Below are 144,179 nucleotides of genomic sequence, written 5' to 3' on the forward strand. Positions count from 1 at the left end.
TATTTCTGCTGTACAGCAAAGTGACCCAGTCATACACATGTCAACATTCCTTTTCTCATATTATCTTCCATCATGGTCTATCCCAAGAGATTGGATATGGTTCCCTGTGCTCTACAGTAGGACATCATTGCCTATGACACACGCATTTTCTGTTTCTTGTAATTTTATTTATAAAGTAATATACAAAAAGTAGAAATTAATATAGGGTGTACAAGTTTTTGGCAAAAAAGTTGAGTAGGCGATGTTGCCTAAAAGTTGAGAAACTTGACCTGGATGTTAAGGACTTCAGTGATACAGATTGATTTTGGATCGAAAGATCAGTTAAGATGAAATAGCATGACTGAATGCATTTTTTTTTATTTTTATGGAAAAGAGACAAATGGAAGGCAAAGAAGATGATCTTCCTGTGAATTGTGAAGTGATAAGGGGATTTGAGAGAGAGTAGGAAGATGTGTAGGGGGAAGCATGTTAGACTGGAAATGCTGTTTAAATTGATACCTGTTCATAGGGAGTTCCCATGGTGGCTCAGGGGAATTGAATCTGACTACTATCCATGAGGATGCATGTTGGATCCTTGGCCTTGCTCAGTGGATTAAGGATCCAATATTACCATGAGCTGTGGTGTAGGTCGCAGAGGCGGCTCGGATCCCGTGTTGCTGTGGCTGTGGTGTAGGCCAGCCGCTATAGTTCCAACTCGACCTCTAGCCTGGGAACTTCCATATGCTGCAGGTGTGGCCCTAAAAAGACCAAAAAAAAAAAAAAAAAGATATCTGTTCACCATGCCTAATGCAATATTTGACTTTTAGGTGCACTTTGACTTTTATTCCAGTATAATTTTAGCATAATTCTACTCTTTGTCTGTTCAGCCAGGAAATTCCTTTTTCTCCTTTGAACGGGTAAATATGCTCTAGTTCAATTTCTTTCTTTGAAAGCAGACCCAGGTAAATGATAGCTTGGCTTTGTGGGCCCTGCTCTGAGTTCCCGTTCTCATCCGCCAAGATGAGAAGGAGATATCACAACTTCTTGTATTTCCCATCCCCCATGTTTCCATGTTGTCATTTTCTTTGTTCTTTATTTACCTTCAGTCTGTCTTTCTCGGTTTCTTTCATAACTTCCCTTTTCTGTACTCACTCTTTAAATATTGCTGTTTTTTTTAATCTTTCCCCCCCCCCTTTTACCGTATCCTGCTCAGATCCACTCACCTTGCCCTCTGATTTATCTACCAGATGATTACTCTAAATTGATATTTCCATGTTTTATACATTTTAATTGGGGCAGACTTGTATTTTAGAGCACCATGAATTCATCTCCATTGAATGCGTCACACTTCTCAGCATCAACAAAGCAAAGAAGCAATCCCCCTCTGCCTGTGGTCAGTCTTCTGAGTGGTGGCAGCACTGTCCTCAGACACACCGAGAGGAATGCGGGATTCATTTCGCTCCGCACTTCTTACTGGTCCCCATGTTTGGTGGCTGCAACTCTCGAAAAGCTCAGATACCTATCCCTTCCTCTCCTCACCTTTCTTTCTGCATTAACTCCGGCTCTTTATATTTTCTTTTCTTTTCCTTTTTTTTTTGTCTTTTCTAGGGCCGCCCCTGTGGCATATGGAGATTCCCAGGCTAGGGGGGGTCCAATAGCTGCCGGCCTACACCAGAGCCACAGCAACACAGGATCCTAGCCTCGTCTGTGACCTACACGACAGCTCACAGCAACGCCCGATCCTTAACCCAATGAGCAAGGCCAGGGATCAAACCTGCAACCTCATGGTTCCTAGTTGGATTTGTTAACCACTGAACCACGACGGGAACTCCAATATTTTCAAGTTCAGTAATGGAACTTCATACCCCTTCCTTAAAACTGATGCTCATCTGAATCTTTTGCACATTCTTTTAAAAATTCTATTCTTTCTTTGTCACCAAAGGCATCTGTATAAGGCTAACAGAATCATTTCATTATCCTTCTTAAAACTCTTCCCAAACTCATCACTATTTTTGAGGTAGAGTCTGGAGTCCTTCGCATAGCATATAAGGCCGTTTGTCATCTGTGCCCTGCCCACACAGCCACCACATCTCTTGCCAGAGAACACAAAAGCTACTTGGAGTTTCCCGAACAGCATATGTGTGTTCTTTTATGCCAGACTCTTCTCTGAGGCCATCACTCCCCTCCGATCTTGTTTCACTGGCAAAGAACTGCAGGAGTCTCTCTTTATCCATGGAGGATGTGTTCCAGGATCCTCAGTGGATGCCTGACACTTCAGATAGTACCAAACCCTATATAAACTATGTTTTTTTTTTTTTTTACCTATACCTACCTATGATAAAGTTTAATTCATAAATTAGGCACAGTAAGAGATTAACAACAATACTTACAATAAAATTGAATAATTATAACAAAATACCCTAATAAAAATTATGGGAAAATGATCTTGTTTTCTCTCTGAATGTCTTAGTGTACAAATTTAACATCTTTTAAAATCTTAACTAAGCACTTGTTACTCACCGTGCCTGTTAACTTCTACAGTTTAAGGTGCGACAGCAAAACTAGCATGGATTTTTTTCTTCCTTCTTCACAGTATCAAGGTTAGAAGACTTGTTCTTACCCTAGAATTTAGCAACCTCAGCATATAATTTTTTTTCTTTCCTCATTAAGAACTTTCACCTTTTCGCTTAGAGAAAGCACTTTACAGCTTCCTTTGGCATGGCTGAATTGTCAGCATCACTCCTCTTGTGCTGTGGGCTGTTAAGTAAAATTAGGGTGACCTGAACACAAGCATTATGACATCATGTCAACCAAGAGGACTGCTAAGTGACTAATGGGCAGAATGCACTGGGCAAAGGGATGATTCATGCCCGGGGCTGGATAGAGCAGGATAGCAGGAGATCTCACCATGCCACTCAGATGGTGTGATGGTGTGCAATTCAAAACTTAGGAATTGTTTATTTCTGGAATTTCCAATTTAATATTTTTGGACCACAGTTGTTGGGGGTAACTGAAACTGCAGAAAGCAAATCAGTGGATGGGGGGGGGGGGAGGCAGTGCTGTTTTACCCATATTGAGGAATTGGCTCAGATTACAGGCCACTTACCCTCTCCCGACCCTGCTCCCAAAACTGCGTTAGGGGCTCATTCCTCTTATTCCCCCTCCACCAGGCACATACTTAGGTAAAACACACTGATGGCATTTCTTTTTCTTTTGTGTTTCTTCCATAGGCGATTCAAAGACAGGGATTTTGTCTTTTGTGTTTGAATCAGCAGTATCAAGCACATTGCCTGGCAAAGAATAAATACTCATTGATTAAATTGAATATTATAGGAAGTTCAATTATAGAGGAAAGCATATGTTTCATATATGTGTGGGTATATATATACTTCTGTGTGTGTGTGTACACATAAATATATTATGTACATAGAGGAATATCTTGGAGATATTATGGATTCAGTTTCAGACCACCACGATAAAGTGAATATCATGATAAAATAAGTCACATGAAGTTTTTGGTTTCCTAGTACATATAAAGGTTATGTTTAAGTGTACAAGATATTAAGTGTACAAGAGCATCATGTCTAAAAAAGGTGCATACCTTTATTAAAAATACCTTGTTACTGAAAAATGTTAACCATCACCTGATAGAGTACGGTTGTCACAAAATTTCAACTTGTTGAAAATGCAGTATCTGCAAAATTTGGTGAAGCAAAGCACAGTAAAACATACCTCTATCCATGTGAACTTTTGTTTCAGAGTGATTTGGACATACGAAGTATTTTGAGCAAAGAACCTATAAGATCTTAGGATGACAGCAACAATTTGCTGAGTACCCACCATGTGCCTGACAAATCCTATACTTAAAAAAATTGATTTTAATTAATTAATTTTGCAAACCATATGCTTTGTTTCCTTCAATCATCACAACAACTCTGTATAGTCTCAAATAATATATTCATTTTATATCAGAGGATATTGAGGATCAAAGAATTGAATTATTTTTCCAAGATTGCACAGTTAGTCTGCAGTAGAGGGATTTAACTGCAAGTCTTCCAGTCTCCAAAGACTGTGCCCTTTCCACTAACTTTCACTCAATAATGCAACCCTAGACTTTTTCCCCAGTGTTCTCCATTGATTTCATCTGACTGTCTTGTGTTTTTCTTCTGAAGTGTTTCGTGATGCTGCTAAATGGGGTTCTACTGATTGGGAGAGAAATAGGAGCCCCGAGTCACTGAAGAGAGCAGTCGGGTGGGCTGGAGGAAGAGAGATGTTTAAACCTCCAGCGCTGTGCCCACCATGTTTGTATTTTCTCTTCCTTTCTGTTCAGCTATGGGATGTTTGTTTTTGCTTAAGTATATTTTCCTTTGTGACATTTAGAAGCTTGTAGAATGAAAAGCAAATGTTCTTTTTGCAACTTGCAATATGAATGCATTTTTTTGTTTGCTGAATTTTTGTTCGTTGAAAGAGTGGAAATGGTTAATCATCAAAGCTGAGGAAGAATCTTTTAAATGTATTATATTTTGTAGCATGGGTAAATTTGATTTACTGCTAACATTTATAATATCTGATAGAAGAGACTGGAATTTAAAATATCCTTTACACAGCTTGGCTAAAACTGGCATTTTGGTTAATCAGAAAAAGAAAAGAAAGGAATGAAATGTCTGATGAATGTTTCCCAATGTTCTACAGCAATTCCATCTGAGTTTTCATGTTGGCTATTTCTTCCAATCTGCATTTGGATTGTTTTGTGATGCAGTCATATGCTTTTGTTTGTTTGTTTGTTTCTAATAGGAAAACTGAGTTCCCCATTTTGCTGGTATAGTTTAGGCCACATGTGAAAAATAGAGTAAGTATGTGTCATCAGGAGCAGACTGTTAGCAGATGAGATGTTATCTCAGACTGTATCTCAGCAATATCCTCTGCCAGACTTTATGGAGAGAGAAACAAGTACACTTTCAAAAAACACTTACTTAACACTAAACATCCTTACATATTTATTTGACTAATGAGAAATATTTATTATCTCACTAGTACTTAACAGGGTTGTTTTTTTTTTTTTTAAAAAATCCAAATATATGAACTAGGAAGAAGAAATACTGAGGGTATATAAGTTCGGAATAACTGAGCTCATTATTATTTACTATAAATTAGGCATAAAGATTTTTCAGGAGAAATTACAATTTACCTACAAATTACATGAATTTCACTTTCTCTTTTTGGCCATGCAGTGTGTAGAAGTTCCTGGGCCATATATCGAACCCTAGCCACAGCAGTGACAATTCGGAATCCTTAACCGCTAGGCCACCAGAGAACTCCACAAATTACATATGTTTCTAATGCTTTTCTTTGCCATTGGATATTCAATGCTTGCTGTGTCACCTACAAAAATTTAGTGACAGCATTGTACAAAATAAGCAAAGCGAAAGGCAAATATCTACACAACAATCCCTAAATTCTCTGGGAGAGGCTCAAGCATTCCTAGTAATTATTTTGCCGAGGAAGAGCCTCTGACCAGTTGCTGTAGGATCTCTGTAAATAATAACCAAATGGGATCATTACCTACAAGTTGGATGCCTGTGAGAGGCAGATGGAACATGGTCTTTCTGCTTGTCATTGCAAGGAGAAATAATTTAATGTACTAATAACTATTATATTCTCTGTTGATGGAAATGTTGCATTTTCCTAGTACACTGAATTGGAGATTTTAGTTTTTTAAGGCAGAAAGGGATAATTTTCTTGTCTACCAGTATCAATAATAATTAGAGCTAAATACAAACCAGTTTCATATCTAAATGAACTGGCTTAGTAATTTAACACTTATTATTCTTGTTTCAAACAGCAGAAAACAAGACAGTTAAAATATGGCTAAGATTAGCTCAAAGATGTAATATACAGACAGAATTACATTATTTGGGATTATAGAGAAAAATCTTTGGTTCGTGTTGGTTACTAATGGAAAATATGTTTTTAAATTTAAAAAAATGTAGTTCGTTTCTTAGTAATAGAACAAGAAAATTTAGCACTCTCTCTTACCACATCCCCTCCAAACTTTGCCTCCAGATGTTATTTTGTATTTATTTTGCAATGTTTATTATAACAGTCCTAGCCATTTATATTTTAAAGATACACCAGTCATTTTATTTATAGAGCAACAGCTTCTTGAAGCCAAGACAATTGACAGGGCAGCGGGGTAAAACTACCCAGGGCTAAGAGAAATGGGGGTGGCTGCTTTCCTCCAGTGTGCTCTTTGCCATTATTTTCATTTTCTTTCATTATGGGGACTATGTTTTTTTCTTTCTTTTCTTCGATTCCCCCCTGCCCCAGTTCTTAAGGTTTTAGGTGATTAACCCTGTGAGGAAAAGCTGAGCTCCTGAAGCTATTTCCCAACATGGGGAAATGAAAGAAGCACAGGGAGGAGGGGTGACTGGGCCTTGGCACATTTGTTTACGAATCTGGCTCCTGTCCAGGGTGGAAATAGCTGGAGATTTTCCCAAGGCACCCAGGATGGGAGTAGTTCACTGTGTTTGGATAGCATCACTGGTGCATCTCAAACCAGGCTTAGGACCAGCTGGCTGCTGTAGATGGCTCTGATTGTGCACTAGGGCAGGATCAAGGTTACCGAGCTCCACCTGCTGAACGATGCGATGCTGTTATCCCTTTCCTTTATTTGTGGCAAGGTAAAGCAATATTAAACTGTAAAATCTGCCTGAGAGAGCTCAACAAAATTCTCATTTTTCTCCTTGTGACAGCTTCAATGCCACTTTGATAATATCGAATAGCATTTTTTTTTTCAAAAATTGTTTTGTAGTATAAAACAGCAATTCCCCTCCCTCCCCCTTTGCTTTTCCTTAGCTCTGCTTTGCTGAGTCCCTTAGACTTTCTATTGGGCAATCCAGCAGGGAGTATGTGGGATGCAGGCTGGGGGCAGTGCAAAATAGAAGATGTCTACTTTTAATTATTTTCCCCAATTTTAGTGTTAATTTTTTCCCCAAGCTTTAAGAAGTGATTTGGGAATGAGTTTGTCTTCTCAATTCACTTTTTTTGCAGGGTCGAGCAGCCTGCGGCATGCAGAAGTTCCTGAACCTGGGATCAAACCCATGACAGAAAAGTGACACTGGATCTTTAAGCTGCTGCGCCACCAGGAAACGCCCTCTCAATTCACTTATAACTTGAGTTTTATATAGAGTTTCAAGTGACTAGGAAAAGCAGGACAATAAGCTACTTTTCTGTGAAGGTGTAAATAATCTTACACCCAGGAACTTCTCCGATTTAAAAGATACTCAAAGCTATATTTTATTTTTTTCAACCCTTTGAAGCACTTCTTAGGTCATGCTTAGTTTTGCTAGCTAGTTCAGTAGTTCAATTATGATTGTTTTCATAGAGAAAGACTTTTCCTTCATACTGATAATTAACTCACTATAACTCTGCAAAGTTAGACTTCTGTATTTCTTGTTGTTGTTGTTTTTTGTATCAAAGCTTATAAAGTTACATAACTATAAAAGCAATAACATGTTTTCTAATCATGTCTCACTGTAGTGCCTCTTTCCCCACCTTGACCAGCCTGGGCTTCTCACTCCCTACTAGGGAAGGAATGTCACCCATTCCTCAACCCACTCTCTATAACCTAAAAGTGAGGTAGGTTCTTTTCACCCGTGCACGCATGTGCCTGCATTCTATCTCTATCTCTCTGAAAATGTACTTTAGCTTTAATAAATTTATTAAACACCCACTGTTTCAATTTTTTTTTATGGAGGGCAGGGACCAGGGAAACTGCAATTTTATCATTCTGGAACAAACTCTATCAGTATTAGGAGATAGGGCCATTAGGTCGCATGGGTGGAGCCTTCATTATAAGAATTTGTGCCTTTGTGAAAAAGGTCCAGAGAGATTCCCTAGCCTGTTCCACCATGTGAGGACCCAACCAGAGGGTGCCATCTATTAACTAGAAGGTGGGCCTTCACTAGAGACACCAAATCTGCCAGTGCTTTTATCTTGAATTTCTAGCCTCCAGAACTGTTATCTATAAGCCACCCACCCAGACTCTGCTCTTTTGTTAAAACAATCCAAATGGACTAAGACAGATAGGAAATACAACTACTGTCTAGTCTTATATTACTGTCCCATAGTGACTATATTAAACCTGAAACAAATGGTGCTTTTCTATAGTCATTTCTCTTTAAATTTATTAATTTTTAATTATTCCTTTTTTAGTCTTTATTATCTAATTGACTGATTGTTTTGGGGGATGGAAAGGGTAGATGCAAGGAAATTGATACTGGCTCTGAATTTCAAATTGCTTCATCCTGCAGGAATGCCTATGACCAAACAATCTGTTTTGATGATTGTGGAAAGGATAATTTTCACAATAAATCTGAAAAATCTGGAGACCTGGAACAGCACATTCTAGTGATCGTGTCCTTTCTATAAATAGTAGCATTTTGGATTTGATTGTATCATATGGATACCAATTAAGTTCTATTCTCTTGACCGTTTCTTCCACATCTTGCATATTAAGCTATGCTTTAAATATTCCACAGTCAACAAGCAGAAATAGTGGTTTACCACAATAATTCATTTCCCCACTCCCCAAAAAACTTCAGCATTTAAGAGGAGACTAAGACAGCAATCAAGAAAGCTAGAATTCATTTGCATGAAAATGACTCACTTTCTTAAACTAACTCTGCTTGTCTCTGTCTTTTTGGAAGTATAAATTATTCTCACCACTGGTTTGGATAAAATGGTAATCTGTTTTCCTGTAGCATTTAGTGTGTTCCTAAGATGAATCATAACCATTTATTGCAATGGGGAAAAGATCAGTAGGGGCAAACTTGGTGATAAATAGGATCTGCTTCTAAATGGTTACCACATGAGGAAAATCCCTTAGATGTTAAATACCAAGTATTTTCATTTTTATTTTGCTGATTTCCTTTTGTTTTGATTTATCAAACTAAAAAAAAAAAAATACAACCTGAACACTGAGAGTTAAGTTTTATTTGGGATGAAATTAGGACTTAGCCCAAGAGAGAGCATCTCAGATAGCCCTGAGAAACTACTCTGAGGATGTGAGGGGAGAAGCTAGGATATAGGAGTTTTTGCAACAAAGGAAGGTAGTAGGAACAAAAGATTTACAGATAATAAGATTTGCAGAAGAAGATTAAGAGAAAACCAGTTTCTATGGGAAGACGTAAAGGTCTGGGCTTACAGGAATCACTCCTTTGATATGTAAATTCCTCTACTCAATGTAAAACTAAGGAAAGATGCTTTACACTTCTTAAAACAGTCATTTAATAAAATCTGTGAACTGAAGTTTGGCACTTGCCATCAGAAGACTTTATGAGCCCAATTCTTGCATCTCCTCATAGCATAGCAGGTTCAGCTGTGGGCCAGTCTTTGTTTCTTTCCTGAGTTCCTGCAGGGCTCCCTGGCCACACCTGGGAGTGGCTAGTCTGACAGAGGACCGGGATATCTTTTGTTTTATTCACTAACTAACTAAAAACTTTTGTTTCGTTCACTAATCTTTTGTTTTATTCACTATTGGGCAATCTGAAATATTGCCCAAAGAGGAAAGGGGAAATATCAAGATATAGGTCCATAAAGGTGAAGGGTGAGGTGCATGCAGCCACGCACCACTTTTACAGAAGTTTGCTGCTGGTCTTGTGAAGGTTACTATTAGTCACAGACAGCAGTCATCACTGACAGTTTTCAGTGTTTTTCCTGCTATGCTATGAGGAGCTTACTAAATTACACCTTACTCATACCTAGTTTTATATTGAGTAGAAGTACTTACTAAATTACAACTTACTCATACCTAGATTAATTTTTAAATCATTAAGTCACTTTTTTCCTTCTCAAAGAGCCAAACAATAAAACAAAACCAAACAAAATATAGGACCAAAGCAAGGAAAGGGGCTAGGGGCCAGGTTGATTGACATTGCTATCCTGGAGAATCCAGTGCCCTGCCCTTTGCCTCAGGGCTAGGAATGTGGCTTCTTCTTCTTTTTTTTTGCATAACATTCTGAGAGGCAGTAAAACAGTGATTGCTGAGTAGCTAAGGGCCCCTGTTCTTTTGGGATCATACGTTTTCTTTTCTTGGGAAGTTGGAACCTATCAAGAGTGCACATGGTCTGGGAACAGAGAACATGTATGGCGGCATCAGCTGACTCAAAGCTGTCTCTGGTGTAAAATCAAGATTTAGTGGCAGCTTATGTTATTTTGTTTGGGCACCACAAAACTTAAAGTGTCTCCTGTCCCACCTTTGACAAAGCTCAAATGATGGCAGCCACAGAAAAACAAGCTACAAGGAAAAGCTGTATGCTGCATCTGGACATATGAGGTCAACTCAGAAGTTAGTGCTTTTATTAATCCCCTCTGGGGGATGGGGGGGAGTATGGATTATTTCCTCTAAGAATAAAGTCTTTGATGAGGTCAACAGTGTGAAGAACTGAGAAAGAAAAGGCAGGAGTTCCCATCGTGGCTCAGTGGTTAACGAATCTAACTAGGAACCATGAGGTTGTGGGTTCCAGCCCTGGCCTTTCTCAGTGGGTTAAAGATACGGCATTGCTGTGAGCTGTGGTTTAGTTTGCAGATGTGGCTCGGATCCTGCGTTGCTGTGGCTCTGTCGTAGGCCAGGGGCTATGACTCCAGTTGGACCCCTAGCCTGGGAACCTCCATATGTTGAGGGAGCGGCCCAAGAAATGGCAAAAAGACAAAAAAAAAAAAAAAAAAGAAAAGGCAGTAGTTAGTGACTAACTAGCAACAATAGTATGTTTATTGTGCTTTATAATTTCAAAGTGCTTATAAATGTTCTGTATTATTTCAGATTTTATTATAAAGGTAGATGCCTCTGTAAAAATTTTAGTGAGTTAAGTTGATTGGAAAAAATTTATCTCTTGCTTAAAATCTATTCGTGATGGAAATTCAATAGGGATAACTAAAATTGTAACTGATTTTTTTTCTTTTTTAAAAAATTATTGAAGTATAGTTGATTTACAGTTTTGTGTAACAACTTATATTAACCAAAACTAACACATCACTTAAATGTCGATTAGCCAGAAACTGTAATTAAAATTATCATTCACCCTTGTTTAAAAACGTTTCCAGGAGTTCCTGTCGTGGCTCAGTGGTTAACAAATCTGACTAGGAACCATGAGGTTGCGGGTTCAGTTCCTGGCCTTGCTCAGTGGGTTAAGGATCTGGCGTTACCATGAACTGTGGTGTAGGTTGCAGACGCAGCTCGGATGCCGTGTTGCTGTGACTCTGGCACAGGCCGGTGGCTACAGCTCCGATTCAACCCCTAACCTGGGAACTCCATATGCTGTGGGAGCGGGCCAAGAAATAGCAAAAAGACAAATAAATAAATAAATAAAAAACTTTTCCAGAAAAATAAAAATCATTAAAAAAAATAAAGTAAAAAAAAACTTTTCCGATATGTTTTTGCTAATTTCCCACTTGTATTTATTTTTTATTTTGTTATATTATTATTATTATTTTTTGTCTTTTTGCCTTTTCTAGGGCCGCTCCCATGTCATATGGAGGTTCCCAGGCTAGGGGTCCAATCAGAGTTGTAGCCACTGGCCTGCACCAGAGCCACAGCAACTTGAGATCTGAGCCACATCTGTGACCTACACCACAGCTCATGGCAACACCAGATCCTTAACCCACTGAGCAAGGCCAGGGATCAAACCCGCAACCTCATGGTTCCTTGTCGGATTTGTTAACCACTGCACCACTACGGGAACTCCCAATTTCCCATTTTTAAAAGTAAAACTTAATCTTTAACAGATGATTCAACATCTTGGATGGTCTCAACATCATTCTGAACAATATTTTTCATTGCACAAACTGTAGATACAGAAGTGTAAGATATATTTAAAACTGTTTATATATCAGATTATTTTATGTTCATGTAATTCTGATTCTGAAATTGTCATGTTGCCAATTTTCCAGCTATTGGAATCTTCTTGCTAGAGAGGTTCTCTTAAAACTGTATTTTAGGGAGTTCCCATCGTGGCGCAGTGGTTAACGAATCCGACTAGGAACCATGAGGTTGCGGGTTCGGTCCCTGCCCTTGCTCAGTGGGTTAACGATCTGGTGTGGCCGTGAGCTGTGGTGTAGGTTGCAGGCGCGGCTCGGATCCCGCGTTGCTGTGGCTCTGGCGTAGGCCGGCGGCTACAGCTCCGATTAGACCCCTAGCCTGGGAACCTCCATATGCCGCGGGAGCGGCCCAAGAAAAAGCAACAACAACAAAAAGACAAAAGACAAAAAAAACAACAACAACAAAAAAAACAAAACAGTATTTTAATGACTATGACTAAAAGTGGTTACTGTTTTTTTCTCCCTCTTTCCTTCTTTTTGTTCATTTCTTCCTCCCCCCCCTTTTTTTTTTGGCCACATCTGTGGCATGGGGACATTCCCAAGCCACAGCAGCAACCAGAGCAACAGCAGTGACAATGCTGACTTCTTAACCAACTGAGCCACCAGGGAACTTCTCTTTCTTTCATTTCTAAAATCGTGTTTATATGATGGCCATGCTATTCTCTGAATTACTTGAGAGATAGGATAGACAAGAAAGGGTGTACGACAATTAAAATGTTGATATTGAATGTCTGATGTAGCTGGGATAAAGTGAGACATTGTCGGAAAGAAGTTGTTTTGGCAGTTCCAACAGTGAAAAAGATCTGTCGATGTTTCTTCCTCTATCATTTTAGCTCTGAACAAGGACTCAGAGAAAAGATGATAGAGTTGGCCAATATCCTGCTGACCCTCAAAGAGAACTGAATTGAAAGTCATTCCACAGTCCTGAGGGGCTACAGCAATTCAGGACTTTCCCAAGAAGCTACACTTGCTATTCCCTTTTGTCTGAACATTGGTCTTTTTTTGATGGCATGTAATTCTCATTTCTCCTTTTCCCTCCAAAGACACATGACTCCTCTTTTCAACTCTCCCACCAGCCAACCCACAGGCTCTCTGAAGCTCCCCCCCACCACGTACACTCACATTCACACACACAGTCACATTTGAATTCAGATGCAGAGTTGAGTCTTACCCTGAGTTAAGGCTTCTGTGATTTGACTTCTCGGCTTCTTTATGAGGTACTAGTTCAGATCACAAGAAAACCCTTCCATAATGTGTTCATGGGCATTCTAGGAACTACTAATAAACAGGATTTTAAGAGATAGGAGGTAGAGGAGCGAGCAAGGGCAGAGCTGGAGTGACTTCCAGGCTTATTGGCTGCTGACTGTGTGACTTTGGGGGCTCCTCTGTGTCTCAGCTTCCTCTTTTTAAAAACAACGATATCAGTAACATACTTGGCGCTTTTGGGATAATTATGTAATGTAACTTAGCCAAAGCGCAAGTGACTAGCACAAAGGTGGTATAGACATTTTTTTTGTTTCTTTTTTTCTAATAAATCTAGAAGTAGAAATGTAATAAAAAACAGTAACACATCTACTGAGTTAGTGAGATGAAATACTATTTGCAACAGGAAAATCTCAGTTGATCCAACCACTAGCATTACATAATCTTATTCTTTTGGTGGAGGATGATTCTATATTGGCTTCCAGATGAACTCTGTGTTATAAGAAGTACCAAATCAGCCTGAGTAAGAGGTCTTGTCCCTCTCTAATTTGACCAGAAATAGTTGCAGTCCAACTGAGAAAGAGTCTAGTCAGTTTCTCTGCTATTAAAATATATCCATGGGAAGGATAGCATGTCTTTATGCCCATTTATAAAAAATGCATACTTCTTTAAGATCTAAGACAAAACTGGTATTTTATATTTTGGTTACTATTATTCATTTCTTTTCCATGATTCTCACATATATATTTATTCCCTGAAATTATTACATGTGTGCACTTATGCAGATAATATCACATCTTAATCAAGACATAAAATTGATTTCTTTTTGTCTTTTTTTTAGAGCTGTACCTGTGGCATATGGAAGTTCCCATGCTAGGGGGGCAAATCAGAACTGCACCTGCCGGCTCACACCACAGACACAGCAACACCAGATCCAAGCAGCATCTGCGACCTACACCACAGCTCACCGCAATGCCATATCCTTTTATTCACTGTGCAAGACCAGGGATCGAACCCACATCCTCATGGATTCTAGTCAGGTTTGTTACCACTGAGCCACAATGGGAACTCCTAAAATTGATTTATTGATTTATATGCATGACTTGTGGAATTAGTTTTAACTTTTATTGATATTTATTTACAATTATTAGAACAATTATTGTATTGAGTGGTAAACCTTTTACTTCTCCTCTAAGAGTCTATATATTTCCCCTTTTTGGAAAAGCAGGGGTTGGGGAACCCAAAGGACACTGTCACTAAAGAGGAGTCATTAGGACTTCACCATGAACTAACAGAAGGGTCACATGTTTACCTGCCAGTGATTATTTCTAGCTCACCTCTTTCATGTTGCACATAAGAAAAGGGGCCCCGAGCAGGTAAGCGATGGGCCAGTGGCTAATACCTAGGACTAAATAGAAGAGATTGCCTCTCCGTTATAAAGCAGAATTTGGAGACGAGAAGAGGAGTGTGGATCAGACATTGACAGATTTACCCTGCTGCACTCTGTTTTCTTTGTATCAAGAATTTACCAGCCATCTGTTACCATCAACAGGTTACCAGATCTTAGAGACAGATCAGAGTGGAAAAGTAATACCTTCTGTGACTAGCACAGGAACTTGATTAGAAGTTAAACATGAGATTTTGCTCTAAGTAGGCTGCTAGTATGAAGATAATGATTCCATGCACTTAAAGATCTATTACTTGTGAATTAAGGATTGATGTTATCTTTGTCTTCATTTATATTTCACACAGTGTGTGAATATTAATGCTGGTTTCATTTTCCTTTGTAATAATCCTACTTGCATCTACATGCTGCATCAAGGTTTTAGATTATCTGCCATTGTCTGGAGGATTACGTGGTAAAAGTCTGGAGCCAAAACCCATGGAAGACATGATGGTCCTTTGCCACACTGGTGTGTCCTGGTTTATTTAACCTTTTCTCCAGGGCTGCATATGTAGGCATAGATCTTCCCAGTAATTGCTTGTTGAAAGAATGAAGACAATGATAAAATAACATTGAGGACAGATGGTGACTGAACCCACCCAAAAGTTCTAGGAGATGGGAACATACTCCCACCTAATAAAGCTCTGTAGGAAAAGGTTTGTTTCTCCTCGGTGACATAAACTATAGTTGAAGATAGGAATTATTTGTGTACTTTGGGAATAGATCCAGTTAGTTGAAACATATATCATGTGGACAAGGAAAGAAAACATCAGAATAAGAAACAGGAACACATCATTCAAAAATTTTATATCTTGGAAGAGGAAAAGAGAATTAAGCCAAATAGTCCACATGAACAGTTCAGTTGGTGAGAAACAGTGACCGGAAATAAGCAGCCAGCAGCCAGATTCCTTGCCATTTCTTCAGAAATCAGTGGTCTTTAGTGGGCTAGGATGCATGGTGGACAGAGTAACTGTGTATCCTTCTATTACAACAGGAAGGCTATGGTGGGCCATATGCCTCCTTTTGCTCTGGGATGGCTGCATCCTCTCTGAAACACTGGTGAATCCTCCAACTAGGGTGACTTAAATCCCCCAAAGATATCCACAGACTGAGAAAATATGGAGAAGAAAAGGCCAAGTGTTCAAGATGCAGGAGGAACCAATAAACAAGAAACAATGTCAATTTCTGAACAAGGAAGGGATAGTTGTGGAATCATTTAGGGAGAACCCTATATCTATAACTAGAATTTTGTTGATCAAAATTAAAAAAAAATAATGACTAAATACCTCCTCATACCTTATAAGTAAATCTCAGAGGAAGGTGGACTCCAAAAGCAAACACTGAGAAATGTAATAGGTTCTGAATTACATGGGACACAAAATCCTCCTTCCTAATTTGGGAGTCTCTAAGAGTAGCAATTCTCCAATAAAACAAGCAATAAAACAAAATGAACAAATCTTTAAAAACTATCAACAAATATATTTATTGTGGTGGCTTTTCCCCCTATTAGATACACTTTGTTAGAAAGTAGTATCCCTTTCAGTTCCAGGTGGACCATGAAGCAGGTAATAAGATTGTTCTTCTCTCATTGAGAAAGAAAACACATGACTTTGCAAACATGTTATATTTTCCTTGTTCTAGTTTTTTGTTTTCTATGAAATCAGAATTTTCTTCTAATAGGTATGATTTTGTTTTTGGAAGTAAGTTACAGGTACATGTTTACAGACTTATATAACCCAAAGAAAGGGTAGCAGAGGCTGAACCACGCAGTGCTGACACAGATCGGAGACCTGTTTCAGGTAATCACAACCCTTCCCAGTTTTGTGAAGCACAACAGTCATCTCCAACCCTATGGTTTCTTCCACATTTCCTTTTCCAATCCCACACAGTATATTTAATTCTGTAAATATGTGCACTCTCATGCTTCTTGCAGAAAGACAAATGAGGGCAACGGAACCAAGCTTAAAACAGTTGTTCCTGTGATGATAAATTCCTATGATTCCAAATGCCAGGCCCTAGGAACTGAGCACTCTCTAGATTTCCCGGACAAAACAACACTGTCCTTTGAAAGACGTTTCTCTCCTCTGATCTCTTATTTCTTTTGAAGGGATACCGTATCTTTGAATGTGCAGAGCTATTTGCTTCTGAAAACAACAGCTTGAGAACAATATTTTTATAGGGAAAAGATGTTGTTTCTCCAGATGTCATTGCTATGTTGTTACATCTTATAGCCTATTGATTATGTACAGAATTTCTTGTCTCTTAAAAATGCACAGGAGCATGTATGACAACCATTCAAAAGCATCCCTTCTTTGAACTTGTAGCTCGTTGTTGTGAACTATGCTTGTATGAAGAGTATAGCAACTATCTGGAATGTTGTTTAGACTGAGCAATAACAGACACGTGGTCCATTTGTGGTCCTAATGGCTAGAGCACCTGTCCTGGGCTTCTGGTGGAGATAGCAGCATCACGAGTTTATGACAATCTCATGGGACCCTCTAGTGTACAGTGCTGACTGATACCGATTTCTGTTGTTTCTCTTGGACCTTTCGCTTCTTCTGCTGCTGTTTGTCTTTGTTTTCTCGTTGTTCTGGAGTTTCTCTGCTGGGCTCCAGACCTTTGCTATCAGGTATTGCATCCTTATTTTCTTCTTTGTTAAGTTTTTTTCTTTTCTTCTCCCTTCCTTTTTTTCCTGAAATGAAAGGATATACCTTTAAAAAAAATTCAATCATGTTCTATTTGGTTATTCTAAGTTTTTAAAAACTAGTTGAACTTCTCTTAGGTTGCATATCTTGCCCATAGATACCAAATACCTACTATTTAAATCATTCATTCAACTATTCTTTATTAAGGCTATGTTATTTTGAGGAATGTAAACATGAAACATGTACAGAATATAATGAACCAATTAATATATGACAGTTCTGAATTCTAGAGGGTTCTATTGCTAAAAGTTTGTTGTTATTTTACATGATAGCTATTTATAATATTTAATAGAAATTTTTGACTAGATTTCTTGCCATTTAAGAAACTTATTAATGTGCATATGTTATATGGCTCCTACATAAGGCATTAATTATATTCAAAATTTTCTAAGTAGCAGTTATATATTTGCAGTCTGATATATCTGCATGCTATGTACTAGAAGAGAATTGATCTGCATAACAAATATGGAAATAAAGGTTCATGAAGAATAGCAGGATAACTATGTTTCATTACAAATATTTATATGTTGAAATAAATTTCCATCACAAATTCTCTCCACGCAGGATAGTGGCGACTATAACTTATCAATAACCCCATGGAATAAGCTACAAAGGTGGGGACTTTGTGTCTCTATCAATCAAATGAGTGGATATTTACTGAAATATACTGGATGCCATGGAGGATCTTGACTTTGAATGGGGTATGAAGCATAAATTTATACAGATTCACACTATGAGGCATTTTAACAAAGTAGGCTTGATATGACTTTAAGTTTTGATACAGGAAAGCAAGAAGGACTGGAGCCAGGGTGAAGAAATGAATTTCATTCTATTTATTTTGGGGAACCATCAACAGTTTTAGAAGAAAAGAGTAATTTGATCAAAGAGTCTGGCACCAAATTAGATGAATTGTTTTTTAAATTTCAAATTAGCACATTAACAAGGTATTTTATTATCATGTTAACATTTTCCATATACAATCTACAGTATAAAATAATTACAGAGAGCAAGGTTTTAGTAACATCTATGAATACACATATCCCAGTGAGAAATTATAGATTTAAATAAATACCACAGTTTTGAAAACTAGGAACCAACTATTCCCTGATGTAGAGCAAATTCTGATTGGGCATATCGCTATATACTGAGCCATGTAAAATCTGAATTTAGTTTCTGTCTACAAAAAGTCACTTTGGACAAAAGTATTTTTTGGAGAAATTTGCATGAGAGAACCAAAATATTTTCACATCCTGAAATAGGCTGCAAATATTGAATTCAGTGGTTTGGCTTTCCTTTTCTTGAGCTCTCGTTGTGGAATTCTAGGAACCAATATTATTAATACTGCATATGTATATTCGGCCAACACAGTCTCCTTGGATTTTAGGCCACAACTAGCTTTGTCTGAGTCTATATTTACAACACTTGCCAGTTACTTTATGAAAACTTGCCTTGTTGGGTTCAACACTAACACACTCTAAATTTTTGACTCTGAAAGGACAGTTAACAAAAATGAGAATTCAGACCCATAAAGCAAATATCTATCAAATTGTTCTGTAGGTAGAGATGAACAAAAAATATTAGAGTTGACTATTATAGTCTAGGGCTGACTAGTTGTATACTGATTCACCAACTCCATTACTCTTTTCACTTAAAAGAATATAGCTGGATTGATAAGATCTCTACAGAAGAAATTCAGGGTGGTTTTGTTTTGTTTTGTTTTGTTTTGAAGTGCTAATGTGAACTTAGTAACTAAATAGAGAAAACTCAAGAGTTAATTTACTTTCTTGAGTATGTTCCATAATTTAATTTTTATAAATCTATACAAACTGAAAGAGATAAATGCTAGCTTTTGTGATATGTGCCTGATTTTCTGAAGGACATGGCTGCGAACATTAGATTACATAATATTTCCATTTTGCAGAGACTTTTGGAGGTGTTCAAGTTCAACTCTAAAAATATTGTCAGTGAAATCATTCCAAAGTACCATAAAAACTAGTGACCCCAAACAAAATGTTATTTTAATGGAAATCATCCAAAAGTTCAGTGTTTGACATTGTTCTCTTGATGACGGTCCAACATCTTACAGCTGTGATCCCAGCCATAATGTGTTGGACACATAAAAAGTATATTGTTTCTTTCTTAGTCATAGATTAATTTATATGTTTTCTAGCTGCATGTGACAACACATTCAACTTACAGTGTGTTTCTGCTTAACAAATTGATATGATTCTTTAATAGAGGCAGAAACATTTTTGGAAGTAGCTTGAAACCTAGTATTACAGTTTTATTATCCAAGGAATAACTGTTTAGTCTGGGCAGTGAGTGAAAGGGGAGGCTCTACTAAAGTAACAGGAAACTAGCACGTTGTACATTGTTGTTGCCCAATAGGGGGCTGTTGCACAAAAGAAAAGTGGGATTATTATTTTTTACAGGCCATGCGTTAGTGGTTGGAAATGTTAACTACCCTTTTTGCATAAATAATATATTTTCCTCTTGTCCAAGAAATAGCAATGCAGAAGAGTGGCTATAGTCCATTAGCAAAATCATGTGAAATTTGGGAAATTTTGTACAGCTTTCATTAAAGGGGATTTCTTTTTCTGTTCTGGTAACTTTCCATTGATGTGGTCAATAGTTATTTTTATACTTTTTTGGTAATTTTGAAAACTAAGCATCCTAGTTGTCATGACATTACATATATGTTTGTGTTTTGTCATTTACTGATTATGTGTGTGTGCACACACACACATGCACCATAATTGGGTTGTAGAGTGTTCCGATGATTAAAAAAAATTCATCTTTTTTTGCTATTCCAGTTAAGAGTGTGCTGTTTGGACAGAAACCATCAAAAAGAAATTGCTATTAGCAATCAAGTACAATCCAAGCCCTTTCATGTAAATGTAATGTTTAAGAACACTATCGTTCGAGTCAGAAAAACACGGGGTTCAAATTCTAGGTCTGCTGCTAGTTGTGTGACATTTGGCAAGTTGTTGATATCTCTTGGGATTAATTGTCTGATATTTAAAATGTGGATAAGCGTTACTGCTTTCTAAACTTTTTAAGGATTGTGCAAGATGCTTGTAAAGCACTTAGCATAGTGCATGGCACACAGTGATCATGGGAGAAATGAAAGCTCATGTTATTAACTCATTGTACAAACATGAATTAAGCCTCTCTCCCATGCCAGAGAGTGTGCTAAAACCTGGGGGTAAAAGTGAGATATGGAGATAGACACAATAAATATAGTCACACTCTAATACAAAAATAGAAGCATGCACAAGATCTGTTGGTGGCAGAGCAAGGAAAGCACTGAACTCTGCCAATGGAGATTGAAAAGACTTCCCAGATGGGGTGATGTTTGAGCTGAGCTTTAAAGAATGAGTGAGAGGTTGCCAAGCTGATGAGGGAAAAGGGGCAAGGCAGGCCGTGAACAATATGTCAATGGCATGAAGGCATGCAAGGACATGGTGAATCTGGGGAACTGAAGTAGACTTCCTTGGTTTGATCAGAGTCTATATATAGTATGTTACCCAGAGAAGCTGGAACGATTGACAGGACTTGATTGCTATTTCGGGAGTCTGTCCTGAGGACCAGTGGTCCTAAAGCCTGAAGAAAGGCAACTATCAGAATCTGAGAGCAAGGCAGAGATTGGATGTTTCTGTGACTAGTTTAGAAAAGGCCAATCAATATATTGGATATTTTAACATGTGGCCTTATTTTCTACTTCAGAGACACTTGTGTCAGTAATAAGAATCCATAAAGTGAGTATAGATGGTGACTGGTATTTATTTTTCAGACTTAACTTTCCAAAGAGTAGCTAAAATCTCTGTGCAGACCATAAAACCCCATATTATTTAAGGTTTGTTGCAAATCAATATCACATAATTGAGTAGGTGACTAGCATTTTGAGATTATGAAGTTATTTTCTTTTAATACAATAGCATATAGTCATTTACCTAAGTGCCTCGTAGGGCCTTCTGCAGACCAGGTTACCAAACGTAGATGACTTTCAAAAATATAGATTCCTAGGCATCACACCTGGAAATTATGATTTAGTAATTCTTATGATAGGCCCAGGAACCTGCAGTTAATAAGTTCACCCCAGTGTATTATTATGTGCAGTTTCATTTAAGAACTATTCGGTGAAGATCAATAGAAGATACACATACTCCTAAAATTTTTATTTCATGTCACATGGTTTATCATTGAATTTCTTATATTTTTTCTAATGAAGAGCAAATATGTTTTTTTGACTTACTGTAGCTACTAATTTTTCAGGCAAGTTTTCTGATTAGGTACCTTTGGAATAGAAAACTTAGATGCAAAAAAAAATTAGTTGCAGATTGTTTTTAAAATATGTTAAAATACAAATATGAACTGCAAAGAATAAATATATTAAAAAGAACAAAGAGAGAAGGAAATCATTCTGAATTATGTTCCCTAAATTATGTATTACATACTTAAGTTCCAAAAAAAAAACTACCAAAAATGCTCAATAACCCTTTTAAATGTAACGAATATTTATGAATAAAAGAGTTGTTATTCTTAGAATCACAAATTGAATTTATTCACTGAGAATTATTCAAATTATGACTATTAGTTCACAGCTTTCTAGGTATTTAGAAGTATCTGTGTATAGGTCTTTGTAAAAGCTGCTTCTTGGTGAATTTCTTGCAAGATACCGCTAAGAGGAGCTATTGAGCTTTAAGTAGCTCCACTTCCAAGACCAAGTTTTCTCAAAAAGCTAAAAATATATCCCACACACTAAACTGAGGACTATCAGTGAAAGTACAATTCAAACCAATTAAATAAATATTCCATTAAAAGTGAAAAATTTATTGCTAGGTTTTTTTTCTCTTTATTGGGCATGGAAGGAAATTCAGTTGGAAAGTCAAAGTTTTATACCTTCAAAAAAGCATAAATGATTTGCAAATGGGATAATCTGATGATTTTCGGATCTAGCATTGGACCTGATTTTTATGTACAGAGGATGAAAATTCTAACTTTTCCCTTTTTGTTAAGATATGATTGAGGAAATTTTGCAAAGGAGGGGAAGTTGCTACAGCATAACTACTTCAGCAAATATAATTTGTTGTGCAAATACATATTTAAAGGTTTTTGATTTGTGGGCTATGTAAACCCAGTACAGTCTGACCCAGTGATGAAGAACACAGTTGAAAGGCAAGGCCAAATTCCTTAGCTATACTATTACCAAGTAGAATTGACTTGAGAAATACATTCAAATCGTTAATTGTTTGTTTTTGTTTTAATAAAAGAGAAATACATATTTCCTTGCTATTATTTTTAAGCTAGAATTTATTTCAAATACAGTGAAAATTGGCAGATACTTAATTTTTCTAAGTGGAAATAAAGCTATCTGATTTATCTACTCTCCATAGTTGACCCTTGAACAACATAGGTTTAAACTATGCAGATCCACTTATACACAGATATTTTTCAACAGTAAATACTGAACTACTACACAGTTTCTGGTTCAAATGTAGAGGAACCACGGGCATAGAGGGCGACTATAAATTATACTCAGATTAATGCTCCGAAGTTGTTCAAGGGTCAGCTGTAGTTTAACACATGAATTAGCACAATTATGTTTCTATTTAACTTCCAAGATGCTTCTGAGTAATTATTCACAGAAAAATAATTTGACGTATCATTACATCCTCTCTAAATGCTGTAATTTGGGAAATTACCTCGAGCCCATTTTTGCCAAGATATTAAGATCGAAATAACACGTGGCCACCAATCAAGAAGAGCTAATATAAGAGATGTTAATCTATTAGTGTCACATTCTTTTGGGGATTCTGAAACAAGAATGTCCCGTCTGTGAGACATCGAGTGTGAATTTTAAGAAGGTGAAAGCAGATAAACCCAAGCTTCTTCCCATGGCACCCAGGGGCCTCATCCTCTGAGACCTGGCCCCTGCTCACATAGTCATCCACTTTGAAGAACTCACACTCTTCTTTCTAGTCAACCCTGCACCTCACTCACCACGACCCACTGTGTTTACAGATCCCATATTTTTGATGCAATTCCTAGTACCTCTTGCTCTAACTCTGACATAAAGTGTTTGCTCACTTGTCATCCCTTCAGGGCAACACTCCTCCTCTTCTAGCCTTTTTCTAGGCTCCATTATTTAAGCTTCTCCTTTCTTACACTCCCAACCTTTTGCAGTAATCAAGGTGAAAATGACTTGGGCTGTCTGTTTTTAAAAACAGTAAGAGCAATGATAGATAACTCAAATTTAAGGAACACTTCTATGTGCCAGGCATACTTCTAAGAGCCAGCACTGTGTCTATAAGCTTTATGATAACCTCCACAGAACCACTGAGGAAAATAAGGGCTCTTCTGCCTCCACATTATATCTTTTTTTTTTTTTTTTTGTCTGTTTAGGGCCACACCCACAGCATATGGTGGTTCCCAGGCTAGGGTCAAATCGATGCTATAGCCACTGGCCTCGCCAGAGCCACAGCAACTCAGGATCTGAGCCGCATCTGCAACCTACACCATAGCTCACTGCAATGCCAGATCCTTAATCCGCTTAGCGAGGCCAGGGATCAAACCTGTGTCCTTATGGATGCTTGTCCAGTTTGTTAAGTGCTGAGCCAAAAGGGAACGCCTTCACATTTTATCTTGATAGAGCACAATGTGACATGGCATCCCAGTATCCTTGTTTTATTTCACACTTTAACTACGAGTACAAAAAACAAAAACAGAAAAGGAAAGACAGTGTCCAGGTGTGGACTAACATATGAAAACATAGAGGTTTTGTAAAAAATTAGGGTTTATAATATACTTACTTGACCTTGAATTTTCAATTTCCTGAGCAGCAAGTTACTCATGAGACCCTAACAGCACTTTGGAGATGTTTTGTGTCAGCACCATCAAGTTACCTCATGCTCTGTGATCTTCTATTTTATTGCTACAAGTCTAGTTACTTTTCATTAGTTCCACTCCTCTCCCAATCATGTAGAGGTAGGATATAGTACACATGTCATGTACTTATATATTTAATCATTTATATCTAAGACACTTTATTCGAACTTTAAAACTGTAATTATTACATTTTTCAAATTCTAATAAAATTATCAGAGTTTTCTATTTTGTTACATTGAATTTCAAAAAAGAGAAAGACTGAATTTAAATTTCAAAATCTCACTGATGTTTGAATGCAGTCCCCTTATAATTTCATCTCAAGGCAGAGATCAGAAATACCAGTAATCACAACTTTTTAGCATCTCTATTTCCATGACATGCTTTAGCATAATGAACTTTCTTTTGCCAAATCAAATACTTTCCTTATGAATAGACTGTTGTCAATAGGGCTTTACAGATTTTTCCCTTTGTTGTTTAAATATTATATTATTCACTGAAGACTCAGGATCTGAAATTCTGAATTTTGGCTCCATGTCCTAACAGAACTTTCCACGGGTCTTTCACTCACGGTAACACCACTGCATCTCAGTGCTTTTGCTGCCCAGAACCCTACCCTGGACTTCCTACTCAAAAGGGACATTAGCTAGAGACCAGCTGTTAAAGATGTTGGATATTGCATAGTATTATGTCTTCCTGTTGTAAGTAATCAGCATTAAAAGAATGGTTAAAAGTTCAAGGAGAAAAAAGTACTCAAAAAGGTTTTACTATTCACAATATTTACAATTATAAAAGTAAAGGGTATTTTATAACATTTTAAAAAATATAGCAGGACATTACAATATATATTACATGACTACATTTAGTATTGTTTTATGTGGGCTTATTTCTTTTGAATCAACTATCTTGTTTGAAAGTTCATTTCAAATTAGTAATTTCAGTGTTGTTTTTCATTCAGTGCAAAATTTCTTAACTTGACTTCGAAATTTTAACTAGCATTCTATCCAATATCAGGTTAGAAAACAAAATTCTTGGAAACGGAATCACATCCAATTTATGTGTCGAAAAAAATTTTTTTTTCTTTTTACGGCCACACTTGTGGCATATGGAAGTTCCTGGGCTGGTGGTGGAATTGGAGCTGCAGCTGCTGGCCTATACCACAGCCACAGCAACTATGGATCTGAGCCCTCATCAGCACAGACATTATGTTGAGTTCTTAACCCATTAAGACACGAAGGGAACTCTGAAAATTTCTTCATCTAAGCACGTTTGCATAGTGTGTTGTGAACTAGATTTTGGGTCTTATACAATTTTATCTATTGGACAAGTGTGTAAACTTATTCTAATTTTCACCTGCTGTCAAAGAGTGTGTTGGTAAATTTCACTTTTTAAATCAGTTTTTTTTATTACTTTTGCCATGAAATTCATGAATAGTTTGTGAAATGACTATTACTACGCTCTCAAGAAAAAAAATGACTCTACATATAGTATTTTGATTGTTTTGTATACTGTTTATGAATTTACAAAGATATGTGTCTGTTACTTAACTTCAGAAATTTAGACAGTGATGAGGGTGGCTCCCCTATTTCAAAAACAGTTGAAGCCTGTCTGGTAGTCTGGTTAAAATGTCTTCTCTGAAATTTTCAGATGAGACTAGTCTTCTCAAAGTATTACTATCTCATAAAGGAATTGATTTGATGTGTGGGAGTTCCCTGGTGGCTTAGCGACTTAGTGGTTAAGAATTGGGTGTTCCCTGCTGGTGCTCAGGTCACTACTGTGGTGTGGGTTTGATCCCTGGCCCAGGAATTTCCACATGCCACAGGTAGCCAAAAAAAAACAAAAAACAAAAAACAAAACCAAGACGACGTGTTTTTCTTTGTTGTAACACTCATTCCGTACCTTGTCTCCCTCTTCACTGTCTGTCCCCAGCTCATGCTCACGACTATCTTATATGCCAAGGTAGAGAATATGTATAAGTCTATGGAATGTTTATGGTGAATATTTTCTTCACATCATCTTTTAAAAATTCTATTGCAGCAATTTAAATATTGAAAAAAAAAAAAACACACAGTGAAATAGTCTCTTTGAAAATTCTTATCATACTCATACTGCCAGACTTAAGGTATACAAAACAGTAGTACAAATAGGGTTTCCTACTACATTGTTTTAACGCAGACTAAATACATAACTGCCATGTGACCATCTATCTAGTAATCATCTTTTCCTTTAAGAAGTATGGAAAATTATTTCTTTAACATTTCATTGTAATTAATTTAAAAAGCATTTCACATTCTCTGTGATGTTTGCCTAATTTTGTATCAATTAAAATTTTAAATGTTACAACTTTACTATATCATCCATCAACAATAAGTTGACAGTACTGCCTAAAGTGTAGATTGCTTTGAATATCTGAGTCTTAAAAATGTTCTTTTCCTATGAATTTTCATTTTCTTGTTCTAAATCTTTCTAAGTTGACAGTCATGCTATCCCAGTCTCAACAACACATATAAGCAACATAATAAAGAACATTTAAATTTGTTGACTTGGAGTTCCCGTTGTGGAGCAGTGGAAACGAATCCAACTAGGAGCCATGAGGTTGTGGGTTTGATCTCTGTCCTCGCTCAGTGGGTTAAGGATCTGGTGTTGCCGTGAGCTGTGGTGTAGGTCGCAGACTCGGCTTGGATCCTGCATTTCTGTGGCTGTGGCTGTGGCCAGAAGCTGTAGCTCCGATTGGATCCCTAGCCTGGGAACTTCCATATGCCATGGGTGCAGCCCTGAAAAGCAATAAATAAATAAATAAATAAATAAATGAATAATCGTTGACAATTCATTTGCCCTGGAAAACCAGAACCCTCAATTATGTCAACATTTGATTCTGAAAATAAATAATTAATATTTTAAAACTTTTTCATCCTATGCCTCTTATGAGGGAAGAGTGACAGTGAATTTTCATGTAAAGCATAAGAGAATAACATTTGAATTTTCTCCTTTTTTTTCAGTTAGGTGTGTAGGCTCACAGTTCAGTCTTTCACACTTGAAACACAAGTTCTGGAATCTGTGTATGGTAAATATCCACCAAGTGCTTTTTTTTTTCCCTTAAAGAGAATCACTAAGCCAAGAGAACTGTCTTTATCTTTGATGAAATATAGCTTTCCAATTAACAGGAAAGTCCTTCATTTCAAAATGCTTGAGCAGAATGCTACTTGAAAATTCATTCCAGCTGGTTAAATTGAAGAACTGAAAGAATTCCAAAGAAAGAATATTCTCTTGGCATTTATCATTTGATTTTCATTTGGATAAATTTCCATTTGCTCCAAGAACTTGTCTCAGAATTTTGTTCTGAGGCAAAAAAAGAAGTGTTGATAGGCATGTTTGCCTGTGCTGTACTTCCTCCCTTACCCAAATTGTCTACTTGGTTGTATTGACAGGAAGAGATGGCCTCATACTTGCTGACACATTTGCAGTGATTGATTATACAAGAAATGTTGGTATTATTCTAGCCTCTTTCATCATTTTATGCACTAGTTGACTCTGCTGTCTAATTCTCATTCTACCACATCCTACTCTTTCTTTCCTTTGAAGCTTTTTACTATTCTATGGGGGAAAAAATGTAACTCTAATCTAGAATTACATCACAGGGCAAAAAACAACTACCAAGTCTCTAGCATCTGCTACTCCATATTTTTAGTTAATATGTCACACTCTTTTATTGCTATCATTTAATATTTTCAACTACTTATTGATTACTTATGTAAAGCTGATTTTTTAATGCACCTTGGTACCTTCTCAAATGTTTTCACTTAGCTTCAGTATTTTCTTTCTTCTCTTTTTGGTTACAGACTATCTCAAACTATTGATTTCTTAACTAGTTTGGAAAACATAGAAAACCCCACTTAGCCTCTTCTATATTAAAACTTGTAATATATTTTGTTCATTTATGTAAATAAGATAATAAGGGGGCATATTTCATCTATAGCAGATAATATATACAGCTTTAAGTACTTTTTCTCTCTCTTGTACGAGTATCTGTTCTTAATTAGATATACTTCTCACATGCATTTCCATAACCAACAAGATAGCTCCTTGTAATTATTTCAACAGTGGGTACATATACTTGAATGGAATACAAATGATTTAATTTCTTTAAAAGTTTTTGGCAGGTGAGTGTTCATTAATCTAGAAATATAGAGCTATAATTAAGCAAGATTAGTAATATTTTATCATATCTCACTTCACAGTTTTTCATTGGGTTTCCTTTTTCATTTTATTGATGCATTTTAGTGTCAGGGAGGAGAATTGGGAGGGTAGACACATGTGCAACAAATGTGTATGTTTGTATGTATATAAATTTATATGCACATATTTATAGGTCTTTTCCTACCACAGATGGTAAAGTTCTATTTTTCTAGTGGATTTAAAAATATCAATTCAAAGGCAGAAAGCCTGCTTTCCAATTTAATTTTCAATAAATCTGAAAGGAGACTTAGATTATTATAAAGAGTCCTTCAGAAACATAAACCTTTAAAACTAAGAGATTCTGTTAGATTTTATGACTTCGAACTTTTTCTTATCAAACATATTTTCCATATGTTAAATTAAATTTAACTTTTATTAAATTAACATGCACCCTTTCTTTTTTTTCTTTGCAAACTTTCCTAATGTTGTGGGGAAAACAGAGCATGGTGCTCTAATAAGCATTTGATTAAAGCAGAAGAATTTGAAGAATTGCATACATTCTTTGGATACTCAACTTTCTATATGTGGACTTTCCCTCCTAACATGGACATTATCACTAGAAGCCCAATTTCCCTCTTCTTTCTTTGCTACTAATTAGTTCATTTCCTTCCACAGTTTTGAGTCCCTAAATGTATATTATATATACGATCTACTGAATTTTGATCTACATTTTTAGGCCCTTTTATAATATGTCATAATAATACAGATTATGTTTCTATTTTTTGTAAAAATAGGAAGAACACGTAGTGCTAACTGCAAATATAATGAACTTATTTTTGTAGAAACTCAACCTTAATTTTGATTACCTATAAAAATATTAAAAAAGAGAATAAAGACCACAAGACGGTTTGTGTCAGGTGGGGTGGATGATGCTAGGGTTTCCAGCAGTGGGTTCCTGATTCATTTGCATAATTTTATGCTCAGAGCACTGGAGGCGTTTGGGGCCTCCATACCTGGTATACAGGTTAAGCATTGCTACCGTTACTCCAAAAAATGTATTAGCTTTGCCTTTCTCTTTGGCATGAGCCTGTACACAATAGTGACTCATTCAATATTTGTTGAAAAAGTTAAATGAAAAGATGAATAATGCTTTTTTTTCTTGATTTAATGCTTGCCATTCTATTTGGGGGAGAGTTGGCGAAGGATAGGCATAAAGCAAGATGCTTTTGGTGTTATTCTCACATATGCAAGCATGCTGTGATTATCCAGTATTTTGAACAACTTGTCTTAATGAATGCTGTTTATTATTATGGACTCCTCTGCCAGATAACTACTTCTAATATTGGTTTTAAGTGACTACAATCCACTCCAGAGAGCAACATCATGGTCACGGGGAAATAATTTTGACTTATGCTCTAGAAGATCATCTTTGGGACCAAACCCATGATGAATCACTAGAGAATTGCTAAGGCTGCTTCAAGAATTTGCAGCAGCATGGATGGAATAGAAATTCTCATACTAAGTGAAGTTAAGTCAGAAAGAGAAAGACAAATACCATATGATATCACTTATATCTTGAATCTAATCTATGGCACAAATGAACCTATCTACAGAAAAGAAACAAACTCATGGACATGGAGAACAGACCTGTGGTTGCCGAGGGGGAGGGAGAATGAGTGGGATGGACTGGGAGTTTGGGGTTAGTAGATGCAAACTATTGCATTTGGAGTGGATAAGCAATAAGATCCTGCTGTACAGCCCAGGGAACTATATCTAGTCACTTGTGATGGATCATGATGGAGGATAATGTGAGAAAAAGAATGTGTGTGTGTGTGTGTATGTGTGTATGTATGTGTGTGTGTATATATATATATATATATATATATATATATATATATATATATGCATAACTGGGTCATTTTGCTGTACAGAAGAGATGGACAGAACATTGTAAATTTTTTTTTAAAAAATTCATACATGAATTTTTAATACATTAAAAAAAAAGGAAGAGAACTTGGAAGCCCAGGTTGCAGCAGAGAGGTTACAGAGGCTCCTACTCTCTTCTATTATGAAGAGGAACTTAAATTTTAGAAGAGTTTTAGGGATTTGAAGGCTCTAAAGTTTCACTGAGCCTGGGAATGTGGACCACCTCTCAGCCCCAAACTGGGCAGCAGTAGTCTAACGACATTTTTCCGAGACCAGGGAATAAGAGGTGGTTAGGATGGGGACAGACAGGGGAGGCAGAGGAGGCAAGAAAGGGACTTGGATGATTGTGAAAAGTTGAAAGATGGCAAAATAACTTTTTCTTCCTTAAATCGTCTTCTATAGCAGGCTTAAATGATGCTTTATTTGGTGGAATCAGGAATGTAGTCTTCTTTTGAAATAATGAAATATGACCCCGGCTCATCTTGGCCCAATCTTGGGGCTTTTGAAGTGGTAGTACACAGTCTCAGAAGCTTGATTTCCCCTTGAGTTTTGAATGACTGTGGCTTTTGTTGTAATCCATTGAATCTTGTGTTCAGTGGAATTCCACCAAAATGAAGGGCCATTGGGTAACATCATGGAACTTTCAATTTAAGAGGCTGTAGCAAGGGTGGCAAGTGGCACGTGTAATTCAATTAAGGAGAGAAAGTCCTAGGAAAGACTTGAACAAATGAGCTGAAAATGAAATTGTGACAGTTTCTGAAAGAATGAACCCTGCCTTACTTAATCTTCACAAAAATGAATATTTATTGTTTAATTGAATATTTAAGAATCAAATAAGATGGTATTAAAAATAAAAAGGCCTGGGGTTCCTGTTGTGGCGCAGCAGAAACAAATACAACTAGGAACCATGAGGTTTCGGGTTTGATCTCTGGCCTCGCTCAGTGGGTTAGGGATCTGGCCTTGCCTTGAGCTGTGCCATGAGGTAGGTCACAGATGAGGCTTGGATCCTGCGTTGCTGTGGCTGTGGCATAGGCCAGCGGCTGCAGCTCTGATTAGACCCCTAGCCCAGAAACCTCCATATGCCGCGAGTGCGGCTCTAAAGAGACAAAAAAAAAAAAAAAAAAAAAGAAAAAAGGCCCAACTGAATAGAAAACATATTTTAAGAGAATGAATAGTTTTTAATATCCCATGTTTTGGGTTTTTATTTTCTGAGCAAAGTGTACAATCTTCCTGTGTGCCTGAAGACCATATGAAGGTAGAAAGGGGAATATGTGACCAATGACTGTATATAAACCCTTTCCTTGTTTCCAGGGAGTTTTTAGGAAAAGAGGTAGTGGTCAAGAAATGATTAAAAAATACTGGGGTGTAAAAATATATATATATATATATATATATATTTTTTTTTCCTTTTACAGCTACACTTGTGGCATATGGAAGTTCCCAGGCTAGGGGTCGAATTGGAGCTGTAGCTGTCAGCCTATGCCACAGTCATGTCACAGTCACAGCAATACCGGATCTGAGCTGCATCTGCAACCTATGCTGCAGCTTATGGCAATCCTGGATCCTTGACCCAACTGAGCAAGGCCAGAGTTCGAACCCACATCCTCATCGACAATGTACAGGGTCCTTAACCCACTGAACCTCAATAGGATGTCTGGGAGTAAATAGGATATTTAAGGAAGGCAGAAGTAAGATTGGCAGATTTGTTCCTCTGCTGTGCTGGGGGTGGAGGGGATGGGCAGAAGAATCCTTTCTTCTTCACTACACCTTGCCCACCCTTAATCAAGTACATTTTTGGGTCTTGCAAACTCCGTTGGTACTTTTTAGCTGCAGAGGCCTTGAGGAGTGAAGCACAAAAGGCTGTCTCCTGGGTACCCTTCTCTGAGTATGAATAGGTCTGGGTGTGGGTATGTGAACTGTTCCAACAGTCCCAGTGATTTCTAAAAATTAGCAAATATTTCAGATGTCTTTGAATGTTTTAATAGATGATTTTCACTATTGCTTACAACAAATACTAAGCAGTTGTATTCTTTATGTATGTTGACACACTTAACATTTTTGATTCTTATATGTATTAATATATTAACATATTTTGCTGTGCTGGTTGTTAAATGTTTTGAAAATCACTCCTTGCTAGGTACATCCTTCAAGATACATTTCAAAGGCTGCTTTCTCCATGAAGTCTTCCCCAGTTATTCTCTAGCAGGTGAACAGGGATGCAGTTAAGTATAGCTTCTATGACCTTTGACTTTGAAGTTAGAAAGATCTGAATCTGATTCTTTGCCAAATCATTTAGTCACTGTCTATCTTTGGGGAATGTTACTTAAACTTTCAAGACCTCATTTAAAAAAATATGTGCTTAAAATACATGTGGCATTAAAATAAATTTCAAGCATCTGAAATGGGTATCAGAAAATGTGCATTTTAGACCTGGCTATACTACTTAGCAGCAATGTGACTTTAAGTGAAGTGATTTCTGGGCTTCAGTCGCCTCATTTATAAACAAGAACAGATAATTTCTATTCTTCTCACTATTTGGATAGGTATGAGGAATAAAAGATATATAATTACTTAGAAAATTGAAAAATTATGAAATTATAACCCCTAAAATAATGATCATGATGGTCTCTATGAAAATATAAGAGTTGAATAAATCATTTTTGAAATAGAACAGCCTTAATCTGACTAAAGTTAAACCTCAGGGGCAATTAATTTTGTAAAGACTTTTGGTGGAGGTCCTTAACCCACTCAGGTTCCTCTGCTTTATCAAAAATTTAAAAATCTTAGGAGTTCCCATTGAGGCTCAGCGGTTAGCGAACCTGACTGGCATCCATGAAGACGAAGGTTTGATCCCTGGCCTCGCTCAGTGGGTTAAGGATCTGGCGATGCTGTGAGCTGTGGTGTAGCTCACAGACATGGCTCGGATCCCACGTTGCTGTGGCCCTGGTGTAGGTTGGCGGCTGCAGCTCTGATTGGACCCCTAGCCTGGGAACCTCCAAATGCTGCGGGTGTGGCCCTAAAGAAAAAAGAGAGAAAGACAAAAAACAAAACAAAAAAATCTTACCTTTTCTCTCTCTCTCTTTTTATTTTATTTTATTTTTTGTCTTTTTAGGGCTGCACACATGGCATATGGAGGTTTCCAGGTTAGGGGTCAAGTTGGAGCTGTAGCTGCTGACCAACACCACAGCCACAGCAACTCAGGATCCGAGTCGCATCTGAGACCTGCACTGTGGCTCACGGCAACGCCGGACCCTTAACCCACTGACCGTGGCCAAAGATCGAACCTGCATCCTCATGGATACTAGTCGGATTCATTTCCACTGAGTTACGACTGGAAATTCCTCTTAGCTATCTCTTAAACATGTCATTGTCTCTTCATTCCCATTTAGTTTGTCTCTTACCATCTCTAGAATGAATTTTTTGCCAAACGAGGGACATTGCATTTTTTTACTTCCAAGTGTCAGGTTACCTTCCTATAGCTCAGAAGGCTGGTCCACTGTTCCTGTTGATCTCTCTCTCTCTTTTTTTTTTTTAATCACCCCAGTGCCTGTACTCCCAAAGTTGGGAGTCCATGGCTTAGATGGCCCTTCAGAATCTAACTCCAATTTATTTTATAGAGTGTTATTTCTCTCCCTAATTTGCCTCTGCTTCAGTTACACCACATGTCTCATGATTACCCATTCACATCATGCTCTTTCTTGCTTTTGTGCCTCAGATGCTGCTCCTTAACAGAACACTTCTTTAGCTGGAAAATTCTACTTGTTCTTCAGGAGCCACTATCACAGAACTTCCTGTTTCCAGGACAACATACCCATCTGTCTATTTTGCCATTATTTGTTTACAACCAACTCTCCCATGAAATTATGAACTCTCAAGAGACTCATACAAAGTGTGTGTCTTCCTTCTCATTTTCGTTTCTTGCATCCAGCATGGTTCCTGGCATACAGTAGTTATTCAATATATATAATCAAATGAAAGGCTGAAGAGACAGTGTTCAACACCCACTCATGCAAAGCAAGACAATGGGTGACAGCATGAGGCTTAAACAACAAAAGAGTTTCACAACAATTCTATTCATAAAAACAAATTTCCTAGTAGGACATCAAGTTATTATAGACTTACTTTGCCTCTGCCACAATTATACTGTTTTGTCAGTTTCTTTATGTTCTTCTTAGTAAACGAATCTTTGCTTTTGGTGATGGTGTGATCCAGTAAATAAAACTGTTCTATATGAGGCACAGCATCATTACATCACCCCAGCTGGGAGCAGTGAGGATACAAGGCTTACTCATGGTACCATCACATCCAGCTTCCAATTTCTAGGCTTCAGTTTGTCCTCTGATTAATATGCACAACATACATATGATGAATTAGGGGTGCTGGATTTAGTTATATTTTCTACAGTTTATTTATGAGAAGGATTAACTCTCCTTTTTAAGTCAGTGAAAGATAGTCAGAGGGGACACATAGAGTAATGAAAGAACTGGGCAGACTTCTGTGAATCTGTCAACAATTTCTTATGGAGGAAATCATCACTGAGAGTGTTCATTTCATAAAAGGAAGCAATGCCAGTTGGTGTTTGGTCCTTGGCTTGGTAACCATTTACCCAGAGTTCATTAAAGAGAGTATTATGTAAATTGGGAGTCCTTCAGATGTCTAAGATGCATGACCTGTTTTGTTGGAACAGCCCTTTTGGAGGCAGAGTAATAATCTTGCAAAGATGTCCATGTCCTAATGCTGGAACCCACAAATACATTACTTTACATGGCAAACAGGAATTAAGGTTGCAGATGGAGTTAAGGTTGCTATTCAGCTGACTTTGGGATGGATAGACTAGCTAGGGATTATCTAGGTGGGTCCTAGAGAATCCAAATATGATTTGTTTTATTATTAAGACAAATATAAGACAAATTATTCCTTTTAAGTTCTTGTTAGTACTAATATAATGTCATGAGTTCTTAAGAGAACTTAAAAGGAAGGAGCGGCAGAAGAGAAGGTTATAGAGATGCTATGTGAAAAGGACTCAACCTGCCGTTTGTGGCTTTGAAGATGGAGGAAGAGGCCATGAACAAAGAAATGTGGGCAGACTCTACAAGCTGGGACAGGCAAGGGAGTAAATTCTCCCCTACAGCTTCCAGAAAGAAACGCAGCCCTCTGGGCACTCTGATTTTCACCTGATTAGGCCAGTGTTGGTCTTCTGACAATAGAACCGTAAGAAGATAACTTTGTATTGTTTAAGACAATATATTTTTAGTAATTTATGGCAGCAGTAGAAAACTAATATGAGCCCAAACTTTGGAATGGTTTTCAGAGACACCACTGATCCCATTGAGCCACAGTGGGAACTCCTTGTAATGGTTTTCTTATATTTTGGTTCGCAAATATACACCTAAAACAGTTTTGAAGATCACCATCCAACTATTCAAATGCTCTAGGTAACCTGAATGGATCATTGTGGTTCTGAACAGCATCTAACTTGTCTATAACAGGGTGTTGGGTCATAAACTTCTTTTCTGGCAACTTTATTCCTGGAATTTGGAGAAAACGAATTTACTGATGACCCAGTGCAAAATAGCAGATCAAAAGCAGCCGGGTTAGACATACTAACTTTTGAAAAAGTTCATACCTCTAATATTTATGCAACTCCTACGAGAATCAAAGATTTGCCTTTCCTAAAAATGATCTGATTGATTATAAGACAAATTGTGAAACAAGATGGGTCCATCCTATCTAATTTTTAAATATATGGTGAATGTATTTTCAGTGTCAATTTATAAACAATGATTCCTATTAAGCAGAAATTCATCTGGAGTATGTCATCTGCAAGATCAGCTTTAAGAAAAATGAAAGAATATGAAAACATGGAGATTCTTTAAGAATGAAACTATGCCTTCCTGTATGCTCCCACACCAATGTGGTTACAGAACTTTGGGGAATTTATTCCAGTGTTTTCTGTGCTCAATGGTGTTCATTGCTTCAGTTCTCCCTATCAGAACCTCCTGAGGTCAGAAAGTTTTGCCCTTTTCAGTGACTTTTTTCAGCCAGTGAAGGCTTCTGAGCTAACCAGAAATCAAAATGGGATGCTGCATTTTGTCAGAATTGCATGTTTAGTCTGCTCTCCTAGAAATAATCAAGAAAAGTTATATGTGAAAAGACACAGATGTTCCTTCCTCAGCAATATTTTCATACTTTTGAAGTGTAATATGAAAAAATCTAGTTGAAATCTAGAACAATATGTATTTTGTATATTCACATATTTGATTTATAAAAGTTCACAAAACATAAATATCTTTTGGAAATTCCAAGATTATATATAAATATAATAATATTATTATATATATATAATATGTAATACAAGGTAGTAAATGTATCATGTTGATTTTGACCGTAGCCCAGCATGTCTTTGAAAATTCATAGGAAACAGATATTCTATTATTTATTCTGACTTATAATTGAGTATATATTTATAGCATGGAGGATTTTAAAAAACTTTTTAGACTTCCAATAATTTTAGCAAAATCTTTGAAAGGGAATCTAAAAACTAAGTTGCCCTAAATTTAATGATATTACTTACCTTTCATTACTATGATTATGTGAAAAAAAAAATAGGGCTCAAATTAAAGCAGCCTTCAGACATATATTCTGAGTTTAGTAACTAAGAAGCATGTTTGTTTATCTTAGAGAATCTCAAGGAGTTGTTTGTAACATTTAAAGTTGTTGTCCAGCCCCAATTCTACAAAATGTCTCTACTTGTCAGCTATAATATATAATCCACTGTTTAAAAATCTATAAGGTGAAACAATTAGTTAACATTTTAGCATTTGAATTCAGGATAACTACAGACTCTCTCATAAGATGTACAGCCCTAGAAGAGCAGCTCAGTAAATAGCTATTTGCATTTTATGAATACCAGGTTCATTTCACACTTCATCTCTATTTCAGAAATGAGTCAAAGGACTGCATCCCACCACAGATTATGAGACTAATACTAGTGAAATAAAATTTATTATTCTAGTCTATCATTGAAAAACCCCAATAAGAAAAACAATACTTTAAGACCATGATTCTGGCTCTCTCCAACTCCTTTCCCTGGACAGCCATTAAATAATTGACTTTTGAGGAAAAACAAAAACATTTGTAAAATATTTGGCTCCTTGTGAGTCATTTCTCCCTCTGTCTTTCAACTCCCTTACTTCAGTTATAAAAAAAAAAGAGAAAGTAGATGCAAATCTTTTCAATTTACATTTTTAAAGCTTCTTTTCAGTTCCTTATTCACCATTTTAGTTTCTCACCCAGCTCTGATTATTCATGTTTAATGTTTGTGACATACTATGTTCACAACTTATCAAAAATTCTAATAGAATATAGAGTTAAGTTCTTGTGAATGGACCTTAGTACTGGCATGGGATATTTGGTACCAACCTCAAACTGATTCCAGATTACATTTGTATCCACATCTTCTTTTTGATAAGGTAGCACCTTTTGAGGTCTCTGGACAAAGACAAAGCTCCTGCCTGCTGAAAGTCCAGCTGGGTTTAAGAAGGAGGTGGAAGCTCAAGGTTGGCAGTAACCAGATGAGTGTGCCTCTTCTATACAGCTGAGGTAGGGCACTGTCATTGGTGAGAGTTTGGTACAATTTGGTAGCTTGAAAGGCTGGGAATTCACAGTTGTGACATTTAAGCAGATTTTAGTCTCATTGGCTTACTCCCAAGAATTGGGTAACATGTTATAGTTTTTGATGATTTGTTGGTTATTTGTTATTCTTCTGAATTCCCAAAGAATGAGCAAAATATCCAATGGGAACACTGACGTGAGCAACAGACTTAGCAGTCACTTTCATGAGCCATCAGCCATGGCACATCATATTAAAAACCCCAAAGGTGGGCCAATCTTGGGTCAGAATTCTCCCCAGTTAGAGGAAGGCTCTACCATGTTAAAGGCTCTACCATTAAGGAAAGAGGAAGTTCAAAAGGAGTCTTGGCTTAAAATGTAAGGTTTGAGGAGTTCCCTTGTGTCACAGCTGGTTAAGGATCTGGTGTTATTACTGCAGCTGCTCAGGTTGTTGCTATGGCATGGGTTCGATTCCTGGTCCTGGAACTTTCACATGCCAAGGACATTGCCCAAACAAACAAAAAATGTAAAGTTTGAGAATCTTAGTAGAGAGGAGGGAAACAGGTAGTGTTGTTTGGAAATAAAAAACAATCGCTGCCACAGAGAATCATAGAAATTATCAAAAGTATAGTAATTCAGCTACAAAGAATTCATAGCTTATAAAAAAGTCACCTGAGTTAAAAGATGAACTTTGACTTTTATTTGAAGTTAAAATAAATATATAAACCCTAGAGTAGAATATTTCTTCTTTAAAGTGTGTCTTGAGGTTTTTCATTGTCCAAACCCTGATTATCATAAATTGATCCTAAATTACTTTCTGGTGACTCCTAAAGTAAAGTACCTCCCCCCCCCCTTTCTAGACATTAATACACATTGTACTTGTTTAAAGGCTTATTCCTTCCATCTGTTTGACCTTATCAAGAATAGTCATGAAAAAGAGCTGACCTAAAACAAGTGAGATTTTAGGACTTAAAGAAGCTGATAGTAAGGAGTGAGCATTTAGATCTATTCACCAAAAAAAAAAAAAAAAAAAAAAAAAGGAAATAACAGGTTCCCAACATTGGCACTCCAATTCCTTTCGTTACAGGCTTGTACTTCAGCTTCTTTTTCTGCTTACTCATTGCTTTAACTCCCACTCTGAGATTAATTGCATGACTCTTGGAGATGAATGATCTTCCACTTAATCTTAGCCAATGCAATCTGGACAACCTCAGGGTTGGTGAGGCTCCTCTTGGGTGGTTTTCATTTGTTTTAAGAACATTAAAGTATCTCATAAATCTATATTTATTATATTGGTGAGTAATCTACTATAATTAAATATGAAATGCTGAAGACAATGTTAAGGTAACACAGGGGTCACAAACCTCTTTTTAGGGTGGTTTCATGGCTGCAAAAATATCTTGGAATTTGCTTTTGTCTTTATGTCTGCATCTGTTTAACATTACAAAGCATCCAACAGCATATCACTTTCAAATGGGCACTTTATAAGTGTTTTAAAATAATAGAGATTTTTTTGATGATAAATATGTACTGCTTATAATAAAAAAATTAAGATGAATCTTGAGAGAATGTCCTCATTCAATATGAAGTGTCCTTATACCAGTATTAGAAACTGGTGAGCCAGTCTTAAAGAATACAGTATTTAAGAATAGTCACTCATGATACTAGATCTATATTTACTAGTTTTCAGAGTGAGACCAATACGGGATACAGGAATCAGGCTAAGTATTAAGAAAAATCAGCTCGAGTCTATGAATTTGAAATCTATGATTTAAAATGGACTATGACAAATGTGCTAAAATTGACCTTTGCAATATCAACAGGGAGAAAAAAGATTTGTTAAGCAAATTATGTTGGAACTAACAATTGTTTTTAGAGGTATTTAAATTATTAAAAACTATAAAGTGTTCCAGCCCTTTATATCTTTTATGAAAACACCTAGTGTTACCAGAAAGTATTATTTGTTACATGAAAAAGCAGTCACCCAACCGATTTCCACTTGACAGCAATAGATTTACCATATGCAATTGAAGGAAGTATCACAATTGCAAACATATTCTGTAATTCACACCAGTAAAGTTTTTCTGAGTTTTCAGTAGTCAGCAAGATGCACCCCCAACCACAACAAAAACTAAACATTGGGCTTTGGGACATTGTCTTCAATAAAAGAACTCAATTTTTTAAGACAGATGAACAAAACAAAACAAATGGGCATACCCAAGATAAGAGATACTAAGAGTCAATTGTGGGGATAAAACTACAAATAAATAAATAACTCATAGGGGAAAATGTATGTGTTAGAGAACAGATGCATTTTATTTATTTATTTATTTTGTCTTTTTTAAGGCTGCACCCAAGGAATATGGAGGTTTCCAGGTTAGGGGTCGAATTGGAGTTGTGTGCTGCCACAGCCACAGCAACGCCAGATCCGAGTCACATCTGTGACCTGCACTACAGCTCATGGCATCACCAGATCCTTAACCCACTGAGCAAGGCCAGGGGTCAAACCTGCGTCCTAAAGGATACTAGTCAGATTCATTTCCGTTGAGCCACGACAGGAACTCTGAGGACAGATGAACTTTAGAACATAAAACAAGTGAGGTGAGCATTGAGGGTTTTCAGTAAACTAGGAAAATCACTACTTTTTGTATTGAAATGTGCTACAAAGTTTATTCACTAAAGAGTTTTAAAGTTGAATGAATTTTCCTGCATTTGTGTCTAAAGTCATGGATATAAATGAAAGAGCTCCTCAACTCATATGATTCCATGGCTAGTTTAAAGAGTTAAGATAAAGCTGTCTGAGGGTAGAAAGCTTCTCCATAAATTTAAATAATATTTCTCTCAGACATCCGTGCAAACTGTTCTAGGAAAACTTTACAGAGTACTTCAAATGGAAATCTATTGTATGGGTGAGAATAAATACAAATAGATGCTAAAATAGGCTTTGTTAAAGAAGAATGTGTTGGTGACTATGTTTCTGGTTCTCTCTGACTCCATACATATTATTTTAAATCACTGTGTAGCACAAACATAGTTAAACTTTGAGGAAAATGAAATAAGACTAGTTACATTCTAATGCCTCCGGAAAATATGGTGACAGTGAGGTCTACTTGTAAAGCTGTGATTCTCATCTTCCCATGGGATGGCAACAACAAAATAAAGTCCAGCATAGGAGTTCCTGTCATGGCTCAGTGGTTAATGAATCTGATTAGCATTCACGAGGACGCAGGTTCAATCCCTGGCCTTGTTCAGTGGGTTAAGGATCTGGCATTGCTATGAGCTGTGGTGTAGGTTGCAGACGCAGCTTGGATCCTGTGTTGCAGTGGCTGTGGCGTAGGCTGGTAGCTACAGCTCCCATTTGACTCCTAGCCTGGGAACTTTCATGTACCTCGAATGAGGTCCTTAAAAAAAAATTCCACCATAGAAGCAGTTTCATAATGTATCTATTACCCTGATTTCTTAACAGCTCATGTTTCTTTTGCTCTCTTCACACCTCTTGGTCTTTTCCTGATGGAAGCATGCAAAAACGAGGCTAAATGAAGTGTCTGTAAAAACACATAGGCAATGCCAAAATAGCAACCACCAATTTGTTCCTATTTCCATTAGGCCATCCTTGAATTTGAAAATCTCTAATTATGTTTCAAGTGCTTTAGAAGGCTTAATAAATCACTAGTAGGTTTTACCACATCTTAATTCTGAAAAATCTGTATATAATTTAGAGGAAACCTATCCATGTGTTTCTGACTAACTTGCCATTAAGCTTATTTTGTGAGCTCAATTTCATGTCTAAAAAATATTTAAAAGCCTCTTTAAATTGTTAAGCTATTGCCAAGAGCAAGGTATCCCAAGCATGCACACCATTAGAATTGGGCTGGTCTTTGACAGCCCAAACTAAAGTCTGTAAATAGATACCTAATAACACTATTAGAGGAGATACATGTTCCCATCTTTTTACAAACATGAATAGCTTCCTATACTCTCTTTGCCTCCTTGGGTGAGCATGCTATACGGTTATGATGCTATGATGAAAATCTTCTTCTTTCAAAGTTAAGCTACTACAGTCTAGGGGGAATTCTGCACTATCGCCCCAGCCTCAATCTCACGTGCCTTCAGCAGATGTCTCCGGCAATTGAGAGCAGCATGTGATTTTTCCATATAGTCGTGAGTTCCCAAAGAACAAACCAAAAGTCATGCTGCATCTGCTTTATTCGTACATGCACATTGTGTTCTCTCTTGGAATTCTATCCTCTTACAGCTTGCTTCAGGCTTGGAAGCCTCCTGGGCTGGGAACTTTGCTCCACGTCTGGCATATCCACTGATTCACATGACACTTAGGGGACCCTATATACTTTGCAAACTGAGTTAAAAATCTGAACTTTTGAAATACATTTTTTAAGTGAATTTCCTTTTATGTCTTTGTCGCAATTTCATAGTAGTTGGGTGGGGTATTAATTTTCATAACCTTTTAAAAAGTCGAACGAGGATCTTTATTAGGTTCCTTATTTAAACACAACCCTGTGAAAATTGCATAAGGCACTTAGAGCCTAAAGGTCGCTGACTCTATCCACTGACAGTGTCATTGTTTAGACAGTTTGATGCTGCTAACATAACCATTTACTCCGTTTGAATATGATGTTAGCAATTTGTGAAAACCATTTGGCTTTAAAGCAGCAGTGTGATTTGAGGCAAAAGGCCAATTTGCTCATTAAGTTCAAGTCTGTTCTTTGAACAACAGAGTGATTGTAAAACAGAAAGAAAGATTTAGCATGTTTTGCGGTAGAATAGAAGGTTCTCAATTTTATCAGCAAGAAAATGACAATAATAAGAAACAATGGCTAATGCCAACCATATGTGTGGTGTGTATAATTAGAAAAGGTCAGAAAAATAGAAAAATGGTTATCTTGAACATGTGGCAAAAGTGTTGAAAGAAGCAGCATAGGAAGAAGGTTGGAAGACCAGATGAAAGATCCAAGTTCTAGTCCAGATTCACCTGTTTACTAGCTAATGCTCTTATGGTTGATATAAACTATTTCAGCCTCAGTTACTTGAAATCTCACTGGACTTGGACTGAGGTCTGGATTGAGTTCCGTGTTTGCTGTTTGCTACATGTTACCGTACTACTCACACTGAAAGCTTAAATTTCCTCATTTTTAACATCGAGTTGATAACAACAATGCATAAATGCTCAACATATTTAAATAACGACACGTGATAAGGATGCAAAATGCTAAGATTTAGATAAATTATGTTACTAAGTCACAGCCCAATCAATAGGTATGGTTATTAGATTTGGGTAAGGGTATACAACCCAGGCAAATTATTTTCTTCTTATCTTTTTGCTTTTTATAAGGTGATTTGGAGCCCACTGTAATTCCCCTGGAAAACTATTTTTACTTCTTTAATAACTAAAAGTCTCATCTCCCTTTTAATCACCTTATCAGGTCCCCAGAGTAATATAACTAGGTGACCGAACTAATCTATCCTAACTCTTTAGAGTCCAGTGGGGAGTAAATACCCCTCCAATCACTGTACTATTGAGTGGGGGCTCCATGGGACATCAGATTTATAACAACTCAGAAAACTAAGAATTTTGATTTAAAAACAATGTTTTAAATTATAAAAGCTGTACATGTTAAACAATTTGGTTTTAGACTGTAAGATCAATAGTTAAGGGCATGTTAGTGATTCACAAGCCTCCTTTCCAGAGAAATGTATGCTTATGAAACAAGCCTTTTAGTTTAAAGGCATAGAGTTTTATGGCAATCCAATGTTTAATATGATGAATTAAAAATAGTTTTATGTTTCCTATGGAACTTTGGGTTTTTGTACTTAGAAGATTCTGGATCACATGTTGGTATTTTTTTTTTCACTATTCCAAATACATATATTCAAGTCCTTTGGGTCATAAACTAACTTATTTTTTAAAAAATAGTATTACACACACATTTTTCATTTAGCAATAAACATCTGTCATCTTCCATTTATTAATATTAATTATAAATTGTCAGTGGCTCGTGGGATCCAACTACAGCAGCTGAGACTTTTCTAAATCTGACCTCCTTAGAGTTTATATAAAAAGTGTTCAGAGTAGTTCTCCTAAGCTCCTAGCCAATTTAGGGCTGGTTTGCAGCCTAGTGTTTTAGATTATGCATCTAGCCATCAATAAAGGAGAGAGAAATGATAGAAATTCTGAAAGAAGCTTTGTGCCAAGGGATTAGGTGGGACAAATAGCAAGAAAAGATGTTCAAAATGATAAGGTGCCATTTATCAAATATTACTGCAAGTTAAAGGTTATGTGTACAGTGTATGTGTTAGGAATGTTAGAAATTTCAGATGTCTTGTTCATAGTTTTGTTGCTTCAGATGACAAGTGTGGAAGTGACACTTCCATAAATTAGTATAAGAGAATACAAATTTGAGGAGAAAGCCAAGAAATAAATAAATACAAAGCCCAGCATATTAGTATCTCCCAAGAGAGCCCATGTTCACAGCTACTTAGTTCTTGTCACCCTAAACATCCTACAGCTATGGCATAATATACACGAAGACATCTGACATGACCTCTGCACGTCTTGGGGGGCAGCACACTGGCATATTTTTCCTTTCTGAGATTCAAGCAATTTTCCAAAGAAAGAAAACATTGTGCTTCACCATAGAAAAAGGTTCATAGAAATGTCAAGTTCAGGTTTTACCTGAACCTAATTACAAAACATAAAAGATTTTATAAACCATCTTGTTTAGTGGTTTCAAATAAAGTACTCTAGAACAGGGCTATTGGTTGGTTAGCTCTTACTTCAATACAAGCACATCTATTTTTTTTAATTATCTTAAATTGTGGTAAAATGCACATAACATAAATCTTATCATCTTAACCATGTTTTAGGGCACGGATCAGTGGCATTACGTACATTCACATTTTTGTGCAATCATCACCACCATTAGTCTCCAGAAATCTTTTCCTTTTGCAAAACTGAAACTCTGTATTCAGTAAACAATAACTCCCATTCTGTACCCCCCCTCAGTCCCCTACTCCCTGCAGCCTCTGGCAACTACTGTTCTACTTTCTATCTCTATGAATTTGACTATTCTGATTACCTCTTATGAGCGAATTACACAGTATTTGTCTTTTTTTTTTTATTTTGTCTTTTTGTGACAGGCTTAGCGTTGTATTCTTAAGTTATGTTGTAGCATGTGACAGAATTTCAGAATTTCACTCCTTTTTAAGGCTGAATAATATTCCACTGTATGTATATATATATATACCACATTTTGTTATCCATTCATCTATTAATGGCATTTGGGGTGCTTCCACCTTTTGGTTATTCTATATAATGCTGCTATGAATGTAGGTATACAATAATCTCTTTCAGACACTGTTTTCAATTATGTTGGGTCTATACCTGGATGTGGAATTGGTGGATCATATAGTAATTCTATTTTTAATTTTTTTGTGGAACCACCATGCTGCTTTCTATTGCAGTTCTACCACGTTACATGATGAGCTTCATTAGTAGTCAGAAAAATGCCCATAAGAAAAATAAGAGAATACCACTGTTAATACAAACATTCAAAGGGCTGATAACATCCAGTTTTAGCAAAAAATACAAGGAAATAGTCATTTCTGATACACTGCAAATGAAAACTGTCCAAAAAAATTTTTTTAAGATAATCTGGTAGAATAGAGATTACAGACCGTTTTTCCATCCACTGTTTGGGACTCCATTTTATATTAGATCCCACAATTACTGAGCATTACCAGATGCCAGACATGAGTCTTAAGAGTTTTATACACATATTAACTCCTTGATACATCACTCCTTCACTACAGTTCTGTAGGGTAGTTACTGTTATCATCCCCACTTTACAGATAAGGAAAATGGGATTTCAAAGGCTAAGCGATGTGCTTAAAGTCACAGATCTAGTTAAAAAGGACTATTTTAAAATTTGAAAACAGGCACTCTGGTTCCAGAGCCTGCGTTCTAAATACTAGGATGTATCAGCTCTTTAATCTCTAATAAAAGTGAGTGCATCAGTTCATTAATACTTTAGAGATGTTTATTGTAGTACTAAGAGCAAAAAAAGAGGAAAATTTTGCTATCCACATATACCACTATAGTATATTATGGGTAGTATGCCACTATGGTCTCCATGCATACCATATCACATATGCCACCACTGATATTAAAAATAAATCTTTTATGAAAATTAAACAAAGAAAAAAATACACAGCAAATCCAGATTTGAACTGAGATGATTCTGGTCTTCAAATTAGTTCAGTACTCTTTTACTTAACTAGGCTGATGCTGTAAGTATTAAACTATTTTGAAGACTGTGGATGCAAGAAGAAACAATGGTTCCTTGAACAGACAATCCTCAGAAAATGGAGGGAACCTTCAGGAATGGAAGGAAAGGGTGATAGAATAGCACACAAAGCAGGAGAAGGAGCACCAAGGGCCCAAAACACGGAAGGAAGCCAAAATACTGAGGGAGAGATATTATGTAGAAAAACTCCCTTCTCCTACACATTTCAAAGCAGAATTAGAAAAACTAGACAACTGTGAATCCACAACAGGTTTGCTCAGGAAATACTTCAGTAAACTGCATTTTAGCATTTTTTGTTTGTTTCTTTGTTTTTGCTTTTCAGGGCCGCACACTCGGCATATGGAAGCCCCCAGGCTAGGGGTCAACTCAGAGCTGTAGCTGGCAGCCTACACCACAGCCACAGCAACGTGGGATCTGAGTTGTGTCTGTGACCTAAACCACAGCTCAGGGCAATGCCAGATCCTTAACCCACTGAGCAAGGGCCAGGGATCGAACCCATGTCCTCATGGATACTAGTTGGGTTACCACAGAGCCACGACGGGAACTCTGCATTTCAGCTATTGATACAAAAAAAAATTCCTTATGATTTTGGTGTTGGGTGGAAATCAGAGAAGCATGGTATCAGATGTTTACAGTTTGTACTTACTATTCTGAGGAATATTTCACTATTTCATGTGTTCATAGTTCATAAAAATAATTAACTATCTAATTAGTGTTCTACTAATTACAACATGAAAAACAAGGTTACTATTCCATTGATTAGGATAATAATTTTTGTTTATAGGTTGTAATTAATTAGATACCAACTGCTGATCCTGAGTATGCATACATTTCTAGGACTCTTATTTCTGGAATTAGCAATTAGTTATATTTCCCAAGTGGGAGTTCAGTATATTGATATATCCTTGCCTAAAATGTGATATTATTAAAAAAAAAACAGTGAAAAGTAGTGGCATTGTGCTTCTAGACATTAGATTTCACATAATGCACAAGGAAAAGGGATATCACATTAAAAATGTACAAGTTTTGCATTGAGATATAAAATGTAACTGGACTATGTTCATAAACTATTTTCTAAATCTGATCTTTTGCAAAAATAAGAAAAGCAGGCTTTTCCAGTAGAAACAACAAATAAACAAAACAAGCCCTTACAAGACATATTTTTCAATTATGGCAGCTTAGGCTCACAGAGGCTAGAGTTATGACCGGGTGGTGTATACACAATATAAACACAAGAGTTCAGTAATTAGGCTTGAGTTAATTTTAAAGTTCCAGTGGCCTGGTGCATAATCAAGCAAAAGGTCATTACCCACACTGGTACATTTCACACAGAACACTCAGCAGCTAGAAATGGAAATGGACATGTCTTTAGTTAAGCTTGCAAATCAATCCCAGAAACTATTCATATGAGTAGTAGAGTTTTTTCCTATTTGTTTCAGAGCCAGTTTACTCACATAAAAATATTTCTAGCAAACCAGAGAAATAAAAAAATTAGTTAAATTAAAATATTATTAGCATTATGCTGGACATGTCTCTCTAGCTTAAAAAGGATGGAGTAAAACTTTGGTGACACTTTCTCATTTCAAATGTTTTTTTTTTTTTCCCATAAATAATATTGGACAGGGATTACCCTATAGAAGAGTACAAGCTTCTAAATTTTGAGCTTTTTTTTTTCTTTTTTTTTGAAGAGGATCATTCGCATCTGTTGTTTTGTCAGCCTAGCAACCTAAATTTGGTGTAGGACTGCCACTCAAAATGGCCCTCATGCCCTTTGGCTTCAGCAGTGGGCATGTGACTTAGGCAGACCAATCACAGAACTCCATTTCCTCTGCCATAGTGATTGGCTTAAGGGTAGACATGTGAGCCAACCAGAGTCAACTGAGTCTTTCATGAGATTGGATGAATGGACACTGAAAGACAGACAGCACTGTCCTTTTGGATTGAGAGCAATGTGGATGTTAGACATAGGGCTTCCCAGAGCTAGCTTTCCCTGTTAGTGAAGACAGACTATCTGCAGCAGGGGAGAAGAAGGCCAAGAAGCAAAAAGAAACAGGGAGGAGGAGTTGAAATAGAAAAGAGAAAGGAGAGAAGAAGATGGATCTAATGATACTGCTTGAGCACCTGGAGCAAGTTGGGCTTTCGGACAATTGTTTTCCTCTTGCTTAAGGTACTTTGAAATCTGTCATTTTTAAAGGTCCTGACAGATACACAGAGGATAACAGTGAGCCCCCCCCCCCCCATATTTTTAGGGCTACATATAGAAGTTTCCAGGCTAGGGGTGAAACTGGAGCTGTAGCTGCCTGCCTGCACCACAGCCACAGCAACACAGGATCCAAGCTGTGTCTGTGACCTACACCACAGCTCATGGCAATGCCATAACCTTAACCCACTGAGAAGCACCAAGGATCAAACCTAGGTTTTCATGGATACTAGTTGGGTTTATTATTGCTGAACCACAGCAGAACTCAGATAACAGTGAGCTTGGTGAAAGAGTACTATCCATAAAGGATAAATATTGAGATACCATTTTTCTTTTAAAAAAATCAATAATTACATATATTTGCAAACAGTTTTTTAGAGAAACTGAAAAACAGTGAGAAAAAATATAGAAAAGTATTTCCAATTTAGGACACATGAAATGGGGTGCTTTAAAAAAAGATAAAAGGAACTTAATTGAAAATTAAATGGAAAGGGAAATACATGCGGAAGATAGTAGAAACTCAGTGGAATAAGAAATTTTGAAGAATGTCCCGTTTATATCCATTCTGTGCATGTTAATAGCGATAGCCCACTGGTGCCAGCCACTGTTCTAGAAGCTTTATGCTTGGATTTGTCCATTAGTACAAAAGTACATCACACTATATTTGGGGTCTGCATGTGTAAGAAGTAAACCATTAGAGTGGTCTTTCCCTTTCATGATGCTAAAAATGATACAGTTTTATTCAGAACAAGTTTGAGAATGTTTCCATTTCAATGAGGTCAGGGAATGCAACTGTAACCTGGTTGTGTCTGTTTAGTCACACCTCTTGGGAGGCCTATGGATGAGGTACCCAGTCCTTTCTGTCAGGTTTCAACAATCTACAAAGTTAGTCTGTAATGCTTCTATGAAGAAGTTATTGGAATAGATAAAAAGAGAACAAGATAATGATCTATGGAAAGAATAATTCTTTTGTGCCTTCAAATGTGGGGTGTCTTCTCTGCCAAAGAGGTTTCAGCAACACCAGCAGTTTCAAGGAGTGATTGTATTAGGGAGGTGGGAAGGAGGACAGGAGCATGAAAGGAGAAAGTGTCTTTTTGCTGGAGAAATGTTTACTTTGTAATTAGCAAAGGACAAGAAGGCCCCTTTGGAAACTATACTTGGGGGTCCAGAATTTAAATTTATGCTGATGCTCTCTGAGGCTCTCTCTAGGGACCCCTCCTAATTGGCAGGGATCTCAGTTGGCTAGAACAGGCTGCACATGAAGCCAAGGTCTCAGGGTCATTTCTCCAAAGGGCCCGTTAACTCAGCTCTGTTCCATAGCCACAAGCTGTACCTTTAACCCTATTTAGCCATCTCACAAATACACATCAGCACATCAACATGGTGGTCACAGAAAAATATATTTGCCTTGAAACCAAAACAAAGAGTAGGCAGAGATATTTTGTTTTTGCCACCACAAACAAATGTCTCTGTGAATGTGTTAGTAAATTCTAATGAAACTGCAGCTGCTGATGGAACAAGTTGCAAAGATGAAAACTGTCCACACAAGTATGTGCTACAAGTGAGCAGATCATCTACAGTCTTTACTCTGTGAACCAATATAAACCATGATGCCAACACCTAGCATAAGAGATTCACAGTGCCAGGGGCTTCTGTCTCTTCAATGCTATATCCCCAGCATGTAAAGGGTCAACACATAGCTGGTGCTAACATAAATATGTGTTGAGTGTATGAAAGTGGCTTGTCCTGACATTTTATTTATTCTTCCTATTCTGCCCTTTACAAATTAGAAAGTATAATAGAAATAATCTCTTATATACCATCTCCTGTATCAACAATTGAAGTGTGTTTTTACAAAGGAGGAGACACTACCTTAGGAAGAGAACATTGAATCACACTCATCTAAACACAGACAAAAGAAAGACCCCCGTGGTGGACTGAAAAAAATGGCTGCAGTTCTCCACTCATTCCTGTATATGCCTGCCAAGCTGCAAAGTAACTTTGTGGCTTTCCCCCACAAAGAGTCAAAATCTATTTCCTTAACTCTTGAATCAGGACTGAACTTGGAACTTGCATAGACTAACGGAACATGGTGGAAGTACAGCTGTGCCAGATCTGAGCCTAGCCTGAAGAAGAACTGCTTCTTCTCTTCCTCTTAGAACCCTGTAGAACCCCTTGTCACCTTGAAGATGATAGAAACAGCACAGTTTCCTTAGTCCTTGCCCAGTCAACCACATTAGGGAGCCAGCCAGAAATGTACAGTGGATCCCAGCCCATATTGTGCACCCACACTTATTGTTAAGCCTATATGTTTTGGGCTTATTTCTTAGGCAGTAAGAGCTAACTGAAACAACTTCACTCTGATTGCACAGGATACAAACAATGGAAAGATCATTGTTTGGCTAGGGGCTGAAGAATGCTTCATCTAGTACAGGTACTACTCTGTAATTCAATATCCTGCCAATGTGTGTTATGTTCTATATGCCAATGGGTTCAAAAGCATTAGATATTTACAAAAATCACCAAAGAGAAATCTCAGAAAACACAGGCATTTGCGAGGATAATTCATTATAAAGATTGTTTTAGAATAGGGATGCTGCAGTATACATGCCAACATAGCAGAGAAGCCTAAAAATGATTCTCCTACCACCATAGCAATGAAGGGACTACACAAATAATAGTAACACTTAAGTATTTCCCACTGTAAATAATGTCCACCATGAAATCTTGATCACTATGAGTGTCACAAAAGTCTCAGAGAACCTACAAAAATGGCATTGTATGAACTTGGTATCAATTATAAATAGATAATAAATGCTGGTTGAATTATAAAAAATGCTGCAGTACCTGGGATTGCAAAACATGAACTAAAAGCCTTATTTTCTGCAGAATTTTTTCATTAACACTGAGAAGGTTAAGAACATACCATGGAAATGTAAAATGTGTCAGAGGCAAGAAACATAACAACTGTCATTTTACTCTTTAAAAGCTATCTGGGTCCTGGATGTGATCCTTCAGCTCCATTGTTTCAGAGAGGAGTAAACTGTACACATATAAAGGATCTAAGTGTGGTCTTCAACCCACAAACCTGGGCAACAGACAGTGTTAGCAAATATCTTGCCGTCATGTCAATGTCAGAATTATCAATGAGAGAATCTGGGGTGTGTTACAGAAATGATAATACACTTTTAATTATATGGATAATGAATTCAGACATAAGCTTTGCAATTTACAAGCTGACTTGATAGTTCAAGGATTACACTGGAATTGGTGGGAAAGAAACAAAAGAGGAGTAAGAGTTGAGTAATATAGCAAAGGAGAAAACACATAATCAAATAAATAAATCAGTGCATAGGCCATGAGTGAACATGACTAAAAAGGACCCAAAGATGAACAATGTTTTTATGAGGGTCTTTAGAGATTAGTAGTATCTATATCCTTCAAAAACAGTAGCATTAAGCCTAATATTTAAATTAGGTTGTGGGATATACAAATTGTAATGTTTTGATCAGTAACAATGGTACTCTGGGTCTAGTTCTAATATTTACAAAATTTAGAGAGGTAAAATTTTGAAGTATTAGGTTGAACCCCATGAAACTGTTAATATTTGACCATTTATAATCAACAAAAATGGCAGTTCAACCTAGTAGATAGGAGATTATTAAAAAACAAGAGATGGCTGTAGCCACATAATTAGTCCTGGTAAAGAGAAAGCTAAATAGCGATTCAACAAATGGCAGGCCTCTCCACTGGGGGTATGAATTGAAAAACTGGGCTTAGCTTTTAAGAGAAAGTCCATGCATTTATATTAAGGAACATCTTTCAGTGTGAAAGGCTTATTTATTTCTTGGAGGTTTTAAACATAGCTAAATATTTCTGTGTGGTACTAGAATATTTTAAATTAAAAGAATATTACTTTTTCATAAAATTGATTATTACCTTTGTAATGATTGGGGGGCAAAAATTTCCCCTCTCTTCCACCAAATTGTTCTTGTTACCAAAGGTTTGCACCATGTGCAGGGTTCCATTGGTGGCAATGAATGGTTTTCATTGGTCCTTCCAAGAATCTAAACAAAAAACCCATTTGGGTCAAAACTGACTGAACCCCAAAGAGGGATAATAGAGAGATGACTGAGTTTATTCCAAGGTTTCTCATCCTAAGCACTACTGGCAGATAATTTTTGTTGTGTGGGGCTCTGCTGTGCATTGTAAGACATTTAGCAGCATCTACCCACTAGATGCCTGTAGAATTCCCCTCGTCCAAGTGCAATGATCAGAACTGTGCCCTAGGGGAGCTAAATCATGCCTGGTTGAAAACCACAGTCTTTAGTGCCATTCTTACCTCAGCCCTGTACTTTGTTGAATTGTCTCTGACCTATGTCAAAGGGTTAGGGTACTGACTGGGTATAGGAAAGAGCAGAGAGCTCCCATCCTCCAGTGCTTAAACAGGATGAGTGTCTGTAGGCCAGCTGGTCTTCCTCCATGAGGTGAAGGTGGTGAGAGGACATCATCGAAATTCTCTAAGCCAGTTGGCATCCTACAATTTTGAGCTAATGAATCCTTCTATTTGGATTTTGAGAACAGTTCTGAAAATCTTGGCTAAATGTCTTGTTTTGAATTTGAATGAATATTTAATATGAATCCTTCCTGTAGAAAACTCAACTATTCATCACTGGAACAGTTGTTATAGAGATTTTAAGAAGTAAACTAAAAGACAGAGGAGCAAACTTGGGAACAAAGCAGACTCACTTTTTATTTGCTTCCTTTTTTAAAAACTGATTTTATAGTAACTCTAAATATAGTACTCATTATAAATATAATACATATTTGTAGTACTGGTATTTGAAGGCATGATTAATAGCAACTTGTAAGTTAACATGTAACTCTTTTCTTCTATGTAAAACCTAGTAGAATTTTACGACTTTAGTTTTAATTTTGGGAAGACACATAAGGTGACCCACAGTATGTTCAAATACTGCAGTAATTCCCACACTTGTTTCTCCCTTGAAAATTTCTTTGGACATTTTATTTATTTATATTTTAATGGATACTTTTTCTCTTTCTCTGCAAGGAAGGGCGCTATTTCTTCTTTACACCAAGAAAGTAGACCTTGCCCCATTTCTTCCATGACTCTGTTTTTTTCCCTCTCCTTTCTATCCCAAGATCATGAACTACATGTAATTAATTAGGATCTTACTCATGTAATTTACCAAGAACAAAATTTCTTTCATTTTTTTGTGAATTTCCTCAAAACGCAGTATGTATAGGAAATTCTCTTTAGTTAATTAAAGGAATGTACCAATGGATGAGAAACATGTTTGGTGATCTCTCTTCCTCTCTTCCCACTATCCTCCATCCTGGCCCCACACAAACAAACAAAAAAATCATTCTTTTGCATCAAATGCAGACACATACATACTTCCCTGTCCTGTTTCACTTCCACTTATGTAAGATGGTTACACCCAATATATCAACAGAGTTAATAAATATAAGTTGGTGACCACTGAAAGTGTCTTTTCTCCTCATCTACTTCTATTTCAATGTATTATTTTAATGCGTATGTGTCAAAAGTCACGTTTGCCTGTATAATCTCCTTAAATTCATGATATGTATCTTTTACATTTCAGATAAATAATTCAATTGATATAGGCTTAAGCTAGAAACTATTGCAATGGTAATAATTTCTTAACTAAAGCTAGTAACTGACGAAGTTTAGACTGATTACAAGGCAGCATGTCAGGTAAAAGGAAATAATCTTAAATGTGTAAACAAGTAGTACCTCAGATAAAAGTTTAGATTTGGGGCTACAGAAACTATATTTATCTCCTTGGATTAACCTACTATAACTATTCTAAGCATGAGAAGAATATTAGTAAAGAAAAATATGTGTATGTCTAGGATTTTGCAACCACTTCTTCAAATATATTTTTGAAGAATTCACATATAGAAATAAGCATCTCCCAACTAGAATAATCCATTCTGTTACTAAAAACTAGTTCCTCCTATTCAGCCTCTTCTTTGTGTACATTTTGGAAAGTCATTTCTGGATCTTATCATTCTTCCCTGGAGACCCTGCCTTTGGCAATTACACCACAGTAGAAAAAATCCTGAACACATGCTCCATACCTTTTCCAAATATGAGTTATCTACCTCTGTCTATTATTAACCTCTTAGGCGTGGATGATAGATGTAAGTTTAAATTCAAGATTTTCAGGCTAAATTTTGTTTTTAAAAACCTCATCTTTTAGCTTACTTATCTGAAAATGTTCAATTCATAAACCTAAAAGCTGTTATTTTGTGAATCTATAAGCATTTAGGTGAAACTTAAGGAATAGCTGTTCCAGTGGTAGAAGAACTCATGTCTTTATCGCTTTATTGTATGGCTCTGAGATATACAATATAAGCTAGAAGGCTGTGGGTAGAGTTATTATTTCAATGTTGTATTTGATAGAATAGCATGTTCAGAGGTCATAATTACTTTTCTATTTGCAGTTAAGAAAATACAATAGGTTAAACAATTAAGGAATGTAGGGAGAAATGGTTTCCTTCTTATCCTAAATTTCTAGGTTACTTGAGAAAATATTTTTGACAGACATACAGAAAGATGAAGATTAAACATGGCACTAGATCTTGAATTTGATTGTAAATGTAATCTACTCATTTCCCATTTGGTAGTCCATGGATTATCAAATTTGAAAAAGAATAAAGCAACTAAAATTTTCTAGTTGTATAAAGCTGTCTTTTAAAGTAAAATTTCATTGTATCTTACTCAGAGGGGAGGAAAGAAGACCAGAAAGAAACTTTTAGGTCAAGCTTATGCTACTGGTTACCACTTTAAACTTTTTGTGGCATTATTTATCTTATTTGTTTATAGTTTTAAAAACTGACATTTTCAATGTTAATGTTTAAGCCAGTGGTAGTGAAATATGTTAGAAGGCCACATTCTCAAGTAAAAGAAATAAAATGTAATTAGTATCATAATTTAGTTTTTCTATTGAATGAGAGTTTCTTCATTTAGATTTTAAAAACAAAGTACATTACTGATTAGTAATGTAGAATTTTTGTGGAAAGAATAATATGAGCAAAGACCACCTGTAAGTCATTAAATTTCAAGAAAATTTAGTAAACATAAGTAAATGTACGGCTATGGGAGCTTACCAACAAGTAGAGTGATGAAATATTTGATTTCCAAATCCAACTTTTAAAATCTAAGATGTTTTAAATTAATTGGTAACAAATGCCAGAAAGACCTTTTCACTAGCCAACTTTCATTCCTTAAGCCTAATTTTAATCAAAACCTCTTACAAATTTATAAAAGCTTGAAGTCCCCTTTAAAACAATTTATGTCTTCAAGAAATTGATCACATTAACTACTTGATAACTAATGGCAATGACAGGCTATACCCATCCTGATGATGGTCAGTTCTTTTGCTACAGTGAAAGACACTTTGCAAAGTATAGGCGACCCAAGTTCGTTCTTGTCTGAACAAAGTTCAAGCTTGCACAGCAGCCTCCTCTTTATTTCCACTGAGCTTTTTCACACAACCATAATCTCCCTTACTATATCCAACTGTGATAGTGATATCTGCTTAAACATCTCAATCTTTCACTGGACTTTGAGTGTAACTTCAGGATAGAGATAGTACCCTATTCAGTTGTGAATCCTCAGGGCTTGGCACTATGTGTGCCCATCAAGTAATAATTCAATAAAATGATGTTAATGAATGACTGAATGAAATAAGCAAAGAAGTACAGCTAGAGTCAGCCAAAAGCCAAACTCCTTTCAAGCTGCAGTTAATTGATAGGATCATTTATAGGCTCAACAGATAACTACCAATAGCTACAGAAAGCTGCATAACATCTTCATAGGCAGTGGTGCTGAGGACATTAGTGAGAAGGATGGAAAAATTATATTTAAAAGTCTTCTAAACGGAAGTTTAACTGCCTTAAAACATCATATTAAATTATATATTTTTCCTCGATATTCATAAGATTTCAGAACAAGCCCTGACACAGAGTTAATGTTGATCTAGTAGGTTCTGTAATCTGATATATAAAGTCAGTGTAATATCAAAAAATTGTTGGAATAAAATGTAATTAATTATTGTATTTTGTTTATAAAATTTGTAACCTTTAAAATATGTTTAGCTATAGAAGTTTAGCACCTAATTGCACTGCTTTGGTTTGTAGGCAATGAAGAAAGGATGGCTGGTATTGACCATGGTCATGCACCAAATGGTAATAGACCTCAGGTTTATGAGGTTTCTTCTCAGTTTTTTTGGTGCTAGGAAGGTGAGTGATAAGAAAGATAATGGCCCAAAAGGAAGATATGGGCATAAATGCCTATAATGCATCTCCCTTTTCCAGGATTCAATTAGTGCATTTCTGCGTAAAGTTCTGATATCAAGCTCCATCTTGAAAAATTACCACAGCAATATTCTGTAATTTACAGCCAATATACTCTTTGTTTGGTACCCATTATAGGGTTTTTAGACATGAGTGATTATACAAAATGTTTACTAAGAAGTGAAATTTGCATCAAATCACAAAGATTCAAACAAGCACATGCTGTTGTTACGACTGTACCTCGTTCTCCCTTCTGACACTTCTTTCTTTGCACTGTACACTTTCTTGTCTCATTGGTGGGAGGACACAGGCTACCCTTTGCTGATGGATGCTGTATTATTTCTCGGACCCGTGTTTCAGTCCCTCTTTTGAAGCCACATGTTTTTCCTTTCTTTGTACATGGACTCCAGGGGCTCCATTCGCTGGCCTCACAGTGCACTGAAACAGAACACCAGAAACAGCCTCAGTTTGCTCACACATAGTTTCACAATTGTCAAATAAACAAAAAGGTTTGCTTCTATCAATACTTGCCCAAATTCTGAGCAGAAATCCTGCAGAACAAAGTTGGGCAAGCTGATTTAAAGACAAAACAAAGAGAAAGGGGAAGGCGGGAAGAGAATGTTTTCTACTTTTTAGCACTCATATTATTAGGTAAATTCTCACCTGCATTGGGTTTAGTTTTTCCTGTAGACTTTATTAACCCAGGCACTAATATAATTACTCAAAACTGACTACTGCTTTATAATTTCTAGGGCACTGCTACAATTAGTGATTGTTCCTGACCACAACTTATCAAGATTAGTCTTTATTACATATTAGAGAATTGATTCTCAAAGTTTAGCATGCAACAGATTCACATGCAAGGAGAGCTTGTTAAACAAAGAATGCTGGATCTCTCCCCACCCAGAGTTTCTGATTCAGTTGTGGGGTGAAGACTTGGAATCTGCATTTTGAATGATACATATGATGCTGATTTGCAGATACTGAGAACACACTTTGAGAACTTTTATGCTAATGAATAATTAAGCAAAAAATGAATCCAGGTCCTTGGCCTACGATTCACTGCCTTTTCTACTTCATTTACTCTTGCAAACTTAAATACTGTCATTTATTAATGGGTGTGGATCAGCCATAACAGCATCTGGTTTAAGTGAATTCTGGGTCAATTTCAACTGATAAGCGGCTTCTAGAGTTCCCTTGACCAACTGATTTCTGGGATAACTGATATATTTTTTCTAAAGCTTCCTTTTTAGATTTTTCCCCTTTTTTGGTATGTATTAATATTTTTAATCATGGATTTTCAAGGTCTTATAACAGATTTTTGTGCTTTTAATAAAAATAAATATCTGCAAGGTGATATTCTTATATTTATGTTCATAAAACTTCCTAACTTACAACTGAAACAGCTTGCAACAGTAACTCTTTCAGATGATATGACTCTTTTTCCACAAAAATAAATTCTAAGTTACTTTTCTTGTTGCCTTCTGATTTAAAGGATCCTTATTTTAGAGCAGGATACTATTTTTTCATACAACCTCAAGAAATAAAAGCTAAATGTTTTAGAAATTTAAAACCATTCACCATACATTTTTTTTCACCACATGCTTTTTCAGTCACTTTCAGGTATCTGAATGCAAAAGAGTTAAATGGAAATGATTAGATAAGTGAATTTAGGTTTCTATGAACTTAAATGAACTTTATTGAACCACTTTCAAAAGAGTCTTCATGCTCAGTTGTACCTTTATAATTTTCATCAAGGAATAGAGCAACTAAATCACTTAATGATATCATAATGTCTAGCCAATTAAGGTCATATCTCTGATCCTGATACTAGTCATTAAAAAGCAGGTTTATTTATTTTTTTTTAGCACATACAAATAAAAACACCTCCAAGAAAGCAAATGGAAAGATAAAAATCCAAGTTTGTGAGGTGTAACTTTGTCCAGTATTCAATAAATACCAAACTACAAGGACTAGATTAGAAAAAAGTTACATGTTGTGGAAATGACCTACTTTGGTTGGTGCTTTTTCATAAAAGCAAAAGTGGTCTAGGCAAATGTATACCTAGATTTCAGAAAAAAGGATTTTAAAAATTACAGCATACATAGCTAGGAGTCTTTAGTCAAAGATGAATTGTTCTAACAATGAAATTTTAGTGACAATCTTAGATTAGAAGAAGAGGAGGAGCAATATGCAGGACTGATGAGTTCCAGTAATAAGGAGCTCTAAAAGATGGGATAGTTAAAAAGCCTGGAGAGGAGGAGAATTTTTCTTAGTGAAATACTGCAGAATGGACCTTTAATGTTAGTATCCAAAAAATATTTCTGGAAAAATGAAAACTTTGTTGAACATGTGAGAACAACAAAAGAAGTGACATATTATATCCAGGTCATGAAATGAACAATGTAGAGTTGGGGCACTATTTGGTTAAGAGGTGATTAAGAACAAAACAGAACAACTTCTATCTTCTGTATTAAGAACATTCTTAATATTGGAAACATTTAGCTCTTCACTTATGAAGCAAGTGTCTCAAAAAATATAATTGGCTCCTGTCCCTGGAAGTTGAGAGGCTGTGGTTGATCATCAGCCTGGAATGCTGTAAAAGAGAGTCTTAAATGGGGAGAAAAGTTGAATTGGATGTTTCACCAGTAATGGTCTTGCAACAACGCTATTCATTTGTTCTCATTCTTGTTGATTGACTGCACAGTTCCAGAGAGATCATCGCAAGGCTGTGTACTTTGCTGCTCGCTTTTTGGAGCTTCCCTCTGTGCCTACTTGAACAAGGCCATCTGTCCAGGAAGAGCAATGAGGATGACAGAATGACAGCGCAGAAAGGAAGTAAATACCTGGAGCACAAAGTGGAAGAAATATATTCTAAAAAATTGGGATCTGGGAGTTCCCGTCGTGGCGCAGTGGTTAACGAATCCGACTAGGAACCATGAGGTTGCGGGTTCGGTCCCTGCCCTTGCTCAGTAGGTTAATGATCCGGCGTTGCCATGAGCTGTGGTGTAGGTTGCAGACATGGCTCAGAACCAGCGTTGCTGTGGCTCTGGCATAGGCCGGTGGCTGCAGCTCCAATTCGACCCCTAGCCTGGGAACCTCCATATGCCTCGGGAGCGGCCCAAGAAATAGCAAAAAAAAGACAAAAAAAAATTGGGTTCGGTTGACATTTTTGTTCCATTTGACCTGCAAACTGAGGACAGGGGGGCAGTATGGGGCAGTGTTTTCTCTGTCTATGACATGTTCTTTGAATTTAAAATCTGGGTAAGAAACAGGTCATGCAGTATAGATTTTAGCAAAGGGAGAGACACTTTCCTCAACCTCTGCCTGAGAGCTAGAGTCAAGGTACTAATTATAGCACTGACAATAACTCACATTGTGTCCTTGGGTCACAGCGTGTCCTTGGGAGTTCAACTCTCTGGGTCCTTGTTTTCATATTTGTTAAAGGAATAGCCTTTAATGTTGTGGTGTGATAATCAAGCAGGTCATCATTTTTCATGAAATTCTCAGGCAAGCCCATGGGCAAGGCCCACACAGGGCTTGTAGACCAGACTCCATGTGATGGGAGGCATCCCATGAGATAGAGGAAGCAACAAGAGCCAGCCCAGAGCTAAAGTTGCTGATCTACCCATTCCTATGTACGAGGTCATTTATACCTATCTGTTCAATGAGCCAGGTTCCCTAAATGGATTTTATACTGCTAACCCTCATTCTGAAATACATAAATTTCTTTAAGTTTAATTGTGTTACAAAACAGTCTTTGTCTAAATAGTAGTATAAGTTACCAGCAAGCTTTAACAGCTAATCCAACAGTGCCAGGTGTTAAATGGTCTCTCTGGTCCCGGAAGCATGAACATATTTAAGATAAATGGCCTTTAAAGGACTGCATGCTATAACTTTAACAACTAAGAAAATCTAAACGTTTGCCCCTTTCCTGGGTAGAGCAATACCACAAACTTTTTGCAACTCATCCTGAATTTCTGCCCTTCAATGTCCCACAGAACTGTTTCCTATTTTCTCCACAGTTTGGAACTTATTACCTCTAATCATCAGCCCTCAGGACCTACAGAGAGATGAAATTAAAGTGCTTTCTCATGTACCTTTTACCTTATTTCTAAGTTATTTTTCTGTGTTTTTATTGACTAGAGGGGGGCGGGGTGGGAAAACTGAACCAAATTGAGCCATGAACTGTTTCAGGAAAGTTGTTTTCCAGATGCTTCTGAAATTATCTTTAAAGTGTCATCTATTTATTTCATTCTCACAAAAACCTTGTTTAGAAATAAATGTTTCAATGTGGACCCGAAATGGTTAAACCACCACTTTAGCGTTATTACTCCAGTACTTTAGATCCTAATGGATCTGTCTGTGGGGACCCCAGGGGTGTCCTGGAGACTATCTTGTACTGAATCAGGGGGACATTTGTGTGCATATGCCAACATCACTGCAGCATCAAAGGTTCTTGTAGCTCTAGCCCAGGGGATTTTGAGATTTAGTATGTTGTTTCCCCATTTGGTTTAGCATCTGCTCCCCAACTGTTCATCAAACTCGTAGCTGTAGTAGCTGCACACCATTTAAAAGAGGGAAAATATAGCCTGACAGTGATCCATTATTTAGACAAACAACTTGTCTGAGGAACCTCCCCTCAAGGAAACACAGCCTGCAATTAATCAGACCCTGGGACTGTGTCCGTCTGTCAGTTTGAGTAAGTCCAAAATCCTCTCCTGGTCTCTGAATACCTGTGCAAGCAGGACATTACAACAAAGCAATGTGAAAGAAAAAAGTGAGTTTTTTTTTAAAACCATATCAGATTTGGTTCTCTAAGTCTTTGATCCATCTCCTGAGTATTAATGGGCTGTTTCCAGAGAATGTGTTTCCTCCTTTCGGAAAATAACTTTGGTCACTGGTTGACATTAGATCTTGGTGGAAACTCTTAACCTAAGGTGGAAATTTAGTTCAAGATTAAATATATATACATATATATATGAACACATACATATATATAATTACTATAAATAAAACTTCACTAAATAATGAAACAAAATAAATCTGTAATGATCAGAATAATTGAAACAGCTATTGACGGTCCCTAACAAATAAAGGTGCACCCACAGGGTGTTAAATTCACTGTGACACACACTGAGTAAGGCTCATTAAGATGATATCTTTGTAAAGAAAGAGGGAGGGCCTCTTAGAGGCAGACTCCTAGGCTCTTGTGAGATGGGACTTGGAGCAGCACTTTGAGACTGACATCATCTTAGGAGTCCCTCATCCCATCTAAGTCTGAGAGCTCCTCCTCACCAATACTGACGCACTCCATGGTATGGTTATTGGCTTCCAACCCTTCTGGGCAATTATCAAGGCACTTTCCAAGGTGTAAGTAAAATCCACTTTTACACTTTGTGCAGAAATTTTTGTTGAAACAGGTATCACAGTCAGCTTTGCATTCTGGAAATGAAAAAAGAAAAAAGAAATATACTTTCATTATTGTCACATAACTACTGTTGGTCCAGTTCTCTATGCTTAGAACTCAGGCACATGCAACTTCCGTGTCAAACAAACAGTCAGGGCTCAAAATTATTTTGCCAAACTGAATTAAAGATTCCTCCATAGTTATTTAGTTGATGTACATCAGTTATTGATTTCAAAATTATTGTACTTATTGACAGGAAAAGCTTATTGACAAGAATGTTTATAAGATCAAGTGTCTATTTATATTAAATGATAGTGAAAATGTTTCATTAGAACTTTAGTGAAATGTATCAGGGTATTGCCTTTGTGCTGCTCTTGAGATCTATTTGTTCATTCAACAAATATTTGATTGTCCTATGTGTGTCTAGCACTATTCTAGGTATAGCTTGACAGCAGTGCAGAAAAGAGCACTAAGGTCCATACTTCCAAAGTTTACATTCTAGGAAGGGAGATATAATAAACAATAATAATAGTTGGCCCTATATGGTGATTACTATAAGTCAGACACTGCTACAGGTATTTTCCAATATTAAATCATTTAAACTTTACAATAACCCAGTGAGGTTGCCTGTATTATAATTTCCATAAAAGAACTGAGGTTCTGAAAGATTATGTAATTAGCTCAGGACCACAGAAAAGAGTGATTTTTGAAGCCAGGCAGTCTGGTTCCAGGGTACTTTGGAAAAAATAACGACAAAAACAAAAGGTAGGAAAAAGATATGAAAAATGGCTGATAAGGGGAAGAGGTGGATTGTTTTGTATAAGATCATCATGGAATGCCTCACTAAGAAGGTGATGTATGAGCAGAACCTTGAATGAGGGAAGAGAGCCCTCTAAGCAAAGGTGTGGGCAAAGGGCTTTCTAAATCATCAGGACAGTGAGTGTAGAACAGTAACTGCAAAAGCCTTGAGGTGGGAAGATCTTGCAAGAAGGCCAGCAAAGTTAGTGGCAAATGGGTTCTGGGGCAGTCAAAGGAGATACGTTTGGCAAGGAAGGCAGAGCCACATGTGGTGTATGACAGTGGAGTGATCTTCCTTAATTTACATTTTGAAAGGTTACTGGCGGATGGAAATGTTCTAAAATTAGGTTGTGATGATGGCTGGGCAGATATAAGTATAATAAAATTCATTGAATTAAAAAAACAAGTGAAAAACAAAAAGAAAGGTTGCTGGGTCTACAGTGTGGTGAGCAGCCTCATCAGGGTCCAGATGAGAAGTGATATGAGAGTGTTTCCAACGTTTACTTTCAACTGATAAACATTTTAGTTGCTGTACTGGAACCCTTTGTTGAGGTGAAAATAGTTGCATTACTTTCTTGGGTCGCTCATCACTTGGATTTTGTGATGGTGGGAACTCAGATGGCATCGGGGCTTGCAGTATTTTCTATAGGTCCCATGAATAATAACCATGTTCTCAGTTTTTGCTTTTACCACGAAAAACAAAAACAAAACAAAACAGAACACGCCTCAGAACTGGAGTGTTTTTTATAGCAGTGAAAAATTTCCTGCCCAGAGGGCTCAGTTCAAGTATGGTTTATCCTAATTATCAGGTAAATGTGATTATTTACTCAACACTAAATATTACAAACAGATTAGAGGCCATTTCAAATCTGGAAAGTCCCCAAGGATGAGATAAAAACACAATTTTGGGTAGGCACTTACTTGTACACTTATTTATATCTGGATATCGAGTTCCATAATATCCACTTGGACATGAAGAGAGACACACTCCAATCTGCTTCATGCCAATTCTTTCCAGAACAAAAAATAGTTTGGGCTTACATGACAAACATCCATTGTAATCTGAACATGTTGCACAGCCTCCTTGGCAGCCTTGACTGACGTTAGGATGCACTGGGGGACAAATGTAGAAAGACAAAAATAAAAGTTAAATCATAAGTATAGAAGTTCAATGACATTCTCTGGGCAGGATACACATTTTCTTTCGTTAGCTTTCAATTTGGTGGTAATGGGAGAATGAATTGGCAAAGTTTCCCCCTTTTCCTGGTATTTCCCTTTAACAGGTACATAAATTGTTTTTAATTTCAAAGTTCTTAAAATGTGCGCATTTGAAAAATAAGAATGTATTGTCTCAAAATAATTAGAGGTAATATATATTTAGTGGAAATATCCTCACAGAACCAGCACCCTGGCAGATTAGACACTGGGTATTGAATGCTTATATACTGAAATCAACACACAGTTGTTTTTTTTGTTTTTTTTTCATTTATGTGGTGGATGATAAGCAGATGTCTCTAATTTCTTCAAATAAGGATAACATAGCCTGGGGCTTAATTTGAGTAAGAATACTGCTTTCTAAGATATCTTTTTTCAACTCTAGTCTATCAGAGAATATAATTTTACTCTTCAAGGTAAATGGACTCCGCAACTATGTAGCTATTCAGACCCTGCTTTCAGACAATGCTTTCCTAAAATATTTCTTCTCACATGGGTTTAATATTTATCAGCTCAAATGGATATAATGGTGAAAGGGTGATGTTTATCTTAACAGTAGTTCCACGTGGGTCATATGTGAGGATTTATAATAATATTTATAAGTTATGGTCAATATTTATCTTTTGAGAGAGAAGTCATAGTTTTTGTACCCTCATCTTTCATTTACTTAATGAAATACATATTTCATAAGGACATGATCAGTCCATATTAAGGGCTGTTACTACAGATATTCCTGAGAATTCCAAGGTTTCTAAGAGCCACCAATGTGTGTGTTGAGACTATTTGTTGGCAAGTCTGAACAAACATAAACAAACATTTGGAAGATTCATGTTTACTTGAGATCTTGACAACTTTAAATGTTTTTTATGCCTGCTAACTAGTCATGGACACTTATGTGTGAGTTAACGGAAGGCTGCTGACTGAGGTGAATTTCTCATGTAGCTTGTGTTTGGGATGGTATCCTCACCTAATATATTCTCTGTTCAAATCCAATATTAATAGCTTTCTTTTCCCTTTAGGAATCCAGAAGGGAAAAATCCTGACCCTTATGAGAAGCAAGGTTGATGCGCAAGAGTGCAAAGTGATCCTCTTGTTATTTCTGATTTCTGTTGGTGGTGGGAGGGACCTTACTATTATTAAGTCTGTCTTCACAGTGATGTTTGATTATCGCTAAGTTCTTTGCTGCAAAAACAAATCTCACCCGGCTTAGTTAGAACGGGTACCCATAAACTCGATCAGCATTACCACAGGGGTGCATGGGTTAGCTGCAAAGAGGTCATTCAGTTGACCAGCATCCTCTGCCTAGAGGAAACCATCCCTGAATCAGCCACAGGAACCACAAGCAGCTCATTCTCATTCCAAGACGTTTTGTAAATAAACTGAGGAAATGTGTGGGGGAAGGGAAGTCTGCTTTTCCTGTACATGCTCCTCTGTGGGGTGGGGTGGACATATAAAGTGGCACAGGAGGTTTAGACATTATAGGACCTGGGGGACTTGTAAGTGAATACCGCCTTCCAAGTAACAAGGTCATTTTTCATGCCAGTAACTCCAGCATTGGGGACTTACAGAAAATGTGCACATATTTTAAAGTGGGGAAAGACCCTTTAAAAAAAGGGAGTGAAGAGAGCTCCGTGTGTTCAGAATCTAACTGACCCATTTAAAAAGTGAGGGGTGTAGGTAAAAATCTGTAAAACCTTTTCATAAGGATTGTTGATGGAAAAGTGGACCTCAGTTTGAAGGAAAATCACTCCAAGCTCAGGGTAGTAAGTGACTCTGAATTTAAATGAAGATAGATTGAATCGGTCCATGTCAACCTATCTCTATCTCTGAAAGGCAGTTGCTCTAAGGAAACACAATTGTAATTGACTTTTGTCAATTACAACTTTAGATAGATCTTATGTAAATAAACATGATTTACATGTTCCCATCCCCCCAAACTAATATACCTTAAAGCAAATTTTATTTAAAAATTTGGGTTTTGAATGTCTGTAGATTTCTCCAAGAGAGTTGGGAACAATTTCTTCCCCAATTATGAGATGTGCCAGAGTACCCTGCTCAGTTCCCTCCTTAAAACTTTTACTGGAGTTCCCGTCGTGGCGCAGTGGTTAACGAATACGACTAGGAACCATGAGGTTTGGGTTTGATCCCTGCCCTTGCTCAGTGCGTTAATGATCCGGCGTTGCCGTGAGCTGTGGTGTAGGTTGCAGACGTGGCTCGGATCCCGCGTTGCTGTGGCTCTGGCATAGGCCAGTGGCTGTAGCTCCGATTTGACCCCTAGCCTGGGAACACCATATGCCGTGGGAACGGCCCAAGAAATGGCAAAAAGATTAAAAAAAAAAAACTTTTACTGACAAAATCTAGCACAATCAACTCACATATTGTACTACAGCTGTTCTTTCTGCTTGCTCCTCACCCTGCCCCCCATATTTTGCCTTTTTATTTTTTTATTTTTTTTGGTCTTTTTGACATTTCTTGGGCTGCTCCCGCAGCATATGGAGGTTCCCAGGCTAGGGCTCCAATCAGAGCTGTAGCCACCGGCCTATGCCAGAGCCACAGCAAATTGGGATCCGAACCACGTCTTCAACCTCCACCACAGCTCATGGCAATGCTGGATCCTTAACCCACTGAGCGAGGCCAGGGATTGAACCTGCAACCTCATGGTTCCTAGTCGGATTCATTTCCACTGTGCCACAACAGGAACTCCTAGACAAAAGTTTTTAACAAAATAGTTTTGAATAAATAAAGAGGACGTCATTGCCCTAACTGGAAAAGAAAATTCCTGTTGGTTTTTAATCAGGTAATTTTGAATATGGGTGGGTAAAAATAATGGCAAACTTTATTTCTTCACAAAGGGTTAAGTATTACATTGTGGAAAGTGGGGAAAAAAATCAAGACTGTGAAGCTCAGGTTATATGATTCTAGATTTTTTTTTTTTTTTACAGTTGAGTAAAGTGGCATTTCACTTTCTTGAATGCTGTATAAGGATCATAGAAATTATGCAGTTGGTATTACACAACTAGATACAAATTTCCCGAACCTCATCTTAAGGCAAGAGTTTTTACTTTTTATATGAAAACCACAGACAACTTTGGTCTGGATTGACTCTAACAGCCCTTTCAGCCTTAAAATCTTATAATTCTAAGAGAAAGAATAGAATTCTGTTTTTTCATGCTGCTTCTTTTTTCCCACGCTAATAATTATTTTCTATTTCTGAATTTTTTTTTCAAACAATGTTTTTGTACTATTATTTTACATGAGCATTGGAGGTGTTGGTGATGGGGAGTCTTCCTAGAATATCTAACTTTTGAACTTAATCTTAGAAAATGTGTCAAAGTTATCAGTATGTAAGTGGTCAGAGTGGGGCTGGAGGTGGGAACACTATAATTGCTCCCATCAAGGAGAGTGGCCTGCGTTCCCTGCGAGTGATGTTTAAGTACTGCTGAATGGAGGTATGAGGCATATCAATAAAATTGGAAGCACAGGATAGACCTAGATTATGAAACCCTCTGTGGGCTTTGCCAAGGAAATTATTCTGTAGATTTGGGGGACTTCAATCTGGAGAGTGACATAATCACATTTGTATTAGAAAAGCAATTTCCCTGGCAGCGTGGCAGGCATGGGAACTAGAAGACTAATGCAGTAATCAAGGAAAAAAGACTGATGAGAGCTTGAAATATAGCAGAGGCAGTGTAATGGGGTGAGGGAAGGATGGATATTCCAAGGATATTTAGGGGGCGCAATCAATCAAATAGCTGGCCAACAGAATACGGACTGAATAAATAAGAGGATTTGAGGTGTGTTGTGCATTCTAGCTAGTGAATAGAAAGGAAATAAGAGAATAGAAAGGCTGAATTAAAGCCTGCAGTTGGAAGGCTGGCCCAAGGTACACAGAATAAGTTGGTCTACAAATATAAACATGACTTGCGGTCACTGATTCTGAAAATTTTATGAAATATCCAAAAAGTGATGCTTAGTAGATGGAGCTTAATGTTGTGAGGCTTGCTAGAGATATATGAGAGAATCTCTTAATTAGAGATCTATTTTGAAAGGGGGACGTGCTGAACAATGCCAGGCAAAAGAACTTTAATCGGAAAAAGAGGAAAAGATACATTATTAGCTAATTTTAGTAATACGTTGTATTTCTATACCATTTTGCTTTCAAAGCATGCCTCTTACGGAAAGTTAAACTAACTGTGGTGACTGCTGTTAGTAAGGGTACAAGCTATCTCAATTATTTATAGAATCCCAAACTAGGACTCAAAGAAATGCTGTAAACTACTGGACAAAGGTGAGTTTAGATCAAAGGTTAGAAACTAGATCTTGGGTACCTAGCAGGAATCTCTTTAGATGCAAGCTTTAGATGTGTAACGTGGGTAAACATGAGTGGGAAAATGGCAGAATTCATGGGAACTTTAAATTGAGATCTTTTGATTACAAATGTATCAAATACATGATATAATTTGTGTCTTTTCCTAAAATTGGGAAAGAGGAAAGTATCTTACCTTGTATATGAAAATTAAGTACGAAGAGTATATCAATGCATAACTTAAACCAATTTTCAGTGTCTGAACTGTCGCCACTCCTTGTGTGACATCAATTTCTCTAGCCGTTAAACAAGTTTTCCTACCATTTTTCTGTTTGATAATCTCAATTATGATGCATAATTGATGCTGCTGTTCCTAAAGGCTATTGTTCTGAGAGTTCATTTAATCTCTTAAATACATATCCAGGACTTAGAGTTTTAAATGGTCCTAGAATATTTGGTAAATATACATATTTATTATTTCAGTGTTTATGATATACCAAACCAACTGCAGCATTGAGATTTAAGTTCTGTTTCTGTCACAATTTAAGTATATGCTTCAAGAATTTGCTTAACTTTTATCCCCTGCTAAAACCCAACTGCGAATCCTAACATCTATTGTAAATTGCTATGCAGAAGAAATCCATTACTGCATGCTGCCAATTACTTTTTTTTTTTTTTGTCTTTTTAGGGCCGCACCCAAGGCATATGGAGGTTCCCTGGCTAGGGGCTGAATAGGAGCTGCAGCTGCTGGCCTACACCCAGCCACAGCCACAGCCACACCAGATCTGAGCCGCATCTGCAACCTACACCACAGCTCACGGCAACGCCAGATCCTCAACCCACTGAGCAAGGCCAGGGACCAAACCCACAACCTCATGGTTCCTAGTTGGATTTGTTTCCACTGTACCACGATGGGAACTCCCCCAATTACTTTCAATGCTCATTTATTTCTGGCTAGAGGATTTCCAGAAATTTAACTGACTTGAGGTTTATAAAAGACATTTGACTACGTTCAAAGGAAGTGCTAAACATGGGAAGGCAACACTTTTATAATTCAGATAATCAAAAGTTAATAAATTAACACATTTTGATAAAATTTATTTTTATCAAAATAAAAATTTATTTTTAACAAATGAAACATGCAGATTTTCCGTAAAGCAAACATTCACGGTCTGCTCTTCTCTGTGTAGTGTCTTTAGGAGACAGGGTAAGGGAAAGAGACCAGTGAAATTCTATAACCCAAGTTATTTTTATATCTGTCCTTTCTTCCATGTCCTATCCTTTCACAAGTCCATCCACATTGACTGGAAGCTTCTTGAAGGCAGAAGTCTAGTTGGTCTTGATAATTTTCCTTGTAATTCTCAGCTTCTACATAGGGTAGCTACTTAGCAAATAGAGTTTTTGATTATTGAATGGATGAAAGCAATAAATAAAAAACACAAGGCTTTTGTTGGTGGCTTTTTTTTTTTTTTTTTTTTTTTTTGCTTCTTAGGGCTGCATCCTCAGCATATGGAAGTTCCCAGGCTAAGGGGGGAATCAGAGCTACAGCTGACAGCCTATGCCACAGCCACAGCAATGCAGGATCCAAGCCGCGCCTGTGACCTACACCACAGCTCAGGGCAACACCGGATCCTTAACTGACTGAGCGAGGTCAGGGATCAAACCTGCAACCTCATGGTTCCTAGTTGGATTCGTTTCCGCTGTGCCACAAAGGGAACTCCTTTTGTTAGTGTTTTTAAAAAATAATAAAGATGTCAAACCAGTAGACATTTAACCGAAAATACCTGTATTTTAAGTGAACTGTATCTATGAACATATAGTAACCAAAATTTTAAATCACATATATTCTGAGGATGCTTAAATATGAAATAAATCACTCAAAATAAAATAACCAAGCTTTTCTAGATGTCACTTACTTCAGTTATCCATTCACCTAGAGAACATGCAGACTTTTTTTCTTGCCTAGGTTAGGACAGTGCATTTCTATCATATCTTGGGACTTGACTGTTATAGAATCAATCTAATGCTAAAAATTTTAATAATTTAGCAAGTTCTATGAAATGAACCCAGAAAATATTGAGAATCAATATTTCTTATTTGTTCATAAGTTAAAGTTTCCAGGGCAGAACCGATAATGGCTAGATATGTAGAACCACTTGGGCACCTTGGGAGTATAAGATACAGACACCAAAACATCAAAAGCTGTTTGAATAAATATAATCACTGATTGATGTACAATACTCCTTCAACATTCTTAAACAATGACATCTGGATGAAGAGAGGTCTATCATAGTCCATTATTATTATTTTTGACTAATAATTTGTTGAAAGAGCCTCATGTTTATACATGCAAACATATCTAGATTTTTCTATTTTTGAAATACCATGTATCATCTGGTAATTTTAGTGTTTTCATATACCAATGATTTAATCATTAAATGAATTAAAATTCACCTGTGCTACTTAAATACGCAACTTCATGTGTGTGTGTGTGCACATGCGTGTGTTAGACACATGACACCCACAAATCAATATCATAGACTTTAACTGACCTGAAGCAGTTAGTTAGAATAATAGTCTGCCACATCTTTTGTCCCAGTGAATCAACTTCCAATCCTCTGAAAGTTTGTGCCCAGACCAATGGGTTCACAAAATTCCTAACAGTCTCAGAGAGAAATGTATTCAGCAGCTGCTGAATACAGCCCAGTTAGGGCTCCACCATTATTATGTGGGGAAACATACTGTTTTTAATGGAAACTATTTCTTTGAAAACTTGGAAAATCTTTCTCTTTCTCTTACTGAATAATAATTTCCTGAAGGGAGTCTAATATTTATATTCTATAAATACTTTAAAATAAAACCACAGCAATAAAACAGACCTAACATTAAGTAGCAATTAGCTAGACTTTCCACTAAAATCAAGCCAGCTCAAAATATTAAGAACATGGCTAGCAAATTATGGCAAATATAGAATTCCCGAAATCTAAGATATGATGAAAATTTGGAGCTAGATGTCAACTTGGTGGCTAATGGCTGTGCTTTGTCTATCCACAGGGTATGGAATCAGAACTAGAAGTAAAAGATGAAAGTAGGGGTGCTTTTAACCCTATTAAAAACCCTGATAATAATATATATATTTTTATATTCATGTTTATGTATATGTATATGTATATATATCAGAGTTTTTTTAACAAAAACTTATGATGACTCAACACTACACTTGGTGCAGAACATGTAGGAGTGAATAAGACATCTGTTTCCTGATCTCATGACATTTGTCAGTTAATTAGCAAGCAAAGAAAAAATTAAATGATTTAAGATTATGACGAGTGTTATAAAAGAAATAAACAGGTGGGTAAGGCAGAGAATAACTCTGGGGAGCTACTTTAAAGGTGGTGGTCAGGAAAGGACCCTTTAAGAAGATTACCCTTTAGCTAAGAGCTGGAAAATGAGAAGGACTCAGCCATGAAAAGCTGAGGGTGAGGACTCTGGAGCATCAGCTAGTGCAGAGGTTTTAAGGCTGTGGGAAGGAACTGGGCATGAGGAATAGCACCAGAGGAATCAATAAGACTGCAGTGCTGTAACTGGTACAAGATGAGATTAAAGAAGGAGGTTAGAGCCAGGTCCTACAGACCCTTGTGGACCAAGTAAATAGCTGGGACTATCTACTAAGTCCCTTTAGACTCTGCATTGCTAAGCAGATATCAGAAGGTAAGAAAGAATACATTTCATCTGATTTAGTTACTAACTTTAATTTTTGTTAATTTTATGGGTCGTGGCACAGAGGCAGCATCTTGTATTCCATGAAAACATGTTTTCTTATTAATTTTTATATTAGAAGATAATGTTCTAACTAGACACAACTTGGGGATTTACATCCAGATTCCAATCTTTGAAGAGACTGTACATTGATCTACATGTACTTTGCTCTTGGGAACATGTTGTTTCTCTTCTCTTCCTCCCATCTCCCTCAAGCAGTAATTTTAGTTTGCTTTAGGGTTTTAAATTTTCATTCTCTTTTATTGGACTAGGTGTGTGGGGGAAGGGGCACTGGTGGTGGTGAGGAGAAATAGGAAAGTTATGAAATATATAAGACGTCATAATAACAAAGAAAAAGAATAAAAAGTGAAACACTTTGCAATCTTGCATATGATCTTTTTTTTGTATTTTTCTGAATCCTTGCCATTAGTGACACATACTGACACAGTCTAAATAATTTAGAGCAACAGCACTATAGTTTCCACTTCTAATATAACCTTCATTTTAGAATCCCAATACTATTTCCTTTTTTCCATTAAATGGATTAATAACCTAAGGGCTAATTCCAAAGTTTATTCTTCAAAAGTAGTGAAAGCCTTATTAGTTTTCCTGTGATCTTCGAGATAGCTAGAGTTGATAAACCTGCTGACATTGCAACAAAAAGCATTTGTGGAACAAAAATAGTGTATTTTCTGTAACTACAACTAGAAAATATATCCTAAAGTTAATGCACTCTGCTATGGGTGTAAAGAGTAAGGTACTGAATCAGCATCTCCAGCTGTTGCTAAAGAAGGGAGAGCTTCTCCTTCTCCAAGTGGCCATGTTCCCAAGTGGAGGTGAATAGAGGACAAGAAGGCGTGGACAGGGGTAACGGAGACCCAGATTCTGTAGAGAGCCAGGACCTGTTGATGAGTTAGTGGGTGGTAATAACAGCATTTTTCATGAGACAGATCCAACAGTGTTCATCCAACAGTGGGAATCATTATGTGCTCTGGTCTGGCTGGGCGAGCCATTTCTTTCTTTTCTTTCTCTCTTTTTTTTAAAGGAGCGAATTAATTAGAAATCAGCATAAACAGAAAATGTAATAGTTTAATAGTAATGAATCTGCATGGGTATGATTCCATAACTCCTAAGTTCACATTCCTGAATGAAAAAAACTTCAGTGTGTACTTGAAACAAACTCCACTTTGTTATATTATGAATAAACTTGGATCTTCCTGCAACATAGCATGCTAAAGTAGCATATCTGATGGCTGAAGTCTTAGCATAAGCAAACAGCATACAAGGGATTTGTGGTATTTTAACAGGCACAAGAAGATGTGCAAATAGTGGGTATACCATTAAATCCAGGTTCATGTGTCACATCTAAAATCCTGTGCAGAAAAAATAAGTTTTCTCCTAGATTCACAAAATTGCTGACAGAACAGAAGGTGCTGACATGCAGCTTTGAGCATTTTTGTACTTATGTTCCTGGCTCACTGCAGCACCATCTCATTTAGAAATGGGCTTTATACACTTTCTAGAGCAGCACAGGAACTGCGCAATGAAAAGCTGGCTTTGGACTCATACAGAGTTGTGACATTTACTAGCCGAATAACCAGAATGTACCTCTTTACCCAGCTATTCATTTAAACAATTGTTTTCCAACATCCAGACACTGTGCTAGTTGATAAGTATCCAAAGGTGAAAACCAATAACCCGTGTCAAGTTTACAGTCTGATTATTTATTTAAACAGTAATTGCTTTAAACTCTTTGAGCCTGGGCTTCCTCATCTGCAACATGGGAATATCCCAGTACTTATTGGGAGTGAGATCATATGTAAGAACCTAGCACTCTTATAGGCACTCATTACAAATCAATAAGATATTTTGTTTTACCCAAGAAGTACCAACCACATCCTTGTACTGTTTCCGCTCTTTATTCAAGGCAGCTGGAAGTGTTAGTCAATAATGACTCTTCAAAAACCTCCAAGCAAGGAGATAGGAGAGAGGGCAGAGCCTGCAGCTTCCTTCTAACATAGGTTTGGGGAATCCCAGGGAGCCAAGGATTCACTAACATCATAGGCAAGGACTACTTTTTAAGGACTTACAGACACAGATTTTAAAGGGTATCAACAGTGGTCTCACACCACATTCTGAGCAAGAAGTCCTCCAGGACTCTAGTAACCCACTGAAGACAAGAATCTGCTTAAAGAGACTGAAAGAGGTAAAACATGCCTCGGAAACGGTACCAGAATGGTACAGAGAACCTGAACATCTATGGCAGTGATTCTAAAATCTTTACTGTATGTGAAAATGAGCTGGAGTACTTGTTGGTAATGCAGATGTAGAGGTTGCACTCCAAGAGATTTTAATTCAGGAATAAAGAGGTGAGCCTAGGTAGCTGCATGTATAAGATGCACCCCAGATGAATGTGATGCAGGTGAAACAAACACTATACTTTCAGTATCATGTCATTGCCATGCTCACAACTAGTATTTCTTCAGTGAATATTGAAAATTCTCTACTAGGGACCAAGAGACAAAATACGGTCCCTGACTTGAGAAGTCTATGATACATTTAGTAAAACAGTCTTTTAATATTCTGAGGGCCATAAATACATAGTTAGAAACTAAGTACAGCAGAAATTAAATGGCAGGCACAATTACTGATGGTTAAGGTATTTGAAGACAGCAGAGAGCAATTAGGAATAGTTATGAGACTTGAAAGAAAAGAAGAACTTAGACAAATAGAAAGAGAGGGCATGAAATTATGAACAAGTGTGTTTATGTAGAAATACATAAAGAAGATTTGGGAGAATGGTAAATACAAACCTGTGGAATTTTAAGGAATCTTTGAGTTCTTTCTTCTGTCAAATTTCAGATGAGCACACCGATGTCTACAAAATTAGTTTCCAGCTGGTAGAATCATAAACCTTTGGAACTTTAGAGGATTTAGTTCAAAAAGCTTTTCCAGAACAGTTATTTAATTGTGTCTAGAAAAACAAACCTTACGATTTTGGGGGCAGCCACTATAATTATTTTACAGCATCTCCTCATGTTGAAAACCTTAAAACATCTCCCTGTAGTGAATGTAAATCTGTCTTTCAGATATTTCTATTACCACAGAGCACACCCAATAAGTTTCCGTTTTCTTTAAGACAGTTTGTCAAAAAATACTTGGTGCTTTGGATGGAAAGATGGATAAGACCTAGGAGTTCCAAGTTTGACAAAAAAACAAACAAACAAACAAAAAACTATAAACCAGATTGAGTCAGTGTGGTAAACATTGTGTAAAAAGCCAGGCAAAAGGAAACAACTAACCACCTGGGAGCACCTACTTGGGAGACCTGATGTTTGAGCTGGATTTTGAGAAATAAGGAGAAACTGGGTGGGGTTTGAATTTAATGTTACATGCAATTTGGAGGAATTGTTTATGGACAAATCAGTCACATGATCTAATTTGGTTTTAAATAAATATTATCTGATGGAGAGAAGAATCACAGGAAAGGAGAGACCAAAAGTTAAGCGAGTCAATATGATTTTACATTCTGTACCTCACATTGCTGTTAACTGAATTACAGCAGCATTAATGGAATGCAAGAAAAAAAAAAAGCATGGATTTTAAAGTTATTTTCAAAGACGACTGGGCAGCACTGATGGGATCAATTTTCAATGGACAAATGAAGGAGTAATAAATATTGATTTGGGAGTTTCTAACTTGAAAGATTAAGCAAAAATGATGTGGTTAACTGAGATAAGGGGATTCAAATATCAGACTAGGATATCTGACTGAGGGAAGGAGAAAAGCAGGTAAAAATTATTGTTTATTTTGAGGTGCTAGGGGTCTTGGGGCTTGGGCTTACCTTATTCTCCTTTTGTACCCTAAATACATAGTGCAAGACTAGGCAATGAACAGTTTCATCGTAAATCATAAAGAATAAATAAACTCTCTCGGTTTTTTTTTGTCTTTTTTTTTTGTCTTTTTAGGGACACATCGTGGCATATGTAAGTTCCCAGGCTAGAAGTCGAATCAGAGCTATAGCTACCAGCCTATGACACATCTACAGCAATGCAGGATCCAAGCCATATCTGTAACCTACCCCACAGCTCTTGGCAATACCAGATCCTTAACTCAATGAGTGAGGCCTGCATCCTCAGCATCTTTGTGGATGCTAGTCAGTTCATTACCACGGAGCCACACCAGGGACTCCTAAACTACCTTGTTTTATTTTAAAAAACCAACAAACAAAAAACTCGTGAGTCACCTGGAGTTTTGATGCCTTGACAAGGATCATCTTGCATTAGTGGCACTCTTCAGGGTTTTTTGGTTTGACCAGAATATAAAATTTATGGAGAGAATAGAAGGAAGGAAAAGTTAAGACCAAACATAAAGAGCATAAATAGCAAGCCAAGGAGCTGATTGTGATGATAACAAAGAAACATTATGATTTTGAAAGGTCATGGGACTTTAGGAAAAGTTGTTCATGCATCATAGGAGTTCAGAAAACAAATGCTTGGGGCATGCTTGCAACCCAGCAGTTCAATCATCACACCTGAGCGTGTATGAATTTAGGTATGGAATCCAGGAGTTTCCCAAAACTGAAGAAAACTAAAATACTGAAGCTGAGCATATTTTTTTTTGAGCATAATCTCTTAGAGCATCAATATCTCATTATATTTTCCAGTGTTTGAGATCATTTTCTGATGTTCATTTCTGTGTGATAAGTCATTATGGTGAGAGGTCCTGGAAAGTTAGACATGAATATTGCCCAGAGAAGGAGCAGAGACACCTGACAATTATTCCTCTGATTTTCCTTCTTCCCCACTGGATGAAACAAATGTTCCTGAGGTCTATGATAACTGATCATTCTACATTGAGACTACAGAGCCAAAAGCTTCAATAACAAAAAGAGATCTAACATGGTTCATTTTCCATCATACCCCTATAGGCATGTTACTTTGAGCACTGGATCACCAGAGGATTTCTGATCAATTTTAATCAGGGATCTAAGTTCAAGATTTTAATTCATTACCCCACATCTAACAAATAAAAATGAATTATTATAGACGGTGAAATAGCAAAATGGGAAACTATTTTTCTTTATAATTTTATAAGATAGTGTATAGCTATGAGTATTTTTAGTTTCTTTGAGCTTATCAAAGCTTAAAATTTTATTCTTAGATTAAAACCATTTTTGTTTAGTCTTTTTTTCTTTGTCTTTAAAGTTTAAATATATTTGATATATTACACTGTATAAATTTAAGGTGTGCAACATATTAATTTGATACATTTATATATTGTAACATGATTGCCATTGTAGCAATAATTAGCACCTCTATTACATTACATAATTATTCCTTCTTTTTAGTAGTTGGTATTGTCTTTATATTTCTTTTTTTTCCTGAACATTATTTCCTTCATTTCTTTTTTTTAAATTAGAGTATAGTTGATTTACAGTGTTGTATCAATTTGTGCTGTACAACATCGTGACCCAGTTATACAGATACATATATTCTCTTTCTCATACCATCTACCATCATGTTCTATTCCAAGAGACTGGGCATAGTTCCCTGTGCTATGCAGTAGGACCCCACTGCCCATCCGTTCTAATGTAATCATTTGCATCTTCCAACTCCAAATTCCCTGTCCATTACTTCCTCCCCCCCTCCCCCTGGCACAAGTCTGTTCTCTCTGTGGTCTGTTTCTGTTCTGTTGAAAGGATCATCTGCTCCATATTTTATATTCCACATATAAATGATGTCATATGGTATTTGTCTTTCTCATTCTGACTTCATCCAGTATGAGAATCTCCAGCTTCATCCATGTTGTTGCAAATGGCATTATTTTGTTCTTTTTTATGGCTGAGTAGTATTCCATTGTACATATGTACCCATCTCATTTACCAATTGCATCAAAAAGAATAAAATACCTAGGAATAAACCTACCTAAAGAGACAAAAGACCTGTTCTCTGGAAACTATAAGACGCTGATGAAAGAAAACAAAGATAACACAAACAGATGGAAACATATACCATGCTCTTGCATTGGAAGACTCAATACTGCCAAAATGACTATACTACACAAGGCAATCTACAGGTCCAGTGCAATTCATATCAAATTACCAAGGACATTCTTCACAGAACTGTGACAAAATATTTCAAAATTTGTATGGAAACACAAAAGTCCCTGACTAGCCAAAGCAATATTGAAAAAGAAAAACAGAACTGGAGGAATCAGACTCTCTGACTTCCGTCTATCAAAGGTACAGTTATCAAAACAATATGGCACTGGTGCAAAGACAGAAATGTAGATCAATGAAACAGGATAGAAAGCCCATAAATAAACCCAAGCACCTTTCGTCAACTAATCTATGACAAAGGAGGCAAGAACATACAGGGAAAGAAAGATAGTCTCTTCAATAAGTGATGCTGAGAAAAATGGACAGTGGCATGTAAAAGAATGAAATTAGAACATTCTCTAACACCATGCACAAAAATAAACTCAAAATGTTCAGTCTTAATAAATTAGCTTATTTGGAATGCTCTTCCTTCAGAATTCCTGCCCTCCCCCCCACTCTGCCTTTCAGGATGAGCTCACACATGGATATTCAAATGGGAAATAACTTAAAGATCTATCAATTCACCTTATCAGCCAATAAAAATAATCTCCTCCATAACAAAGATTTTCCCTAACTTACATGCCTTTATTGTCAAATCCACAAAATTACACTAATAGTAGGAACTTCACAGGAGATAAATGGGGATTCTGGCAGTTTAGGAAAGGCCGCAGACTTGTAGTAAAACAAAACAAATATCCTCCTATAAGAAATCCAAAGCTGAGTTTTACCACACACTCTGTTTGTGATACTATACAAGTCACTTAGCATTTTTGAGCTTTATCTGTAAAACAAGGATGCCAAAATGTGTTCTGCTCATTTCACAGGGGTATTAGAAAAATCAAATAAGACAAAGATGAGAAAGTGCTGATAAGCTGTGCATAATTATATTGACACATTATTGTTAATAATGAGCATAATGGCACTTTACCAACTCAGGGCCAGATTTGAACCCAAGCATTGTGAGGAATAAAATAAGAATACATTTGATGAGAAAACTGACAACTGTATTTGAAGATAGTATGGATAATTGGTTTGTTTTTTTAAAGTGTGCCCTATTGTGAGTCCTATTAGACTAGGGCAACAGGTTATAGGAACTTTTTTTTTTTTTAGGGCCACACCCGTGGCACATGGGAGTTCCTAGGCCAGGGGTCTAATCACAGCTACAGCTGCAGGCCCATACCACAGCAATGAAGGATCTGAGCCACATCTGCAACTTACACCACAATTCACAGCAATGCCAGATCCCTGACCCACTGAGCGAGGCCAGAGATTGAACCCACATCCTTATGGATACTGGTCAGATTTGTTTCTGCTGTGCCACAATGGGAACTCCCAGTTATAGAAACTTTTTAAGGTTTAGATCTCATGGAGTAAGAAAATAAAAAAGAGATTGTGAAATAAATATCCAGTGAACAGATAATTCTCTTTGAAATAACCATTAATTAAACAAATAAGAATCAGACTGCCAGAAGATCCACAGAGCGGTTCCTTGGAATGTCAGTCCTTGGAACCATCTGCTATGTGGTGTTTGGTATCACAGACTGGCCCCAGGAGTTGTTGCTACTCTTGACTCCACTGCAAAATGTCTGTAGTCAAGTCAAGTAACTTAATTCTCTGGCTTCTCCTTTTCCTCTTAAGTAACATGAAGGGTTTATGCTACATACCTTATCCCCCTCCCCCCAATTAAAATATGTTGCACACTTAATCCACCAGGCTCTTTCACATTTTCTACTTCAGCAAATGGCACCATCCATCGGCTAAAGCCGAATATACAGGAGCACCCCTTACTCCCATCTCCAATCTCCTTTCCTCTGAACAGAGCTCACCTCTTCCCATTTCCCACCACCACTTCTGCTCCCACTCAGCAATCTTGGAGGGACCTTTTAAGAACAGTAATTATGATCTTATCAGGTCCCAGCTTTAAAAATATTTTAAAGTCTTCTCATTAGGCTTCCCAAGTAACCTCTTCTGTCAATTAGCCCAATTTTCTCTCTTACCCTCACTTTTTGTCTGAGGAGGCAGGTTAGGAGCTCCGTCTCAGTTGCAAAAAGAGAACTTCCCTCATTTAAACTTTCTCTGGACTTCTCCTTTAATAGGCTTAATGAAAAGCAGAGTGGAAAGGGGAAAGTTATGCTCTGGGTCAGACAGAGATCTAGATGTACACTTAGTTCTACCCTGTCTGCCTATGTCATTTTGACCTGTTTATTAATTGTTTTAAGCCTCAGTTTCTTCATTTCTAAAACAATTAACTATATATCATGAGATTGATGCGGAGGTTAAGTGAGATAACATACTAAACACCTGATAGTCACCCTTCTTTACTCAAAACCCTTCATAAGTTAGTAATAACATACAGAAAAGAACTGGGTTGTTTTTCATGTCTGAATTCTGGCAACTAACAAGCTATCAATTGATGTTAGAAAAGATTACTAACAGACTTACAGAAGAAATCCAAATGACTTGTTGCAATGCATTTGTTAAACTTGTGCTTTAAGTAGATTGGATTGTATGTTCCATGTGGTCAAGGGGTTACCATAAAAGGTTTGAAAAATGCCTCTGAGGGATGGACAAAAATGCACTATTTTTAAACTACAATATTTTAATGTCTGTTTGATAAAAGTAATTCCAGTTAATGAACTGGTGTGAAAGTTCAACTATAGAAATTATTCAGTGCCAAAAATGGAAATTTGCTCAGCTAAACCATGCCACTCCATTACAAGCTTTACCTAACAATGCCAACTATGTTCAGAGTTTGCATAGCAAACTTCCTATGATTGTCACAAACATCATGTTCTATGATGACACCTATTCATTGGTCATAAATTTTCAAACAAGAAAATACTGGGAGGTCCAATAAGTTCTGAAGTTTTTAGTTTATCTTTCTTCTACCTTCCTGCTTCTTCCTCACATGATGTCTAATATCTTTGTTTTCCAGAGAAAAATCTGGGTGTTCATTAAGCTTATTTGTAAACAATCTAATTTTCAGTTCTATTTAAGTGAGCCTTAAAAAGAAAAGTTACACAGCTTAGAAAGAGTATCTAACAGTTCTAACTATCTGAAGTTGAATATTGTTTCATTATGGTTACTTTTTTTTTCCTCCCTTAACCACAGTGGCATGTTACAAGTGCAGGTTTCATAAGCATTTTGCTCATGTTTGTAATTCCAGCACATACTAAATGTTCAGTAAATAGCTGTTGTAGCTGTTGTGTGAATGAATGTATTTATGCTATTTTAATTAGGACTAAGTTTAATTTTAATTTTTCCCTATGCTTTTCTCCCAACACAACTTCTTTTTCATTTGTTAGCTTTTTAAAAATATGATCTAAAACACTTTATGAAAGTACAAAGAGAAACTTGTTCTTTTGAATTCAAGCTCTAACTCCACATTCTTGAAGTTTTGATGGACGGCTGTCTAAGGTTAGAGAATATTACAAGAAGGAAAGGGAAAGCTCTTTGATTTTACTGTTAGAGGGACTTCAAGATCTGCCTCCTGCTTTCAAACAAATGAAAGATTGAGTCAGATTTTATAGTGGATGCAACTGAATTACAGAGTAAATGATTTGTCTCAATTATGTAGCACAGTGTTAATTAAAAACCAACCCACCTGCCCTCTAATGTGGCATTTCTCTAACTATAACCCAAACTCACAAAGATCAAGATTATAAAAAGGCAATGAGAAAGATATTATTTTCCCTCAACAAAGTTTATGAAGTTTCCATTTCATCTCCTTTGAATCTCTTTTTATTATTTTCTTGGCTAAATCATCGATGAATGCAGGATTCAAATGGAATTCAGTTCGAAACTCAACAGTGAATGATTGTTATTACACATTAGAGGCAAAAAGCATGTAACAACATTATTTACATACCATCTTTTTTTTCTAAAAGGCTTTTCAGCAGAAAAAAATATTAATGTAATGTAAAAAAAATTCTACTCCTGTAAAGAAGAAAAATTTACATATACTAGTGAGAAATCTTAGATTGTGACTTATCAATAAAGGAACAATTAAAATTCATGGCTTTTTATATTTTAGTAAAGGCCTTAAATCTGCAAGGGAAGGAGGAAATAATAACTGATATATTATTATATCATATATATTATATGTATGCCTTTTCTAGTCAAGTCTCACAGTAATCCTCAATACCATAGATTTAATTTGAAATTCAGTCAATGAAACCTCTGACGTTACTTAGCTGTGTAATCCCCTGGTGTATAAAAACACTTGAAAATGCCATGCAAACAGGAAAAGTACAGAAGTGGAACACTGGTGAGCTTTCACCTCTTGGGGCTAGGGTACCACCCTGTTTTAACAAGTGATATTTGATACAAACATTAGAGCTTGGCCGTTAGCCCTTTAGATAGTTCTTGAATAATAACATAGAGACCAGAACTTACATCAGATAGGATCTCAGATGTATTACTTCACTTTGATGGGAATATGGAGAAATAACCAAGACCTGCATTTGAACTGGCAGGGTGATAGAACAATCTGTAATGCCTGCGCCTTACTTTTTATTAAACCATTAAAACACCAGTAGTCAATTTTCACTATTTTCCATTTAAATTAACTAATTTCCCCTACCTTCTGTGCACATTAAAACATGTCATCTCTCTGGTGATAACTTAAAATAATATTTTGCAGTTCAGGTTACATAGAGTTCAATCTAATTCCTGTCTTGATTCTTTTTCCCTTAGTCTTTTCTCCAGTGTACAGTGTTGGAATCTGTGCATCAGACAGCATAAGGCCTGTTGTTGCAAACATTAATAAGATCTATCATTTTGGAACAGTTACTTACACTTTGTTTCATCTCTAATGGAAAGGATTTCTCTAAATATTTACACCAGAACAGTTGTCAGAATGAATCCTGCAAAACTGCTGGCACACTCCCAGGAGCAGGGGGCTGGTGGGGGAGGGGAGGGGTGATTCCTGGTCCTTGGTGATATAATTTTAAGCAGTCTTAGATTTTCAGGAAGTTGCTTGCTAGAATATGAAGAGTTTGTATTAACAAAAAGATCCTTCAGTGTGTAGACCAATTCAAGTAAAGTATTTGAATAGCCACTTTCGTTTATTGCTCTTATAAAAATGGTTCTCCATTTGCTTCGGGTTTAAAGTAAAGAGATGGTTTGGGTTTCAGAGACCCAACGAATGAACTGTATATGAGGAAAGAAACTTGTACAAGAAGTGTGAAGAAATACCAAAATTATTTTATGCAATGGTTTTCAAGGTGCTTAATATATAGACATGACATGTTCCTTCCAAGAATTGCTAAGTGAGAGAGCCAGCATTCAAGAAGGGAGACAGGAGAGAAGTGAAATCTGCTGAGATATATGCCAAGATAAATGCAGCAGTGTTTTATAAATTAACTCGGCTGTCTGTGTGTTTGTTTTTTCTTTGGAAGAGTCTAAAATTAAGTCTGTTCAACTCATCCTAGCCATGGTTTAGAATTTGAGGAGTGGATGAGGCAGTGACTCTGGGCTAGGAAGGATAGAGAAAATATCTTGCAATTTTGGAAAATCTTGGAAATTTTCATTTGAAGTGTATTCTTATCTGATGAACAATAGTACTTCTGCCCCCAAGTTTGTGAATTAAGTAGTCTGGTTTAAAAATTATTACACAGTGGTTTCTGGGATTGTAGGCTCTCCATTTATAGTATGGGCAATATATTAAGTTCTGAGGCAAACTGTCTTTAATGAATTCCTGGAATGTCAGTGAGGTGTCTAGGTAGGTACTAAGTAGCATGAAATGGTTGGAGGTTTCTTTTGTTGACTCTCTTATGTGCTTAGAAATTAAACTTTGAGGTATGGGCACATGATGCTCACAAGTCTGAAAACACACATGAATCAGGGCTGGGTCCTGGAGGCTCTGTGCTGGGTAGAATGGCACATGCCATTGATTGTACTAGGGCCAGTATGCATTGGCATGATCCTGCAAGTCTAATTGGCTTCCAAGGGTATCTCACTGATCTATGTTAAAATCTTAGATTTACATCAAGCTCTGGACCGAACTGGGAAGTTGGATGGATATCTTAGAAATACGCTATAGGAAAGAGGCCCCTTTAAATTATGAGTTTTTGTGGAGGGGACTAAGAGTTATCTTGAGGAAGGCATGAAATGAGTGTGTGAATTGAGGCCAGAGGGACTAAGGAGATGACCTCAGGGCTCTATTTCTTGTTACCAAATAAGAATGAGGATCCTAACCCTAACCCTAACTTTTCTTGTTACCAAATAAGAATGTGAATCAACAAATTAGTCATGAACGGGAAAACAAGACTGAATTCTTTTTTTTTTTTTTTTGCTTTTTAGGGTCGCACCTGTGACATACGGAAGTTTCCCAGGCTAGGGGTCCAATTGGAGCTGCAGCTGCTGGTCTACCCCACAGCCACAGCAATGTGGGATCTCATCTGTGTCTCTGATCTACACCATAGCTCATGGCAATGCTGGATCCTTAAACCACTGAGTGACACCAGGTATCGAACCCCCATTCTCATGGATACTACTTGGGTTCATTACTACTGAGTCACAGATGGCAACTCCCAAGACTGAATTCTGTAAGAAACAAATATTCAGCAGCTTCAGTACGTGCTCTTTTGGTTTGTAGCCAAGCAGTGTTTGTTTATATCTTTTGTATTTCATGGCAGAAACTCTCTGCCATTTAAAGTAGTGGGACAAGTAAACGCAGGTCATGGTTTCGGTGCTAAGTTTCTCCAAATTAGGATTCTATTCTTAAATCAGCTTGTGGTCAGATCTGAGATCAAAGAAAATCAAATGTATGGCCACTAAATTAGTAATATCGTGTTGACAGCAGGTCTTTATAACCCTTTTGTGTATACAGGGCATGAGGTCAGGGTTTATTTGCTCAGTTTTACCTGGAGATTGCCAGGTGCCAGAGATGGCTGGCCAGATAAAGAATCTGAATCTGACTGCCTGTCTGCTTTTCTGTGGATTTAAATAAGCATTATCACCCATCCCCAGGTTTAAACAAAGACAGTCTAAGGTCTAAGGTCATAGGAGTACTGAAATATACCAATGTCATTCTGATTCATAGGAGAATGTGAAACTTACCACATTAAGGACAGTGATCAGTGGAAACTCTGCATCTTTGTTCAATTAAAGATCTAGCACATGAGGTGACAGAGTATCCTTTTAGGATATTTGATGAATGCTAATAGTTTCAAAGGTGAACTTTCACTGAGGTTATTAAGCATAAATCTATTTGTGCTACTTGAATATTTCTCTATAGAAAGGATTAACAATCTTCTAATTTCAATACATTGAAAGCTTGGAATCAGAGCACCACTTAGTGCTTAATAATTATTGTAACACAGGTACTGACAGCACCACATTTCAAGGTGGTATTGTTTTCAGTAAAAAAAAGCCCTTAGTTTGCCCTGTGCTTTTTCCTAGCTCTAGAGGTTTAAGAGCACCTGTCCTGGTGTAATGTACTACTATTTTCTTATTTTCAAATGTAGCTTTAGTGATATTATATCTAAATTGACCTTAGGATGTTTACAAAGGTCCTTTCCCTTCCCTTCCCACTCTAATCAGACACCCCTGTACAAAGACTCAGACTAAATTCCTCGGGTTCCTTTATCTACTCAGGAAGGGAGGAGAAAAACTTGCAGTGATGACAGCAGGACTTATGTGTGCACTTGCCTTCATGCAGGCAGACAAGGTAGTTTATAAGATGATGGTGATTTGAACCGTGCACGTATACTGGCGGCGTATTTCCATCTCTTGCATGCTTAGGGTGAATAACCTATTGAGGAAAAAAAATTGGTGGAAAAGCATTGTTTTCTGGTGGATTTCCTGCTCTCTGTAACTCATGATTGCTCCCAATCTCTAGGGACAAGTAACTAGGTCTGACCATGGAGCAATGGCTCAAGAGTGCTGTGATGACCTCCTCCTCAAAAGCCTGGCTTTCCTCAGTCTAATTACTTTTGGCAATTGTGGTTATTGGGATTTGGCCTAGTGACTCACTAGAACCCAAATTCTCCCGAGGAGCCCCCTTAACAAATGGAATTGAGTCTGACAGGAAGCCCAAACTTCCACCTCACTTTTACATGGAGCACTTGCCCTGGTTTATGGCAAGGTTTGAACACCGTTTGTGGACGAGAAAGGAATAATAAACAAGATTTAATGAAGATAACCACTAAAGAAGAGCACATTAGGAGCGAAGTAAAAACAGTCAAGTTCAAGAATAAACAACCTACTGCAAAACTTAACCCATTACAATAGAGTTAACACTAAGCTATTTATAGTAGTTTCACTGATCACCAGTAGTATCTAAAGTTAGGCAGGAATTGTAGAAGCTATAAAAGAAAAGGATGTTTATTTCTTATTAGAGGCCACTTTCAAACCATTTCTCTTTTCCTGAAAACAAAGAGGACTCTAGGGCACATTACCAATTATCTGGTAAGACATGAAAACAGTTGTTTATTATTAAGTAGCTTCGCAAAAAAATTTCTGGTATGGCTGATGCCCCATACCCTCTCCTATTCACTGTCTCCCTCACACCTGGCATAGTTCAAGCAGCAAGAACACTGGCTCTGATTACACCTCCCCTGGGAGCAGTGTTCCCACCCGTGAAGCCAGTAGCAATATCTGTTAAACTCACCATCACGTCCTACTATGTGCACTTGGCTATCTCTTCTTGACCTCTTTGGCTGAGCCAGTTCTCCATCAGATGGTCTAGTCTGCACTAGTCGGTGCCCCAGGTTAAACAGTACTCTCTTGATAAACAATCTGGTGCTAATCACACTGCTTTATATTTTAAACTACGATTTGTTTCAAATGACACATATCTCATCTCTCTTATCACATGCCATACAAGTCTATTTTGTCTGTCTCACTGTCATGAAACTGGCATTGTTTTCAACAGTTGCTCAGCTGGAAGAGTTATCTTTGAATTAAGAGTCTAGCAGCACTTCCCAGTCTTGGCTGTACCTTAGAATCACCAGGACTGTTTTTGAAAATGCCCGGAGATTATTCATTTGGTCTAGGGTGGAGTACGGCTTTTTTTTTTTTAAGATCCCCAGGTGATTCTAATTTGAAAATAGGGTTGGAAATCACTGTACCAAGGCCCATAAAGCAAGAATTCAGAGTGGAGGTTACTGTTAATGCTCATGCTAAAAATAATATAAATAAGAGATTTTATGAAGCACCATAAAGATAAATTTTCTGGATAAAGAAACCTAGCCAGTGAAATGTCTATTGTGGTTGTAAATTACATAAAGGATTTTGATATTTAACTGCAAAATTACAGACGTTGCCCACATTCTCATGCCTTAGTTAATCTTCTCTTGGAACTGCACACCATAGATGGGAAGACAAATCTTAGTGTATTTCATATAAACTGTGCTATTCTACTGCTTCTAATGAAAAAAAAAAAGCACCAAATTTTTTTGTTCAAACACCATAAATAGGGCAGTTTAGGAAAGAGGAAAATGGACAGAGAAAAGAAAGATGTGGGAGAAAGTATTAGAATACCAGATGCAACCTCTAGAGTAAATGTTTGAAGAAGACTTGCGGTTTGTTAAATGAGGAGGAAGAGATAATCAGCAAAGAGAGAGTAAGGGAAAGAAAACGTAGGGTGAGGTTTGAGAAAGTACTCCCATGACTGCTTCAACTACCAATCCCAATAGTTGAGGAGACATGAAAAAATTAGGGAAGGACACGGGCTTTGGAGTTCCCAGGTCCACCACATCTTCCTTGAGTGAACTTAGCAACTGACATGGGACCACTGGCACCTGATTTAAAGGGAAAGTGTGAGGACTAAGTGTGACAGTATTTGCAAAAATATCAAGGACAGAGTCTCGCACTCACAGGTGATTAAAATTTAAATAATAATCATCATCACAACGCTCACTTTAACAAATAAATAAATATAAATGTATCTTAAGACAGAATGTATGTCACTATAACAGTGGCTCTAAGAACTATCAAGGTGTAGTCTGCCATGAGGTATCTATACAGATTAGCATAATATTTTACCTCTTGCTTATCATCTATATGTGACTGACACAGCCCCTTCTTATACAACAGGCTTTGTCAAGATGACTGTGTTCCCTCCATTGTATGAGGGAACATAATAATGAGAAATGAGCTGCTCTTTTTATTACCAACTTATCAAGCATACGTTAAGAAAATTGTTCTAAAATAAGCAGTTCACAAATTCTGTTATTTTATATTGTGTGGTAGTGGTTTATATTATGTGGTTGTAAAATGGGGGCTGCTTTACCACTTACTCTCAGGAATGTGCTTTGTATTGGGGTATAATTATAAATATGCTTACCAGCTCGTTTTTCTGAGGACAATTTTTGGGAGTGAATACAGTGCGCTGAATTATTGTACATCCATTTTAGACAGATGTTTTAAGGTAACTAAATCTAATCTCATTTTCTAAATGCACTAGAAGATACAACTTGCCTCTGGATATTAAAGGTTCAACTTGACTAGGAGAAGAAACAGAGGGTGTGGAACCTGGGTTACTGAGGCTAGATGGTTACTTGGTGGGGATATTGTAGACATGGTCCACATACTATATAAACAGACCAAATTCCTTCAAGTTTCATCCCATCCTGGGATTTTCTTAGCAGGGTACACTTTCTCAAGAAATCTTCTTAAAAGTAGAATGTGAAGAGGAGATGTTTAGATCTAAGTGGAATGATATAAGAAATCATTTTTACACCTAAAGGAAACTTGTCTTTCCTTATTTTACTATATAGTTTTTCAAGTCCCCTAAGATCCGTGGCAAAGTAATACAGTTGCACAGGTGATGAGACTTCCAGGTGTGATCTTCAGCTGGAAGATCTGGCAACTTAGAATCACAGGTCCCTATGCCAGCGATCATTCTCTTATGTGATACGAAAAAGGCTATAAAAATGAGAAACTACAGTTAAGGATACATTAAACTCTTTAAAATAGATGAACTACCTTAACGCAATTAATCTTGATAGTACCTATGAGAGTGAGTCTCAGTGTTAGCACTGCAAACATTTTAATAATAAACAAGGCTCCATTAGATCTCTATCTCATGCATTCAACTATTCGCTGTATGTAAGGAACTCCAAAATACTTATCTTCAGCACCTAAAACTCTGAAATTTTGATTCAGAGTTACTAAATGCCCTCCTGGCCCTCAGAGTAAAGATAATTCAAAAGAAAAATAAGTAGTTTCCTACCAAATCTGCTTCTCCTACTTTCCCACTCATTTTGGTTACTGTTTTTCCATTTACCCAGACCTGAGTCCTTATTCTCCAGAGTTTAGTGTCAGATATGGTCCTTTTCCCCTTTTCTTTAATATGCACTCTTTGGCTCAGTCAGTCACTGTTAGAGCCCAGGGTTTATAACTTTAAACCGGGGCCACTGTAATTGTTGCCTCCATCCCAATACAGACCACTTATGAAATCCTGTCATGGCAGGGAAGTCCTGAAGCATCTCTGTATTTGGGATTCCAAACTAGCTTCCTGTGAGTCTAAGCTGAGTAGACTTGCTGAGGATAGAGTCTGCAGATTGATGCCATGGCTATGATTTTTAGGCATTAGAAATTGTAATGGGTGGGGAATACCATAATTAATTCAGGCTCTAGTTTGATAAGTTACTGACTTAATTTTATAAGATGAGTTTACTCATGATAAATGAGTACTTATATTTGTTTGTATTCTTAATCTTCATCCACTAAACTTAGTTGAATAAAACAACTAAGCTTAGAAGGACTAACTTCTCAGTCATGGTTCATGTTCTTATATTAAAAGATGAAAAATTGAAGAAACTATAAGAACCACAAATCTAAATTTTTAACCAACCATCTCACTTCACAGATAAGGAACTGCATCTTAGTGTGGTAAAGGGACTTTCTTGGGTTATTCAGATATTACTGGTAATGCTAGACCTAGAACTCAGGTATTCCTCTTCTCAGTTTACTTCTCCCTACTTTTCCTTCTACTTCTCAGTCTCCTTTTACATTGGGAATTCTCCCTCAAAGAATTTGTAGGTCCCTCTCTACCATAAATTTATGACATTTGCTGCTATCAATCAAGTTTTCAAAGGTCAGATGGGAGCTTTTTGAAGGTAATAGTTTGAAGAATAGGTTAGATTCTTGAAAAAAGGTATAAAACATAAAGAAGTTAAAACCTATTCAGTATGTATGTAATTGGGCAATCATATCTTTTAGTGCCATTGAGTTTTCTATAAAAAACTCCCAGAAGAATTTTTAGTGACAGCAGATGGTAACTAGGAACCTTGCCAAGATTACAAATAAGGCAGAAATCCTCTTATCAGATAAAGAGGCACCTGCAGCCATGTTTTTTTTTAAATGAATTTTTGATATTCAAAATTTTAATATATAAAAAGAATTCAGATATTTTGCTTAAAAGCTCCATGTTTTTGAAACACCTTTGGAGCAGAAAATGGGATTTCCTAGCACTCACTGGTATCCTCAGCACCCCCACAGTCTTTGAGAATGGAACATTCCATTCTTTTCAGTATTGTTGGATAAGTACTTTAATCAGAATGATAGTAATATTCTTGAATGGAGAGATCTGACAGAATTAAGTAAATATAAAAAATTGGCAGTATCTTTTACAGATGTGTATGCTTTCCGTGTTTTGTATACTTTTCATGTTTTGTTAAAGTGTAACTGCAAAGCAATTTCAAACTTGGCTGGCCAACAAATGGTACATTTCAAGATAATCCAATAATTTTAAACCTTAAGAAAAAATTCATAATTAAGAAACCCACATTTTTCATAAAAATCAAAAGCAAGGCAAAAAAATCTATATAATTTATGATGCAACACTTTTTCAAGTGATCATTCTCAAAAGACTGCCAGTGTACAATGCACTGTTCAGAGAAGAAATAGTCCCAACTAAGTAAAACATATAATTTCAACACACTGTCTTACATGATCCTTACCATGCTCTCAAAACTGAATGATGTTTTCCTAATGGTAACCAAAGTTGATTCTTACATTTCATGAAACATAATACCCACTCTGATGGCATTTCAAGAATTCACTACTTGGAAAAGGATGTTTTGGGGGCTGGGGAGAGTGAATAGTAAGGAAGTGGGAAGAGAGGTTAGGACTACATCCAAAATGAAACATTTGGATAGAGATAAGGGGGGAGGCAATATAGTTTTGTAAATTGCTGTATGTAGAATAGTTTTATTTTTTGATAGTTCATTCTTATAACTGCAGAGGGATCCTGTGGTCTTAACTCTCCATAGGGTTCTGACAACTCCACACCGTATTCTATCACCAATGCATAGAATTCAAAAGAACTAGTTCATGTTTTAAAAAGATTAATTATTTAACTAGAAAATATTTAAGACATTCAGTAGCAACCCGGAGATCTCTGCCCAGATTAACATAGTCTAAAATGATCAGATGACTAATAAATTTGTTTTGTAGTGCTGTGGCAAGAGTTTCCCCATAATAACTTGAAAATCAAATTTAACTACATGCTGTAATTTCCTATTCATCACTTTCTGGGGACCTAATTTGTAGAATATTAAATTCAGGAAATATTTAACAGAGAAATGACTCAACCAAATCTATCTACTTACAAGCTGAAATACTGTGCATAAAAAATACTGAAATAATGACATTAAATCAGTTTTACATTTATTATATTCTCAATTACTTTATATAGAATAACCTGGGTCTAAAAAGACAATATTCAAAAATTATAGTTCTTAATGTTCCTGGTAAAATCCTCGTATTGAAATGATAATTAAAATAGTATAACCAAGAGATACTTTAAGCAAAATTTTGATAGTGTAATAACGATTAACTTAGAATTCACAAAAATAAGTGTCTTTTGCTTCTATTGAGGTGTTGCCATCACTGTCTAAGAGTTTGAATTTGCAGCTTTGACTCAAATAGATATTATATGATATGTTGCAGAATATACTTTCTCTAGCAAATTTTACTCACATCCCCATCTATGAAACAACGTCTTTCTTAAAAACAAGGCAGACTGGTGGCAAAAGTAGACAGGTGAAAAGTGCATAGTAGCCAATATCCAAACCATAAACTTTTATTCAAAATTAATATTAAAAGATGCATCGTAGAATGAAAGATTTTTGTTTTATAGTTAACCTGTTATTTTCCAGGTTAGTGGTGTAATAATCAAGAGTGTATCAGAATCTCAAAGAATGGCTTAACATCTGAAACCATGTCATGAGCAATGGCCACTGTATTCCAATAAATAAATTATCATTTTATCACCATTAAAATGATTTTCCTTGTGTTCTTACTCCTTTATTTCAAACACCTTTATGAAAGATTTTAAAAAGTTTTATAGATTGCACAATGGGTGCTTTGTAATTATTATGCATACAATGCCTTTTCTAAAACATGTATTTGTCTGGAATCTAAGCAATTAAACCAATTAATAGATGGCCTCAAATAAAAAGGATACTACAGTGGCATTTGATGTGTCTAACAAAAGTCTTCTGGCATAATATGACCCTACAAAGTCTCCTTAATAACCACATAATCTTACTATATATAGCAAGCTTCACTATTACTATCAGATATTTAACTCTTTGACCTTAGTCATTAATGTAAAATACATATAAACATCAGTTCAAAAATTTCCAGTCAATGAGAAAAGCTGATTTTAAACAAAGGATAAAATGATGGCCTGGAGACCATCAGATTTATTATTTAACCTGCTTGACATCTTCTCTCTGACATGGATCAGCATATAGCATAACTAGCAGGAGACAAGTCCCCTTTATGAGTTGTATGGCTTTGTACAGGTTATTTAGTCTTTGTTTCCTGGGTTCATTCTCTATAAAATGGAAATATTAAAACCTGCCTCTATACTTCAAATGGCTATTTAGGGACCCAAGGGCGTAATTCAAGTGAAAGTGTGGTGCAACTCTAAGGTACTATGGTTGTTATTATACCACAAATAAAACTTTTAATTTTATTAGTGGATAAGCTAGAACTCAGAGGCTGTCTGCGGCAAATTGCAAAGGAAATGAGTTAAAAACTGGGTTCATGGTTCTTGATTTAACATCTTCTGAAAACATATCTGGTTGAAGATTTTTGAATGAGGATTGCATTTCATTTTATCTTGAATATATTCAATGTAGTCATCTCTAGGAGCTGTATAAGAACCTAATTAGGTAACAAACTAGGTTATTGGGTGTATACTCATCCATAACTCCAAAGATATTTTTTAAAATACAAAACTCCTGTTTAAAATTTTCTTTCTTTTATAAGAGGAAACAAGATCATTAGTTTACAACAAAGTAGAGATAAACAGTAGAGCAACTGCTTGACGGAAACAAGAGAATACTGATAGAGCTTTATCTGCTTTATCTGAGGAGTAGCCATGGTTTCTTAGACTTGATAACATTTAACTCAGCAAATGAATATTTTTTGCAGAAACTTTTCTACTAAAACAATCAAGAGATTATTTTTAAAGCGTTGACAAATAGTTCTTACACCTCAATTTTCAATCTATCATTAGCTAAGATTTTAAGTTTAAGAAAGAGAAGCTGCTTAACTATAGGCCGAAAAGGATGTTCTTAAATACTTTAGTTGTCTCTCGAAGGAAAAATAGAAAAGACCATTTTATTTCTAGAATACCTTTGGCTATTTCCTTATTTTTAATTTAAACAACTTTCCTAGTCCTTGCTTTAGAAAACAGTTTTTTTCAGAGATTTTCAAAGAGATGAGTATTGTACACATGCAATTTGACCTTGAATTTCTAGACCTTTAACTCCTTACCCTCCACCCTTCCACATTCTTAAAAAAAAAAAAAAAAACCCAAAACCCAAACAAACAAACCAACCAACCCTACAAACCCCACAAAAAACCAAAAACCATGCTGCACCTGCCAAGACAGTTTCGTCTGTCTCCTCGGAGGACGCAAGGGGTCGCCCCTCTCCCAGGATTGCAAACCCCAGGAGCAAATGCAGACTCAAGTGCGAAGGAGCAAGGAGCATCCCCTGCTAGGAGAGCTCTCACCCAGCCTCAGACCCACAGAATTATCGGAATTTCGATCCAGTTCCACCCTCCCCCCTCTAGCATCCCGGCTACACAACAAGAGGGCGCCTTTGACTTGGCCTTGAGACGGATCAAGGCAGATCAAAAAGCAGATCACCTTTGGACTCTAAATCCTCTCTAGTCTGAGTCTAGAGGAGCACCACCCTCCTCTACTCCCAGAAGACTTGGGGCAGCGTAGCTGGGCAGCTACCTGTACCGCTGTCTTTGTTGGGGGAAGTGGGAACAAGTAGATGGCCAGCTTTTTTCCCTATGTCTTCCATCAGAAACAGGGGCCCCCAAACTGCAATCATAGACAACTCTTAACACTGACATTCAGCACCATTTCCCTTCCCAGCAACTGGGTGGCTCCAGGCGCTGGGGTCCTCAGTCGGGTGAAGGAGGGAGTGGGCTATGGGCTCCAGGTAAGTGCAGGCTGGAAAAACGATGTAAAACAGGAGGCTGCACTTGTGCCCAGCATCTCTCTCCCCACCGACCTGCGATTCAGTTCCCCAGGCCTTACTCTGCGAGGAGAGGAGGTGGGGACCGCCAGGAACGAGGGCAAGGCTCGAGCCCCAGGCCACTTGTTTTCTGTGGCGGCCGCAAGGCTCGAGGGAAAGGGTAGGTGGAGGAGTTATGAAGAATACAACCATTCAGAGGCCAAGAATAATAAATCTGACGCCCTGACGTGTTTAGATTAGACCCTCCTGCCCCCTGCTACGCGATCCTTGAGTCGTTGAGGCCAGGCAGGAGCCCCTGGAGCTTTGGCTCAGCTAAATTTTTTAAAGGCAATTTTCAGGTGAATCAAACCTTGTCTGCCCCAGGCGAGAGGCACAAAGGGAGCTTTCAGGTGACCCTCACGTCCAGGGACAGGGCACAGACAAACAGCGGAGGAGAAGCGATTACTAAATCTCCATCTACACAAGCCTGTGCTGTGTCCTCAGCGCTGTACCCGCGCTTGCCCGGAGGGGCTTCGCGGGCCAGCGCTCTGAGCTGCTTCTGCGCGCGGGACCAGGCAGAACCAAGTGTCATTGGCTCCCGGGCGGTGGAGTTCCGACCAAGGCAACAGCATCGTTCTCTGTGCCCCGGGGAAAGTTTCTCCTCCAGATCCCTTCATGCTGGAGCCAGGGGCGCCCCCGGCTCTATTTGTGAAGGACTCCCTACGCCGGCACCAATGCCAGAGCGGCCAGGGCACCGGGTCCCCCGGGAGCAGGGAGAGGTGCCTTTCTCGCGTCTATCTCCTCATCTCTGGAAGACGCCACCTTGAAACAGACCAACCCGAGTCGAGAGTGCCCGGGGAGTGCCGGTTTCATCTAGCTAGGACACACTGTTTTAAGAAGTCTTCACAAGCCAGCCTTCCAAGTAACTGGAGTCAGGATAACGGGCAGTGAGGAGGCGAGCCTGAGTCTTTAGGGGGACGCCACCCTCAGTTTGTATCTGCGCTTGGGACCCACTTGAAAGGGCCTGAGACAGTAAAAGCGCTCGCGCGTGACAGGCGAGACTGTAACTGGAAACCCGGCACCTCCGGCTCCCAGCGGTCGGCTCGGCAGTCCTCACGTCCCCTGGAGTGGGACTGCGAGCGGCTCCGCAAGCGCGCAGGCATGCGAGCCCCGCGCGCCCCGCGCGCCCTTCTGTTCCACTCGTGCGTGGCTGGGGGAAGCGGCCGCGCAGGCGCTCGCTTTCCCTTTTCGCGAGTGGCGGGAAAGCTCTTCGTGACCCCAGCGCTGCGGGAGGACCCAGCAAAGTCTCCCCACGCGAGGCGGCGACGCAAGGTGAGCGGGCGCCGGGGCCGCGCCTCCCCCGGCGGGAACTCAGTGGTCAGGGGCATCCCGCCTGCCGGGCGTCGGGGGTGCCTGGGGGCTCGAGATCCCCGCCTGAGTATTCGAGGGAAAGCCCAAATCCCTAGAGCTAGTCTAACGAATGACCGAACTTTTCCGCGAACCTGAAGTTCGAGGAGGTAAGAGCCACCTTGGCGCCGGGTCCGCGGGACTCTAGCACCCAGGAGGATGCGGGGGAAGGGTAGGACACAGAGAGGAAGGCATGAAAGACGCCGTCCACCCCGGAGCCTAAACTGTTACCTCCTCTTGAGGCGTGGGGTGGTGGGTGGGAGGACCGCTGCCGCCGGGAGCCGACTCAGGGCAGGCGAAGCGACCCGACAGGTGAACGCGGCGGGAGAGAGCAAACGCGTAAAAAAACCTGCACTTACTTCTTCGCTGGCGCCTTCCCCGGGAGGCGTTTTGGCTGCCGATGTATTCCATAAAGTTCAAAATGATAAAAAACCAAGAAATCAGTCGCAAGTGCATAGTAACCCAGTAATATTTCCCTTCCTTTTCTCCTTTTTCTTTTGATTGTTAATTAATATTGAATGTTTTAGAAATATACGTAGGTGTTAGGCGTATATAGAGAGCGAGAGAGAACCCAAGCAGCGGACAGCTTCTCCACTCAGATCCGATAGGCGTGCTGGGGTCGCAAACGAAGCGGGTCGGGTGGTCAGGGAAACCAACTATTGTACTTTCCCCGAGCTAAGGCGGCTCCAGTAGGGTGGCTGTCAATGCCGCAAGTATGGGTTCCAGGAGCAGCTAGCGGCCTCGCCAGGACGGCCGCAGGTATCATGATGTGGGGCGGCAGGGGCCGCGGGCGAGATCCAGGCGGACAGTGGCGATGGTGGCGGCCCCTTGGGCTTAGAGATTGCGGCGGCTGCGGCGGCAGCGGCGGGGGCCCCGAGAGCTGAGGGGAGCGGGCGGCGTCGGCACCGCGGCCATGGCCAAGGGGCGGCGGAGAGACCCCGAGCTGCTTCTTCTGTTCGTGAGCAGGAGCCGCTCCAGTGGTGGAGGGAAGGAGGGAGGGAGGGAGGGAGGGCCGGGGCGAGGGAGGGGGAGAGGGGCTGGCTGCGGGGGGGCGGGGGGAGCTCGGGGGCGGGGAAGGAAACTGCTGGAGCAACAACCCTGAGCGACCTCAATAACTTTCAATTTCAAGAGGGAAAGAGGGAGCTGGAAAAGTACAGGCGTCGCGATTTGGCAGAGGGACGGGAAGAGGCGCCTAAGGGGTCCCGGGTCTGCGGCGGAGCATCTCTGGACACTGCAGAGAAGGCGGGAGAACGCTAGCCTGGGGGAGTGGGGGGAGTCACTGCGTACCCAGAAGACCCCCTCAGAAGGATAGCTCTCAAGGGGAGAGGGGTACGTTCCAGCAGGGAGCGTTGAGGTCGAAGGTCCGGCGGGCCCAAGACACTCCCCTCTTTCGGCCCCCCCACTGCCCCCGATTCTGGAGTTCTGCGGGTCTCAGCCGCCTTAGGCCGAGGGCAGCCCGCTCCTGGGGGACCAGGCGTCCCAGCTCCCTCGCGCCTCCACTCCCAGCGCCGGCGCGCAACCGCTGGCCCCGGGCAGCTCGCTCCTTGCCCCCTCGGCAGATCGCTGGAGGGTTTCCTGCTGCGGACTCCTTCACAGTTTTCTTGAATCCCTCCTCTGTGGCTTTTCTCCGTTCCTTTCTTTCTTTCAATAAAAGTAGCTGCAGTTGGGCGCCGAGCGGGTGGTCCCGAGGCAGCTCAGGGTCACTGGTGGTCAGCTGGGCCTCCCGTTACCTGCCTAAGGGGGGCAGGACTCCGATGTGTGTGCGCTCACACACCCTTAGGAAATTCCATTGTGCTGCGACTTTCATCCAAACCGATCCTGTTGAGGCTCTGGAAGATTCCTCCTCCCCTCAGGCAGTTCCCTTCACAGTCAGCTTGCCCTCGCTGGGCGCCGCTGCTCCCACTCTCAGTCTCTCAATCTTCTCGAGAAGATCTGTTGTGCAATCTGGTTTCTCAGCTGGGGGACTGCGAATCATATTTGGAAAGATTTTTCCTGGTCTTGGGGGAGGAGGAGGGGGTCCACTACTTCCTTCTGTTCTCAGTGCAGATAGGGGCCCTTGGATGCAGAAAATAAGATTCATTGCTTCACCCAGGGTGGAAAATCCAAGGGCTGGCACTTCTGAGTGGGGTCCACCCTGGCTGTTATTAGTCAGCAGTAGCTTCCCACCTCTCTTCTCCAGCAGCACAAGTGGAAGAGCTTCCAGTAGTTGCTGAAGTATTTAACTGAAAATCACAAGCTCCCGAAGTGATTTTAATATAAATCTGTCCTATGTGTTGTATTTAACAACTATCTCAAGGACTACACTCTGTAGCATGATAGTTTTATATAGCCCCAAACTTCTAAGAGGTCGCTCTGGAAAAATCCCTGATTCAAGCATACTTTGTCAATTCTTATGCTCAGCTTATTTACGTTTAGAAAACAACTAACGCCTTTCAGGAAAACAAATAAGATTTGTTTTTTTCTCCTTTTCATCCATTTGTAAATTCTATTGCTGGATTGCCTTCAATTTCTATGTTGATAAATGAGAAGAGAAAAAAAAAAGTTTATTGTTTCTATGCATTCCATTTTGCAAGCTTGCAGTGCCTCAGCTTGTGTGTCAGTGAAGACTTCGACAGTATAGCTGTTATACATCCTAAAAGTGAGGATACAGGAGATGAAATGGCCTGGAAGCAAAAGGAAAGGGACATGAAATGGGCATTCTTGTCAGGATGCTAAAAATCAGAATCTGAGACACTGGCCGCTCCATTGCTAATTCCTTAATTAAATCTCATTTATCACTTAGCATACCTGTATTGGAATTTTGTTTAGGTTCTTTATTATGAGGGAGACAAGAGCCCATCAATATCATGATTTAGAACTTATTTAAAAAATTCCCATTTGCAACATTTCTCTTTCTGTGGTGGAACTGTATTTTCTGTACATCACACACACACACACATCCTCCCTTCCTTTATCTGTTGCATAATGTCCAGTTGGAAATGACTGAGTTTATTACTTTGAACCAGCAAAGCTGCAGATAACAGGACAATTCCAATAATGATTATCCAAAAAAGAAGCTACTCTATTTTTCTGTGCCCGTCTCAGTCAGCTTTGCTTTCCTTCTTACTTAATACCTCAGATCCTGAATATCTGCACCATAAAACGTGGGGGATTTAAAGGCTGTGGGAGGCTCCCTTTGAAAAGGACTCCAGAGACGGCCTTTCTAATCCGGGATACTTGAGCCGGATGGGATGAGATTGCAAAAGGAGATGTAAAAAAGCAATTTGGTGAACAAGTTCAGGGGAATAAACATAAAGAAAGACATTTACTTTTCACTGTGAGTTGTGCAGACATATGTTAGTTTGGATGAACACAGGAATGGCCGTGTAAATAAATAAACAAACACAGTGAGAAGCTGCAGTTCTTGAGCCATCCCAGAAAAGAAGTACTAGATGCAGTGGGCAGGAAAAGCTTGTCAAAGAATAAGCACTGCTCTGAGGAGACATAAGGAAAACATTAAATAAACGGCGAGGGTATTCTTTTTTTCTTGACGCTCTGCTTTAGAATAACTTTTTCCTGATCCATGTTACCGTACTATTAAATGTGTGTTTACTTGCCTGGTTGAGTCTTACGTTCCCTCGACTGCTCTTGCATCTTATGAAAAGCTTGCCATGGCCTATTTTGTGCAATGGGGTATCTTTTTTTTTTTTTTTTTGAACAACACTCAACAGAAGCCTATGGCTGCCAATGGATTCCAGGGCCCAAGCCTAAAGCAAATTAACAACCATAGGCTCAGCATAGAAGTCAACACTGGCTTGCTATTTTTCTCCAGAAAACATTAAAGGCCCAGGGAATTTAGATAACTAAGAGTTTAAGAGAGTCAGGCCAGGAGAATAGAATAGTTTTGGACAAAGACAGAGGGGTTAAACTCATCCAGACTAGTTACTACAACTTCTCATCTCTCCTTTTCTACCTCCTCCATCAGGCAGTGACAACAGTAACAAGTTATTTTTGTCCCTTGCAGCAGTGGCATTTTAAGGAAAGAAAGTGATTGTCATATTGTTGAATCCATACTGCAAATATGTGAAAGGGGGGTGTGCTCCAGAAAGAGAGAGCAAGCCCATTAACTTGGAATGGGACATAACTAGTAGTGATGAGAGATGTTTGGCAAAGTTCAGGCTGACATCAGTCATTATACCACAGAGCTAACATGCAGATCCTGAAAATGCTCAACTCTCCAGTTACTCAGATCTGGAGGCATCTGGGTGAGTAAGTCAAACAGGGTACTGTAGGCGGGGTCTGTAACTGATGCAGCTAGAAGTCATCCCTGAAATAGAGAGCAGACGGCAGTATTTAAAAGCCATTGAAATGAGAAGGAAGAAAACTACTATTTTTAGAGAAAGAAATAAAGGAGACAGAATTATTATAACAATTTAAAAATGTATTAAATGGTTACAGCATTAAGAAAATGAGAAAATCAAGACCCATGATGAATTTCTTTCTGTCAACAGAAAGAATGTTCTTTCTCCCAGATGAAGTTATGAGATGCTTATAAAATTGTGGTAAGCCTGTCTGGTGTGCTTATTTTTAAAAACATCTTTCTTTCACAAATCACAAATCAGTTCATTTCTGGGCTCATTTTAAAAAGCAAATATCCAGTAGTACTTAATATAAATAATTTACTACCTCAGAAACTTTGGCTTCATTATAGAGCTTTGATAGAGAGAGGCTGTGTGTTGTGGTAAGAAGGGCACTGGAAATCTAGGGATCAAGGTGAATCCTTGTTCCGAATTTGTGGTGTTTCAGGTTTCTTTATCAGAAAAATGAGGAAGTTCAACTAAGTCATCTCCAAAGTCCCTTAGCTCTGAAAATAATGACGATATATCCAAAACAGAAAGACAGACTTGTAATTGCAAATGTCAGAGCTATTTCTAGTTATGTGACATCACAGCTTTCATTTATGAAATTGTGTTTAACTGAATAGGTCCAGATTTAGAAATCTGCCTGTAAACTTGTGGATTTTCTGGAAATGTCTAAACCCTTCCAAGAATCCTAGATGACTCTGGCCTAGCAAAATAGGTCTAAGACTAGTTTAATCTATCTAGGTGTCTCTAGACTTTGGGACAAGATGGAACGAATTTTAATCCTTGGATTCTGGGCAGACGCCCAGAGAGATTAGGGAAAAGGACTTTTGCACCTCATGGAGATACTACTCAATCTCCCTTTGTTCTTAGGAATTGTAGGTGAGGAAGGAACAGGGACTTCCCTAAGTGTGGATTTTACCTTTTTATTCTGTTATTCTTTTTCCTACTCATACCTTTGGATGAAGACTGCTGTCCATGTCTCTTTTGTCCTAGGAAATGCTTCAGAAAGTCAACAGTGAAGCTTAAGTGGCATGGTCAAAGCTTTAGGTTGAAGGATTACTGTCAAAGACCTACAGGTCTTATAAGATGTCATGGGCAAGGCTACATGAGCACTAATTTTAATGAATGACTTTTTTGCACAGTTGCTCTTGTACATGTTATCTCAAAACAGCCTCAAAACCCATTGTTCAATAGATGAGGCAACATAAACCTGAAAGATAAAATCGCTTGCTTAAACTTATACAGAAACTATTCTGGTTATTTTCTATTACCCCAACATCTATATTCCTGCCCTCTCTGCCCCCTAGGATGCTGATTTCTGTGGACCAATCACCAGACCTTTCTTCCTCTGGTTCCTGGTTGAGTTCAGTTGATGGGGGCATCAGCAGAAGATCAGAGCATGAGAGGGAAGAGTGATTCTCTTCCCTTTCTGCTTCTGAGTCATTCTGGAAGTGGCTGTATCCCCAGGGGTGGCCAGAGCTCTGTCAAGCACCCTCTTTCCTATCACCCTACTTCTTAGCTGGGTTTCAATAGCACCTTTTATCCTTCCTGCTTCTTTACCTAGGAGTGGAAATGGCTATTTTCTAGGTGCCCTAATACCTCCTGTTGTTTCCCTTCAATTTGTGCTATTATAAATAGTCCTTTTGCAAAAATATCTTCCAGAAATTCTTGTGGGGTTCCTAAAGTGACACATAAGTGGTAGAGTTGGGACATGAAACCAGTTTGTCTGATTTAAAGCCAGTGCTTTTTCTGCCATGTGATCTGGCCTTTCCAGAGGAATGCAGTCTGATTAAAACTGAGTTGGGCGAAGGGGAGGCTGCAGGGTTACAAGCCAGGAAGTTCTCTCAAGTAAAGAAGTGAGCATGCAGCAGACATCAGAGCAAGGTTGTGGGGAATTCTAGTGAATAACTAGAAGCAGCATGGCAAGGAGCGAAATGAAATTCATGTTCCACATTGCGGTCAGGCATCAAAAACAAGGGGATAAACAGGAAAAGAAGCAAGGCAGTCAGCATATAGCAGCAACAGAAGATAACATGGATTTTTAAGGCTGTTTTGTAGGTCACTTTTATTTATTTATTTATTTATTTATTTATTTATTTTTCTTCTAGGTCTAAAACCAGTCTTTCACAATCCATAGGTGAGTGAAGGTACTTTTTTGGAAAAGGTAGTGAAGGGTGGCAGCTGAGGTAAATCGGTCGTCCATTTATCCCCCAAATGTATGTATGTTGATGGTGCCTGCTATGAGTGACTCCAGGCTAGGTAAAGAAGCAGAGCTTTATTCACAGTCTTTTTCTTTTTTCTTTCAATTTTCTTCTTCTTCTTCTTTTTTTTTTTTGGCTATCCCCTCTGCCTATGGAAGTTCCTGGGCCAGGGATTGTACCCATGCCACAGTAGTGGCCCGAGCCACAGCAGTGTCAAGGCTGGATCTTAACCTGCTGAGCAACCAGGGAACTCCAACACCATCTTAAAGACAGGAATATGGAAGGGATGACTTTATGGGTTGTATTGGTTCTCCAGTTAAAAACAATGTTATGGTTTATGACAGAAATAAAATGGCATGCAGAGGCACATAAGGGCATGTTCAACAGTAAGCTTTAAGGAAACATCTCATCAAAGTAGCTCTATTAAAAAACAAAACCAAATCAAACAAAAACAACTTCTCTCTGTCTTTGTATTTACCTATTATTTGTGGTTTGCCTTTGTTACTACTGATGCATTTGTGTAGCTACTTTTGTTCAGCTGACTACCCTTATTTTGACATTCGCTGAACGTGTGGGACACACCAGGCTTGGTTCTAGAGACACAAAACTAAGACTAGGGCCTTGCCTTCAGGTAGAACGCCCTCAGTGAGGGAGACAGCCACATAAACCATTAAAGCTTCCATGAGATATATGCTATGTGATAAGGCTTGTGGTATGTTGTGGGAAGAGGAAAGAAGAACAATGCTTTGGGGAAGGGTGGGGGCAGATAAACTCTGTGTCTAAGATGGGTAGCATTTAAAAGACTAATGGTCAGTCTTAATGTGGATAAGGAAGGATTCCTTCCCTTGCTTAGACTGGCCCTAATTCAGAGGTGGAGGGATAAGCTCTTCTTCTATCTTGTCTTGTGAAGGTCAGTGGTCAAGGTTGGCTGCCTGCTTGCTAGGGAGGTGGCCATATTCCTGAAGTAGTATCAGACCTCCTCCTCCTCCAGCAATTCAATGTAGCTCAATATTGACTATATGGGAGTGTTGTTAATGGCTGATACCTATGCAGGGGTCTTTGTAGGTTAATGATTTGACTAGTTTACTTTAGTTAAACTGTGGGTGGATTCCTCTCATGTGAGAAAAATGATGTTTCATTTCTCCAATTTCTTACAAGTATTTGAGTATATTTAGAGTAACTAATGAAGACAGGGAAGGTCAGCCTTTCTAGGTGTCTGATTGCTCTCATTCTCTTGCCCTACCCCCATGCTCCACCATTCCTCACACATTCTAGTATTCCTTTGCACCATATTCTCCCAGACAGTGTTTTGGTCACCCAGCCTTACCCAGATGTCGCCTGCTGAGTCTTGTCCACTCCACCATCTAGCCTTCCCTACTTTGCTAAGGAGGCAGGCTTAGCCCTCCCTACTTGAGAAGCTCCCTACTCTGAAACTTAACCCTAGCTCACTCATTAGTGGTAAAGGATTAGCTTAGCTCTGCCATACTCTCCTTCTTCTCTTCTTTCATATAAAACTTTCTTTCTAGAAATATATTTGATTTCAAGTTGCCCTGGGTGGGAGGGCAGGAGGGGGTGTGTTGCCCCAAATGTAAGGATGTCATGAAATAGAAACGTTTCTGGTTTGCTGGTGGTTCTGACATTTGGATGCTAGCCTGCTTTTGCCTTTTTCCAGTTTGGCAGGTGGTATTCTATATTGATAGGTGAGATTCCTTCAGTGAGAAGTATTCTGCAAGAAGACAGAGGGAAACAAAGGACTTTCCTCCCAGGGAGCTTGTTTCTGTTCCATGTTTCTGTGTAACAAACCACCCCTAAGCTTAGTGGCTTAAAATGTCAACTGTGTATGGCTTCCCACAGTTATGTGGGTTGACCAAGTCTCCTGCTGGTCTCCCCCTATTTGCTCATCTGCCTCACTCATATGTTAGATTCACCTGTCAGCAAACTGGGTCTGGGCTCAACTGAGATGGCAGAAAAGTTAGGACTCTTTCCCTGAGTAGTTTTTCATTCTTTGATCATGGAATACTCTGGGTTCTAGATTCAGGGAAGAGGAAGCTGAAGAGCCCTTGGGAAGTCCTTCAGTGTCATTTCCACTACATTCCATTGGACAAAACAAACTCAGATTTCAGGGTTCACCCTGTAGACTCCATCTTTCAAGAAGAGGAGCTACAGAGCATCATTGGCTGTTTTTATCCATTGTAGAGCTAATGAACAGCTTTTGACTGCATCTCAAATCAAGCTTTTTAACTCTTTGAGAAGGGTGGGTCAGAAACTGATGCTGAATTGAAACAAGAAAGCAAAACTGAGGTTTATCATGTATTTTATCTGTAAAAAGTGTTCTAGTTCTTGATTAGTTCTTTCTCTGGATTGAGTTTCAATTCTTATCTTTGAGGCCTCAGAATATCAAATTAGTACAGAGTTCCAGGACACTTTGGGGACAAATTTTTGCATCTAAGTCCATAAGTAGAGAGCTGTTATTGCTTGGAACACATGGAGAAAAATTGTTGGGGCATTCTAGTCTTAAGGCAAGTCATAAGGGCTTCCCTTATGTAGAGGTAATTTCAGCCTGTAATTCTCCTTCCTTTCCCTCTTGTCTCATGGACTGGACTAAGATAAACATTTCTTAAGATTTGTGAATACAACATAGAGGGCTTCTCATTAAAAAGAACCACTGTGTAAATGTCTTCTTCCTGGGAGGACTTCCTTTTGCCTACTAAAACTGACAGAGGGACTGATCATTTTAGTGTACAGGAATACTAAGGAATTTAAAAAGGTGAAGCCACTCTCTTATTCAATTCCATAATTCTAAGATTTAATAAAGTAGGTATGATCATGTTGCCCTAGAAAATAGATTTACCTTTAGAATTTAGGAAAGAAGGCCAGTAAACGAATGGATTTACTCCTTCACTGTCCAGTGATTCTCTGACTTACCTCATAATGGCACATTGATTTCACCTGACCGGTGAATTTTCATTATTTTTGGTTATAAGAATTAGTACTATTTTTAGTATTGTAAATTATATAAAATATGATGTCTTTCATGTTTTTATTAAAGATACACAGTACAGAAGGTAGAAATTTAAGGTCAGCTTGGCTTCTAATAGATAATAACTTGAGGGTGTCTCTCCCAGATAGTTGTATTTCTATGCATAGCTTGCTTTACCTTTTCCTATGTTTATCTATCCATCTGTCTGTCTGCCTGTCTATCTATCTGTTTCATTTGTCTATTCCCATTGGTGAAACTGTTCACATCATTATGTATACTAATTGAAATCATCATAATTAAAAATTTAGTGTAAATGCAAATATTCCCAAGAAAGTTGAGGATGAGTGAGTTATTTTAATTAGATTTTTTTTTTTCTTAGCAGATCTCTGGCACGTGTCAAGAGGAGAATGTCTAACATGCATACGGCATTATGAAATGTGAGTATGTGGAAGACTTGTGTCTAATAAGGATGCAACTGTGGGAGGTTGAAAACTAAGGACAGAAACAGAAGCTTTAAGAAAAAGCAGAGGCATCAGGGATCTGTGAGTTTTTAAGAACGAACTTAGTTTTCTAGGGGTGACCTAATGAAGCATTAGTAAAAATTTAAATTAGATACCTTATTGCAATTCCCTTAACATAGGAGGAGACAGTGTCAAAGATTAAACAATGGATTGTTCTAGAATAAATTTAAAATTCCAGAGTTCCCGTCATGGCTCAGTGGTAAATGAATCCGACTAGGAACCATGACGTTTTGGGTTCCATCCCTGGCCTTGCTCAGTGGGTTAAGGATCCGGCGTTGCCATGAGCTGTGGTGTAGGCTGCAGACTCAGATCCATCAATGCTGTGGCTGTGGTGTGGGCCAGCGGCTATAGCTCCAACTAGACCCCTAGCCTGGGAACCTCCATATGCCACGGCAGTGGCCCAAGAAATGGAGAAAAAAAAAAGACAAGAAAAGAAAAGAAAAAAAATTTTAAAAAAAATTCCCTGAAATAGATTCTCCTGAGAGTAGGTATGTCCTATGACATAGAAAAAGCAGAAAAATTATCCAGAAAATGCTCTGAAAATTGAGAGTTAGATGAGTATGTACTTTTGAATACAAAAAGTGAGGTGAGATCCATTACGCCATTTTAATTTTTAGCCATTTAAAAAATTAGTTGTTATTAAATTACTGCTATTATTCATATTTGCTAGTGACAATTATATGAAAAATTTTTTTCTTATATGGCCAACCTCTAAATGTTTTGCTGGAAGGACCCTCCATGACAACATAGAGATTTCTGATTGTATTCTAGGACTCATGTTCTATTTTAAATAAAGATTGTAACAGCTAATGAAAAGTGTTTTAATTTATAGCCTTGAAGTTTAATATTCTGTATTGCTTAATTTGAAGAAAACAGTTTTGAAAATGTGAAGCACATGGATTTTTCATTCCCTGAAAATTGTGTTTCCCTACAGCTATTCTCCCTATTGAATCAATGCCTTTTATTATTTGGGGGTAAGGGCAGATATCACCTAGACCACAATTTTATTGCTCTGTTTTGAGTTTCAATGTAGCCTTTCCTGAATCCTCAGTCATATTTGCCTTGCCCTGGATTTTTGAGAGACAAGAGATTTCTGAACTTGAAAACTTTCCTTTATCTATACAAGCAAAGTTGGAAATACAAATATAGAGTTTCACTGAAAGTCATAGTGTAGTCACTAAAGATTTCCTTGTTAGAAGGAAGAGGAAGTGGAGAACCCTTCTGGAATTGGAGGAAAGACAGTAGGAGAGTAGGACAAAGAATTCATTGTCTGGTCTCCTCTCAACAGGCAGTCATTCATGTCTCTTTTAATATTGGGGAGGGCATAGAATTGCTATAGATATCCAGGGCCTTGTGTAAAATGTCTATAACGAACTTATAATCAGAGGTCGGGAGATCAGCTCAAATTCCTCCCTATGCTGGTGGCGTCTAATATAATAATTCAAGGACGGATTTACTTGGGGGCTAGAGACATCTTGTATAGACAGACCTCAGATATGAGTTGAAAGTGACCAAAGGAAATTTCCCTATAATAATTGCAGTGCCAGCCCTGGCATGGCTTTGTGTGGTAGCCATGAAACTGTTCAGCAAATAGTCTGTCTCTCTTTGCTATGCTTTCTGGATACATGTAGGGACTTCAATATCCCTGCACCTCCCTCCCTTTAAAGTTAAGCATAGAATGTTTAAGTTGAAAGAAATGAGAGCAGAAGTGATGCCAAATCACTTCAAGATAAAATCTTTAAAAACCAGGATCAGGTTTACCACATTTTCGTTTTAGTGCTCTGATGATCATGGAGGCACATGACTAAATGAAGCCTTCATCAGAATAGGTCCTTGTGGGACTGTGGTTAACAGCCCTCTCACACCCTACCCTCCGCTGACTGTGCTGGACACACAGCATGAGTGAGAAACACAACTTTGTAGTCATAGGGCTACTAAGATTTTCCTTAAGTCAGATTCTCCTTCCTTCAGTCAAAATAATCCTATCATATGTCAATCAATTTAAGTATACAGAAGGGGGAAAAAAACAAGAGAATAAAAATAGACAATTTCTATCAAAATAAAAATAATGGATAATTTACAGGGTAAGATTCAATAGGTTTTTACCAATAACGAGCAAGTAGACTTGAAAGATGGCACAGCTGAATTCTTTATGTTCGCTATTGCTGAATTAATTGGCATTTAAAAGTTAAATACAGGAATATTTTTTATTTTATTATGTCCATTGTTAAAGAATGATTACCTTTAATACCAAGTTGAAGTATATATATATATGTGTGTATGTATATATATATATATATTTAAAAGACCTCGAAGTGTTCAGTAATTAATCTCATCTTTCATACTTGGCAAATATTTCAGTCTGGTGCTACCTCCCTCTGAAGTGCATATTATTGGTGTGATTGTGCTACTCTGGAACATGAAGTCCTAAGAGGCTTCAGGATGCTTTACATACAGGACTTAATCCTGTGACCCCAATAGATGGGAGGTGGAATACAGTAGGTAAACCGTGTTTGCCACTTGAACCTGAGGGAGGAGAACATTTAGTGCATCCTTGAAACACAAAAGTCTTATTGTTTTTAAAAACCTTGTGGGGAGGAATTTCCAAGCTTCTCTGCAAGCTTTAAAAAATGCAAAACAAATTTTATTTCCCTCTAAAGTTAAGTAAGTCAGCATAAGTTTTCTATACTGAGTTGAAACTTCAAAAGCAAACTAGAATCTTTGCCTAAAAAACTAATTCTTAATGAAAGTTTTAGTTTAATTCGATCTGCAAAATTCATAGACTTTTAGAATTGAAAGGACTCTTAGAGATCACCTGGTATATATCATTTTATTTTCTATAGAAGGAAACTGAAACTCGCAAGATGAGATGACCTGCCCAAGGTCATACTGGCAAAGCTGAGACTATAGCCCAGTCTCTCATTACTAGGATACTTTTGACCACACCAGGATTATGAATGCTATTTCTCTTAGCATTCAGTGTTTCATCATTCATGCTACTTTAGAAATTCATGTCCTTTTGTTTCACATCAATGGAGTATGAGAACAGTTCATTCACTAGTTCATTCCTTCATTCATTCGCATTTATTCAACCTTCTTTTACTACTTTCTTTGGACATTATCCTTGATCCTCATTACCATTTTCAAAGGAAGAACTCTTCATACAGTTTAAAATAATTATGACTTTTTCCATTCCTTGTGTTAAACACTTTAATTCCGGTTCTCTTAATAACTCCTCATAGACTTTCATTAACTTGTATTTTCAAAGTCCGTTGTCAGATGAATTTTGAATAAAATGGAAGGAAGATCCAATATTTCTGTATTTACTTTCCTAACTGAAGTCCATATTTGTTTTCATAATAGAGAATTCTAATATGAATTTGCTATACATGTGGCCTTGGTTTTTTGTTTTGTTTTGTTTTGTTTTTTTTTTTAGTTGTACTTAAAAAAAGTAGAACCTCCTCGATTAAATAAGTCATTGGGTTTATTCTATCTATCACCCTATACTTGTACTGCTGAGTTTATTCATTTATTTTCAAACCACTTCATTGTATAAAAATCACTTGGATTCTGCTTTCATACTGCCAATTAGAATGTTTCATACTGCCATGTGGACAATAGGATACATGTATTAACTGTTGTGAGAGTTACACCAAAAAAATGATGGGCACAGTTCTCCGGGAGCTCATGACTTGGTTGTGAAGAAGACATAAAGGAATATATTAACAATGAAGATGTTGTGGTAGATATACATTCTTATCCTTAGGAAAAGCTTACTCTTTAGAGTAAGTACAGAGAAAGGAGCAGAACTAGGTCAGTTCAGTCAAGGTATCAGTCTTTGAAGACTTAGGTGTGAAGCCAGATTTTGAAGCAAATCTCTTGGAGATATAGGGAAAGGGCAGTTTGGGTGTTGAAGTTCTTACTGTTACAAAGGAAGGACTCAGGCCAAATTTTCCCCCCTCTCCTTTGGGGCCAATTGAATAACCCACTTCGAGCATCTTCCCCTTCAGGAATGCTCAGATTCCCTATTAGCAGCAATTCCTGTGAGCTCATGTTCCAGGGTCCACTCGGGGCACCATGGCACATTGTCACATTCGTTCACTTGATTGTTCTTTGGAGGCAGGTTGGCAGGTTATTTTCAATCCTCTCTTCTATGCTATTACTCACCTCTGGAATCTAAAATATTTAAGTAATATGTGTTAGGGCAAGGGGGGGAGAGGGAAAGAGAAGGCAGATGAGTGAGCACTGGCTCTAGCCCTTGCTCTGTTCCCAAAGATGTCAGTTTAATAAGCCTTGCTACTCACATATGGTCCACAGTGCAGCACCCGGAGATCACCCTACCCTAGATCTGCTGAATTAATCAATTGAATCGTTTCAACCAGTGGGTGATTTGCATGCAGACTGAAGTTCGAGAAGCTGACTCACAATATAATCATTTGAGGGAGTTTTGTTTTTTTTTAGGGCCGCACCTGAGGCATACGGAAGTTCCCAGGCTAGGGGTCGAATCAGAGCTGTAGCCACTGGCCTACACCACAGCCACAGCAACGCCAGATCTGAGCCGTGTCTGCAACCTTTACCACAGCTCACAGAAATGCCAGATCCTTAACCCCCTGAATGAGGCCAGGGATCGAACTCGAGTCCTCATGGATGCTAGTCAGATTTGTTTCTGCTGAGCCATGACGGGAACTCCATGAGTGAGTTTTTTAAAGTACTGGTGAACAGGCTCTATTTCAACACAATTAAATCAGAATCTCTAGTGACTGGGCATCTGTACGATTTAAACATTTCCCAGGAAGTTCTAGGCATTGCCCCCATAACCTTTTACCAAATAACAAGAGGGAATACTAAAAAAAAGACAATAAAATAAAATAAAAATAGTTAAAAAAAAAAAAGAGGGAATAAACTCACAATGCAGGGAGGTAAACACGGAAAGGAGAGAATGTGGGATGAGATATACATTCCAAATACCTGATAAGGTCTAGGCAGAGGTAGAGGTGGGTGGGGCTCAAATCAGCCTACATCCCCTTATCTTTATCAAGAATTGTGGCTGCACCTAGATCAGTGAATGATTTTCAACAACTCTAAATCTCTTTGTTTGGGAAAGGGGTTGTAATGAAAGGGAACATTTCAGAGAAGATAGCAAGAGTTTTTAGGGCATGAGAAAGAGCAAATCAGAATAATTAACGTGACTGAGAATCTTAGGGTTCACTATGAAGGGAATGAGTAGATTCTTCAGTACTGTGGGAAGCTGTTCTTTGGAATTCCTTTTATTCTAAATTAACCCCCAAATGGAGACATACTGATTTCAAGAATGTGTAGTCTTTGAGTTCCCATTGTGGTGCCGCTGAAACAAATCCAACTAGTATCCACGAGGATGCAGGTTCAATCCCTGGCCTCGCTCAGTGTGTTAAGAAACCTGCAATGCTGCAGTGTGTTAAGGAACCTAGATTGCAGATATGGCTCAGATCCCGAGTTGCTGTGGCTATGGCATAGGCTGTAGCTACAAATCTGATGTGACCTCTAGCCTGGGAACTTACATATGCCTTGGGTATGGCCTTAAAAAGCAAAATAAATAAATTAAATAAATAAATAAATAAATAAATAAATAAATAAAAAGCAAAAAGAAAAATGTGTAGTCTTTTTTATTGGTATGTGTGACACAAAGGACAACAACACATTTCTAATACTGGTGTGGATTATGCTTATTTCACCTATTCAGAATATCTGCCATCTTGACATAGAACCCCGAATTGGCTTGATGGATTACTTCTTCATAAAATTGTTAATTGTCATTCATGAACTTGTTCTTTCTAAGAACTTGTATTGATGTATAAAATTAGTTAGATTTTCTTTATTATATTTTGCAGTAGGAAAATACTGTGTATTTTAAATACCTGGGTAGAGAAATGTGTGGAGCACTCTGCTAGATACTACAAATTAAAAAAAAAAAAAAATTAAAGAATTCAGCTCCTGCCTCTGAAGGGCTTAAAATAGGGGGTGGTGGTCAGAACCTGTATCCCCAGAGGATAAACAGCAGTGTCCCAGAGCACATGTTGAGAGCCAAATGGGAAATTCAGACAGTTGCTAAAGAAGTGGAGGTAGTTATACCTATGGGTATTGTGATTTGGGCTTCTCCTTTTAAAAGGTGCCTGTGTGAACTAGGAGACTATATTTATTTCATTATCTTTTTCTCACTTATAGCTTTAACAATCTTTTCTCTGTCTTTTTTGTTTTGTTTTGTTTCTTAGGCTGCACCCACGACATATAGGGTTCCCAGGCTAGGGGTTGAATCAGGAGCTGTTGCCACCGGCCTACGCCACAGCCACAGCAATGCCAGATCGGAGCTGCATCCGCAGCCTACGCCACAGGCAATGCCAGATCCTTTAACCCACTGATCGAGGCCAGGGATTGAAACTGCATGCTCATGGATGCTAATCAGATTTGTTTAGCTGAGCCATTCAGGAACTCTCTCCTTTAACTTCTCTTAATATTAGTTAGCTGAAAGCAAATACTTCCTGGATTTCCTCTGGTGCTAAACCTAAAGGTACTTCAGATACACAATGAGTTATCTTACCAAGTTCAAATATCTAGGGAAATTACAAGACCTTAAGGTAATTAGCCTTTGTAATATGCTTCCAAACTGGACATTTGGCAGATAACCATTGTCCTACCTTCTCATTCTAGCAAGGGGTTGTGATTTCCCAACAAAGGCAGAGAAGTTGCAAAACAGCAGGACTTTGCTACAGTTAGTAATTAATGAGGTGCTAAAAGTGCCAGAGCAGAGGCTCCCAGACGCAGTGTGTGACTCAAAGGGATAAGAAGCACCCAGAATTTCAAACAAAAGTGTCACTTAAATAAACAGAAAGTCAAGTGAGTCCAGTCTGTGGAATGGGAAATCGCCTATTGACATCAGGAACCATCACACAACTGTGTAATACAATATAATAAAGGTTAGTCACCACATTTTGCAACTTGTGAAAAACAAATTTTCTTTCCTCAGTCCTGTGGAAAGTGAGCAGTTATCTGCTTTGCAGTATTTAAGAAAGTCAAAATGAACTCTTGATGTACCACAGTGTTCAAATAAATAACCAATCTGTTACAGGTTCCCACCAGCATGACTTTCCTCTGCCCCTTTAATATATATTAATCAATCAAGTTAATTATTAATATTAGTAGACAAGCCAAAGTAGTTTACTAATCAACTAATAGCTGGAGACCCAGGACATAATGAGAGATGTCTTTATTGGGAGGAACATTTTTGAGAGAGAATGACATAAGGGTCATTTTGGACCATGAGAGCTGCCTAAAATGGAATGTGTTTTCCTACAGAGTAGAATTCCTACATAAATTTGGATGAGTGTTAAGGTATTTTTAAATTAAGATTTTATGGTTTCTTCTCTCATATTTTCATGTTTCTTTAAATACACCATTTAAATTTTGGGGCAGTAGATATTAAAATAACATTTTAATAGCATCTACCAACTTAGAATAAGCAGAAGCTCATTAAACAGAGCTCACTAAAATATCTATCTATGTTTAAGTTTTTTTAATAGGATCTACCAACTTAGAATAAGCAGAAGCTCATTAAACAGAGCTCACTAAAATATCTATCTATGTTTAAGTTTTTAAGCCATTTTGAGAAAAAGAATGTATATATGTTATGTGCGACGGGGTCATTTTGCTGTACAGTAGAAAATTGATAGAACACAGTAAACCAACTATAATGAAAAAATAAAAATCATTAAATAAAAATCTACCTATATCCATAACTCTATCTATCTATCTATCTATCTATCTATCTGTCTGTCTGTCTGTCTGTCTATTTACCTACCTGCCTACCTACCTACCTACCTACACTCTATGTCAGTTTCCTGCTAGAAAGAATAAAAATAATTAGATGTAATTTGATTATTCCAGCACTGGTATTATTCCTTTGAGGGATTCCATAAATATCTCCATTGTTACTTATGTATGGTACTTAATGTTTCAGTGACCTTGAGAAAATTTGTATGTTGAATAAGCCTACCTGAGATTGAGAATGCAAAACAGGTTAACAAAATCTCTTAAATGTATTCAAGTGTTAAGGTTTTAGGAGAATTAAGCAAGTCCCTGGTTTTCCTTTTCACTGCATGGAACTAATACCTGCACATCTTGCCATAAAAGAATATGTAACATTTGCATATTTACAAATGAATGTATGTTCGTTATACATGTGAAAAAGCTGAATGTCATTTGAATTTGGTTAGTGAACTTTAAGTTGTAGAAATAAAGACTTCATGATAAGTCTATTTGATAGCATTTATTAAATGCTAGCCCATTAAAAACAAACAAGCAAACCCATTAGCTGCCTCACACTGAAGCTATTACTGTGAATTTAGAATTTTAATACTTTAAATTACAGAGCCAGTATTTAATGACTTGATTTTAGAGCTCTCTTGTCCTAGTACCAGCAAATGAATGAATTAGAGATATAAATCAGTAGTTAACTCAGCTAGAAACTTTTTAGCTCTATCCATTAAGACTGACTGAATTGTTTCAGCTTTTTTTTTTTTTAAGAAAAATTGTAGGTTTTGTGGGGGAGGGGGAGTATTGTATCAAGAACTTTGCATGTTTTAAAATCTGTATTGAAAAAGAATTCACTAGATCAAGTCTTTTCCTCCAACATACTCTAGAGGGAGTCAAATCTAAGAAAGTTATGTTTCACGTATTTCAGCTGCTATGGGTACTTTTTAGAAATTCTTTTTCCTGGTGACAACATTGTTTGACCCTCTTAGTTAATAAGGGTCCAGTCCAGGAGTTGGTGAGAACCTGGAGCTAATGAGGCCAAGGTAGAGACTAACTCCCTGTATGAACCAATTACCATCTTATAGAAAAAATACTCTGTCCCTTGGTCACAGACTGTGTGGGTCAGCCTGTGAACCAATGCATATTTGGGCATGAATGGGGAGGTAAGGTGTGGAGTAGGAAGGTATTAATGGACCAGGGAAAATCCTTCCTTCCAGACCAGAATAATAAGCTCCACACTGCCATTAATTAGCTGTGAAACTTGGAAATGCCATTTATCCTCTTCGAAATTCAGCTTTTTCAATTCTGCTAAAATAGAGAGTTGAGTTAGAAAGGCCTAGATCTAAACTTTATGGTATTATATCAACAGAAGATAGTTGATCGTTTGTATAAAAGCATGCCTTGAATATCTGAGTATGAGCCAGGAGCTTCTAGAAAAATTGTGGAAGTCTAATATTTTGTTCTTAAAATACTAAACATACACAACTGGATTACATGTTCTTCCCCTGAACACTTCTTGAGCTTTTTCCTATTCGCTCCTTTTATTCACTATTTCTTTCATTTGGAATCCCCCCAGCTGCTGACAACAACTGCAGCAATCCTGTGTGTTCTTCAAGGCCCTGCTCATTTGGTGAGTGCTCCATGAAATACGCCTTGTTCCTCCCAACATTGTGGGAATGGTTTTTGCTTCCTTGAACTTTCCTGACATTTTGCTTTCATTTTTCTTTTGGCATTATCATTTCCTACCTTGCCTTATAATTATTTTTTGGACATGTCTGTCTTCAACAAATCTTCCAGCTCCTTCGATAAAGTGATTATGTTTCAAGCAACATGGCTTGCTCAGAGGAGATGCTCAACAAACTTTTATTCAAATATGAATAAAAGAATGTTATTGGAAAAAGAACACCTAGTTCTGACAACTCATTTAAGAAGACATGGAGTCTGTTTTAGTATCACTAATTGCAGTTCTTCAGGCTTCGTACTTGAATGCAGAGACATCTTCCGTATTTGCAAAGAAATAGTTTTAGGAAATTTTCCCTTTAGGGATTGAGGGAGAAAAAATTGGTTTGTATTTCTTTTTCTTTTTTACTTTGCATATTTGTTTCTAAGAAGTCATACAGCTTCGATTTTATTCTCGGGTAACTGTAGGATGGTAGTTGAGTGAATGTTTTTTAAGATCTGTATAACATTCTCCCATAGCTGATTTCCTGTAGACGTAACCTTGGAGATGAGGAGTAGCCAGAACTTTTTCACATCAAGTACCAGTTTATTTCCATATAACAATAGGATCAAATCACCAAAAGAGTTGGACATGGAATTAGAAATTCTCACATTCAGTACAAAATGTGTGTTAGGATTTTGCTTCGCAGTTTCTTAATTATTGTAACTTTGATTTCTGTTATTATACTTCCTTCCTATCTTCCTACTTTGATTTCTACATTTTGTTTCTTCCTTACAGCCCACAGCTATAACAAGACGATTTTATGCTCAGTGTTCAACACATATTTTATTTGCTTTGATTCTTACTGCTCTTTTCCCCCAACCAGGGTATGGAATTTTATCCAGGGAAAAGAGTGACATATGTGCCATATGTAATCTTTTTTTTTTCAAACTTACAATTACCTACCTTCTCAGTGGCCTTTTTCATCACAAACTTTTCAGCCTATATTTTAACTTTTCTGTATTTCTTTGTTCAAGTGATTACCATTTCATTCCTCTTAGGTACCAGCTAACACTATGAGATTCCCCTCCTTGGTAATTGCAAAGGCATAAATTCCTGATAATAAATCCCTGATGAGATTTTTGGAAATGAGGTCCTTATGCATCATCGTGGCCTTCATACTATCATGCCATGAACACATATGTCTTTTCTGGGCAAAGTGTCTTCCTTCTACCCTGAAGTTGAATCTCTTCCACTTAGATGTGGACTTCTTACCTCTCAGCTCAGCTCTGGGATGTAGGCAGAACTCTTTCTTATCCAGGTTGCTTAATTCCACTCCACCTCTACCCTTTGTGCTTCCTGTGGACTGATGTGATGATTGGAGGTAGAAAACTTTGGAAATATATATGAATTGTAGTTTTGTCCAAATATACGCCCAGGAGTGGGATTTTTGGATCATATGAAACAGACTCACAGACATGGAGAACAGACTTGTGGTTGCCAAGGGGGAGGGAGAGGGAATGGGATATACTGGAAGTTTGGGGTTAGTAGATGTAAACTATTATATTTAGAATGGATAAGCAATGATATACTAATGTATAGCACTGGGAACTACATCCAAATCCCTTGTGATAGACCATGGTGGAAGATAAAATGAGAAAAAGAATGTGTATGTACACACACACACATATGTATGACTGGGTCACTTTGCTATAGAGCAGAAATTGACACAACATTGTAAATCAACTATATTTTATTTTAAAAATTTTAAATAAAAAAATATATGTATCTGAAGGAAGTTCCCTTGTAGCACAGTAGATTAAGGATCCAGTGTTGCTACAGCTGTGGCTCTGGCTGCAACTCTGTCATGGGTTTGATCCTTGGCCTGGCAACTTGCATGTGCTGCGGGGGCAGCCAAAGGGGGGGAAATATAGATGTGTGTGTGTGTATGTACATACACATCTGAAAATTTTATCTTATCTTAATGGTAATATATTGACTTGGGTCATTGACCAATCACAGAGTTCGAAGTGTCAAAAAGACTGTTAGAGCCCAGGTAGAAATAGTGTTAGGGCGGGATAAAGCATTGGCAAGGGTGAGTGGATGAGCTCTGGTAGGAGTTCATGGCAGTCTGGATTTTAGTTTTGTCTCTTAGACTTCTGTTTTTTTTTCAATTGCTTTTTATGGAGTTCCGTAAAGCTGAGCAGTGTGAAGTGTGCAACATATGACATAGACTACAGAGCCTTTATAATAACTAATCTTCCAGATTAATTTTTAGGTCGTCTATGTAGAATGAAGATGTATTATATAAAATCAAACTACTGATATGGCAGAAAACAAAACAATATATTTTTATCCTTTACATGAAAATTCTGAACAGAATATCACAGTAGAGATAATTAGTATCAGCTATGATTTTGGAGTTTAGTTTCTGTATCTTCTTTGATGGTTCCTTTCACAATTTGAGGTGTGCTTTAAATGAGAGGACTATTTTGAATATTCAAGACTTTGCAACTCCACTATGGAGAAGCTGCCTATCTGTGCCCATAATGTGGTTGGTATCATTTTATTCTCTTGGCTTCAGAGCTGACATGGATTTCAGGTTGGCACCTTATGCTATTGATAATTAAGCTTAACATATATGTGGCCAATATTAATGAAGTTGGCATAAATTTTATGATATCATAGAATTTGGAGTTATCTTGTGCCTCAGTGGTTAACGAACCCCACTAGTATCCATGAGGATGAGGGGTCGATCCCTGACCTTGCTTAGTGGGTTAAGGATTTGGTGTTGCTGTGAGCTGTGGTGTAGGTTGCAGACACTGCTGGGATCTCGCATTGCTGTGGCTGTGGCATAGGCCTGTGGCTACAGCTCTGATTTGACCCCTAGCCTGGGAACCTCCATATGTCGCTGATGTGGCCCTAAAAAGACAAAAAAAAAAAATTGATATCAGATATGACCCATTCTCAGTAAGTATTTCAGGATTTTAGATTGTTGTCTTCTTTCTTTTCTTGCTTCTTTGTTGCTTTTCTTTTTTTTTTTGAAAAGTACTGTTCATATTTATTTCTGGCTCATTTTCTAAAATATGTACAGTAGAAAAAAATAATGTATTGGGGAAATAAAAAAATATTTTCTCTATTCCTACTAACATATACATCTGTACAGAAATGTTTCCTTTGTTTTTTAATAGTTGAAAGTATGGGTTAATTGATGTATCGGTATGTTTATATATACTAAACTCAAATCTTTTTATTATTTCATTTTATTTTTACTAAAATTTTGTTGATTTAGTGTTGTGTCAATTTCTGCTGTACAGCATAGTGACCTTGTCATATATGCATATACATTCTTTTTCTCATACTATTTTCCAGCATGTTCTATTCCAAGAGATTGGATATAGTTCCCTGTGCTGTACAGTAGGAATGGTTAAGCAGTGAGGCCTTACTGAACTCAAATATTTTTTGAAGCTAATGCCATAAACATTTTCAGAATCTAGAACAGAACACATCATAGCTAATGTGTTTATCTACAAAGACATATAAAGCTAGTGCCAAGATCATACCTTGGGAGAAAATTAGTGTCAGAAGAGTAGTCTTCATAATATTACCTGTGTACTATTTTAGCCATGAAAAGGTTTCTGGCAGCTTTTGCTGCCTTTATCCTTGGATGTATAGTTCTTATTCTTCATATTTTATATGTTTCTGGGTACAGTTTATATCAAGGATAAAAGCAATGGAAAAGAAAAAATTAAATAAATCTTTTAACTGTAAAAATTTTCTGAGGATAAATGATAAAGACTCTGAAGACATATGAAAATTTCTGTAGTGCAATAATTATCTCAAATATTCAGATATGGCTTTGGAAGACCCATTAAAGATCTTTGAACTAGAAAGGAATAAAAGATTAATTTTTATTTATAATAATGCAGAAAAATTCATAAAATACTTGTAGAAAAGGAAGCTGTGTTGGGATAGAGGCACAGAAATAAGGAATTTATCTTTATCGTAATGAACTCTCTCAAAAGTCTTATCTGAATTATTACTAGTGGATTTATCCTGTTGCCTGTATACTTTTGTTCAGTTTTGTGCCAAGATTTTAAAAAATGCAAAACACATAGAGATGTAAAGCTCTCAGAGAATCTTCTTTGTAAGCATAAGGATTCACACTCTTCCTTCACTTTTTCTCTCCTCATTCTGCCCAAAAACCTCACTGTGGTTTCCATGACTTAGAAAATGATAAATTATTTTTTCACACTAGAAGACAAAGAAATAGTGTTATATTTTTACTACTGCAGATAAAGTAAATTCCACTAAAATAATTAAATGAAGCGTTTAGATTAAAACATCCAAATTTCTTCGTTCTGGTCATTAGATTTTATATACAGATTTTAATGATATTTGTCTATATTCATCTATGCATTGTGGGGTTGTTTTTATTGACAGCCGGAGATGTTTGCATTAAATGAAGTTAATATTTTGGTTTGTGCACTGAGACATCATCGAACTGATAAGGAATATTTTTTCAATAAATATTTGAATACTGGTTTGTTTGTTTGCTTTAATACTGCGTATCCTGGAGTTCCCGTCGTGGCGCAGTGGTTAATGAATCCGACTAGGAACCATGAGGTTGCGGGTTCGGTCCTTGCCCTTGCTCAGTGGGTTAATGATCCGGCATTGCCGTGAGCTGTGGTGTAGGTTGCAGACGCGGCTCGGATCCCGCGTTGCTGTGGCTCTGGCGTAGGCCGGTGGCTACAGCTCCGATTCAACCCCTAGCCTGGGAACCTCCATATGCCGCAGGAGCAGCCCAAGAAATAGCAACAACAACAACAACAACAACAACAAAAAGACAAAAAAAAAAATACTGTGTATCCTTTTCTTCTAATAGGGAAGTTGACCATTTAGCATAGTTTAAGTGTATGATTTTTCTTTTTTTGGTAGTATTTTGTTTTCTGCTTCCTGATTTTTATGCTTCCTTGGAGTCTGCTTTATTAGTGATGAACTATATTTTGGTTTTTACTTAGCTATGAATCTGGAACGTAAGCAACCCATTTTTAATTCTACTACTGGTTAATATGTGGAAATAAAAAACTTTCAAAACCCTTGCAATGAAGGTAAAAAAAAAAAGGATTAATAACTTTTATTTGTTTAGCTATTCATTTTTAATTCTATAATTAGTATATTTATATAATTTAATATACCTATGGTCTAATTAAACATTCATGCATCTTCCCACATTCCCTTGGGGCCTTCTACTTCCTGGAGTCTTGGCCACTTGCTCAGTGGAGATCTTTGGCCATTACACCGTGGAGTCACCTCACTCCCAAGTATCACTGTTTCAGGCTCCCCTGGGAAAATGTCAGGTTTTATTACCTCTGATGAAAGGAGAACTACAGCAGCATCCAAACCAGGCTCAACTCAATAAATGCATGACAATTTTGTCTCTCTGCACTGGTTCTGTGTTCAATTCAGTTGAGCACTCAGCACTGGGCATGAGATCTGCCTTTCCCAAAGACTCTTCAGATGTGATGACTAATAAAACCCAGAAGTACAGGGGAGTTAACTTGTGAGGGAAACGTTGACCAATGAGGAATAGGAGATGAGAGGGAGCTGATTCTCCAGTTCACTCCCCATCCCACCCCCAACTGTTCCAATGTGCAAGGATGGATGTTCCATGTGGCCTGCCGGGACATGTCCCCGGCTAGGCTTTCCTGTGAAGCTGTGCCAGCTCCATACGGCCTCATGTTGTTTTTACTTTCCTTCTTTCTCTGTCTCATTTTCTGGTTTCTCTCATTCACTCTTGCAGCCATCGATTGCACTCTTCCCCTAAGTGAAGCATTAAGATTTAATCTTTAACTCACTCTCTGTTTTTTAAGAAATTTGGTTTGGACAGATATGTATTTATTTTGAAATAAATTTCATATGGAATTATTGGGAAATGTAGGAATTTAAAAAATTCCTCTTCTTTCTCCATTTTTTTTCATATTTTAGTAGACATTTTCATATGTTTAGGAAGATGGTAATATAGATATATTTTGCTTATGGAGTTTTGTGTAATGTAATAAATGTAATAATCTTATATATTTTTTCCTGAGATTTGATGTCTTCACAAAACTAAATTTTGGACTTGGTTCTATGACAGTACATACTGTTCTATCTCATTCTTTGAAATGCAGTTTTCCACAGTATGGATGTACCATAAAAAGTTAACTCATTCCGTTTTAACTTACTTTTGCATGCTTCCAATTTTTTGCTGTTACAAATAATGCTGCAATAAATATTTTGCAGGTGTTTCTATGTGCTATATGCCAGTGTTCAGATATTTCTCTGGGATACAGAAGTACTGAGTGAGATTGTTGGAGATGAATGTTATGCACATTGTAAATTTTACTAGTTACTCCAAAATCCCACATCTCTCATCATCTGCACACATTTTTACTGTGATCAGTTTCATCAATTTTCAGACTCAACAGCACTGGGTATATAAATCTTTATACTGAGCCCATATGTGAAAAAAATATTCATTGTTGTTTTAATTTATATTTCTTTAATTAAAGAAGACAAGTAGCTTTCCATGTTTCCCAGCCACTAAAATTTCTTCTTCTAAAAGTGCCTGTTTTTATTCTTTCCTCATGATAGCTTTTGGGATCACATGTGTTATGAACTATGGGAATATTTTACTCTTCAGCACTCTGTGCTACTGAGGTACTGATTTTTTTAATGTAGACTTTTATATAAGATTCTTATTGGCAAATCATTATTTTTTTTCTTGTGATTTTTTTTTTCTTTTCTCTTTCAGCTGCACCTGTGGCATATGGAAGTTCCTGAGCCAGAGATTAAATCTGAGCAGCAGCTGCGACCTAAGCCACAGCTGAAGCAACGCCAGATCCTTAACCCATTGTGCCATAGTGGCAACTCCCTCCTGTGGTTTCTCATTAATTTTTACTATCAAGTGAGTATTTCAATTTGATTCTATGCTTACTAGAGTCCATCACTAACAATCTTTTTGAATATTATGATTGCCTATGAACTTCCTAATTTTGATTAATTTCTTAGTTTCCAAAACCATTTTTTTTAGATTTTTTTTCTATTACAGTTGATTCACATTGTTCTGTCAATTTCTGCTGTACAGCAAAGTGACCCAGTCATACATATACATGTATATATATATATATATTCTTTTTCTCACATTATCCTCCATCATGTCAAACATGTATTTTATTTTAGCTTTTATTGCTCTTTTATGACACAAGCAATTTACCTACTACAAATATGGAAATTCACATGAGAAAAAATCTCTTTCATACATGTTAACATTTTGCTACATAACTTTTAAAATATTTTCAATGAATATATTTGTAAAGATATACATTTTTTCAAAAATGGCAAATAATACTCATTGTTTATAATCTACTTTTCCCACTTAACTGTCTGATGTGAACATTTTAAAATATGCATATATATGCATATAAATGTATATATTTATGTGTTGTAAGGGAGGTATGTTTCTGAATCTTCTAATATCTTCAGTTGCCTTCACAGATGAATACTGATTTGGTTGAATATTAAATTATTGGAAAAAAAAGTTTTCTCTCAAATCTTCTTACCAATTATTATTATGGGAAAAAAAAGCTATATCAGCCACTCTTTTTCTTTATAGTCATCATGTAAATTTTTTGTCTGGGCTGTGTTTATTTTTATGGGTAATAAAGTCATAATGGAACTTTTCAAGTCTCTTATCAGTTAAATTCTCTTTTTTATGTGACTCTTTTCCCCTAGATGTTACAGCATAGTGACTAGCAAACGGCAGACTTTGATGTCAATGGACTCAGTCGTAAGTTTCTCTACTAGTTTTGTGACCTTGGGCTAGTCATTTCCCCCCTTAGTTTCTAAAACCATAAATATGAGGATGGATTGCTTAGAGACCTGAGTGGGTGGAATGCATGTAAAGTGCTTTGAAAGATGCTCTGTGTTAACTATTGTGTCATATTTAATTTTTTTTGCCTTGCCTACATATCCATTTAGCTTTTTTTCTTTTTTCATAGTATTTTGGAAGAATACTTCAAACTATGTCCACTACACCACTGGTTTGATTCCTCACAGTGTTAAGATCATCAGTTATGTCTTCCAATGTGGATTTTAACTGTGTTATTGATTTTAGTTTAAGAAACAAATCCTTTCTTATGTATATCTTTCTTTTTGTGAAATTACTTAATAAATGTGGCAAGTTAAACCAACTAACAACCTAAATATTTTTGTTGGCATGGCAATATGTGTTTGTTTCTATGATGGTCTATTTCCAAAGATAACTGCCCACTTTAAGTTCCTTTAGGGCAAAAATTCTATTTTATTCATCATTTGGAACTCTGTGCTGAGTAAAATGCTTTAAATATGGTAAATGATCAATGACTTTTAGTGCATAAATAACATAAAGAGAAAAATTAGAAACTAAAAGGAAAATTAGTTTAAAACGTATATTCTAAGGGGAAATGTACATTGATAGAAATAAGAACTCTGCTTACCCAGGGCCCTATCATGCATTCCTGGAAGAAAAAAAAACACCCCACAAATTCCACTGTATAGTCATTTAAATAAACAATTCCTCTTTTTTATGACACCACGTCGAGGAAGCACACAGTCTTGTCTTGGCCAATTTGGTGTGACAAAAAGATAACTTGATTCGAAATATAAATTAGTTGAGGTGAGTGTGAAATTTCCCATCATCTAGGAAACCTCTCAATCCTTCTGTCCTCTCAACAGCCTTTTTAGTGATAATGCCTTTGCTTTTGAGTAGGAAGACTTGTTAGACCACAAACTTCCAGACTCAATTTTTGTATATCCTGATGAAAATTCTCAAATTTCCCTGCTGAATGTAAACATCTGTGTGATGTGTTTAAACTAAAACTTACTGAATGTTGGCAAGATTTGCTGAAGTGAATAGGGTAGTGCATTTGTATTGATGGAGTTATTTGGGACAGAAAAGGGATAAAGTACAATAATCTAAGCTTGGGATATACTAGCATGTTTGCTTTAGGTCATCTCCTGCCCTGTCACCTCTGCTCTTTCTATTTCCTCCCATCAGGGACTCCACTTGAATTTACTGACCTCTTTGCCTGGAATTTAGTGTCGGTCCCTACCTTTCTTTTCTTTTCTTTTTTTTCTTTTTTTTTTGCTTTTAGGGCTGAACCTGTTGTATAACGGAAGTTCCCAGACTAGGGGTCGAATTGGAGCTACCGTTGCTGGCCTATGCCATAGCCACAGCAATGCAGAATCTGAGCAGTGTCTGACCTACACCACAGCTCACAGCAATGCCGGATCCCCGACCCACTGAACAAGGTCAGGGATGTAACCCTCATCCTCATGGATACTAGTCATATCCATTTCCGCTGTGTCCCAATGGGAATTCCCTCTTTCTTCTTTCATGTTTATACATTATGATATTTCATCCTCTCCATCTGTATCTTTCTGAAACTGTATTCCAGGATGACTACCCCAATGTAGCTGTAATGCTGATGACATTAAAAAATGAATTAAAAAATTCCGAGGGACCTCTATAAAGTGCACCATGTAGAAATGGTTCATATTTCCTCTAATTTTTAATGAAAAGCTTACAGTACTGACCTGGACAAATAAATGCTGTAGGTATGATAACTGAAAAACAGTAGGTTGGTATAATTCAATTATAAATAATTAGTGTTTGAAAGTTGCAAACATAATGAATATCTTAAGTACATAAAAGATTTCTGTGTGAATTAGAATAGAGATCAGGGATAACTGAGGTGAAATCTAAAGTCAAAGGGGGAAATTCATAGGACTTGTAAATCTAAGTTTTATCAACTAAGAGGAAATCTTGTTTAGGATAAACATAATGTACTCAATCTATCTTTAGGTATGATTTGGTTTATTTTCAGTTGGTATGCATAGGCTTCTGAAGTAAAGTTGTAGAAAGCCAGTATTTTTGGTGGGTAAAATATAATAGACAAATATCACATGAAGTACATTCAGTGGTTAGTTCCAGCTTGTAAATTCTTCAGAGCCTTTGGTAAAATATCACTTTTCACCTGGAGGCAGTTAACAGAGTTGAGTCTCTCTTAAGATAGTTCTTTACAAGCAAGTTATTTTAAATTAATCTTTATTCTATTTGAGATTTTATACTCCTTGCAAGCTAAATTAACCTGCCACAATTTAATAGATGCTGACAGAAGATATAATATTCCTGATTCAAAGGACCTTATTATTATCAGTAATAGAAATAGCCTGAATATCAAGCATTTTCTTGTCCTGGTTCTCTACACCCCAGTTCTCATAAGACAGTGCAAAAGGATTAGGTAATGCCTGTCCATGCAGCATGTTGTATTAAAGAAGAGACATCCTGAGATTAGGAAACCTGAATCTTTTATAACCGATGGTAATCATTTCTGCTCTTTATCCTGACAATGGACACAATTTTTATTATACAAGACAGTAGGCAAACCTGCCCTTTGCTTTGGAGTGTAACCTGTCTTTATCTCCTAAGGCTCTTTGTTTTACAAACATCCTTGAAAAGATAGTCTGGTAGTTCCATGTATAGATTTTTAAGTTATCTCCATACTACCATATGACCCAGAAATCCCACTCTTGGGCATATATCCAGACAAAACTTTCCTTAAAAAAGACACATGGACCCTCACGTTCATTGCAGCTCTATTCACAATAGCCAAGACACGGAAACAACCCAAATGTCCATTGACAGATGACTGGATTAGGAAGGTATGGTATATATACAGAAGGAATACTACTCAGCCATAAAAAAGAATGAAATAATGCCATTTGCAGCAACATGGATGGAACTAGAGACTCTCATCCTGAGTGAAGTAAGTCAGAAAGAGAAAGACCAATACCATATGAAATCACTTATATCTGGAACCTAATATAAGGCAGAAATGAATCTTTCCACAGAAAAGAAAATCATGGACTTGCAGAATAGATTTGTGGTTGCCAAGGGGGAGGGGGACTGAGTGGGGTGGTTGGGGAGCTTGGGGTTAATGGATACAAACTATTGCCTTTGGAATGGATTAGCAATGAGATCCTACTGTGTAGCACTGGGAACTATGTCTAGTCACTTATGATGGAGCATGATAATGTGTGAAAATAGAATGTGTACATGTATGTATAACTGGGTCACCATTCTGTACAGTAGAAAAAAATTATATTGGGGAAATAACTATTAAAAAAAAGATAGTCTGGAAGAATGATAGAAAGTGCCTCTGCTCATGATATGTAGAAAAATGGAAGTGGCCCATGGAGAATTGTCTCCTAAAACAAAATTTGACAAAAACATACCTCTCCTCTAGATACCCTGCACTTAAATTATTGAGCTATTGGAGAAGCCTTTTATGATTACTCTGCCAGAGCCATGGTGCTAAGGTGGCCTCAGAAGGTCCAGAACTTTTAAAAAGGGTTTGATATTTTTGTCCTCTCTATTGGATAGCTGTAGTGGTATGTATTCAGCTTAATGCTCCTTTAAGCTGACTAATCTACATACTATTCAATACCCACCCCCAACCCATACCCTGCAAAAAAAGTCCTGGCAGCCTTGCTTCATTCATTCACAGCCAAGATAGCAATACCATAAACATTTCATTACATGCCACCATCCACTCTGATTTCTGACAAGCTTGCTTAAGATCTCTCTAGCTCTTGAGTTTTTCCTTATTTCCTGTTGATGCCTTTACATTTGTTTCTTGAATCTTCTGTTTAATAATATTCTTCTGATAGTGACTGGTAATCCCTGTGATAAAACTGGTGCTTGCTCCTTGGTTTATATCTGCTGTTCAGTGCTCTGCAAAACATCTGATCCAGCCAGGCCTCCTGGATTCTATCTCATTCCTGAGAACTGGCCACAGGGTTGAAGTCCACACCCAGTTTTCACCAACTTTCATGAAAAGAAACCAGACTCTGCCCCAAACTTGAATACCCTCTATTGAGTCCCCACCAATGGCCACCAAACCTTTACTTGATTTGTATCTTCTGGCTTGACAGTGGTGTCAAAATAGTTAAAAAGTAGGATATAACTGGGAAGTATATCTTGTAAACCACTTCAATAAAGGTCCAGACCTTTAATTTAAAACCTACTTAAGTATGGATCAGATATAATCTGTATTAAAAAGCATAGAGATATATTATTTTCATTAAACATATAGAACTGGCCAGCTCTGAGTGCTTCAAACATGATCTGAGAACTAGGAAATATGGTGTGACACAGGGCTTTTCCTGAATAAGATAGATATTTCATAAGAAGAGGCTACATATATCTGAAAATATATGACTTTGAAAAAATAAATACAACTTAACTATTCCATACAAAAGTTTGTGATCTTTAAGCATGCAGAAAACATGCGAGGACTGACATGAAGATCAATGTTAATAATAGTATAGGACCTTATCAATCCATACAAGTCTTTATACAATCTATACCTTATTGATCTATACAATCTGTACAAAGACCTTTATGGTCTTGATCTATTTGACTTACAATTTCCTTATTTTAATTTTTTGATATATTAATTTCTCTATATTATTTTATATATTTTAAACTGTCAATTAAAACAAGATATGAGCAAATACATAAAGTCTTAGCTGCTTTGTATCTGTTTATTTAATTCACCTGGATGAAAATACTTTGGAACAAAATGTGTCCTTAGCTGTGTATGCTATAGCCTACAGATTCTTTTATTCTCTTACCAGAGTGTTTGGCAACATACGAATTCCTGTGGATTGTTTGCAAGTCAGAAATTTGTAGAATTATAGAGTACTAAAGCTTTAGAAATTAGAAATAAACTTTTTTTTTTTTTTTTTCCTGAACAAGGAGAAACTGAGCTCCTGAAGGGTTAAAAATAGTTTGGTACAGCCATACAATGAATGACACAGCCAGGGCCTCGATTCAAATATCCATATATTAAATTCAACATTTTCCCCCCACTATAACCTGCTGGGATTACTTTAGTTTGATATTGAAAAATGAATTAGAATTGAAGAATAAAAAGTGAAATCCAATGCTGGTTAACAAAAGACAAGATAAAACTCTCACGGAATGTGGAGGTAATGCATACTGAATTACTTGGGAAAACTGAACTCATAACCAGTATGTAGAGACAGGTCAACAGGGAGGGTATTTTGTGACCAATAGTGTTTGAAGTTATAAAAATCAGATAAAGATAATCAAATCTCATACCATAGCACATAAATTGATTGCTCCAGGGATCTAGCGCCTCCTTCTCTTTCTCCCTCCCTCTCCCTTATGAAGTAATTTCTTGGCCCTTAGAACTGTTTTCACCATTTATTGAAAGTGTTCTTGCCAGAGTCCCATCCCATTTGGCAGAAGGAAGGGAACAAAGCCCCCAACAACTCCACTGCTTTCTACAAAGGACTTGACTCCCACTGTCTCTTTATTTCTTGGCTTTGGGCAATGACAGATTGCAGAATCAGATGTTACACAGAAGTCTTGATAACAACTTAGAAAGATGACCATTGCTTATTTGCTTGCTCTGTTGGATTTCTTTTTCTTCACTGGAAAGTTTGCTATGTTTGTTTCCAGGCCTTAAAGAAAGAGTCTTAACTTTATCTTCACAGGTATCAAATTCTCTCTGGCAGGAGTACAACTACTGACCCTCCAGAAAACCAGACTAATATTTCTGTCTGAATAAGACTTACCTCTTTCATAGGATGCTAGTGCTTTTCAGTTACTCTAAGAACTTACTTGGCAACTCTTTTGTACTTGAACCTGGTCTGAAAATAATAATCGTGTTTTGACAGTCTTGTAAATAATTGTCTGTATATGGAAGAAATCAAGCTTAGGGGAGAGTGCTTTCTAGATGGAGGGTCACATAAGCACTTGGGATCAGAATTTCTGGGTTTTAGTGCAGGGTCACCTTAAGCAAGTCAACTCGTTAACTTCACTGTCCTTTCCTGTAAGATGAGATAGTAATACCTTCTCTTTCTACTGTAGAACAATGTGTGAGAATCAAATGGGAAAATGTGGGTTGAAAACTTTTGTTATCATTATTACCATGTAAAGAATGTGAGACGATTAAAGAATAGTGCCACAGACATCCAGACTGATGAAAAAAAGTGTCAACCTCAATTTGTTCTCAAATGATTGTGAATTTGTCTTAGCTTTGCAGTATTGCTATTTGCATTTGTGATGAAGAATTATTATTGCTTTTTTATTAGGATATTCATCCTAATTGACCATGGTAAGTGTGGGGTTGTGGAAAGTACATATACGATGATATTTACTGAAACAGAATTTCCAGTGTTGAGAGAGGTACCAAAGAGGAAGGCATTTTAAAAAAAAAGTTTTGTGAAGTATTAATAAATTAAAATTTTGTGGCGTGTCTTGTAACTAAATTGAAAGAATACTGAGAAAGGACTCATAAGACCTGGGTTTGAGTTTTGCTCTGACTAGCCCTGAGTAACAAGCCTGATGGTGCTGATATTGATAATGCTAATGATGATGTCAAGAGTAATTTTTTTTTTTTTAGGGCCACGCCTGTGGCATATGGAGGTTCCCAGGCTAGGGATCAAATCAGAGCTATAGCTGCCGGCCTACACCACAGCCACAGCAATGCCAGATCCAAGCCACGTCTGCGACTTACACCACAGCTCATGGCAATGGCAGATCCTTAACTGAGCAAGGCCAAGGACCGAACCCACAACCTCATGGTTCCTAGTCAGATTTGCTGCACCACAACAGGAACTCCAGGAGTAATAATGGTAACATTTGATTGGGCCGTTACTCTGGGTCAGGCACTATGAGAAGTAACTGCTTTATATAACGTTACATTATTTAATTATCTCAACTGCTGTCTCGGGTAGATACTATAATTATCCTCACTTTACAGATGAATTGACTAAGAATCAGATCCAGAATTAGACCTAAAAATCACTGCTTTTAAGAGCAAAGATTTAGTCTTGACAGTTTCATTCCAAAGCCCGTTTATTGAATACTCTATTGCTTACATGTGTCTGTGCCTTGGTTATTTCATCTATAAAGTGAAAGATTAGGATACGAGTGTAGATTTTATTTTATTTTTTGCCATACTCGTGATACGTGGAAGTTCCTGGCTTGCCCACACTGCAGTCATAACCTGCGCCATGGCTGAAGCAACACTGGATCCTTAACCTACTATGCCACAAAGGAATTTCCTAAGGTAAGAGCCTTAAAGTTTTTTATTAAAACTCCATTATTTTGTAGATATTTAAAAAATTTTGTTGCAGAGTACAGAATTCTTAAAACATACTTTGAGTACTCTACACCTCTGAACTAAATAAAAGGAAATGATATCTGAATTTCCCAACATATATTCATTACTATCTGTATCATTTGTCATTTATGTCTAACTTCTGCTAGTACTTTTCAAAGAATTGGCAAAGATTCAGACAAAGAATTTCTTTCAGAATTAAGCATGACAATATTTAGTAAATTAAGGATGCATTTTTAAATAAAAGAAATGCAAGTTGGAGAAGATCACTCATAGTCAAAGGGCTCATTTTAAAACCCTGACTTGCCAGCAGTGAAAGAATAAGGTGAGTTGTCTAGTGAAATAGTTATACAATTGGAGATGCAGCAATGTCAGAACTGGAAGGCATCTTAGAGAATATCCAGTCTGATAATTCCATTTGACAGATAAGGAAAGAATGGAATAGAGAAAGATTGCAGGCTTTGGAGGCAGACATAGCCACATTTAAATCCCTGTGTTTCCTACTTACTAGAAATTTGGCACATTAACCTCCATGGGGCCATTCAGAGAGTCAGAATAGCACTCCCTAATTCACTAAAATATATAGAAAGCAGCTAGAATGATGCTGGATGTCTAATAAGCATTCTATAAAAATTAGTTCTCTTCCCGCTTGAGTACTGGATCATCTGTGAAAGCATCCTGAGTTCTATTTCACTGAGCTCCCAGGGTCTTCTGGCCTCCTCGAGCAGCTATGGTCCTCTGTCCTATTGGAGATGTGTTCCAGTCTTCTAACGAGGGTGGCAATGCTGGTTTTTTTCTTCCTCAAATATCCCATCCTGCCTGGAGGTTCCTTTTTGAAAAAATGAGCATTACTTAGTAGGAATGAGAGAAAGGGACAGAAAATGTTTATATTTTAAACAAAATGAAAAAAGAATTGATCTCATCTTTTAGACCCTCTTGGGAATTTCTGTCTTTAATTTCCTGTTTTCCTTTTGTCTATAAACATGCTGAACAACATTACAATTTGCTATCCTGAAAGCTTTAAAGGTTTACTCAAGGGCTTCTGTTTTATTAATTATTAATATTTTAATAATTTAATATTAAAAATTTAAATTGCTAAAATAACTAAGAGTAATAATCTTTACTTGTCCTTTATTTCTCATTCTTTATGTATTTCATAAGCATTTTCATTTTTTTGCATATACATTCATTTGTATAATTTTTATTTTTGTTTTTAATGATTTTTTCCATTATAGTTGGTTTATAGTGTTCTGTCAGTTTCTCCTGTACAGCAAAGTGACCCAGTCACACACACACACACACACACACATTCTTTTTCTCACATTATCCTCCATCATGCTCCATCACAAGTGATTAGATGTACTTCCCATTGCTATACAGCAGGATCTCATTGCTTATCCATTCCAAAGGCAATAGTAACATTTTCATTTTTAACAACTCCCTTACATATAGGCATATCCTGTGGCCTCCCTCTCATACATATAAAGCAAATTTCTGAGCATTTCTATGATTAACTGTACTTGTGATGTAATATATCCATTTTATCCAAATTTTACACTTCGTTTTTCAAGTATCTCAATACAATTAAAACAAACTTTGTTATTTTATCAGTTCCTTGCCTCTTCAGTTCTTTACTCCTTTAAACATTTAAAATAATTTTATTTTCCTGTATTCCATTGCTATTCATGGCCCAACAACAATATGAAACCTTTTGGAATATCTCACTTTAGCAACAAATCGGTTACTCTGCCAAGTTAATTCTGTCATCACACAGCCTTTCCTCACCATTATCATAGACAATAGTCCAGCACAGATTGCTATCAAATCATTTCTAAAATGCTGCAGTTTTCCACTATTTGATCTGTTCTCTCTCTTTTGATCCATCTGCATAACTTTGGCAGAATATAATTCAGCTTTGACTTTCCTCTTAACTATAAGAGCTCAGCATGCTTTTATATTGATTACTAAAATAATTCCAAACAGATTTTCAAGATTGCAAACCAAAATCATTTGACACTAATTATATCTAATTTGACCTTATATTACTCCCGATAAGCCTTCCAATTCCACCCAGTTAGATTTCTTACTGTCAACATTCCTTCCTTCATACACCAGGCTCACAAGACCTCTGGGTCCTCCAGTCAGATCATTTGCCCAACTAAAATCACCTGAAGTATATATATAATTCTTTGCATTTTCCAGAGCACTTCTGCAGGCATTATTTTATTTGATCCTTCTCATCATCATAGAAGATAGCTAAGTATTATTATTATTGTTTTCCCCATTTCTCAGATAAGAAACCTGAGTTTCAGAATGGTTAAATGGCTTTCAAAAATCACACGTCTCTCAATGGGTCCAAAGTCTTGTGATTGCAAATATGGTATTTATTATTTCATAACACTATAATTGCACTACAAGTATAATGCTTTCTGATGCCTCCTCATCTCTCCATTTATTGCTCAAGCCCAAGTAATTTTCTTTCTTCCTTAAAGTTTCTTATGGCTGGAAAAGTCCACCAAGAACTCATCTCATATTAGATGAGTACATGATAGATGTTTAATAAATATATTCATTGTTTATCTCTTATTATTTCTGACTTATTTGTTAGACCATGGTATCCTTGTTCCCCCCTTTCTGGAGTGTCAGCTATGATGCTTTGATGATCAGATTATTTTTGTTGAATGAATAGCTCCTGTCTTTGTAGGTCAGAGTTTCCTACATATATAAAGCAAGGTTTTGCACTTGTTTTTAATATTACTATAATTAATTGCTATTTAAATAAAAATATATTGTCAGTATTTAAAACAGGCATATTCAGAAGGATAGCTTTCATTTTCCCCACAGCAACTCCATGACAGAATTAGCATAATAAATTAGACCAGTTGACTCAACAATCTCCAGTGTTTTTGCCCCATATTTAAAGCCTTTAATTTTCATATGATAAATACAACCTGACATTTCCATCTCACTGCAGTTCTCAGTTATTAAATCTTTTCTGAGAACAAGGTGTGGTGCTCAATTTTCTCTGAAAATAGAGGAGATGTGGATTAGCTAAGTAAAAGTTAATGTTATTCCACTGTGATTAACCCCAAGAATGACAAACAGAAATTCCAGTTGGCTATCTTACATGACCTTAAATAATCTTCCTTAGCTGTCATGTTACTTTTACTCTGCTAAATTATCTCTGCTTGGCTCAGACCTGCTCATATTACACAATTATACATGATAAGCCAAGAAGAGACAACATCAAATACATACTAACATTTTCTAGTCTTTTTGTATTCAGCAAATCTCTAGAGAAACACTAAATTGGAAACTCTTTTCCAGTATACCAAAATTTCATTATAAATGTTATGTAAATTTATTTTAAATGAAGTAGAATCACATTAAACTATCCACTATTAAAGTATTTACCTGGAGTTCCCATTGTGGGGCAGTGGAAATGAACCCAACTAGTATCAGTGGGGATGCAGGTTCAAACCCTGGCCTCGCTTGGTGGATCAGGGAACCACTGTTGCCGTGAGCTATGGTGTAGGTTGCAGATTTGGCTTGGATCCTGCATTGCTGTAACGGTGGTATATAGGCCAGCAGCTATAGCTCTGATTCAACCCCTAGCCTTGGAATTTCCATTTGCCATGGGTGTGGCCCTGAAGCAATAAATAAATAAATAAATAAATAAAGTATTTACCTATAATTATTACTGACCTGCAGACTGGTTCAATTTTTCTGCTTCAATTGTATTTCCTAAATGCTTATTCAATGCACAGATTATAAACACTCAGATTTTTAAAAATATGTTCTATGATTATTTTGGATAGAGTATACATGTTACATTTACTGGTAAGAAATAGAACCAGCTCCCAGCCATGTCTCCTATAAGAGATGTTTCCAAAATTGTCTCATCCCCAGGTAGTAAGTTATTTTGATAATTGATTTCACTTGCTGAGATTTTAATTAGTATGTCTGGGATGCAGCTTAGGCAGCTATATTTTTTCCAATGTTCCGTGGATATTTCTTATGACTGGTCAAGTTTTTGAATTGCAGTTTTAAAAAATTGTCACCACTTTTACTCAGGATTTTTGTTTTCTTGCAATACTTTTGCAGGTTGCTTGCCTCTCACATAGGTCTGTCTTGCTTTAAACATACTGGGTATGGGATATGGTCACCTACAAAAACAGGACAAAGTTCATTCATTCAACAAAAATTATTTGAGTATTGGGAGTTTCTGTCATGGCGCAGAGGAAATGAATCCGACTAGGAACCATGAGGTAGTGGGTTCGATACCTGGCCTTGCTCAGTGGGTTAAGGATCCTGCACTGCTGTGAGTTGTGGTGTAGGTTGCAGACACGGCTCCGATCTGGCATTCTGTGGCTCTGGCATAGGCTGGCGGCAACAGCTCCGATTGGACTCCTAGCCTGGGAACCTCCATATGCTGCAGGTGAGGCCCTGAAAAGACAAAAAAAAATTTGAGTATAAAAGCACTGTTGTAGGCACTCAATAACTAAAAACGTTGCTACTCTAGCTCATTGCCTGACTCCATATTCTTTATGGAAATCAGCAGTCTGTTATGTTGAAAAGCATTTAAATTATTAACTATCATGAAGAAACTACAATTCTTCAATTAAACAAGGATTCTTGAGCATATACTTAGGAATATGGCTGTACTAGACTTATCAATTAATGCTACCAAGGGTTAGAAGTAGCTCCAGCCATCTAAGGGCTTACCATTAAACAAACATCTATATGAGACATTGGGAGATAAGGTAAGACTGTGAAAGAGTATGATTAAGAACAAACTTTAATAAAGATAACACAAGATTTTACAAAAGGAGAATTCACAGCCAAATTAAATGATCAAGAAAAGCTGCATGAAGAAAATGTCATTAAGGGTAGGCAATGAATGTTCAGTAGAAATTTGCCAGATAGAAATGAAAAAGAATGTTGCTCCATAACAGAAACAAAGAGCTTAAGAAATATTCTGAGTCTGGAAAACACAGAGCATATTTGAGAAACATTATGTAGTTTAGCTTGGTTCAAAGTTCTGGTCCAAAAACAATATAGAAAGAGTGGGAGGTCAATCAATCAAGTCACCACATAGTGGGGTAGATACTGAAATCCCCTAACATAATACAGAGCTGGTGTATAATAAAGAAAAATGATAAAATATTCAGTGAAGAAGAGGGAGTAACCTGGGTAATGATAGGCATCTACAGCTGTGGGGGTTATCACATATGAGAGTTTGAGAGCATGTACTTGGAGATAGCTAGAACTTTTGGGGGGAAATTGGAAGTGACAAAAAAAAAGAGAGAGAGAGGTCTACTTCATCTCTGTGGAAGACAAAGCAATCAGCTGAGGGACATGCAAGGTACACTGATTCTGATGATGAAGAGGGCTGATGGAGAAGAGGGTGAGACTATTGGGTTTATTGATGATGGCAAATCATGAGTTCCAGGGGGTACAGGGCAAGAGTTGAAAGTGTTGACAAGATGGAAAGCTTGAGTGAGGCTAAAGGATGTACAGATCCAAACTGTGGTTTAAGTTTGGTTAATGCACAGAGAGGCTGGCCTGCTAGTAGTGACGGAGCTAAGAAAGTAGGTGATGGTGTCGTATAACCTGTCATCTCATAGGGGATGCAGACAATCAGTCCTATTACCTATTTAACACTCATAAGAATCCTATAGGATGCATGTTTTTAGTATAAATATGCAGATGAAGAAAGTTAGAAACAAAGTAATAACTGCTATAAGGCCCCATACCAAGTAGTGGAAACTTATTTGAACTTGGGTTTTCTGATTCAGAAACTTCTTTTTCCCTTCTTCCTTCCCTTCTCTCCCTCTCCCCTCTTTCAAATCGTGATCCTTTCAGAGGAGACCAAGACATTACAATAATGAAGGAAAAGAAGAGAAATGAGATGATACAGTCTTTTAAAAAACAAGAGAGGTTTTTTCAGGAGGAGATTCATTAACAGAGTGAAATGTTTCAGCCAAATCAAGACGGCTCAAGACAAAGGAAAGATCTTTGTATTTAACTATAATGCGCTTCATTAGATTAGATTACATCAACTATAGAAAGACTGAATAAGCCTTACAGATTACAGAGTGTCCTCTATATAATTTCCTCTTATGTTAGTAAAAGTCCCACGAAGAAATTTCCCTATCTTGCATGAGGAAACTCAGATTCATAGAATAACTACAGGTAGAAAGAAGTAAATCAAGGATTCCAAACATAAGTCTTCTGAATTCAAGTCCTGTTCTCTTTCCAAAATCCCTGAAAATAAAAACAAAGAAAAATCTGTCAAGATTTTGGTTATACTAGCAGATCTAATACCTGCAGAATCCCATGTAATTTTCACCAGTGGCTTTGTACTTCTATTCTCAATTAAAAAACATAATTTCCCAAGAGGGTTGAAACTTTCAATTTGAAAGATACTCCTTTATCATACTGTCCAATGGGAGGAGTGTCCAAAAGCAAAGAAGGAGTTACATACATGTCCTCTTTGATTTTTTAGAAACATTAGTAACTTTTTAAAGAACATTGGCAGCATGGGAGACATGTAGCTATTTTATGTGATCTTTTAGATAGATTATATCTAGCAAGATAATTCTAGTGAAATTATATCAGCTTTGCATTCAAAATCCTCTTCCAAAGCTTGTATTGCATTCTTTAACTGCATACTATTGATTCTTATTATTTATGGGAATTTTGTCCTAGAAAGTTACTGCAAACACTGAATTAGTGAATACTGAACATTGCCCCTAAAAGAAATATAGTGTTGGGGTCCTCGTGTCAATATTTTTGACAACTGATCAATATATAATTTTTTTTGTGTGTGTGCTTTTTAGGGCCATACCCACTGCATATGGAAGTTCCAAGGCCAGGGGTTGAATCAGAGCTGTAGCTGTGATCTACCCCATAGCCACAGCAACATGGCTCAGGCACCGGAGCGGTGTCTGAGACCTGTACCACAGCTCACTGCCACACCGGATCCTTAACCTACTGAGAGAGGCCAGGGATTGAACCTGCATCCTCATGGATCCTAGCTGGGTTTGTTAACCAATGAGCCACGAAGGGAACTCCAATCAATATATAATCCTGATTTATGAATGTTTTTATTTAATATATATATTATTGCTAAATAACATTGAATTCACAGCCACCAGCACTCTCATGATATCACATGCCTGAATGAAGCTTATCCTGTGCACATATTTTCTTTGTAATGTACGTCACAAACTCTTGCGCACTTAGGAAGACTGCACAGCACACCAGCACTGCATTTGGTGGCCATTTTCAATAGCAAAATCACCAAATGAACAAAAATACAAAAAAAAATGGTATTACTAGACCGTGAAAAACACACTTGCTTATCCTATGAGAGCTGAAACAATAAGGCAGGGCATCTCCTTGCACAGCCTCAGGTGGGAAATGTGTCAGCTGGGGACTCAAATTGTATGCTGCTCTATACATGTGTGTGAATGACAGGGAAAGCAATGTGTATATTAATTTTGAGATTACAAATAAATGTTAGTGAGTAGGCAAACTTACAAATACAGTCTGTGAATACTAAGGATGTGCTGTATTAGAAAATTTAAGGTCTGGATTTCCCGTTGTGGCTCAGCAGAAACGAACCTGACTAGTATCCATGAGGATGTGGGTTTGACCTCTGGCCTCACTCAGTGGGTTAATGATCTGATGTTGCTGCGAGCTGCAGTGTAGGTCACAGATGTGGCTCAGCTTGGATCCCACATTTCTGTGGCTGTAGGATAGGCTGGCAGCTGCTGCTCCAATTCAGCCACTAGCCTGGGAACTTCCACATGCCGCAAGTGTGGCCCTAAAGCAAGCAAGCAAGCAAGAAGGAAGGAAGGGGAGAAAGAAAGAAAGAACAAAAAGAAAGAAAAGAAGAAAGAAAGGAAATTTGAGGTCTGATGCTACCCTAATCAATCTACAGATCCAATGCAATATCTTTCAAAATTCTAATGGTATTTTTCAAAGAAACAGAAAGAAAAAATGTCCTAAAATTCATATGTATCCACAAAAGACTCCAAACAGTCACAGTGATCTTGAGAAAGAACAACAAAGCTTAAGGCACCACTTCCTATTTTAAACTATACTACAAAGCTATAATAACAAAAGGAGTGTGGTCCTGGCATAACAATAGTCACATAGAATGATATACTAGAGTAGAGAATCAGAAGTAAATCCACGCATATACACAGTCAACTCCTCTTTGACAGGGATGCCAAGAACACTATATGGAGAATGGATATATAAGTTGATGTGGTAAGAAGAGAGGGAGCAGAGGCAGAGTCCTCAAAGATGAGCAGAAATGGGACAGGACATCTGAGGCCCATGAAGGGATTTTAGTGAGTTGGTGCCATTGAAGAGTGTTGAGTAAAAAGTACTATTCTTATTGCTCTTTTGAGAAAGGATTGTAACGGAGCAAGTACAAACACAGAAACCCTTTAGGAAGTTATTGCAATAATCTGAGAGAGACAATGTTGATTGAGGACAAGGTGGTAAGGGTGGAGGTGGGGATAACTTCAGATTCTAGATCTACTTAGAAGATAGAGACAACAAGATTGTCTGAAAAATTGGATGTGGGCTATAATGAAAAGATAAGGGTTAAGAATGATGCGTCAAGAAAGTTTTTGTTTTGAGCAACTGGATGGATAAAATTGTTGTTAACACAGATAATAAGGACTGCTAGAAGAGCAGGGTTTGAGGGAGACTATCAGGGGTTGATTTTGGATATGTATGTTCAGGAAGTTAATTGGCCAGCCAAGTGGAAATTCCTAGTAAGCAGCTGGTATATATGTCTATAGGTGAGTAATTCAGAGAAGAGGCATGAAAAGAAATACACATCTGTGAACTGCTTGTATAAACAGTAAAATATGAGCATATTTTCTCCTTTTTTGATGCTCTTCCCCAAGAACAACACTTCCTAATAAGAAAATGTGGCCTCTACCAAATCCCCTTTATCAAGAACCCATTTTAGACTGAGTGATATCAGTGGCAAGATAGGAACTAATTTCTCCCCCCAGTTTTGTGATGTGTTCAACAAAAAGTAGTTCCAAAGTTTCTTTGAAAGGCAGATTATACATTTTAAATGAAGAGGCAGATACTATTGCTGTTAAGATAGGTTTTGAGGTGGCACTTTAAAAACTTCTTATCAGTAGGCAGAAGCCCAATGATTTTCACTCATTGGTTATTGACTATGTTATTCATTCATTTACAAAAATAAAACAAAACAGAACAAAACACTTGTTAAGCACCTTCTATGTGGAGTGTAATTTGTAGGATTTGATGAGTGGTTATGTAAAAAGTGAGGTACAAGGAAGATTCTTGCAAGGCTCCTCTGAGGTGTTTAGCTTGGGTGAATGGTGGTGCCATTAACTGAGACAGAAATAGCTGGAAGAAGAAGCAACTGGATTTGTGTGGAGATTAGAGAGTAACTTTATATGCATATTAAAATCAAGGAAATTATCTATTGGCAATTTTTGGAGCATGTTCAGAACTGAGAGAGAAATCAGGATATACGGTGTTCCATGCCTGAAACCCTGGAACAGTTTTCTCCTTGATCTTTGCTAGACTGGATAGTTCCTATTCTTTAGATCTCAGATGTGACTTCCTCAGTGAGTTTCCCTCTTCCTACCTTATTCTCTTGCTTTTTGACATTTTTTTTTCTCTTCCTGGTATTACTGTTATTGGATTACATCTTGGGAAGGGTATTTATATATTTAACAAATGGCTCCAGTACTTGACTTTAATTTGGAAGATGGTGTTGACTATTTTGTCTCAATTAAATAACACAACTTTCTGGGATATGTAAGTGATCAACAATTACATGTACAGTAAATGAATAAGATACGTATTGGGGAGTTTATAGTGTATTGGCGACAATTGAAGGCTGAGATAGTATTGAAATTTCTAAGGATAACAAAGAAGAGGGCCAATGAAATAATCTGGGAAGGCTCCAAGATCTGAATCGTAAAAGAGAAGAATGGATAACAAAGAAGAGGGCCAATGAAATAATCTGGGAAAGCTCCAACATCAGAGTCAGAAAAGAGAAGAATCATAGATTTTTGAGAACAGGAAACCAAATGAGAAAAGTATTTCACCTTTTCTTTTTTTTTTTGGTTCAAAGGAAAGTGTGAAAAAAAAATCCCCATACCAAAAACCTCCACAAATCATACAAAATTAATCTCTTATAATTTATTACTTTTGCCTTCCTCTCTATGATCTATTCTATTTATAAACTAAAGATATTGAGTATATTTTCTTGTACATTTCTAATTTTTCTTTGCCTTTGAGACTATCATTTACTTGGTTCAAAATAGCTGTTTTAATTTTCATAAACCAATATTGAATATCATTAAACTATAAAGAACATATATATTTGCATATCTTTGTATATGTGTCTGTGTATATGTGTATGTTCATGTGTGTTCTTTTAGGTTAAGGAAAGGTTTGAGTCAATAGTATTTCTTGAGTTATGTGTAGGTCTATATGGGAGAGTTCTGAAAATACAAAGCACATAGGGCCTAAATGTACTGATTAGAAGATCTAAATGTCACCAGGAATGACCCACGGAGTGAATAATTTGTTTCCCGAGGAACATATGGAATCCACTGACTTCAGGAAATATTTTCAGAGTGCACACATATTTCTTCAAGACGTTAACATCCCAGGGGAGGGGGAGGAATAAAAACATGACAGGGAGTAATTTAAAATGGCAGGTACTGCAGTTTTCTTTTCCTGTGCTGGAAACTTGATATTTGATACGAATGTAGATGATTTTCTTATGATTGCTATAAAAAGTTGATACTGTTCTTTCCAAAATTCTCTAAGATTTATTTTTTCCTTCTCCTTTGTGGAATTTTGTTGTTTTTGAATGGCTTAGATTGTGGGTACAATGAAATCAAAACATTGCACATTTATTTCTTATAATGTAACCACACGAAAACGCAAATGCTGAGGCTCTGATTCACAAAAGAATATTATCTATTAGTTATGGTATGGTTCAGCGGGAAAATGGAGTCCAAAATTAAATTATGTTTCACTAGACTGTAACACAATCAAACCTTGATTTTTGTGCATCAGTTATATTATTTCCCTTTTAAATTTTAATTTTCAACATTTTTAAATAAGATTATAGCACCTCAGGAGACTTAAATGCCGGACTTCAAAACAGACAGCTTAGGTTCCAAGTCCATTTTGCCACTAGTAAGATGTGTGACTGGACAAGTTACTTAAATTCTCACCCTATAAAGGGTGGTGGTAATATTCACTTTAGAGATTACTGTAAGGATTAAATCATATAATGGAAGGGAATTTTTTTTTTTTTTTTAAGCAATGAGATCCTACTCTATAGCACAGGGAACTATATCTAGTCACTTGTGATGGAACATGGTGGAGGATAATGTGAGAAAAGAAAAAAAAAGGATATATATATGTATATATATATGTGTGTGTGTGTATATATATATATGACTGGGTCATTTTGCTGTACAGCAGAAATTGACAGAATGGTGTACATCAACTATAATAGAAAAAATAAAAACCTAAAAAATGTGGTTTTTTCTTTACTTCCAAATGCCCAGTCTTTGGTGGATGTTGCAAATGTCGGAATTGCTGGGCATCTCATCTACGAATCCCAGAGAATATAACCATCTACACAGTCTAAACTTGAAAAGGCAACATGTTGTAGAGAGTAATTTTTAGGAAGTCTTATATGAACTTGTTCTTCCTTTTCTGAAATTAACTTTGTTATAATATGAGTTTAAAAACCATAGGCTTCATCTGAGGATACCGATGTTTAGGTCAATGGCTTTTTAATGATGACCCACGGTAAGAAACATATCTTATTTTGCAATCTATTACTTTCACTATACCTATATATACATATATATTATATAAAATAATTATTTTATACATATATACATATCTTATACATATATACATACATTATACATACATATATATAATAAAAGTTTCATGGAACTATACATATATTTGCCATCTGTGCCACCATCTGATCTTTTCTATTCTTGTCTAATCTATTTCATTAATTTAAAAAATATTGGTCATAACCCAGTAGCTTGATTTCAAGATGTACCAGTGGAGTGCCATCCCATGGCTTGAAAACAATTTTTTTACCTCAGCTATGAAATATCTCTTTAACAGAGCCTTTTGTCTAATTATATTCCCACAAATAGCATTATATAAGTTTGAAATTCATGAGGTTTGGTGGAATAACTTTATTAGCCTTCCTCTCCATGGTCTAAAAGGTAACATTATTTTTTTACTCAAACTAAAGTAATCAATTACCAAAAATTTCCAAATTATAGCAAAAGTTAAGTCTACGTTCCTTGCCATCCCATTTGCCTAGAGGTTTTTTTGTGTCCCATCCATGCAGAATTCCATTGGATTCACAATGTGTTGGAGTTCAGAAACACTCAAAGCAAATGCAAGACAAGCATGTTATAGAAGGGAAAAGAAAGATCATGTTATAGAAGGGAAAAGAAAGATAAGGCAACCCATAGTTCCTTTTCCTCTCAGTCCTTCCTCACTCATGGGTAAGCTACAAAATAGAGAGTAGGTAGAGGATGTATATTAAGAAGTGAAGTGAGGAGTTCCTATTATGGCTCAGCAGTAACGAACCATCCATGAGGACGTATGTTTGAGCTCTGACCTTGCTCAGTGGGTTAAGGATCTGGTGTTGCTATAAACTGTGGTGTAGGTCACATCTGGTGTTGCTGTGGCTGTGGCATAGGCAGGCAGCTACAGCTCCAATTTGATCCCTAGCCTGGGAAACTCCATATGCCTCAGGTGCAGTCCTAAAAAGCAAAACAAGAAAAATAAGTAAAGAAATGAAATAAAACAGTTCAGTTACTTTTATGCAGAGTATATTTTGTGTTAGCAACAACAAAGTAAAATGCATGTACAAGGCACAAAATAGAAATTGTGTAATTTCAATGATTCTGCATGAGTTACGGTTATTTAAATTTGCTCTTTTTTTTTTTTTTGCTTTTTAGGGCCATACACATGGCATATGGAAGTTGCCAGGTTAGCAGTCAACAATGCCGGATCCTCAACCCACTGAGCAAGGCCAGAGATGGAACCCGCGTCTTCATGGATACTAGTCTGGTTCATTACCGTTGAGCCCGACGGAAACTCCCTATTTACATTTGCTTTTAAAACTGGCATTGCACAGTATAAAATTAACATTATTATTGATAATAAATTAATTTAAAAATTTTCTTTACTTACAATGACATTAAAAAGGAAATAAAAACACCATGAGAAGTTAAGAGAGGAGTTCCCGTCGTGGCGCAGTGGTTAACGAA

General features: G+C 37.4%; 1 protein-coding gene across 1 annotated transcript; it reads right to left on the minus strand.

Annotated features, from left to right (window-relative positions):
* Positions 1-15,961: 15,961 nt before the first annotated feature.
* RSPO3 (R-spondin 3) lies at positions 15,962-97,067 on the minus strand. The gene is made up of 5 exons (XM_047759127.1): positions 96,464-97,067; positions 63,803-63,994; positions 61,972-62,118; positions 56,914-57,111; positions 15,962-17,195 (listed from the first exon to the last, which is right to left on the minus strand). The coding sequence occupies exons 1-5, from the start codon at positions 96,558-96,560 to the stop codon at positions 17,002-17,004; spliced, it is 828 nt and encodes a 275-aa protein (XP_047615083.1). The 5' UTR covers positions 96,561-97,067; the 3' UTR covers positions 15,962-17,001.
* Between the last annotated feature and the right edge of the window lie 47,112 nt (positions 97,068-144,179).

This window comes from Phacochoerus africanus, chromosome 2 (genome assembly GCF_016906955.1).
Source record: "Phacochoerus africanus isolate WHEZ1 chromosome 2, ROS_Pafr_v1, whole genome shotgun sequence".
In the NCBI taxonomy this organism is placed as follows: Eukaryota; Metazoa; Chordata; class Mammalia; order Artiodactyla; family Suidae; genus Phacochoerus; species Phacochoerus africanus.

Coding starts and splice junctions, on each gene's coding strand:
- RSPO3 (XM_047759127.1), bottom strand. CDS start 96,560: ATGCACTTGCGACTGATTTCTTGGTTTTTTATCATTTTGAACTTTATG. Junction 63,995..96,463: donor GGGAAGGCGCCAGCGAAGAA/GTAAGTGCAGGT, acceptor TTTGTCCCCCAG/TGCATCCTAACGTCAGTCAA. Junction 17,196..56,913: donor GTGTCAGAAGGGAGAACGAG/GTACAGTCGTAA, acceptor CTTTCATTTCAG/GAAAAAAAGGAAGGGAGAAG.